Source organism: Neopsephotus bourkii, unplaced genomic scaffold, assembly GCF_033783945.1.
Source record: "Neopsephotus bourkii isolate Nb327-2 ecotype Australia unplaced genomic scaffold, CSIRO-AGI_Nbou_v1 NB_234, whole genome shotgun sequence".
In the NCBI taxonomy this organism is placed as follows: Eukaryota; Metazoa; Chordata; class Aves; order Psittaciformes; family Psittacidae; genus Neopsephotus; species Neopsephotus bourkii.
This window is the reverse complement of record NW_026900744.1, coordinates 18,831,831-18,965,026: the sequence shown is the minus strand read 5'-3', so window position 1 is coordinate 18,965,026 and position 133,196 is coordinate 18,831,831. Positions and strand designations below refer to the sequence as shown.

General features: G+C 44.2%; 2 protein-coding genes and 1 long non-coding RNA gene across 3 annotated transcripts; 1 reads left to right on the top strand and 2 right to left on the bottom strand.

Annotated features, from left to right (window-relative positions):
- Nucleotides 1-43,333: 43,333 nt before the first annotated feature.
- Nucleotides 43,334-53,722, bottom strand: TSEN15 (tRNA splicing endonuclease subunit 15). The gene is made up of 4 exons (XM_061345697.1): nucleotides 53,588-53,722; nucleotides 52,785-52,866; nucleotides 51,447-51,582; nucleotides 43,334-43,746 (listed from the first exon to the last, which is right to left on the bottom strand). Exons 1-4 carry the CDS (start codon nucleotides 53,720-53,722, stop codon nucleotides 43,545-43,547), a joined length of 555 nt encoding a protein of 184 aa, XP_061201681.1. The 3' UTR covers nucleotides 43,334-43,544.
- Nucleotides 53,723-58,008: 4,286 nt separating this feature from the next.
- COLGALT2 (collagen beta(1-O)galactosyltransferase 2) lies at nucleotides 58,009-113,655 on the top strand. Its single transcript, XM_061345696.1, has 12 exons — nucleotides 58,009-58,284; nucleotides 95,279-95,389; nucleotides 96,980-97,097; nucleotides 97,901-98,035; nucleotides 102,330-102,534; nucleotides 106,220-106,339; nucleotides 106,840-106,916; nucleotides 108,787-108,893; nucleotides 109,707-109,839; nucleotides 110,949-111,076; nucleotides 111,508-111,714; nucleotides 112,184-113,655. The coding sequence occupies exons 1-12, from the start codon at nucleotides 58,016-58,018 to the stop codon at nucleotides 112,458-112,460; spliced, it is 1,887 nt and encodes a 628-aa protein (XP_061201680.1). The 5' UTR covers nucleotides 58,009-58,015; the 3' UTR covers nucleotides 112,461-113,655.
- Nucleotides 85,571-89,918, bottom strand: LOC133208062 (uncharacterized). Its single transcript, XR_009724225.1, has 2 exons — nucleotides 88,781-89,918; nucleotides 85,571-85,951 (listed from the first exon to the last, which is right to left on the bottom strand). It is a non-coding gene; the product is annotated as an uncharacterized LOC133208062 (long non-coding RNA).
- Nucleotides 113,656-133,196: the final 19,541 nt, after the last annotated feature.

Below are 133,196 nucleotides of genomic sequence, written 5' to 3'. Positions count from 1 at the left end.
GTTTCCCAAATACATATTTTTGTTTGAAAAGAGATCTCAGTAATTCTGGCCCTACTGAACTCTCTGGGGCTGAGGTCTAAATTTCACTCTGACTGTGATAGGACTCCCAGGCCTCCACTTTTACCACCCAGAACATGAACTGCAGGCAGCAAGAAATGGTTATTTATAAGAAAGAAATTATATTTCCCATAACAGCAGTTCTGAGGAGAACCCGAACAGGAAGTGCTGACCAAAAATAGGCTGTGATATAAAATTGGCTTGGAATTGAGACCCTTCCTAGAACTGTCCAAAGCTTTTTATTTTCCCCATGGTGAGTGCAGGACTAATAGGACATGTGTTCATTAGTCTGCAGAAGGTTATTGTAATGAATAATGGATGTGACAGCTACCCCGAGGTAACCTGAAGCTGCTTTCTGGTTCTCCCATCTTTGGCTTTCATCCTCTCCGATTTCTGCCTTCTGCCACACACAGGAAAAAAACAAAAAAAAAAAATTGGGACTTTATGAAAAAAAAAATAAAAAGGAAGCAAATGGAGCTACAAACAAGGCAGCTTTAGGAAAATTTAGAGAAAACTTTGCTTGAGTGTCAGGGAAAGGATCCTGGTTATGCTGCCTCCTTGAATAGGCAATCTTTTTCCCAAACTTCAGCTAAAAAGGCTGTGAAAGGATGACCATGTTTTCCATGCAACAGAAATGTGTTGGCAACTCCTTTCAAGAGAGTTACAATGATGTTTTTGAATGAGATAACCAGATCACAGAACAGTTGAGGATGGGTACCTCTCCAGGTGCTTCTGAAGGTGTCTAATCTAACCCTCCTGCTCAAAGGAGGACCAGCCCAGGTAGCCCAGGACTACATCCAGACGATGCTTGAATTTGTCCAGGAATGGAGATTCTACAGCCTCTCCTGACAGCTTGTTGCCTTGTTGATCCACCTTCACAGCAAAGTTTTCTTATGTTTAGGTAGAATTTCATATGTTTATTTTGTGCCTTTTGTCCTGGAACCACTGAGAGGAGCCTGACTCCATCTTTACCCCTTTCCATCTATTTTTATGTAGGATGGAGATGGAAGAATCCTCACTGAAGATGAACCTGAAGGTTGGACCTGAGAAAGATTTATTTGGAGAACCAAAGTTTAGTTTGCTAAAATGCAAACTATAACTGTCCTTTGGTTGCACTGAAGCACATGGCTTTTGCTATGCAATTGCTGATAGTTCATATAAGCAAAAAGGCAGCTTTGCTACCAGAGGGCTGCTTGCTGCCCCCTGGGTCGCTCTGGTGAATCACATGGGAGGCTTTTCAGGCTTCACCCCAAAGCTGCTGCTGCCAGAGAGCACAGTGATACCCTGAGGCTTTAGATATTATCTGTAGCTCTACAAGAGCCCTGACCATCATCTTCTGTGTCAGAGGGAAACACAAAAGCCAGTTTGACAGACTGTATGAAATAATTGTATTGGCAAGTGAAAATCTGTGCCTGTTTCCCCTGGAAAAAGCAAGAGCAGCTTTACCTGAGTTTGGATTCACCCCGAAGCTGCTGCAGGCAGAGGTGATGCCAGGCTGCATCCAGAGATGGGAGGTCCCTGGACCCCCTGCAAGGGCCAGTGCCTCCTCTTTCTCTCTTCTGGCAGAAAAAGGAGATTTGGGCAAGCAGGTCCTCTCGGTGCCATGTGGAACTGTCAGGGCAGCTTCTGCACACACGGGGAGGGCATAGAGACATGGGAGGAGAGATCAGCAGAAACCAGAGCTATGCAGGGAGGGACTACTGCTAGGGATTGGATGAAAGCAGTAGGGGCTGCTGGCTCTTCCCAGGCTAAACCCACAGAGAGACTGCACAGCTTGGTAAATTCCTGCAGAGACACCACCAAGCATAGGCAATGGTGTGGGAGGGGAACGAGTCTTTTTTGAAGATATGAGGTAGAGAGCTGAGGCTAGGTTGGAAATAGCTGGTTAGGCAAAGCTCAGAGCAAATGCCTACAATTTGCATACAGTGCCCTGCTGCCTCTAGAGAGGGACAGTTTCTCCATTCTTCGCCTTCTGAGCCATGGCTGTGCAGGATGAAGGGATGTTCCTGGTGAAGGAGTTTGCACCAGCTGGGTGCTGCTGACTTGCCTGTAGTGCTTTCACACAGAGTACCTGGGTGAGAAAGAAGGGGACCCATGAAGCTCAATTTGTATGAATTTTGCATGGAGCTCTGTGTTTAGGCTAGCAGTCTTATTTATTCTGGATTTTGATTTCTCTGGGAAGAAAAACATTTGGTTCTGAGATAGCTTTGAATGCTACTTTATCTCCTGGTGGCTGTTTTTTCTTTGACATGGGACACAGTTCTGTACTTTTAAGTGATGTGCTTTGTTAGAGACATAGATTGAAGTTCCATATGCTGTGGAAAATGTTCCCTCAGCTATGATGCAGAGAGCATGCTATGCAATTCCTGCTAGGGCACTAGCAGAAATGCTCATGTGAGTCACCACAACATCAAGCTTTGAACAAAGGCTGAAGGGTTTGGTTCCCAAGCTGAAACAACAGGACCCTGTCTTCCAGCTGAGTCTAATGAGGTACAACTTTCCAGAGCTGATTAGAAGTCTTGAGTGCTGTAGATGAACCTTCTTAGAAGGCTTATCTTTGAAACAAGCTTCACGGTTAACCAGTTTTACTAAACAGACAAAGTAAATATGAATTAATGGACGCTTATGGTGAAACAGGTTATAAGACAGCCTCCTTGATAAAAAGTTCAAAACCATAATCTCCTTGGAGGTCATTCTCCCTGTGAAATTAAGGATTGAGCTGAGTGGTTGCAGACTGAATTCCTTTCTGTAGATAAATGTGCTCTGCTTACCCTGATGGGGTAGGCCCTAGGTGGATGCTGGCTAAAGCAGAACTCAAGCTCAGGTACTCTGTGTCAAGTGCCCAGCTTTGAATTATGACATTGTGGGATCACCAAGTGCCACATGTGCAAGTAAACTGATTACAGAGCCTGGGAATTAAACCATACAATCACAGAATGGTTTGGGTTTGAAGGGACCTTAAAGATTATCCAGTTCCAACCCCTTCTGCCATGGGCAGGGACACCTTCCAGTAGAGCAGGTTGCTCAAAGCCCATCCAACCTGGTTGAATCTGGATCCAGCCTGTCTTTGGATCTGAATCCAAGTGGATTCAGACCATCACTTTGATTTCCACAAGAGGAAAATATTTCAGAGGTGCACTCAGTTTTATGTAGTTTTTTATTCTTTACATGAAAAGAATAAAGTCCAAGCATGGAATTGGGCTTGTTTTGAGTCAAATTCCAGGTCAGTTGTGGTATTGAAGAGTATTTGCCTCCTATCAACATTAAAGCTTGAATGTACAAATTCTCTCTAAAAATACATATATTAATTGATTTACTTTTGTATTAACAGTCAAAATTGACTGAGCAGCATTACTGTCTGGTACAACCACCCACTCCCTGCAGTTTGAATCTGTTGACTCTAGTTTGATACCACAGATCCTTTCAAAATGCACAGCATGCTACTATATCCTTAAAGTTCAGATAGGTTTGAGATTGCTGTTCTTGTCCTCTGGAGACAGAAACTAAGCACAGAATGTACCAGCTTGGGATGTACCACAGTAGATCTGTATCAGAAAAATATGTTACTTGCTTCTATGACAACATTGGAGACATACAAGAAATAAGACACTACACATCCCACACATTAAAAAGATGAAACTGCCTGCTATCCTGAAGTGACCATAAAGCTTATTCATCAGCTCCAGGACTTAAAAGGTTAACATTCTTTATTCACATGTTTGCATGAGTAAGGTGTCTTACTACCAAACATTATCAGTCTGCCCTAACTTCAGCAGAATGACATCTTCCACCATGACCCTCAACAGAATCTTGAGTTGACTGTAGTGTTGGTGCTTCCTATGTAAATTTTAGGAGCCCTAGAGCACAGGGAGGCTGGGAGAAATGAGCTGACGGCTGAGGAAGGCTGTCAGCAGCCCTGTCTTCTGCTCTCCTACAGAGAAGAAGAAAACCTCCCACTCTGTAAACAAGAATATTATCTGTCAATGGTTTGGTGCTACAAGGTTCAAATACTACCTCTGACAAAAGTGACACTAAAAGCAAGGTTCAGTTGTTTGAGTTCTCCACCTGGAATACAGGGTCAAGAGTTTGTTTGGGTTTTTTTGTTTTGTTTTTCTCCTCCATCCTTTTAAGATAAAATGGTTTGCTTGAACCTTGCATACTGTAAAAATAGCATAAGGGTGAGAAGAACATGAGGTAGGACTTCTGTGCCCATGTAAAACTTGTTTGAGCCTGGCTTTATGCAAGAACTGCCTGCTATTTTCCTGACCTCCACGAGTGATCTCAGTGTTGGTCAGGAAGGCAAAACACCAATTTAGCCTCAACAGCATGGACTCCAGGCCCCCCAAATCCACCAGGCAGCTTGGGGTCTTCCACCTTGGGGTTCATAGCAGATGTTACTAGCTTAGATGGCAGCAGGTGAGATTCCCAGGATGCCTGGACCAGTAAATGTAGCGGGGGGCGCAAGGGAAAACATGACTTGAGGTGCCTGTGGGGTGGCTCTATGACAGCTCCACCTGACACCCCATGCTGCCCCTTCCCATAGGCCTGGGGCACCCTCTGAAGCCCGTGGAGCTTCATGGGGGCCACAGGCTTAACAGTACTCATCTCACTGCTTGAGATGGCCTCAGCTGATGTCAGGCAGCAGCAGGAGGCTGCCCCAGGAGAGGACATGTGCCAGCAGTTAAGGGTACCCACACTGATCACCTGCACCCAAGTGAGGTGACAGGGCCAGGTGCCCACAGCAACAGGTTTCCAACAACCTCATGATCATGCAGAGCAGCAGGTCCAGGCTAAGGTCAATGCATGAAGCTTGCATGACAGGAAGCTTGCAATGACAGCAAGTCAGGAGGAAAACCCATGGCACAGCTCAGCCATGGCCTGGCAGCTCTCGAGCAGACAGGTGAGAGTGATCAGGGCAATTTAGGCCCATTGATGTCTGCAGTCCCACCTGTGGAGGAGTGACTCCAGGTGTAACTGCACTCGTACACACACACACACACACACACACACACACACACACACACAGAAGGTGTCAGTAGGAATTAAAGATGGAGTTCCATAGGTGAGAAACACTGTATTTTCCTGACTGGGACCTGTCTCATTAGTTCAAAGGACAAAAACTGTCTGCTGCCTGAAGGTGACTGCAAATGAGTGGTTTGCTTGGGCTCCCTCCAGGAGCTCTTTGAGATGGGGAGGTTTGAAGTTAATTTGCTTAATCAGTTTTCTGCTTAGTCGGTGTAGGGAAGTGGAGGGTTAGTTTGCCAGAGCTGTATATCTTCTCAGCTTTCTTCCAATGCTGCTTGAGCCAGTGGGAGTGGTGGGAGAAGCTTCCCTATTAATGACAACTTGTAATTGCGAGCTTGGCATCTTGTGGATCAGAGAAGATGAAATAACTTGTTTCTGTCCACACAAGGCTAGAAGCAATGCAAAGGAAGCAGCTTTAATTAAAAACAGCTGCCATAGATCATAAAGCAGCCTTATCAACTTGCAGGCACAGCACACCATTCTCTGGAGAGTGCCAAGCTGTGGGGAATGGAGATGGCCCACAGCATGAATTGTAATAACAAAGCACAGGCAAGGAGCAATGGTATCTACTGCAAAGCAAACCTATTGACCCTGCTTCTTACTGAAACAGATTTCCTTGTAGTACGGCTATGGGGTTGAGAAGTTTGTGTGAAATTTCTGTTAGCTATGTGTGAAGAAACTCATGGAAGCCCCAATGCACAAGAGACTACAGAATTATTAAATTCACTGCCTCTAAGAACTTGAAAATCATGAGTCAAGCCTTAGTCATAACTTCTTTTTTTCCTCTTTTCCCTTTTTTTTTTTTTTTAATACAAGTAAACCTCAGGGTCTTCATTTGCTTACTGGTTTGTGAACACTGAGTTCTTGTTCTCAAACACTGAAGCCCTCATACTTGGGGAATTAAATCTATTTCTAAATGAAAATCCAGATTCACTTGCAATAGCAGTCCTAGAGAAGCTGGTCTTTAACTGCAAGTTTCAGAACTTTTTGGGGGTGAACTGAAAGCTCCTACAGTCTAATGGTAACACTTAAAATGGACCTTCTCCATATGGACTTGTTCGTAGCACAGGTTATCACCACTAACATTAGGAACTGGCAGCTGGTTTTAAAAACCTCCCAAACTAAGCTTTTCAAACCAAGCAAAAGGTTTGAAAAGTCTGAGGGAAGAGCTGCAAGAATGTCTCCAAATAATGGCTGTGAAAAAAGATGTTTCCTGCCTCCTGCTTGTTCAGGAGGAGCCAGACCTCATGCAGTTTGTGCCAGCAGCAGGGGCAGAGCAGCTGGTAAAGCATAGAGGTGCCCTCTGCTCTTGCCTTAGGATGACACAAAGCGGTTATTTTAATCCTAGGTCTGAGCTGCTGCCAAGCTTTATTAAAAAAAATAATTAAAAATATATATATATCTGTATATATATCTATATCTCTAAAGGAAGGCAAGCGTGCAAGCCATAGGAAACTTCTGGTACGTTTTAGCCATGTGAATAATGATGTATGTGTTTCCATTTACCCTTCACTCCTCTGGTCCCCAAACCTAACACTTTGGACTGACTTCTTCACTCTGGCAGAGGCATGGTGGCAAGCATATCGAGTGCAAATGCCCAGGCACTGTATTTTGCTGGGGTGGTGAGGTGTTGGATCAGCTGTAGTAGGAAATAGGCTGCACGCACAGAGGACTCAAAACTTCAACTGTAGTAAAGTTTCTTATCAGAAAACAACAGATACCTCTCTCATCTCCTTCCCTTCACCTTGGAAGACAACTTAAGTAAAAGAAGTTTTTCAAAATTAATCTGTTTCTGGTAAATGCTGCCCTTAAAAACCCATAACTGTGGAAAATTCAGGGTTGCAAAGTGCCTTTTGGAGAAGGTACATTGCACTGGTCTAGAAGTGATGTTGGATAAGGTTCATCAGCTGTCACAGTTGCATTTAACCAACCAACATTTCACCTTGTTTTAATGCTATTAAGCATTTTCTTTCAAAGCTAATATCTTGAAACCAGGTCCCTGTTTGTGAGGAAATGGTACATTTCCAAACCAACATGAGTTGTGCTTCCTCCTGTGCTCACCTAGGTTTGGAAGTCAGTATCCGAGTCTCAGGTTTCACTGCAATCATTCAGCACAGCTTTGTGGACAGCCTTTTCACCTTAACAGTTAATCTCTTCTGCTGGCAACTGTTACTGTTTATCCATCCAAATCGAACGTCTCTTCCTGGAGCATGTTCCAGCTAGGAGAACCTGATGGGATGGGGACAGCTGATTCTGAAAAAATGAATCTCTAATCTCTAAATCTTAAAAGGTGTTAAATCTCTGCACCAAAAGCTCATTGGGCTACACCATCCAATGCAGCAATCTTACTGTCAAAGACCATGCAGACATTCGGCTTTAGTGTTCCTCAGTGCTGAAATAACTTTAGGATCAGGGTGTGAGGATCAGGGATGCTGCCTCTTTCAGAGCTGGCCTGGGTGTTGCAACTTAGGGCTTGTAAAAACTTACCGTGATGGCAGGTTGCCTGCTCTCACACGTTCTTCCAGCTTTTGGCAAGGATTAAGTAAAGGTGATGTGTGACAAGCACAGCATCACTTGGGTATGGGGTTGTGAGCAGCTGGGATTAGTGCCTACGGGAAGGTTTCACCTGGAAAACCAAGCACTGACTCAAGCAGCCATAATGACTTTGAGCACTGACCTCCTGTTGTTGCTGACTGTAGGCATTCCACATGGCTGAAGACACTCCCTCAAATAGGAGATGTTCCCTTTCTGCTCAGAGGGAGCATGAGGAAAGATGGAGAAAGGACAAGGAAGGGAGGAAAAAAAGTGGATGCTCTGTTACCCTGTACTAAAAATACTAAAAAGTTTAAAGTGAGTTTTTACGAGTGTCTTGAGGACTCAGGATCCTGATTCAGGTAGGCCACACCTGGACACATCATCTGGGATGAAAGCTCTCCCAGCTCTCATTTGCTACTGATGTAGCAAACCAGCTCCTATCTCATCCCAGCTGGTGGGGAAAATGGCTGGTATTTTTACCTAATACAGATCACAGTTCTAGTAAAGCTCCAAAGCTTCTAACACTGAAGCTGCAAGGCAGAGAGTAGAGGTGCAACTGCAGTGCAAATCACAGAGGAGGGTATGTTGGGAGGATTGGAAATCTGTTAAGGTCATGGTCCATTCCTCTCCCCATCAGGCTTAGCCCACCAGCATGGGATTTGGAGACAAGGGGTGTCTAGTACTACTCCCTCTGTAGACTCACATGTCAGTTTCTGATGGTCAACAAGTGATACTGCTTTTATTCAGGCCTTTAAGACGTCTATATACCTTTAGGTTTGGTGCGCAAAGTATTCAGTGTATATATATTTTTATTTTCTCTTTGCAAACTCTTTGTGGCTTTGACCTTTCAAGGACTGTAAAATGAACCAGTGTTTTTAAGAGTGCTGAGCCAATTTGGAGACACCTGGGTTTTGTTACCTTTTCTTTTTTTTCAGGGATCTTCAGCAAGCTGCTTAGCTTCTTTTGACCTTCCTTTCTTCATTGGATTAAACACATGTTGAACTTTAAAAAAAAATACTGTAAGAGACTCAACAGTAATGTACATTGTGAGTGAAAAATGGAGATTACTTAGAGTATTAGCATAGTGGAAATGCAAACTTAATGCAGGATATCAAACATACAGTATATATAAAATATACATGAAATTGGGGTCTTATATTCTTGCAGAACTTTCAAATGCCTCCTAAGATTAGTAAGTGCTAGCTAGCTGCATAGGGGGTGCCATGGAGACTTACCTGGAATTTCTTTAAATTTGCTTGGAGATTGTGTGATGTTCGTGAGGCATAAAGTCCTGACTCAAATTTCTAGTGATAAAACAGCACATTTATCTCAATGCATTTGTGACGCAGTCATGCTATTCTTTTGCTAAAGATAAATCTAGAGTGGGGCAAAGCAATGATATCATACTCTGATTAAGGACCTGGATAACAGGCTGAGAAGGGCAAAGGACAGCCAGTTCTGCCAAGCCAGACTTGCTGCATCCCCATTCTTGGACAGGGCTTTCATAGCCTGGTGACATGGATTATAAATGTCTGCAACAGGTCTGCTACTAGATGTAAACAAGTCTCCAACTGCAGGTGACGCAAGCTTGTATATCTCTTAAGCAGCCCTATGAGCTGTGGTACCTCATCTCTTCTTGCAGAAGGACACCGAGCCATCCTGGGGACAAGGACTGCCAGTCCTGGTGTGGTCTATCTGAAGCTAGCTTTTAAAAAAATATAGCAAGGATTTTCAGATCCAATTGCAAAAATAGATGTTTCCCAAGTTTGCTCTAAGCATAGTTAGGAGAATGCCATGAGATACTGAGTATTCATTATTGGAGCTTTGCTTTGCTTGGCACCGAAATTAGAGATGCCTGAGAACAATCTCAGCTATATTTCTACCTGCTGGGCACACATTATTTCAGAAAGAGCTCAGACCTGTGTTTGTGTAATGAAACACTGTGCTGACCTCGTTTGGTGTGGAAACAGCCTGCACAACTGCACCATCCTGGAGGGACTGCAAAACACAAGCCACTTGTTACCTCAGCCTCCAAAATTCTGGCTGAAGACATGGTTGCAAGTACTAAGATTCCAGAAGGGCTTACAAATAAGTTGTCTTATGGAGACAGTGAACAGCACAACTAATTACTAATACACAGAAAGTTGTACAGGTGTCAATACAGACTTTGAAAAGACATTTGAGGTAATAAGCAAATAAATGAAAGGACCATTAATAGCAAATCATCCTATGGGTATTTAGATAAAGAATACTTGCAATATTAAAATAAAAAAGTGGAAAGATTGGAAAATCCTTTGAAAACTGGATTACTTTATCTTTACCGGCATCTGTCAAATATCTCATGCCCTAGAATCTTTTGAGATTAACCTAGAAATCATGAATAAATGCTTTCTTAATTAAAAAAAAATAAATTCTATGATCAGTCTGCTCTTGAATTAATAAATCAAACTTTTGCCTGCTATGTATCTCATCAGGAGTGTCAGTAGCTAAGGTATGAGGTTGCTCTTCGTCAGAGGCTTGGTGTGTATGCATACTGGGAATAAAGTGATGATTTTGGGTTTGTTAGGCATCTGAAGTCCCCTCTGGAGAGCCAAATCCATCTGTTTTCCCAACCTCTGCCTCATTTCTTTGCTTGGTTACACGACTTCCCCTCGAGAACTTTTCCTCTGAATATCATTCATAAATATTTCCAAGAAAACAACAAACTATTGTTTGGCTTCTGACTTTATTTTGTTATTTGTTTTGTTTTCCCTGGATAGTTTTTCAGCAGGCAACATTACTGCTGTTGGTCTTTTCAGCAGGTTGGGAGGGAGAGTTTATTGTTTCTGGATTTGGGCAGTTTGTTTGGATGGCAGTTGACTTTGCTGTTGTCTTTCCCCTCCATTTTTGGCAGTCTGGGGAAGTGGGTGGTTCCCTGCTTTGTTTTTTTATTGTTTGTGAATTATTTATACAGGCAGGCTTTTCTGGGGGGTGAGGTTTTCTTTGGGTTTTCATGTTTGTTTGTGGAGATTGTTACATCTTGGGGGAATTTTTGTTCAGCTTTTGTTATTCTGAAATTCAACTTTGTAGCTTCCAAATGGCTTCTGTGGCTGGTAGCTTCAGTAGCTGTTACTTGACAGTCTGATTTACAGCCTCAAAGTTCTTTGAGCTTTGGTCCCAGGCTACCCACTGCTCAGGGAAAATGGGGCTCAGACTTGCTTTCCTCCTTGAGAAAATCATGGAGCATGTCCACATTCCTGGGCAAAAAAAAGAGGGTGATGGTGACTGGCAATAGCCAGCATGCACTTGCAAAGGTTAATTATGCATGACCAACCTGATTGCCTTCTCAGAATAGATGACTGAACCTGTGGATGAGGGAAAGCAATGGATGTCACTTACCTTGACTTTAGCCAGGCTTTCAGTGCAGTCTTGCCTAGCTTTCTTGTATCCAGGTTCAGATGTTGTGGTCTGGATAGGTGAACTACTAGATTTGGGGAAAAACTGGCAGGATTATTGGGTCAGAGTGTAGTGGTAAGTGGCTTGTACTCTACCTGAAGGCTGGTTACAAGTTGGGGTACTCAGAAATACCTCCTGGAACCTGTCCTGCTCCTGCTTTGAGAAGGAGGTTGCCTAGAGACCTCCTGAGGTCCCTTTTGACCTGAGTAATTATATTATTCAAACAAGCTGGTGTCAGCTAGATGTTGATGTCAACAGTACACAGTGTGAACTCCCTATTAAAATTGTTTCGTGTAAAGGCCTACTTGTTTTTTGGCCAAAGGGATGGAGAGAGACAGATCATAGAATCATAGAATAGTTAGGGTTGGAAAGGACCTTAAGTTCATCTAGTTCCAACCCCGCTGTCGTGGGCAGGAACACCTCACACTAAACCATGCCACCCAAGGCTCTGTGTTGTTGCGAGGATGATTGCAATGATGGAAGATGCACTGATGGACCATTTGTGTACTGGCACCCTTGTTCATTCCTGAAATAAACTTATTGCACACAAACTACATACACACTTCATTTTTTTTACTAAGCTGTTAAGAGCAGTGCTTTGCAGCCATGTCTAGAGCCTGAGCAGGAGCAGTAACCCTCTCAACAGATTTCCTTGCTTTAGTGAATTTAGCAACAGAGGAATTTCTGCTTCAGTATGCACAGGAGGGATGAAGGGAAAGCAGCCTTCAGCTGGCTTCTAAGCATCCATGGCCCATTCAGAAAAGCTTGGAGGTAGTTTGGATCAGCTCTGAAACAGAATTGTGCCTTTAAAGCAAGTGTTTTGGAAAGGATGAGTAGTGAGCCCACAGCCAGGTCATCTGAGACTTGCATTAGCACTCTTCCTTGATTTTTAGGCTCTGCATAATTCTTCCTGGTGCCTAAGCAGTGCCTCTGCTTAGTGTGTCCTGTAGTGGCGGACATTATAAAACAGCAACAAAAGAAGTCCCAGACTCATTTCTTTACTTGTTCTACAACCCTGCGGGTACTTGGTGGTCACAGTGGATGTTTTGTCCATTTAACTTAGCCAATTCCCCAAAAAGGTCACCCCCAGAAAGTGTTCTATCCCTAAAACATCCCTTCAAATAAGTTTCCTTTTTTCTCCCCCTGCCTTCCCAAATGTAACTGGTGTTTCCAGTGTAATAAGCCAACTTAAAAAGATAGAACAAAGTTTACAATTGGTTGAAAACATGGTGAAAACTTGAGTTTTATGGATTTTTAGTTGAACAGCATTTCAATTTTAAAGCTTATGTATTCAGGCAGCTTTTTTTTCCTCATTCCTTTTCATTACTCCTTCATTCACTAAGGGTTATGAGATAGAGGGCACTTCCTCCTGCTGTGCTTTCTTCCCCCTCATCTTCCCAAATCCACCATGAAGATCTGAACTAAAAGACTGTGGCTCCTCCAAGTCTGAAGCAGTATTAGCTCTCTTGCCACACCATCATCCAAGTACAGAAAAACTGGTCCTAGCCTTCTCAACAAAAACCCTGACCTGGAAGTACCAGGCTTATTTAAACCTGAGGTTCTCTGAAACTGGTTTATCAACTCTGTCAAAGGCCAAATTCCCCACTGAACTCTTCTTGTAGGTGGAGCCTCTTTTGAGTTTTCTGACACCTCTGTAAGTAGACTCCTAAAGTCAACATTGCAGCCTGTCCCATGCTCTAAAAGGAACCTTCTGGGCAATAAAAGATTTTTTTACTTTTGTTTTTCTGCAGCAGTGATACCTTGGTTGATAAAAGCACTTTTATCCATATTTATCAATCAGGAAATGGAGAAATGTGACCCTGTGTGGTCTGCTGGTCTTAGGTAAATCAAGGTCTATTAGTGCTTCGGTTTTGTTTCTTTCAGCTTTCAACTCATTTAGGCTTGTCTTCAGTGGTTTATCTTCTGACTGCTTAATTTATCTGAAGGCTGATGTAATGTCTGATCCCCCTCTTTTGGGTTCTCTGTGCTGGCAGCAGGGAGAATTTAAACCTTGACATCTGCTCAGTTCTTCATCTGAATGAAGCCTTCCTCACTTCCATTCCTAGAGGAGCTGGTGAAGCCTTATTTAACTGCGTTCTACTGAAATCTGCCAGTGAAAGATAACTGGGTGAAAGAAAGTGCTTGTTCTCAGGGTTTGTTTTTCCACTACTGAAATAGCTTTTTTGGTTATCAATGGTAAAAATGAAGGAATACTCTTTCACTTACATCCTTTTGGACTAATTGTCAAAGCAAACTGAGTCTCTTCCTATCACAAGCAGCAGTTCTTACTGAACAGAAGATTAATTATATTTTTGTAACTAACATTGCATGTTTGTATCTGCACCTGCAATATCATATGATACGAGTGGATTTCTAACCTGATGCTTTCTTAAGGGACTTGAATTAAAACCACAAGAGAGGTCTGATTCACCATTATCTCAAACAAAGAGAGGTGGTCTGTGTCTCCATGGATCAGAAGGGAACATCTGCTTCTACTATCACTAAAGGATGAGCCTCTGTGTCCTTAGTCCAGGAGAACTGACCTTGTAGTATGAAAGATTGCAATGAGCAACTCACCTCTGCCCTGTGGTTCAAGGAAGAACCAATGCAGCAAACCTTCCTTACTAGGGTAGCTTTACCTGCCCCAGCTGCCTGTGGTGGACCTCTGGGATTTTGATAATTGAAGAAGCTGCTCAGCACCAGGGCACTAAAACTTGCCTAAATTTAAAATTTAGCACTAGCAAGAATCCCTTTATCTCTGAAAGGAGTGGGGGAAGTGTGGGGTAATGTTGGAGAGCAGAGGAGGTGGCATAGTTACATTAAAACTGTTTATTCTTGCATTATATAGATTATGTTGAAGGCTTTACATTAAACTCAGTGTATTGTAACACTTTGCAGATATGTGTTCTTGTATATAACCTTAATAAATCCAAATGTGAGGCCAGCATGACTTGGAAAAATCCTCAGAACTTGGACCAAAGCAGGGTTTGAAAACAAAGTTATCAGGGATTGAAAAGAAGATGCTATGGCTTCGTGTGGGTCAGGACCTCAAGCCCTGTTCCTGACTTGCAACCTGGGTTCCTTCCCTTGCCCACAGTGAGATCTCCCACCTGGGAAGAGATGCTGACTTTTCATTACACTGGTATTCACTGAGTCCTTCTTTTTTACTCCCCTGAAAGATGTTTTAGAAAAGTAAAAATAAGCAGGCAGATGCTTCAACACCCTCGTGAAAAAAATATTATAAGCTGATGTCACTCCTGTCTCCTTAAAGGGAAAGAAATATCTGTGGTATAAATATGCAATTAAAATTAGTAGCAATTAGAAAGTTTCAAGGAATGAAATAGGAGTTTGCTGTGAGGTAGAGCTAGTTTCCCTTTTGTCTGTGTTTCTAATTCAAAACTCTTTGACGTTGGGATCTAATCTTAATAGTTGATGCTCAGCTTCTGATTTTGTCATGCAAGTTAAATGTCATGGGCCAGACTCTGATGTAAACTCATCTTTGCTTCAGTCTTTTGATGCATGTTGGTGGTGTAAGGATATCCACACCTGTAAACCCCTGTATGCACGCAGAAGTGTATGCTTTTTCATGAATTGGCTTCACTTGTTCATGAGCAAAAGGTAAAGATGTTTCTTGTGCCTATAGGTGCCTGCAAACATACAAAGAGAAGATGAAGTAGCTTAGGAAGATGCTTTCAAGCCCTCCTGTTCCAGTGATGGGCATTTCAGTATCGCAGGACACAATGGACGGTCTGAGCATCCGTCTGTGCAAATCCATTTCCCTTGCAACTCAGTGCGAGTCAGCAGATTGATGGCAGTGCTCTTGGTGCAGCACATGATGGAGGGACAAAAATGAAGTGGTGGAAGATGGGAGATCAAGTCACACACAGGGATGATTGCATTTTAGTTACTAATCTCTGCTCTGCCTGTCTCCAGGTCAGTAACAGGCTGTCAGGTTTGTTGGAGGCATTTAGCAGCCTTTTTCTAGCACCATAATTTGGAGCAGCATTGCTTGGGAAAACTGACGCAAAAGCGTCAACATGAATACTGTTTTACATAGCCACAACGGCGTTTTTTGCAAGCAGAGCCAAACATAGGGAAGCAGGTTTTTTTCTCATTTTATAGGAAAGATTTGTACTGAGTGAAGGTGGTGCTGTGTTGCATCTTGGCCAAGCTCACCTACACAGCTCTGTACCTGCAGAAACCCATTCTCCATTGTTTGGGGAATTCCACAGTCTGTTTAGCTACACCTGCAGTGCCCAGCAACACAGGCTAGAGCATGGTGGCCAATCCTGAATGCAAGTGGTTTTGTACAGGCTGCATCTGTAGAACTACACTTTCCTTCTCTGCTCTGTTTGATGTCTTTCTCTCCAAAATCAGGGAGGCTTTGTTTGTGCCACCTTCTGGTGTTACCCCAGTGCTTGTGCTCTCCCAGTAACCAATTCTACAGTGTCCTTAAGGCTGTTCTGAGCTCTGAGGTACTTCAGTGAATGCAAATACTTTGGAAATTAAATTCCCTATCCAGATGTCGAGCTGCACCCCAGTTGCTCAGTGTTAGCATTCATGGCTGACCCAGTGTCCACCTACCACTACCTCTATGTCATGGCTTTCTAGCTGATATTTCAGAACATGCCAGTGCTAGAAGTCACCAAAAAGTGTGTATTTCCTTTCATTCTTCTTTTGCCATGCCTTTGGAACCAGCTGTTACGTTTGCACCAATCCATGTTCTGAGGTACAGCCGTTTGGGACAGGCAGAAGTAATAACAAATGAAGATTTCAAGCTCCTGTGTTCCTCAACTAGAGCAGCAGATATCCAATTCCCTGTGGTCATAGCCAGCTTCAGTCACAAAACTGTAGTGCTTTAAAAACAGTGCATTTTCTCTCTGCTTTGCATTATTTTTCACATGTCCTAGTCATATTTCTAGTCTAATTTTGACATATTGTTAATAAAACCAGAAGGTTAAGGACTGGCTAGAGAGACAGTAGCAGCAAGACTTGGCCTTGTGAAGGACTTTCCATTCATGGATCAAAGCTTGTTGCAAAGCACGTGACAGATTTTTAAGCAATCTCTCACGCCTGCAGTAAGCAATTATATTTGGTATAAGGCGGGATCATGTGTCCCCAACACAATATTGTTGCTTCCCCTCACGGCAGAGTAGAGTCTTGAGCATGACTAAAGAATTCACAGAATCATAGAATAGTTAGGGTTGGAAAGGACCTTAAGATCATCAAGTTCCAACCCACCTGCCATGGGCAGGGACACCTCGCACTAAACCATATCACCCAAGGCTCTGTCCAACCTAGCCTTGAACACCACCAGGGATGGAGCATTCACAACTTCCCTGGGCAACCTATTCCAGTGCCTCACCACCATTATAGGAAAGAACTTCCTCCTTATAAGCAATCTAAACTTCCCCTGTTTAAGTTTTAACCCGTTACCCCTTATCCTGTCACTACAGTCCCTAATGAAGAGTCCCTCCCCAGCATCCTTATAGGCCCCCTTCAGATACTGGAAGGCTGCTATGAGGCCTCTCATAATTGCTGTTATCAGACTTGTGTCTAGATACTATTGGTTCTTTTGCATTAGACGTACACTCAAATCCTTTCTAACAATACTGTTCAGTGTGTGCTTCAGGTACTTGGCTGTACATGAGTGATCTGGGGCATGTGTATAATTTTGCATTCAAGTGGTTGGATAGATAGGAATTGGACATCATGAATCCCTCTTTACGTAGGAAAACCCTGCATGAATTTTACTTACTTCTGAGCAGTGCAAGTTAAGTCGAGTTTCAAAAGGGATTAAGTGTTGGACTGCAGTTGGCTTCTCAAACAGCTATTTCAGCATATCCATCCCCTACGCTTCGGGAAAATGAATGTTGTTCAACCCTCTGAGCAACCCATGTGTCCATGCCTGTTATCATCATCTTTTCTTAACTTGCTGTAACATCCATGCTTGTCCCCTGATGAGATGGTAATCTCCTTGGGGCAGAGACCACAATTCACCCAGAAGAGTTTAATTACCCCGAACACCCTTTTCATTGCTCTCAAAGGGATTTTGGTTTCCACAGCTCATATTCAATGAAGCTGTGGTTCAGGAGAATGGCTCTACCAACATTTATCATGTGTCTGGGTTGAAGACAGCTCCTGCAGCAGTGCCTAACTCTGGTGCTGCTCCTCACCCGTGATGGGACTGCAGATACTGTCCTGCACCCTTTTGAAAGGAAGAAGGTCAGCGATGCTGTGGTGGATACAGCACAGCAAGCCAACAACAAATGGGTCACTGCAATGCTCCTGGCTGCCAATGGAATCAAGGTGGGCTGCCAGTGCTCTCTGGTCTGCAAGTCTTTCTGAGTATTGACAATGCAGTTTTGAGGCTCCTTTGTGCACACAGGGTCAACATAGGAAAAAAACAACCTTACATGTTCCTGTTTTCTCTGGTTGTCCTTATTTCTACTTGTAGGGTGGCCAGTCTTTACAAACAAATGTAGGAGGCAGGCTCCCTAAGCTGGGTCATGCAGGGTGACCCAAGTACTGGTAATGACCCTGAGAAGAGCCGGCTGTCCTCAGCTCCTACTGGGAGCTGGGAACAAGCTTGTTCCCAGGGCTGCAGCCTGGGTGGGGGTGACAGAAAAGAGCATGAACCCTCTGCCCTGAGCTAACCCCCAAGGCAGCATGCTGAGTAATCTTGTTGGCATGCTGGGGCAGACCCAGTTAAACCAGGACATCTGGGCATGTCAGTAATTCCTCCCGTCACACTGTACTTGAGTGCTTGTGCTTCTGGGGGCTTTGCTCATAGAGAAAATATGATCCGGGCTCTTTTTTAAAAGCTTAAGATAAGTGTATATATATCCTGTTGTCTTGTTCTCTGGAGGCTTCTGTTTCACTGGCCATGTGGTGGGCTAGAAAGCTTGGGAGGTTCTTCTTAACTGTAGATCAAAAGGTAATTGAGAAGAACTGCATTTTTACTTAAAGCAGTGACCTGCCTTCTGCTTGGCATCAGACTGGCAAGTATGAAGAAGCAACGCTGTCTAAAACATGAGAGATGTCTAGAAATGGGGGCCCAATCCTTGATGCTACCACCCCTCTGCTTTTTGTTAGGGACCTCCTGTGCCTCTGCTTCACAGCCTGTAAAATGCAGAGCTGCCCCAAACACTACTTTTACCCATACTCTCATACTCTACTACTCATTCCAAGAGTGCTTACAATTTTTCCCTCTGCAGTTCCTATGCTCTGTGTGCATTTCCTCCCGGCCTTTAGCTGAAAGCATAGCAACATCTCCTGGAACTGGGTGGCTATTGCAAGTTCAGTTGTCAAAGTATCGTCCTTCAATCTGGACCAATTCATTCAGTGTGAGAGACTCCAGATTTGTTCCCATTGGGCAGGAAGTTGGGATGGCTCAGGAGTAGCATGTTTCCAGCATATCTCACCTTAGTGAGGAGGAGGAAAGGACCAGCTATTGGAAACTGCCTGTTCATTACTCAAATGTCCCTCAGGAAAATTTATCGCACCTAATGAGGCAGACCACCATGTTAGGTGATGCATTTAGAGGGAATGAGGGAGAGACAGCTGGATTGCAGCTGTCTACCCCAAAGTAGACAGGAGGGATTCACCCCACCACCAAGTGCATGAGCTGCCAGATGTCTGGATTAAATTACCAAGGAACTGGTATCCTGTAAAGAAAAATAACTGGGGATGTGGGCCATGGGTATCCTTTGAATTGGAACAAGCCACCAAAAGAGGTTCTCTGCCCAGAAATAAAGCAAACTGCTGTCTTTGCTGACCTCCTTTATAACTAGACAAAGAGGCAAATGCGGAAGGGCAACAACTGTAAGGAACTGTAAGAGGTGGCAGCAGCAAGGCTAGTTAGGATTTGTCTCTCAGCTGCATCTTCACTGTTTCCAGTGGCTGCACATCAAAGCACAGCACCATGGCACACACAAGCTCTTGCAGCAAAGCCAAGCTGGGTGGCAGCCCAAGCCTGCTTGCAGGTTCCCCCCCTCCTTCATAAAGAGAAAGGCAGAAAATATTGGAAGGGAACTGTTGCTCACGTGGCTTAGAGGAAACCAGAAGACTTGGTTTTCATATGAGATGCACATATTAAAGTGGAGGACAGTGACTGTGGAAAGTGGGGCACTATGAAGTAGAAGAAGAATTTTTCCGCTTGTGTAGTGCATCTGTCATTTTGCAATGTCTCATGTTATCATGGAAAGCATCTTTTTTCCCCAGCATGACTGGTCAGTGCCTGATAGAAGCTAAAGACTTTGTTCACTTGCTTCATGATATGGCTTCACCCATCACATGTCAGTCACTGGTGATTTTATGTGCAGTAAATGGTCCAACTAGCCCACTGACAATCTTCACTTTTTCCCCACCCTCATCTCATCAGAGAAGCTGTGATGACTGTAACATCTTGTTGAAGATGCATATATTAAAAAAAATATCACCAGAAAATAGAAATTTCCGCCACTGAATTAGACCAGCACTCCTCATGTTTTAATATCCTTTCAGCTGCAATGACTAGGACAACGTAGCTCCAAAATAAAGGTGTCCAGCAGCATCATCTGTGGGCAACATATACATAAGTTCCCACCAATCCCCTATTAACTGGGGGATAAGCAAATTCCTGAAGCAGGAGGTGTCAAATCACTACATGGCCTTTTCCATTTTGGATTTTGTTGGACAGCTTGGCCAACCTAGGCACAGAGGGGCAGCAGGTGGCCTTTTGTGAGACCACAGGCTGAGGTGGTTCAGGTGACCAATCCACCAGGGGGTTTGTGAACTGGTGGCAAAGTTGGTCTCCAGGCCATGATGATCCGATGATGGAATTCATCATGCTGTGAATAAGCAAATCTTTCTTCCTATGTTGTGTCTGAAGGATGGGGAAAATCACCATTGCTTTCTACCTCTCTGGAGTCTTCTCTCCTTTTTTTTTCTTCTTTTTTTTTTTTTTTTTGTCTTCTTCAGATAGAAAGAAAGAAAGGAAGACAACAAAGCCAAAATGTTTATTTTGCTTTTCTGCTGAAAAGCATATATTCAAAGAAATATATGTCATCATAGAGCCATCAGCCTGGCCCAGACTGGGCAGCTTCAAGTTCCTAGACAGAAATTTCACAGCTTGAATTTCTTGCTGCTTCTGTGCCCACTCTGCCCTGAGCAAAAGGAAGGGTTACAGCTTCTTTAAACATAGATGTGTTTTGGGGTTTTGGGTTTGGTTTTTTTTTTTTGTTTTTTTTTTTTGAGAGAAACGTCTTATCCCTTGTTCTAACAGTTAATCAATAGGATCTCATTGCAGAAAAAATGTAAAAACTGAGAAAGGGAGAACAACGATGGCTATGAATGTGGATTTCTTGTCTGATGCCATACAAAGGAGCTACTTGTACGACAGCAAGCCCAGCAGCATTAGAAGCCAAAATATTTGTTTAATTTTAGCTGCTGTTCTCATTGCATCTTGATTTGCTAATTAGTATTTTAAACGCTTGTAAAAGAGTTTGGATGTATTCCTTCAGCTTTCACACACATCTCCATTGCTATTCCTTCTTCCTGCCCTGTTCATCACCTAAGTAACATTATTTCTGCTTCCAGATGGGTTGAATTCTCTAAATCGGGAGAAAAACACAATCTTCTTTGCTTATTCATGCACAGAGTGCTCTTATTTGCATGAGAAGAGATCAGTCTGTGGAGCAACACTCCCTAAAGGCTGGGGAGAAGGAAACCTATCCTCGAAGGCGGGGAAATAATGAGGCACAAATGTAGATAATCTGATTTATTTGTTTTTGTTCTGCAGCTACCCTGGGTTTTTATACACCATTTTCAACATTCAGCCTGCTCTGTGCAGCTAATATGTGGAAACTGTGGGCTGAGAACACCACTGGCAATCTCAGTTGGATTTCACCAGGCAATTGCCTTGCTGGCTTATGCACAACTGGTGTGATGCACAGGAGGACGTCCTAAATGACTGGATTCAAAAAATAGGTATGGATTTCTGAATGAAGACAGCGACTGGTGTATTGTCATGTGGCAGCCCACTAAATCTGGTACAGCGGTAATGCTGGCAGGCATGGACAAAGATACAGCAATAGAGGGGGGGTTGGACAGGGGCGGACAGACCTGTTGGACATGAATATTAGCCAAGAAATCTGTTGCATTGCCCCTGCAAGCAGATGAACTTTGAAGTACACTGACAGTAAACCTTAAATGATGCTATTTTGCAAGTAGTATCCAGCAGTTGTACAAAGGACCAAATAAAACCCCTTATTTCACAGACCTTTTAGGTTTTTTGAATGTACCTTTCTTTAAGTATACAGATAGTAACTATTAAAAACCATTTTCAGTGGTGGCAGTTTTCAAACCACACAGTCACCCAGTTGCTATTTATAAATGATGTTTGGGAGGTTCCGCAAACGGAAGAGTAAATGCAGTTTTGTATGTGCACAATTCTGGATATTTAGCACACAGAGGCACTTACCAAATGTTTTGTGAGAACAAAAAGCCCTTTCCCTGGCTGTTTACAGATGACTTGCAAAGAATAAGTGACAGGTTCGAGCGTGGCTGAACTGAGCATCTGCTGAGAATTCAAATAAATGGTCTCAAACCCTCCTTTTTCCACAAGATCTGCTTTGGAAGATGCAAAAACAAGACGTGTTGCAAGCTAATGCTGTCCATCAAAGCAGTGGTAAGAAGGAAACCTTTTCTCATTTCCATTCTCCTGACTTGCTCTTTAGAAGTTGATTCTTTAAGCATTATCATTTCTGAAAGCTTTTTAATGTTTAGGTTCCAGCCATGATCTCATGGGCTTTGATAAGCTTTTCTGAGCTGAAAGGAGCTTGTGTGAACAATGAAATGAAGATGATAGCTCACATCTGTGTGCCGTGTGCACTGGGATGTGTCAATCCATATGATGAATAATGCACATAACAGCACCTTTGATTTTCCCAGCATTGATTTTCATCTGTTGCGAATCCTCAGTGGGGCAAAGTCCAATTTTCCAAATTTCAAAGGATCTCCAAATGTATCTTCTGTACTAATAAAGTGCTGTGATGAAGAACACAGGATTTCTTACAAACCTGGGCTGGCCCCAAATCCCTGCATTGAAAACGTCTGCATCCAAAAGAGCTGAAAACAAAGTCACCTGTGAGGTGTCCTGTACATTCCCTGTCATCAGAGCTAATAAGATAATGTCCCCATTAGGCCATTCAAGGCCAAAAAAAAAAGAGATTTTAAACCACAGAAACATTACACTTCAATATAAGTAGTGGATATTTTGTAAGCTTGTTTTACCTTTCCTTGTTTGTGCACAAATTTGGAATCTCTCACATCCTATTCAGAAGCTGTTTGGGACATTTCTTTCTCTGTAGGTGGGGTTTCTGAACTCGCAGAAATACTTGGCTCAGACTTTACAGTAGGTAAAGTGATTACTCAAATGCTACTCAAAATAAACCAAAACCAAATTAAAAATTAACCCTTCTTACAGAGGCATTTCAGCACAGTTGGTGTAGCATATGCAGAAGCCCACAGTGATGCTAAGCTTTTACAGGGCTTGTTAGACTTGACCTACCTCTGTTGTGTTTTCAACTTGTGGAGAGAAGCTGCTTCAAACTCATGCTAACACTGTTGTGGTAAAGATGTCATCCTGCTTCTGAAATATAGTTTGCGCTGCTGTGGGCTTCAGCTTTGCTATTGTGGCAACAGCATCCCAAAGGTAGGGTGAACCAGCAGTGACTGCTTTCTCTAACACATAGTTGTGCATCAGTATTTAATGTAAGATGTATATGTTCATTGTCAGATGTAAGCCATTATTAATTTTTTTCACTGTAGCTCTGGGGTGTCAATTTCCCACAGAAATGTCCACTAGAGAAAAAACAAAGAACAAGTGGTGGTTGTACTCTACTGCCTTGACACAACAAGGGAGTGGAATAGTAAAAATCTTAAATTTGTATCTTTACTATAAGAATTTTTAAATCAACATTATTCACCCTACATCAGCTCCTAGCTTCACCCATGAATTTCTTAGGGTAGAGAAGTTGACTAAATTTAGTCCAACCTGATGTTGTTTTGGTGGGAATGCGTGCTATATCAATCTTTGTCCTGCACAGAACAGGGACATCTATGATGTCCTATTCTGTGACACCATTCTATGATACTGTCTTAAGGGCAGATCTAAAGCAGGCATTGCTCTGCCTTTTGTGGGTGGCTTTGGGGATGTGTCTCTCCTTTTGCTCCCCAGGCATAGTAAATAACCAAGAAACAGGTTGTTACAAAAACCCTTAGAAGCCTGAGACAAGATAAACACCCTTCTAGACTGAGGTCAAGTGGTGGTGAAATAACCTTGGGGACATGCTCATCAGCCCAGCTTCAGCTTGCTCACGGGTAGAATTAACTCAACTGTGGATAGACAAAACCTTTGTCATTGGTTGCATTTGGTTTGTGGATTTTTCTGTAATTCAGTACCAGTAAAATGAGGATTTCTATCACAAAAAACTGCTAGGGCTCCTGTCCATTCTTTTGGACAACCAGTTTCTCCTACTCCCTCCAGGGAGTCTGTGCTCCCATGCACAACAGTTTGCGCCTATTGCCTGCACGTGGTCACAACCGTAATCGGACTTCTTCAGGAAGGTGTGCACATACTCAGTGTGTGATTTTTGAGCTGACAGTTGGCCTAAACTGAACTAAAACCTGTTCACGTGGTGTATGCTCATGTCATCCATTCTTTGGATCGGAAGACTGATGGCAAAAGTGCGTAATAATGAATTAATAGAGAAAATAGTGGGGGGACTCAGAACTCAATTGTTTGACAGGAGTGGTCTGTTTGCTCGTTTTTCTGACAGTTTCCCTGTCAGATCTTATTACACAGCCACTTACCTCCAAATCTGAGGGATGACAAAATGGCTTAGCATTTCCAAACTAGATGATGTTGAAAACAGATATCTTTGTCTGTTAAGTGTCTTGTTTTGGAGCTGTGCCTATTCTGATGGCTGCAAGGGCCTGTTGGAGGCCTAATGCTTTCAGCTGCTTCCTTCTGCAAAAGGACCAACCTCCAGTAATGGCATCCCAGACCTGAGAAAGGTACATGCCAGTTTGAGCTCTTATCCTAGGACTGTCACTTCCACTGCTTTTCTGCTCATGAACTTGCAGCCCACAAGCTGTACAGCTGGAGATAAGTAACTCTAGGGTTCACATATTTCCCAATCATGAAGACATGAATAACTCATAATGCACTACAGTGCATTAATCAGCAAAGGATGTAGTGACTGTTGGAGTCAGAGGGAAGGTGGTCTGTGGACTTGAAATACTGTTGGATTGCATCCATTCTCCCTCTGAAGTCAATAGGAGCCAGCTTGTTATACTATTAGATTTTGCTTGCATTTGTCTCAGATGAACTGTAAAAAAAATGGTTTTAGACAGTCATGCTGAGAGCATCAATTTTGACGTGTGAAAACTTAATCTTGGAAAACAGTCACATTCAGTGGCAGCACTGTGGGTTTATAATAAGATCTGAGCATATCCACTGTATGTGTTGGTGGTGTCCTCCAGACATGTTATTTTTAGGGTTTTAGGGTCAAACCTTGCAAGGCACCACAGAGGCAGCCAGGTTTAAGGAGGAGAATATTGAGGAGTATTGGAAACTAGATATTCACTATGAATATCAAGGAATTCCCATCTTGAGCAGCGGTGCAAGCCCACCTGACTGACCTAGACTCTTTTGCTGTAACGTCATCTCCATGCTGAACCCATCTTTCCTTCTCACCTTCCTGAGGCTTCAAGAGAATGGCATGATCTGTGAGGTCTTTCTTGCCATTGCCCTTTCTACAGTGTTGGCAGCAATGGTGTCAGTGCCCAGCAGTCTCTCTTCCTGGCCAGTACTGTCTTGTTCTTCTAGTCTTTCTTATTTATATGTTTTTTTTTCAGCTGGGATTGCCATTTCTTCTGTTCAAACAGGTTGGGATTAGGACATTGGTTGAACACGTAAGAGGAATATGTCAATAGAAAGAGTAACCCTGCAATAATTCATGTTTACTCCCAGCAAAATACAGTTCGGAGATACACGTTTGGTCCATAGCATCTCAGTGCATAAGCCGAATAATTGGCACACCTGCCAATAAGCTTCAGTGCAATATTGTGTTTCCTAGCCCAGCCCTGGTTTGCAAACCAGTCTTTCCCAAGATTTATGCTCAAACAAAGAACCAGGATCCTCATCCTGTTCCCGCTGTGCAGGAGGTGGTTTGAAATGATCTAGACTTAAACAAGGAAGTCTGCAGGCTACCAGAGAGCACATTTGCCTGAAGGGTTGTATCAGCACAACTGAGCAGTGAGTGAGTGAGGGAAGGACCAGCTACATCTGCTAATAGTTCAGGTAGAGATTTCCCCACCCCAAGCTGGTATATTGACCATATTAGTCATGCTGGAACTTGAATTAGTTCATTGCCAATCAACTCCTCTTAATAAACACAACTGTAAATGCAGGTGTAGACCCAAGACCGCCTACAGAGTTCAAAGTTGAGCCAGCAATTAGAAGATATATTTGTCTAAAATGAGATCGATTGTCATTTGAAGTGCTGTCTTTATGTATGCTGGCTGTTCCCTGTTGACAAGTGGACTAAATCAGGTCATTCACAACAGCTTACATCTGCAATAATACCAGGGGCATGCTCTCCATCCTCCACAAAGTACCCCTAGCAAATGAAGCTTAGTTTCTCACCTAATGGAAATCCATTGTAGGTCAACAGGAGGTCAGCACCCACAGATCTGTGAATGGAGATTGGGAGCAGGAAGCCATAAGTGCATTCATATTTGTTGATACAATCTCTCCACTAATTGTCACCACATCTGACGTTTCTACTGTGACCTGGCATGTATTTGCCAACACTGACAGTAATAGTCATTTTTCTAGGCAGAATTGACATTATAAATAAGTTGTTGGTTAATTTGCTGCTTTCTTAACATCATTGATCCTACAGCTCGTCCTTTAGTGCCTGGATATAACCTATGCAGCAGTAAAATTATAACTCCATTTGGATGCAGTGCACAGCCTTCTTATTGCCAGACTTTCAATCCCATCAAGAGTTTCAGGGTTACTCATGCAAAAATAGCTTGTCTGCCTGAGTGAGCATACAAGGGCTGTTCATCAGCATTATATGCAGAAGGGTAAGCACTTGCTGTCATGAGCTGGGGAGCCAGTTAGGCAAAATCTGTCTTTTCAGAGCCATACAAACCCATCTCATCAGGAAATCTTCGTGGAGCTCAGAGCAATGTAGATGGGCCCAAGCATTATCCCCATCTCCCATCAGGAGTGCTGGCTCAGCTTGGTCAAACCCTTACACTGTTCCAATGAGACAGAGACAAAAGACTTCCATATTTGCTGGTTTTGATAGTCATCCAGAAAATTTACAGCTAGTTTAGCATTTTTGGGAAGATATTAAAATAGCACAAAATTAACACTCATAGTAGGAGGACCATACAGATGAGCCATGAAGATGTTGATCTTCAGCTCAATGGGTGATAGTCTCTCTTTAGAAGGCTCTCCTTCAAAATTTGGGCAGCTATATTTGATTATACCTGCTGCCTTTCCCATCCTATCTTTATGGAAATGCAGCCTCTCCATATGCAGGAATTGTAGAGAACCCCTCTTTGCAAAGCTTCTGAGCAAAATATTAAGGAAAGTGGGTAAAAAAAGCAGGCATATCATTCACAGTTGGAGCAGGCATGCAAAAACCAGGGAGCATGAATAGCTAAACTGAACGGTGAGAAATAAGCCAAGAGCTGGTGTCATGAAGCTGCTGAAGCATATAGCAGAGCTATAATGTAATGATTTTTTTTAACTTAAAGAGTTTGCCTTCCTCTCCAAGGGAAAGATCTTTTCTCACCTTACTATGACAAGTTACAAATGGAAGTTAAGAAGATTATTAAATTTGGCCACTTGTGTCCACTTAAGCAACAAAAAAAACTTTTAAAATAAATTATTTCATGTAAGTAGGACAGTTCAACCTTTATTTTTTTCCCGGGGCTTGGTTAAATGAATGCTTTTCTCTGGATAAAAAAATAAAAAATGAACTTCTACAGTAAAATCTGTCATCCAGAAATCACTTCCAGGGGATAAGCCATAGTAGAACATCCTCAGGTACTCAGGTATACCTTTTTCTGCTTATTACAAGTCTGCTTTTGATGTAAATAACCCCTTCACTCATCTATACATGCATGTTTTTATGCACAACCAAATGTATATGTGAACATAGGACTATTTAATCCTAACATTTAAAGCAGCTTTTAAATCATGCGATGAGATGTAAATACTCATCTCACAAGCTCATACCCATGGCTGAAATATCAGGTCTTCTACTACTGGTGTGAATGTGAATACTGATGCACCTGGCTTGGAGCTGGACTGGACCTCTCAGATGGCAAGCAAGGGAGATCTCGGTACTATCTCTTTCCAAGTCACTCTAGCTGAGTCATGTATCCTAGGAAAACAATAAGTGGGAGAATAAGGTTTCTACTCTGAAGACAGGCCATAAAGGCCTTTAATTACACAAAGAATAAATCTGGAGCCAGCTTTCTTCTGCCTTTTCAGATAAGTGGTTTCACCAAGAGATTACAGAGAGCAGAATTTGGCACCTGGCTCTGTTGGCACAAAGGGTCTTTCTTTTTGCCCACGCAGACTTCTGCCATGGAAATCTGTGCTTATCTGAGCATCCACTTGGGTGGATCTAGTTGCCATGTCAGCAGATTAGTGCCTACAAAAGACCAGCAACCTGGGCAGAAATTTAGCATCTCCCAAAGGCTGTGAGCTGAATTGTAAGGCTGCTTATTTGTACTCTTCATCCCACATGAGAAAAGCTGGCTCAAGCCCCATTTCACTACGGTCCCTCTGGCTTCAGGAGCTGGAAAGCTAGTGAGCAAGCCCTTCTCCTCCTGAGGTGTGTGTTGCTGGAGGCTGTTTTGCTGAAGAACAAAACGGTTGTGTGTCTGTGTGTGTGTGCGCGTGTGATACCTGCACTGTGACAAATTGCAGAAACCATCAGGAATTCAGGTGGCTCTCTAATACCAACCTAGCAGCCTCAGAATAACTTTCACTGTCTGATAATTAGACAAAAATACAGCCTTGTTTTCCTGCTTTGCAATCTTGTAGTGGCTGCCTGTAGCAAGACAACTGGTAAACAAGGCAAGGCAACCTTACCCAGGGAGAAGCAGGACAGGGCTGCCTCCAGACATAGGCACTTCATGTTCTTGAACAGTTTTGTATCCAGAGGGCTGAAACTAGCTGAAATCAGATCTATAAGAAGCATCTTTTAAGTTCCTATGGATACAGTGAATCACTGGAATCACATTATATGTCTTTGGGGACTTTGGGAGAAACAAACGTTAGTAATAGAAACTTGGGTAGAGGCTTTGGAAATAGCCTCAGTGTTAGGTTAATGCTGCTAATTGAAGTAAATGCTAAAGCTAATGCGAACTTCAAGGGCAGTAGTTACCCCAGGGGTAAATCTTGAAGATAACTCGAATACTTTATCTATATTTCAATGTTTACATGGAGAAAAGACTTCGTAGCTTCATATTTACTGTGACTGTATCAGAGGGAGAGTGACATCTGAAGAAACATATGCAGGCTTTTTTCTCCAAAAACAAAATCTAATGGAGATAAACATGACCTAAATAAACTTGGAAGATCATAGGAAACTATTCCTTGGAGGCAGAGAGGAGGAATATGTACATGGCAGATAAATGTTCTGTGCAAATGTTGAGTATTGTTCTTTGGGGGATTTCAGTGCATCAAAGGAGCCTAATATCAGCCCTGGAATAACATCAAAAGAAATGTTCTCTGGGGAGAAGAAGTAGAGGGGGAGAAAGACATTTACCTGGGCAGAGGAAGGTACAATGGACTCTCCAGTGCTAACAACTGAGGTGGTTTCTGGTTTTTGCATGTATTGCTTACTGGGTTCAAGACAGCATGATTTCTCTCTGGTCAATGCTTGTGAGTGATGGACAGAGAAGTAAACTTTGTGGTGGGGCCAGGAAATTTGACAGTAATTTATTGGATCTGTCTCAGGTCAATTTTTCATCACAAACGTAGACCGAGGTAACTACACATGTATCTTGCTCTATCCCCATATTGGAACAGTCTGCTGCCATCAGCCCACTGTGTCAGATCTCAGGTGCGATTACAGACATCTTTGCACGAAACCCAGCACTGGGGAGAAACAAGGGTATTGATGGGACTTCTCCAGCCATCATGTAATTCTCCATAATTCCCTGGGGAAGAGGTGCAGGAGTGGAGCAGTGAGTGAGTACTTGGTGCAAAGCTCTGGGTGGTAAATACACATTGCAAACTGGGACACATTCCACCTTTATGCACCCAGGAGTACATATGGTCTATTTTAAGTTTTGAAATTAATTGAAATATTGGACTTTGGGAACATCTTTAACCATTAAGATAAAAGGTGGTATCTGTGGGCTCTATATTGTTTGCTTGAGATCCCAGATCGGAGAGCAGCCCTGAGCCAGAGCACAGATTTGGCTGCACCAGGTAAGGGAATTGGTTGTCTGCCATATGTGAGCTGGTTGTGGGTATACTGGAAAACACTGGACTCACGGGTGTTCCCCTATTGTCAGTCTACATATGTGGCCTGGAGCCTGCAAGGAATAGAAGACAACAGAAATTGTCGTAAACCCAGAGGATACTTTAGTGAGGAAAAGGCACTGAAGCAGATAAGTGATGGAATTTAGGAATACCTCAAGACATGTGTACAGCATGGAACCCTGATCTCAGTGTGCAACTGAAAATTGTACCATAACATGTCCATTTTGGGGCAGAATTTAGGGTTTACTGAAAATAAATTAAAATCCAGGGGAGAATTTGCTTGCTTTTCCCCACCTCCATTTTTTACTGCAGGTAAGCCAGTTTACAAGAGCGAATGTGCAGCTTCTGAAATTATTGCAAACCCTCAAAGGACTACTGGAAGTTGGTGATGCACTGATGGTTGAATTGTGGCAGAAAGAGGATAGCATCTTAAGCAAACTGCTGATCCTCATATGAGCATGCCCCCATGTGAAAATGTTGTAAGAACTAAATATGGCTTCAAGACAGTGCTGTGTTGAATATATCATCTTCAGACACACCAGTGTGCTTTCTATGTTAATGAAATTCCACTGCAAGTTACAAAGAGGGAATTAGCTTTTAAAAATAGTTTGGTGCACCTGAATTCAGCTTGGTTGCTTCTCCCCTTCGGCTTGGCTGGATGCTAATGACGCATCAGGCAGTGGCTTGTTTATGTGTGCTGGCCCCATCAGTCCATGACAGCTTGGAGTAATTGCTGAGCTGTATTTTTACCTTCAGGTTCCTCTGGTTCTCATGCCTGAGCCTGACAGCACCACTCTTTTTGCATACTGTGGGTGAGTCAGCTGTATTACCCTGCTGCAGGCAGGCAGTTTGGTTCCAAAATCATGGAAGCAGTGAGCAAAATCTGCCCTGCATGGAATGATCTTTCTTTGTGGAAGAAAGATTATCACCCACCCAAATTCTATCCCAGTGCTGATATGCTGTGATATCCTTTTAAATCATGGTTTGAGGTCAGCACACTCTTGGGTACCTCCTCTTCAGATATTTAGGGTAAGAGTTTGGATGGTCTTTTTTTCTGTGTGACTGCAGCTCCTGCTTGGCCAACTGAAGTCACTGAGCATCTCTCTAAAAACCTACATCTCTTTTTTTAGTTCTATCACTTATGCTGGTATAACTAATATTTAGTTCTGACTTTGGGGGAAAGCTGTCCCAGCATGCAAGACCAGGGTCAGCCCTGGTCTGAAATGAAATCATTCACAGCCATGTGAATGATTTTTGTATGGGTGTTTTCATGCTGGATTTCTTTCCTGTTGCTTCCCCATCACCTTATTGGTTGTTTTGTTTTTTCCATTTACTGTCTCTGTGTTTATGTGCTGCCTTCGTGCAACCCCATGTAGGCAGAAAACAACTGCTACAATGAAGTGTGACCCAGTCTCAAGTCCTGTAGTGCCCTGGCCTAAGCAGTGTCAGGTTGGACAGCTGGAGCAGGGAGGGCATTGGGGAAGATGCCAAAGAGAAGGAAAACCTTTCTGCAAGTGGTTGCTACAGGGAGATGTAATCAAGGAAGAGGAAAACTTTTCCAAGTGCTATAGGGAAAAGGGGAATAGCTGTAGGATGTGCTGCAGTAAGGCAAGGGAATGGGTTGTGCGTCAGCATCTGACTGGCAGAGCTGCAGGCACTAGCCAGAGCAGCACCAGCACTGGCACAGGTGCAGCCATCCACATGCACAGCAAAAATACAGCTCCTGCCTCCTGAGCTCACATAGATCAGAGGCAGCTCAGCTCCTCTCCCGGCAACCGACATTTACAAAAATAGAAAGCTGGAAATGCCACCACATGGCAGTTAAATATAGCCCCACAAACAGACGTGTCACAGGCAGCTAAAGGGGACGCCCAGCTCCCCACTGTGCCGATGTGGGATAGGCAGCAAAGCCACTGGCCATGGCAGAAGGCTTTGCTGGGGGAATGCTAGCTGCAAACATGAGGTACACAAGCGGGGGATTTGCTTAGAGCCAAACTCCTGGTTCACTGTGAAAAAATTACCTACGAAATGACCCAGCTTTCCAGTAAAATCATGTTTGCTTCCCTAATGCTCATACATTGTGACTTAAAAGTACTAGGGTTTTTTCCACAGGACTGACATCTGTGGTAAAATATGACCCTCATGCTGAGTTAGACTTTTTGTTTGCCAGCCCTGATGCAGGGAAGTAACTTCGCATCCCAGAGGAAGGGTTTCTCTGGCTTCACACAGTAAATGGTAGTTGATGCTGGTGGCTAGGAGCACAACAGGATTTGCCAGGGCTGAGATGCTGCTACATCCAGGTATGCTTACCAGGAAAACAAGACACATGCACGATTGGGCTGCTTTTCTATAGGCTGAGAATTTTGCCATTCTTGGAGACGTTTGGCATTTCCCACCTGAATAAAACCTTGATTACAGTTGCATGTTTGCCAAATTCTGATTCTGGGGACTACTTCCCCAAAGGCACAGAAGTGGAGGAGGGTGGGCATGGTGTGACCTCCCAAAGATGCTGGAGCTGAGGCTGGGGGTCCCCATGATTGCTGGCTGTCAGCTGTGGTGGTTGAGACCAGTATCACAGCAAAAGAGGGAATTTGGGTCTGTTATAGGAAGTTTTAGGATTACAAAGTCTGCCAGTAGAAGATCCCAGAATTCAGGCTGCCTGTGCATTCTTGATCATAGAATAGTTAGGGTTGGAAAGGACCTTAAGATCATCTAGTTCCAACCCCATCTTCTTTGGGGCTTGATCTTGTGGATAAGTGTTGGAACAGTCTTTTATTATAGCTTTCAGTACTACTTTTTTCCATTCAGTAAATGGGGACTTACTGAGTTGTCCTTCTTATCTTTCTCATTGGCATTTTACTTTATATGTTATTAACCAAAGAGAGTCCAGATGCTGCACTGAATACAGAAGTCCTGCCTTTGGGGTGTTTCACCAGCATATCAAAATGATGCACCAACATTAGTGAGCCATAAGATTTGTAATCCTATATAATTAGATGAGAAAATTAGGCAAGGGTGATGCTGCTCCCTTTTGCTGCTAGAGATCTGAGGAACAGAGATTAAGACTATAAGTGTTTATTAATTTCCAATGCTCAGTTTCAGATAACAAGAGCTTAACTTTTAAATTTAATTTAATTTAATTACTCACACCTAGCAATTAGACTGCACATCACTGGCTCAACCAGCTGTGGAAGCAACAGCTAAACCACAAACTCTCCACACCTTGAGGTAAACCTCATTTTAGGGGCCTGAACTAGGGTCTAAAGAGAAGGGACCTGTTCCCATCTCGTATGTGCTCCCACCTCTTTGGGATGCAATGTGGTTCTTCTCCTGAAGACTCAAGCCCTTAAGTCCACCTTGAAATAAATTCATTACAATGATAAAGCTCCCCCCACCCCCCCCACCCCCCCCTTTTTTTCCCCATCTCAGACACAAAACGTGCATTAAGCAATATTAAAGAGAGCTACAAGTCAAGGTCTCCTGGCTGGGGCTGGGCACAGCTCCCCAGTGCTTGATGCTTCTGGGATGTGGAGCTGGGCTCTGGCTGAGCACTGGCCCTCATAGCGCTTGGCACCTGAGCTCAGCAAACTGGAAAAAGCATCTTTTTTTTTTTTTTTCTTTTCCATAGGATTGTTTTTCTGCCAACATATTCAAATCTCACCGAGTTTTTAAACACCTTTCCAGCTCTGGTGGCTTTCTCTTGGATTTTTCCTCTCAGATGCTGGCTGCTCTAGTATTTCTGTGTGCAGTTTTCCTTGGGTCTCTTATTGCTTCTTGTCTAAAAGACACCATGGCCACACCAAATCACCTTGTAAGGGCCTAGTGACTAAATGCTACTTTTTTCACCTTTTCCTTCCATCAAAGCTGCCCATTGTAATGACTGCATGAGGGCACAGGACACAGGCAACACAAAAGACATGTGTGGAGAAACGTTTTACTGTAAGCTGAAGCAGAAGTAAAACAAAATCTCCCAAACCTCAGCCTCCATCCAAATAAGCAGTAACGTCAGACATCTCTGATTGGATTCAGCTTCTGAGCCTTGGACTCACCTCTATTGGTGACGGTGCATTGCTTTGATACACCATCTTTATACCTCTATATGTGTACATATAAATCCTGTTCTTTAATACCTCCTACAGCACCAAGCTGTTTCTCTTTTCCCAGAGTCTCCAGATGGTGCTGAAATCTTCAGAGCTTTGGGGGTTTATTTGTTTGTTTATTTTTAGATAACCTCCCACACTTAGGCCCTAATCCGGATGGCTCAGCCTTTCCATTTACCAAACAATCTTACTTTTAGCTTGTTTTTGTCCTCGCTGCCAGCCCCCTTCCCAGGCAGCTCTGCAATGAATTGTTAAGGTTTATTATTAGTGTTAGTGCTGAACTTAATTTTCTAACTGTCTGTTGTTCTTCCCACTCCCAAAATAATGTGCAGTTTCCTCTGTGCTGCAATTTCAGTTATTTGTTTACTTCCACACTGGATCAAGACTGAGTTTTCAGAGGAGCCTTAGTTATCAAAAAATAAAAGAGAGAGCCACTGATCTCATGCTGCTGGAAGAGCAATGCATAAATACAGAGATACCTCATTCTTTTGAGGCTCCTTTCTTTTTTACTTGTTTGTTTGCATATTTTCCTAAAAACAAAAAGAAACAAAACAAGCAAACTTCCCCCCCCCCCCCCCCAATTCCTTGTTGTTGAATATCATTTGGGGTCTGTAGAAATTAATTGATCCCACCTCTGCTTGGGGTGAGCTGGGATGGGTTTGACATCCAACCCTGATCCCAGCTGCTTTGCAGTTCTTCCAAGCGCTGCTGAGAAAAAGTTTTCCTCAAAACTTCCTTTAGCTCAGATGCCCTTTGGACTTGCAATGGATCTTCCTTTTTCTTACTGAGTCATTAAAAACAGGTAGGAAGTCACAACTCCTCATCCTTTAGTATTCTGATCCGTCTTGATGAAGCTACATTCCCCATTTTTTCTGAGGTAGCATTACAGGTTTTATGTTTTCAGTTACATCAGCTCCTTTGCTACATAGCAATGATTACATGTAACAATAAACACCTCTGTTACATGTCACCCCCCAGATTGTCTCAAAGGTTGTTTCTGCAGAGGCAACTTAATAACCAGTTCCTCCTGTTAGCCTTGTTTCTTTCCTTGTGCAACTTTCGGCTTGCAAGCTGACCTTCAGTTTATACTGGTCCAACTTTAATTTTACTTTTGCTGATGCTGCTAATTTGAGGGGAAACTAGCCACCTACTAGCCACCTGATTTTTGCTCACCATTTGCAATGCTCAGGGTTCACAATCTAAACCGTGGCATCATGCTGATGAGAATGGTGAACGATGGCGGGATGTCTGTCCCACTGTGATGTCTCCAAGGATGAAAACCAGAATTTCAAGGCTGTCTCAGTGCTCAGGCTGTACCTCTTTGGGGCCCCAGTGCTGAGAGGACCCTTGCTGTGGGCTGGGTGATGCTGGGTGACTGAGGACAGTCCAGGTGTGCCTCAGACTGCCCAGCAAGGTCATGCCATCTCCACCCTTGAAAGTTTTCCAGACCCAACTGATTCAAGCCCTAAGCAACCTGTTCTGACCCCAGAGCTGACCAGCTTTGAGCAGGAGGTTGGGCAGGGTCCTCCCGGGGTCCCCTGCAGCATGAATGGTTGTGTTAAGCTAGATCTAGTACCTGGGCAATCTGACAGGTGACAGAACTTAAACCCATCATACTGAAAGAATTCAGAGGAAGTTTTATTTTTACAGCTTGTGGGATGGCTCCTACCAAAGAGCAGCAAACCTCCCTGCAGCCTTCGGGCACACTCTCCTGTGCCAGCTGCAGCCCCCAGCTGTCCTTAGGGCTGGCTTTCTCCCAGCTGAGACTTAAAGAACTATAGTGTTAGTGAGTTCTTTTTCCCCACAGTTTTTGTTCTTTAATGAGCATGCATGGAGAGAGAGAATTGGGGGCTGAGATGAGGAGGGGCAGTAGCAGAAAAGGACTCCATCCATTGCTCTGCTTTGCTTTTCTTTTGGGTTTGTTCAAAGTTTCAGGTCTTCTCCCCAGCACTTTTCCTAGTTTGCCCAAGCTGCCCTACATTAGCATCAGGATTTTCCTCTCATATGCCTAAAAAAATATTTTTTGGAATGGGAGAGAAATTTTTCTGTGCCATCAAAATTCATCTCCCTGAATCCAGCAATAGAAGCTGCAAAACCTGCACAGCACAATGCAAACACCCTTCCTCCATCCCAGTTCTCCCACTAGAGAACAAAATGATTTAACCAAATAATAAATGTTGAAAAGGCCGATCCCTGCAGACTCACAACAAAGGCAAGAAAAATGCTAGGCTAATTATTATCTTCCTTTCCTTGCACAGGACTTTCTGTAAGGCTGTAGCAATTAAAGATGATGCTGGGGAACAAGCTAGGTGGGAGTTAGTCTGACTTAGGGAAATGACTGCTTTCTCTTGCTCTACTATTCTCTGCAGAATATAACATATTTTTAAGCACAGCAAGTATTACTAGTCTCTCTTAGCCACTTCTTTCATATGGTATTATATTATTTATGTCATCTTATGTTCTTTTATATTAAATATGATCTTTTATGGCTGGATTTTTTTCCCTCTGGATGTTTATTCTGTGCTTTCAAAAGAGGCACATACAAATCTAGAAGGCAGACTGCAAGGTTCTGTGCAGGAGGCTGGCAGCTGGGATTACCATCATGCTGGGGTTAACTTCCTAACACAGTGGATACAATTTTATACCATTTAAGGGGGAATTAAATGGGAGAGAGTACGGACTGGGGCAGGTCTTCAGAAACTCACCATGCTAGCTGTTTAGTTAGAGGCTACCACAGTATCTAGTGTATACAGACAGCAGAGGCAAAGCAAGCTGGATGGCTAAAAGACTCTTGTGGTGTTTTCCTGTAACGCTTGGCAAGGCTGCCTTTGCTTCACACCCTCCCTCCCTTGCTGAGGCACTGTGGTGGAAGAATCAGCTGCAGAGGATCCAGACAGTAGGGAAGGATTTAACACTCCAAAGTCTTGTTCTTGTGTTTTTCTAATAGATGGAGAAGTAGGCAATAAACAGTGTCTTGAACCCTCTACTAGTCAGCCTAAGTCATATAATGCTATTAATAAGTGGGGAGGTGTAGTTGAGCCTCCAGGGAATGCTAAAATCATCTTCTCTTTTCACTCCATTATTTAAAGTCCATTGCAATGGGAAATCTTGCCCACAACCTTAGTGGTGATAGTGTAAAATGGTCACATTAGACCAACCTGTGGAAGAGATGCTCACCTGTCACAAGGAAGGGGATAGCACAGTAAGCCTCTCCTGAGCTGACCCTTCTGAGGCTGGGCTGTGCTGATCTGGCTGGGAGGGGGGATGTGGAGGGCACAGGAGCCTCTGGGCCACAAAAGAATTCGGTACCCGCTGCCTGTGGAAATCTGCAGCACACGCAAATACCTTCAGATGCATTTAGTTTCCATTATTGCCAACGTGTCTGTGAGAATACAAAATTACTACAGTGAAGTCACTTGCAGAACTCTATATTAATTAGAATAACCAAGTTATTGTGGCCTGCACTGCTCAGAGCACAGAATTTCACCTTATAAGACAGCATCACACTGGGAAGGGACATAAACCCATTACCCAGCAAGGACATTCACTGTGTGTGTGTCCATGTGTCCTGGCTTCCAGGCAGGAGAGTGAGGGCAGCCCTAGCCTGCACAGCCTTTTGGCCAGTTCTTTCAGGAGATCCAGGACTGAACCTGCCAGCATCCATGAGCGCAAGTCTGTTTTTCAGACTGAATCACCATCTCTTCAGCCTCAACCCAGGCTAGCATTTTTGTAACACCATTTCAGTGTTCAAGAAGGGAGGATGACCATTGGAGGGGTTGCTGTTTACAAGGCTTTTGTCCTTTTGTTTGTGAGAACCAGGCAGCTGAGCGTGAGGGGAGTTTTGTAAAGCTCTGGCTTTCCCAGAGAGGAAGGCTCCTTCTGGCAGTCTGTAAGCGCCCTCTGCTGCAAACGCATCCATCTGGCTTCAGCCGGCTCTGCCCTGCAGATTTATCCAGCAAATATCCATGACACGTGTTAATGTGTGTGCTCTGGCTGGTGGAAAGGGTGACAGTCACCCTGCACTATGAAGGCATCACTCTCCAGCACAGAGAGAGCCTCCTCTGCGGGTGGGACATCGGCACAGCACTCTCTAGACCTTGCTTCAGATTGTATGAAGTTTTGGTGGTAAATGGGATTGGTCTGGTGGAATTAATCTACCTGGATTAGGCCAGAGAAAAGCACAGATGGCTCTTTGGAGAGCATCTAGGCACCCCAGCAGAATTCAGGGTGGTAGAAGGAAGGCTGGAAAGAAAGGGAAGCTTCCAGATAGCATGAAAAGATAAATTTGAGGGTGATTAATGGATGGGGTGATATGTATGAAACACTGGCCAGGAGAGCAGCAATAGCAAAACAGTAAAAACAATAGTAAAAGAGTCACTGGCAAAATGAATAGAGCAGTGAGGAAGAGAGAGGAGGAGGGAAGAGCCATGAAAAATATGAGCAGAGCAATTCAGGTTTGGCAAACTGATCTTGATGGCCAGACAAGAAACATGGGGAGAAGCTTGTAGCTAAGTGGGGATGCAAAGAATGATTGATGAGACAATAAACCATCAGGGCAGTAAATTATATCAGTTAGGTGCTGAGAACACAACACACAGCATGTAGCTAATCATGATTTGGAGCACTCATTAATTCACCCCAGCAAACAGGCTGTCAGTCAGGTTTCCTGAAGGTTAAGTGGCTGAGTCTGGGGTTTCTCAGGCGCACCATGCCATCAAAGTGGTAGTATCTGAGAAATGAGGGAAGAAAATGGAAAAGTGATTGACTCCCAGGATACTCTGAAATATGAGGTGCAGCTGCAGCTATTTTGGTCGAGTTAGGAAACCCTGGTTGCTCATAATTATCTTCATTTCTGCATAGGGGTTACTTGCCAGCATGGTGATTTGCTGTTGGTTCAAATAATGAGAAATCCTATGCAATCCTGGTCAGTGTTGCTTTGCCTGCTGGGTATCTGCTGAAGCTGGGGCTGCTGAGGCAGGATCTGTACCAGTGTGATACCAAGTTCCTCTCAGTCCTGCAAAATCAGGGTGTGCCAAGTAATGACACAGTGATACAAGAGCCAGTAAGAAAACTGCTGAAAAAGCAAACCAGGATGGTGATTTAGAAAAGCACACATCTCTTAATGGGAGGAATGGAGAGTGCTGAAGTGATCAACAATAGCTTCAGCCTTGCAAAGTGTGATTTTCTGGCAGGATGATTAAAATTAAAGTAGCAGGAATAACAAAAGTAGAGGTGAAAGGCTACTCAGTTTGGGAATGTTCAGTTAGTACAGCCCAAATTTATCTCAATTTCTTTGCTTTGGCTAATAACTTAAGGAAGTTTTAAACTATTGGGTTATAGTGGAGGGCTGAAACATCCCTGGAGGACTAGAGGAGATTAACAGTAAGCCCATTTATACAAAGCAGGACTTACAGGCTAGTTGATGGAGTTTACATTCCTGAGAACTACTGGGCCAACCTATTAAACATCTAATTCCTATGGACCTGCAATACTAGTAGGGTGATTAATAAATTCATATGGACTCACTAGAAAAAAAAATTGTTTAAATTAAACAAAAAAAGCTTTGTTGGTTTTCTGACCCAGAAAAAAAGAAAAAAAAAAGATTATGATCACTTGACCTTAGTACTGTTATTGATATTGTAATGTTGTGTCCAAGATCCCGTGGAAAATGTTGCCCAGCTTGAGAATGGGCTACAAGAGGAGACCATGTCTTTGTTCTAGTGATTTCTGAAAACCAGAACTGTTTTGTAGGGATGCTGAGGGCCATTTTGTAGGGGACAGGTTCCTGTTTAGGGCAGGGCTTTCAAGCAACACACTTCATCTGGCCACTGCTTGCTGGGCAACTGTTACCTGCAACCACATCACCGTCACACAGGCATGCCCTGTTAAGCAGGAACAGATCATGTGCCAAGGCTCTGGCATCCTTTACTTGTCCAGCTGCTGCACACTGAGCTTACAGACAGCACATGCACAGCCACAGAGGTGCAGGTGACTCCAACAGGAGGAGCCTGCTGCCCAAACACACACACACATGCTTCTGCTTATGCATCATGGAGAAAGGGAAGGTTGTGGTAGTTGCTTGCTTTCAGCAACTGTCTGCTGCAGTGCAGGTTTCTTGGCCACTTCTTGCAACCACAGCTCATCTTTATGAATGTAATAAGGCTTCCTCATTCTTGACTTGTGTTTTTTCACATAAAATGTTCTCTGTGCATTGCAAACAGTCAGGCTGAATACAGGACAATTTGGGTACCTGAGGCATTACAGTGCCAGTAATGCCTCAAAGTAACAACAGCTTGTATAAACCAAAGGGGATGCTCACTTACATAACTGGGCATCAAGTCTCACCATCAAATCCATGCAAAAACATCATTTTGTTTTTCTATCATTCTTTACTCAGTGGGGAAGCTTCAATGCAAATATCCTTCCAAAGAGAGAAGACTTCAAACAATAATTTCTCAGAAAATGATACTCTTAAAATTTTAAAATATACCTTCTGTTGGTCAAGGGTGATCAGTAAAACAAATCAAGCTGTGCTTGGCAAATAAATCTTGAAAAAAGAAACTTTAAAGATGGCAAGATGTAGCCTGTAAAATCTTCTGGCCTGAAATAAAGAGATGAATTTGCAAAGGTGTCAAGGCCAGATGTTATAGCTCATGTTTCCACAGATGTCTCACAAAGACTTAAAGCAGAGTAACGTTTGAATACTTTAGGCACAGCACCAAGGTACTATGGACTTAGAAATGTTAATGTGCTACTGCTATGAAGTGATACACTACTAAGGGAAGTCTCTTCCCATCTTTATTCAGTGCTTGTAACAAGAGAGGCTCTGGTCTGTGTGCTGTTGACTTGACACAGAGAAATATTGCAGTGGAATGTAAAGGAACAGCACAGCTGGCTCTGAATTTATTTAACATCCCCTTGTTTACATTGCAATACATACGGGACAAACTGTGCAATGATATTATTTATTATTATTCCTTTTTTTTTCCTCAGAAATGAAGAGCCACCACTATCTAAGGAGGCTGGAAAAAGGCCTATATAATCATTTCTCAGCACATGGCAGAAATCAAAGCCTCCAGACAGAGATTTTCCAAGTCAGGTTCTGAAGACTAGGTAAGCAGTTTTCAGTGTACAGAAAAGGAGGCTTAAGTTATGATCCTCTTTCTGTGTACAGAAATACTAAAATTAAGGAAAAAGTCAAGCATCAGTCATGCAGAAAACTGCAAAATGGCAGTATTTCCCAGAAATGCAAAAGAATTTCCTTTTGGGGTTAAGCATGTGTCGCTTAAATATAAATTCTGCAACTTGTAGCATTTGTTACACTCTTCTTCACACAAAACCAGCTCTTTTACAGCACATACTCACACTCATGCTGAAGTACTTAACAGCTTATAACAAGGACAATTTACCTGGTGGTATGCAGACTAGCAAAGCGTAAGATTTACTTTATGGAACAAACAGTAGAGTACATGAAATATTGAGGTTAAGGTCAAACACAGCATGTCAGGAGTACACAGGTACCTTTTTAAGGCAGCATGGCACTGGACCAAAATAAAATTAAGATTTTCTTCCATGAGGGGAGTAAGACTGAGAAAGGGAATTTTTCTTTGCCTTTCTCCATGACTGAAGGCCACAGACCCGCTGTCTCCTCTTGCTGTATGGGAAAAAAGCAACCATTTTGTTTCTGCTTGCATCACAACACACACAGCCTCACATATGGCTTGTCCAGTTACTCTAACAGATCAGGGTACACATCCATAGTTATAATCCATCCAAGCTCAGTCTATGCAGGATCAAGTTAACAGCTGAGAACAAAATCTGCCAGAAGCAAACCTCTCTGAGCTGGTATTAGCTGCTGGAGCTCTCACCTCAGTGAACTACAGCTCACATATGAGGAGTTAGTTATAAGAAACGGTACTGTCATAATGTGCAACAGTAAGAAATGCTACCAATAAAAAGATGAAAATGAATAGCACTGGTGCAAGGGACAGTATCAGGGAGTTGCTCACATGCTGAGTAGCTTCCCAGATTAGTGAGGCTGAGATAGGCTTTGCAAAGCACCTGGACATGCACAAGAGCCTATTCCTCATAGACTAACGTTTCCCAAGTCAGCATGGTTCTCTCCAGCAGGAAACAGTGCTAATGGTGAAGCTCATAAAAATGCTTTCCTCTTTGCCCATAGGTGCCATGCAGAGGTCTGGATAAAAGTGCACCCTTCTCCTCCAAGTCTGTTGCCAAAGGTGGGAGGGATGGGTGTGTTGAGAGGACTGAAGTCTGAACAAGTCAGAAAAGCAGTTGCCTTCCTTGCCCCGACCTGCAAGCACTCAGAGAATCGGTGTCCAAGAACAATGCCTAACATCACATAGGGTGCAAGGGCCTTCCTGCCCTTGACTTTTGCTCTGTACCATTCTGCCTCCCAGTGATTTTGACCAGATTAGGTTCAAACTTTGCAACCATAAAAACATCCTCTCCAGCCACAGGGATAGTGAAGCTTAAATAGTCTTTCATTTCCAGCTTGGATTTCTGGATTCTCTCCCGCTCTTGCTCTTCAAATTTTGAATGCGTGGTCCTTGGCCACACAGATGTCACACAGACATTTTTGTACTCAAGAAGCAGCTTCTGGGATACTATTTGATTGCCAAGGAATTCTAAGTTTAACCTGAAGACTTCTGTGAAAGACATGGAAAAATCCTGTAGAAGAAACTTCAAACCTATTAACTCCTAGCTGAAGCACCTCTTGGGTAGCCAGTTTAATGTGCACAAACTATGTCTAAGAAAAAAATAATTAAGGAAAAAAAAAGAAATCTTAGAAATTACAATGGGTTCAGAAACCTGCTGCTACATGAAGCAGGTAACTAGTGTTCCCACATAGCGCAGATGATGACATACTTTGGCAACAGATAAAAACAAGCCCCATTGTCATGCTCCTCTTCAGAGAGGTTTAAGCACTAACACCACAGTGAAGCACTAAAAGCATACTGAAGGTATTTCAGACAGGAAATCCCAGAGGACAGGTCACCATTTAGAAAACTTCATCACACTGGGATGTGAACACACTGTGCTTTTGGTTCTTAGACAATTGTCCAACACTGTATGTGAAACAGGTTCTTAATGGTGCTTCTGGATCATGACCTTTATCGTGGTATGCATCCAGCTACATGGGTAACACTACCCTGGGTCAGCACTCCGAGGTGTGGCTGATCTAGTCATAACCTACCACCATGCAAAGGGCTGGCCTCTGCTCATAGGTACTTCAGGCAGATCCAGGGACCCCTCTTTTACTAGTCTATGCTTTGTTCTAGTAGCCTCTCTTATTGCTATATATTTTCCCTTTGCAGAGAAAGTTTTAAAATAAGGTATTTCTGTGGAAGAGTCTTTTCTCCAAAAGCAAAGAAAGTTAAGTGTTCAGAAATGTAAGCTGGGAGGTAGCATGAGTGCTTCTGACAGTGTTAAGACAAAGACACTATGTAAACTACAATGCCCTTAACTTGGTATCAGTATTTCCACCAGGAACCCCTTAAGATTTACCTTTAACAAATACTTACAATATAGGTAAGGATATGTTTATTCCGTTATGTACCTGACCAGACACAAAGAAGAGACTAGCTTTGGAAACATCTCACAAGTATATTTGTCACAAAGCGTGACCCATTTTATACTTTAAATGGCATTTCAGTACAGTACAGCTGCACAAGCCTCCGTTCTCCCTGAAAAGATGCTTGACATGCAGAAGGCAGACTTTAGCACACAACATATTTATGTACATAAGTTCCTGGATTTGTTTATGTTTGAGGACAGTAGCTCAAGAAAACTGTTTGTCTTAATCACTTCAAAAGCTTTCTTTTCTTTCTCCACTGTTTATTGTCTGTATCTTCAGTATCGTCAGGAGGATCTGGTAGCACAAAGCCATCAGTCATTTTATAGTAGACTACTGTGGAATCTGACTCAACTATGGCCAAAGTAACTGACAGCGGGGTGTCAGGATCATCCTGTGGGAGTGATGCTTTTTTCATGATCTCTCTCATCCTAGAAGAAGAAACAATCAGTTAGAAAGGAGCCCACAACCACCCAAGGAGGGCACAATAGTAGAAGTGCACTACTGCTATTTTTATTCAGCTTGGGTTTATTCTGCAAATTTGTCTTCACAAAAGGAAGTATAATATCTATGCTAATAAAAATCCAAAGTTGTATAATCAAGCAACAAAACCAAATTACAAATAATCTTATAAAAATGTACTCGGTTACATACACCTCTGCTGGAAATGGCTCAACACATGCTTCTAAGCTTTGCTTAGGCATACTGTTGTGCACATGCCTCAACCATCCTTCAACTACCACAATCAAAGCAGGGCAATCACTAATGGCCTTGTTCTCATTAGATTAAAAAAAAAAAGAGTTAAAAAAAAAATCTAGTTGACTAACACATGGCGTTCAGTTAGAGGACAAAATAATTAAGACTTGTTCCATTTGCAGAGGTAAGTCTTCCAGTCTGTGCTACACTTCTGTGCCAGATTGTGGAAGACCCAGGAACTGAAGCCAGGTTTCTCTACCTCCCTGTCTAGACTAGAAGCCACAAGACTTCTTCAAAACAGTCACATAAATAATGTCATCCTTAAAAATTCAAGACAAAGTTAAGCATTTTTCCTGTTCAGCTTATTTTAAGAATAACATGTCAGTTACTTTTCAGTACAGAGCTGAGAACAACGCTTCTTCCCAGAGTCTACTGTTTGGTCAAGTACTGCAGGAGCACAGTGTCCAGAGGCAAAACAGTAACACTCCCCATCGCAAGCATATCCACAGGGAGCTTTCTACTTGCACTCAAGATCAGGTGCAAGAGGGCTCATCTGAGACTGCCAGGACAGTTTACAGTCTGGGGAGAGGTCAGCTATGCAGTGTATATGGGGGAAATTAAAATAGAAATTGCCACTCACTTCATGTGCCCCTAAGATCTCACTCACCATAAAACATGCATTTTTAAAGCTGGGCACTGTAGCTGAAAATAAGGCTCTTTCTAAATGCACCAGTTTTCAATCATTATCTTCCTTTGAAACTTCTCTGATCCCTTAATAAAAGCCAAATGAAAAGTGGCAGAGAATAAGCAGCAGCCTGGAAAGACTACGCTATTAAGCCCATGACCCTCTTAAGTATCCATCTGTGTTCTGAACTGTTCATAACTCAGCTTGGCTAAATTCAGAAGTGCCTTTTCTTTTGCTTTCACCACTGGCCCATATATAACGCAAGCAAGGCAATACAACATAATTAGTTATTTCATGCAACAGATACTAAGGCTGTGAAAAGCCACACTCTGGTTCTCCAACCACAAGCACATCCATAACAAGAGAACAAATAAAGAGATACTGTGTTGGCCACCAACAGAAAAGAGACACCTGCAAGAGACTCATACTGCTACTGGCAGAGACTCTGACGAAAGAACTATACATGGCTTTTATGAAGCAGTAGATATTAACTTCTCTCCTGGGAATGCAAATTAGAACTAACAATAAAAAGGCAAATAAAAGGGCACAGCTACCCAGGAGAGATTATTTTGAGACCCAGAGAAACCAAACTCATTTTGAATGTGGACAGTCCTGTATCTGGAAGCAGACTCAGTCAGTGGCCTTTATTCACCTGTCAGCCAGGGCAGAAGCTCCTTCCTATTTTCTTTAGTAACTGTCACCATTTCTCCTCCTAGTCTATCAGTGGGATAGATGTTATAGTGAGGTCTTAGTTCTAGATTTCTCACCACCCATAATTTCTTCTTGCACTGCCAAGCACAGATATCTGAACCTTTATTTCCCCCCATTAAGCATTCAGACTTAGAAGATATACCATGATCCCAAAACCGGCCACATCCTGACAACAAATTGACATTTCTTCACATGCTTAACTTACTTTTCAGGATACCGAGTTTCAGGGTTCATATAAAGAGCACAAAGACTTAGCCCATTGCCTCAGGATGATCTTCTAACACCACTATTTACAGAGCCCAATGCTTTCCACTGTACAATTGGAATCAGCCTCTATTGACATAAGGAATTAGAACTGCAAATGCAAATTTCTCCTCTTGCCACTTTTCTCAACACAGGCAGCCCCAAAACAAAGCTCTCATTCATGCATATCACAACTAGCCATAATGCAGTGCAGAACATCTGCAGATTAGTGAGAGGGTATCTTTTAAAAGAATAAGCTTCAGAATTCAGGAAGTCTGTATCAGACGCCTGTGTTTCCTCCCCTTCCCTGAAGGCATCACTGTTAAATCTCTGCATCCAGCATGTTCAATTTCTCTGCAGCAGCAGACATTTCAAAGGAGAAGTCAGAGAACATCTGGGTTTGTGCCAATTTCACTGCACTTGCTACCCGTCACAAACAGAAAGATGAAATATTACAGGAAATGTATAGTTTTTTTTAACCCTTTTGACTATCTATTACTGTCTATGGAGGGGGGAAAGCAGTAAGAAGTGCTCTTGGCCCACTGAAATTCAAAGGAATGCAAAGGAAAATGGCTTTAAACTGAAAGAGGGTAGGTTTAGACTAGATATTAGGAAGATACTCTGTACTGTGAGGCTGGTGAGGCACTGGCACAGGTTGCCCAGAGAAGTTATGGCTGCCCTGTCCCTGGCAGTATTCAAGGCCAGGCTGGATGGGACTTCGAGCAACCTGGTCTAGTGGAAGGTGTCCATCCAAGAGAGGAATTTTCCATCTCTCACCGTCTTCTTTTATTCATAAAAGACTTTTGTACAAGTACCTAGGCCTTCAACACACATCAGAAATCTGTACCGTCTTTCCTACTGGTCCACTCCTAACAAAATGACATCTAATTCCAGAGAAACAAACAGGTATATGACTGGTGAACTTCAACTGTAGCTTGAGGTTTTAACTTGTATCCAAAAAGTAAAAAAAAAAAAAAAAAACCAAAACAACAGACCAAAACCAGAAAACCAAGAGTATTTCAGTGGTTTGTTCCATGCAAGCACCTCTGAGAAGCAGCAATAAAAAGGAACGCTCAGATATGTTTTATGGTGGTTACATAGAGCTTCATTAAGCTGAAATGGAACTACTGCCTTCCATACCAGAAAAGCCAACAGCTTTCAATCTGCCCTTTATACTTGGATGAATAATTCATTGCAGGCTTGGCCAGCCCAAACAGCTCCCTCTCCTCCATACAAGGCAGGGCTGGAGAGTTAGCACAAGCTGGTCTCTGTAGCACTACACAGAGATCGTTACTCTGTGCATCAGTGTGTACCACTGTTCCTGACTTTTCTGGATAAGCCTCATGACAATAGGACCAAGGCAGAAGAAACCTCCCATAAAGCACAATACCTTGAATTTAGCCAACAATATTAAACCAGCACAGCATGGCTCACCACTATTCCAGACCTAGCCGCAGGGCAGGCAACAATATTAACTTAGTGCCTTGAGATACAATGTGAAGAATCACGTGGTGGTGGGAGAAAGTCTTCTCTTTGCTGTCCATTTACACTATGTGCCTCATTGGTCAGGAAAAGGAACTGAAACCCCAAGGAACATAAAATTATTTTTTTTCCATGGAAATTGAAGAACAAAACAAAGCATACAAAAGGGAGGAATCAGAATTCAGCAAAGCTCTACAAGACACACCAGCTGTAGGTTGTTCAATCATAACACTGCATAACCAACTCAGCTGTATGAACCACAACAATCACTTTTAAACTATTAATGAAGAGTTTGCATTTAAAACCAATTAATTGCATTTTCAATGTCTGATTTGCTGTATGAGTAAACTCAAGTGATGCTTACAGCAGAAGAGTTATTGACAAAACTGTGAAGATGATGCATGGCGCACTTCCAGTGCATTTAAAGTAACAGTACTTCTTACAAGCAAAACCACTTCAGATTAGAGGAAGATCTGTTTCAAAAACTACAAATTTAAAAGAGGATAAATCACTTCTGGTCCTCAGATTTGCTTCTAAGGATGTTTTTCAGGTTTAAAGTTGAAGCATTTATGTGTTCTTTTTCTAAAATGAAGTTACCATTTTAATGAAATAACCCTTTCCTTCTTAGCCTAAACCAAACTTTGCAGTTTCCATAACCTCATGCAACTGACTTTATCCTTCATTTCCAGCACTTCTGCACTAAATAGAAACAGGGCAGTGACACAGCATTTAATCTGATCTGTTATTGGTAGCATTTTGCTTGGACAATGTTATTTGTCTAGGACAGACAACACATAACTTCATCAGATCCAGCATCTAAGTCCCTGGTTCTTGGAAGGGTCCCTGGAAAGCCACAAGGCTTTCGACAGTACCTAGAAAATCCAGCTGTCAACACTGCAAGTTCCCCTACACTTGCTGAGCTTCGTTTATGCAAGTTTATGTTTATGCTACTAGCTCTGAAGCAGGACTAACTGCTTCCTCAGATTTGAGGAGCTACAACTCTGGAATGTACTGACAATTGGGTACTTGGTGTGTACTAAAGTGTCATCTGCAGTAGTTAGCAGCAAAGATGTCTTAGCCAATGGACTGACAAATTCCTCCTCAAGTATGAATCACTTCTAAATTCAAAGGCATACAAACACAAGGTTCTCCAAACCTCAGCCAGCTGTGTGTGGTTGTCAGTGGTCCAAGATAAACAGAAGTTGCACCTCAAAAATATCTCCAGGTCTTTATTCACAGAAGATTCAGCAATCTTCCTTCTAAGAGCACGCATGCACAGCATGAAGCCATTTCTCAGACTGTATGAGACTGCCATTGACACTGGTGGTCATTTTGCTCCAGACCCCATAATTTTGTGATTCAGTGCAGCCTTACACTGGCAGGGCAGGATGATCAACTTTCAGCAGGCTGTTTGTAGAAGTGGACAGTGAGCTTAGTAAGCGGAACAGCTTTTGCCTTGGGCAGTTAATTGTCATGCATGAAGTGGACATGATGAAACCTTATAATAGGCTAGGGTGCTCATATTTATCATTTGCTTAGGTGTCTTGCTAGTGATTTCTACAGCAACTTTACTATGGCCTTCTAAGGACACTATCCTCTGAGCATCAGCCAAGTAGGAATCTTCATGAGACACCTGGGAAGGCAGAGCTTGGCTGAAGTGGCTTTGAGAAGAAAACCACCCCTGCAGACCCAGGTCTTACTGGTTAAGCAAGGAAATGCCGTCCATAAATGCTGCCATTTGCTAGCTGCTTTTGGAGTTAGGACATTTACGGGACTAGCAATGAGGACAGGATTTTTTCACCTTCCCAAGTCAATGGCTTTCTTTCAACAGTGAGTTGCATTCACATGTACTCATACCTCTTCCTCTACACCTTTAGCAAGTAAGACAAAACCCTGAAGCACTGCTTTGAACAAAACAGCAAAGCACTTAAGTAGAAAAGCTTTTCTGTCTATCTATAGCTTAGCAAGTCAAATGAGAAAGTTATCATTTAAGACATTAGATACCTAACAAGCCTCCTGCTATCAATATTCACAACAAAACACTCATGACTGTCAAAACAAAGAAGCAGCAGTACTGTAATACTGCCTCCAACTCCTTTTGTAGGATGCCTTTTTAATGGCCTCCCTCTGTGCTATGCAGCTTTGAGCTAGCTACCATCTACACCCCCTGTTTTTTGTCTACTGTTCCAGCAAAGGAGCTGAGGAGTTGATGCTGGTCTTTTCCTACAAGGACAGACCAGGCCTCTTTGCATCAGCACTAATGAAATGCCAAGCATCCATATGCACATGCTTGTTTAATAACACAAGCATAAGAATACAATATAAGCATATATAATCTTCCTGTCTGACACCACCTATGGTTATCAAACACATACAGGCTTTAATGGATTCAGCTGGCATTACAGCCCAGTATTCAGCTCTGTTTAGTGACAATATGCTCTATGTAGTTGCTCTGTACCCAAACCTAGTCACAAACTGTACTTTCAGTCAATGTGATGCATTCACTTTTTGCTTCTCTAACTTACATCCTTCCAGTAATGGATTCCATCCGCACTAGTGCCAGAAGCAGAGCAAACAGTATCACCACAGTACAAACAAGTTCAGAGGCTCCAAATGAAAAGCTCCAATGAAACAGTAAAAGATAGGACATACATGCAGTGCAATCTCTCACTGTCATTAAAAGCCAACTAGAACATACTTGCTGGCATTGATCCAATGACAGGAATCAAAGTTTCCAACCTCGGTGAAAACCTCTTACATTAAACAAGCATAGCAGCTCAGCACATAGACACAGTTTCTCAAAGATCTCATATCCTAATTTGATGCCTTCTTTTCCTACCTAAAATCTAGTCCGAACTGTGAATAGCAGTGTGTCCTTTTCACACACAGTGATCTGCTTCTTGCAGAGGCACTCGGCATTCTATCCTGCAAGACTTCTCAGCAGCTTTCCCGTTGTGGAGGACACACTGTATTTCTTTTTCAGACCAAGCCCACAGGAGTGATTGACCAATACTTGCAAATGAAAGATTTTTTCAGCACATACAGTATTCAAATTTTCTTCCCCCTCACAAATACATACTTAGGGAAGAAATGCAACAGAATGAAGATGGAAGCCTGTTTACAGGAGGCTCATCTGTCACTACTAAAAACCTTAAAAAAAAAAAAGGGGGGGACAAAAAAAAAGCAAAAACCATAGCATGTCTAAAACATCATTCCTAGAGTGCACACACATCTGCTAAGTGCAGTTAATTAGCTACCTAGTACTATGTCAGGCTGCTGCCCATACAGCAAGAGGAAACAGCAAACACTAGCAAGATCTGTAAAGCCAGCCCTGAGCACATGTTACTAGCAAGAGCAGAAACAGAGGAAACTGAAAAATGTAATACCATATGATGCAGCTGAAATAGTTGAGGTCTTCAGAGACATCCTAGGAAAGAATGGCAAATACCAGCAAAAGAAGGCAGCCATTATCAGAGGGTAAATGATACTGTGTGTTTGAGGCTATTCTACGGGCCAGTTAAAATATACTGTAAAATTACTCAAGTGGAATTTCTCTAGGCTGCAAACATCTGCAATATCACAAAGTCATAGCTGAGTTGTCCTCTGCTTAAGAATTACTTAGTCTTGCATGTGTCAGGAAAGCAAGTATAAAAATCATAGCTCAGGGGACAGTTACACATTAAACTCTGGGTAAGTAAAAGGAATTTCCAGTTGGAAGTAGCTAAATTATACTTTCAAAACAAAAAGCAGACCAAACCAAACACACCAGGCTTATCCATAGATTAAATGTCTCAAAAAAAAAAAAAAAAGGCTTATTTTCAGACAGAAATTCTCCTGGACCTTTCTTCTTAAATACTTTGAAGCCCAGTAACATTAAAAAAAACATTGCTAGATTTTTCCAGACTACACAAAAGCAACACAAGAATGTTCAAAACATAAGCTGTGAAGGTCATATGTTCTAACCCTGTCTCTCAAACACATACTCTTACATCCACTGTTATCTCCTAAAGCCTATGCAACTTCTAAACAACATAAAGTGTTTATCAGCAGAAGTCAGTTGCTGTGGGAAGCTGACATCAATGGCATACCACTTTCAGAGAGGGAAAAACAGAGACTGACACAGCTTAGAAAATTAAAGAAATCTCAAGTTTGCATATATGCTTGCAACACCCAAAACAACACTGCTCACAGGCTGAGGTATTGCTTTCCTCTGACACTCCTTTGTCTTGTCCCTCATCCCCTTTCGACCAAGTCATCAGCAGCCTGTTAAATACCTTACTGATAATGTGAACCAAACACTGACCACATCCTTACCTCTCATGGCTCAACAATATGTGCACAGGTACGGGCACCATCACTTGGAGACTGTCCTGTTCTTTTTCACGTGCATGTAAACATACAAGCTGCAATTCTGCTACTCCAACATAATTCACTTCATGCCAGTTTCTCCCTAGAAAGGTTCATCATCAGTGAACAGGACCAAAACACAAAACACAAGTTTTAACCATTTAAATATCCAATTTGGTATTTAAGTTAACATCTAGGATTCTGTTTCCCTCCCTCCCCTCACAGGAGATTTCTCATGAGAGACAACTACCCTCCGGAACCATCAAGCTTGCCTTCTGAGACACAATGCTGTTAAAGAAACCCAGGGGAACAGTACTAGTCTGCTTACTCCACAGCTACACTTTTACCCTACAGAGTAGGGATCTGTCTGACAAAGCTTTGCTTCAAAAAGGCAAAAATAAGATAAAACCCACACAGCTTTTAGTCATCTGCAGCATAAAACTGCAATCCAAATTTGGGCTTTATCAGTACCCTAAAACTGTGAAGGAACAGGTGCTAAAAGCATGATTAATGATAACACACAGTTCTTCCCTTTATGGTTGAAGGGATAAGTCTGAAAGTTTTTTTGCTGCAGAATTACAGGAGCCTTCTCTTGGTTATTGAGGCACTTTCTTCAGTGGTATAACAGACAGTGCTTTCTGCTCTGTAAAATCCCTCCCTTCCCTGACCTTGAGAAGCACCAGCCTCCAAAAGAAAACAAAGTATTTCTATTAGGCTGGCTGCCTGCCTACACATAGTCCCTTTCCAACAAGCCAACTTGGCAGAATTGCAGGCAGAAGTTTGTACACCAAGTAACTCTGCTCCACTCCTACAAGACACCAGAAGACTACACTGCCTTTGTCATAATTACTGCCACCAGACTTCTAAATGATATTGTTAAAGGAATCCTTACCCACTCCAGAAAACAGCATCATAATCAGGCCAGCATACAACACCCAGTTGCTAAAACAATACCTTTAGTGAAACGCTGGTATAATAACTTTGACATTAATCTAAAAATAAGGACCAGCACAACCACTAAACTTGCAACTTCACTTTTCCATGTTCCTTTTCCTTCCCCTACTCCTCTTTTGATTATTTTTTTTTTCTCCATTCAGAGTGTCTTTGCCCTGGAAGAGAACGGGCCCTTGTCTTCTTAAAGGCTCCAGATGGGTAATAGAAATCTTCAGTGCCAAAATACTGTTTCTTAGGTTGCCATCACCACGAAGTTTCAAAAATAATATCAAAGACTTTGTAGGAAAGGTCCTGACAGTGGACAAACTTTTACAACACCTAAAGGCAAAAAAAAATTATTCACTGGATTACCTTCTAAGAGGTCCAGGTAAACCACAAATGCAGCATAGATTTGAGAACTGTCAGATATATCAAGAGACATCATTTCTGTGAGCTGAAACCCAAAAAAGTAACATTGGTGAAGGAAAGCAGAAGTTATATTAAGAATGCACAGTCCAAACCCAGAATCTGTAGAGCTGTCTAAGGCACCAAAATCTGAAGCCAGCTTTAAGGAACAACAGCAGTTAAAAAGCAGGACTTGTTTTCTGACAAGCTGGGGTTTCCCACATTCCCCCTATTTTGGTTCTTAAGAAAGCTAGCCAAATAAAAATAAGGAATCACAACTATTTCTGGAACAGACCTAGCTTTGTGGAGAAGGGCTATGAATTTTACCTATTTTTGCTACAGCACACCAACATAGGATGATAGCCAAATTAAACACTGTTTTCAGCTGTGTTCAGTATAGTAACAATTAACAGGCAGTAAAAGTTTAGGACGGTTGTGTTTTCCAGCTGCAGTTACAGCATTTACAACGTCGTTCTCTACCTCAAGTGGCATCCCCCAACAACCCCACCAGTGCGCCTCACGGGCCGGGAGCCGAGACCCCTCGGCAGGCCCAGTACAACCAAACACCATACATTAAAATCTCCTCCCGCCATCACCTACGTGAGGTGCCCCTCAAAGCCATGGTGGGGGAATTAGGAGCTGGAGCAACGGGCCTTGGCAGGAAAGCGGAACGCCCACCCTGAATGACTGAGGGCCCCCCACCGCCCGTCGGCGCCCGGGCAATGGAGGACCGAAGCGCTCCGCAGTCCCAGCGCAGCTCACATGCCCACCGTGGGGTGAATCGCCATCCAGTTGCCGCCGGCCCCCCCGGCCCAGCCGCCCTGGTCCCCCGGCTCCTGCGTGCCTGCGGAGGTGTCCCCCTCTGGGCCGCAGCTCCCCTCGGCCGAGGCGGCCGCCGGCTCCATACTCTCCCCGGTGCACCACAATTGTGCTCCGGACGGCGCCACGCAGCCTTACACTCCCCGATAGCCTGCGCTGCTCCCGTTCCGTCTCCGCTTTGTTCCGCTGCGTCCCTATCCTCGGAGCCGAGTCTTTCTCCACGGCCAGAAGCGCTGCATTAAGCCCTATTTAAACGCTGTTTACGGCCAGACTGGCACCTTATCACAGTATGGCCTTTGGCAGTCCCTTTTTCTAATCACAAGGTATTATTTTGCAAGGAGGCAATATTATTCCTATATGTAACGTTAGTGAAAGTCCCCTTGGAAAGAGAGAGAGAGATACCTGGAGAGAAAGTGTGAAGGGAGAAGAGTAAAACAGAAACAAAACCAAAACCATGTTATTAATGCATGGTTTCCAGAGCTTTTATAGACTGGTTAAGAGATTTATATTCAAGCTATTGTTACTCACAGCATCTTGGACTGCTTTAGTGAGAAATATCTCTGACTTCCAACATGAATACAGTTTGCAGTATTGCAGGACTGGCTTACCAGCTCCATCTGCTTGGCACCTCTTTTGATAAATTTCAAACACTGGCTTAAATGAAGTCAGCGTGTCTTTACAGCATTTTGAATAGCTTCAAGCTGGCATCCATGCACAACCTCCCCCCCCCCCAAGAAAAAACACAACAACCCAAAACACTGTATGCTGTCTTAACAGATATATACAACAGACCATATTGTAACATCAGATGAGAGACTCCAAAGCCCTTGCTTGTATGCTGTGCTTGTTCTTGATCAGGCTACCCTAAGGAAAATCTGACTCATGCTGTAAACTGCAAAACAGCTACACTGATTAGAGGAAACACGAAGTATGATCTTGAGATGATCAGATTGATGCAGGTCCTAGTGAAAAGTTATCAGTGTTGCCTTCACCTCATCTTGTTCATAGGCTTAATGATTATTATATAATAAAGCATCAATGAAAATTGATCTCTATGTATTGAGTACATAATTCAGTGAGTGGTTTGTAGCCAGCACTTCAATTCTCTGGGCACAAAATAAAAATATAAATAAATAAATAAATAAAGTCTTTGAGACTTTCATGGAAGAGTGGGCAACAGTGTTTCACTCAGCTGCTGCAAAAGAACTGCACAGGTCTGAGTCGTCAGAGGTGAAGAAGCAGATGTTTGCCCCTGTTCCTGATCAGTGCCTTCTACCTGACCGTTATGGCAGCCTCCATGGTCTGTGCAGTGTTACCAGCCATCTGAGCTGTTTTTCGCAGACACAGTGGATGAGAATTTCCCCATTTATCATGCTCATAATTGTCCCATGAAAGACTTACTTTCCTAGCTGAAAGGTCAGCCTTCTGGAAGAGCCAAATTTCTTGTTAAAGAACCAAAATATCCTACACTAAGATGGGCCACTGATGGATAGTTTATGAATTGTAAGGGTAACTGTTTACCTGAACTTTCCTAACTTTCACCCATGCTCATGGCAGGGTCTTAGAACTAAATGATCTTTAAAGTCCCTTTCAACTCGAACCATTCTATGATTCCAGCAAAGGAGATAGTCTTGTCTATAGACTCTTGTAGGTCCATATATATGATATGCTTTACCAGAAAGATGGACCCTCTGTTTTCTGCTGCATGGGAGTCAAGTCTAAATTACAAGAAACCTTCTTCTGAGAATTTGTTACCTGCCAAACAAATTCTCCCAAACAGAGGGGGAGTATGCCACTACCAGAGAGAGTTCTCACAACTGGACTGCTCTTGTTTGCCATAGATACTTAGAGAAGGGTGAAAAAAAATGGCTTAAATTTATTCCTATGTGACATCAGCAAAAAGCTGTTTCTTCCTCAAAGCTAGAATATTTCACCACAGAGTAGTTAATTGTCCTGTCACAGCAGGACTGAGTGTTGCCTTGAAAAAGTACAGGATATAACTTTGGCCACTGATAAAGAAGTCAAAATGTATAGATTTCTTTGTACAGATAAAGATATATGCATTTATACATATAAGAATGACATGATTTGTAAGGGTAACTGTTTACCTGAACTTTCCTAACTTTCACCCATGCTCTGTGGCTGAACTGTCTCCTTTCTCTTATGCATAGAGAGGCATCTCGTGTTTCCGGCATCTATTGTTCTCTTTCCTGGGTAAGACCAGATTTTTTTCTTTTCTGTACCAATATGAAGCAGCCAGCAAAGTGAGTTGTGTGACTAAGGGGAACATTATTTTGAAGAGAAAACTACCGTTTATAGGATGCTGCTGAAGGCATTGCCTTTGCCTCCAGCAAATTGTTATGGTTCTGGTGCTGCTCACAAAAAAAAGAAGGGAGTAGTCTGAAAAGACCTGAAGATACTTTTGATTTCACTGAAGACATCAAGAGCTGCACAGGCTAAAAGCACACTCAACCTTCTGCAAACATGCTGATTGCAATAATGTGTGTATCGCACCTTTACCTTTACACTTTGCTTTGCACGTAGGAGAGCGCCATGGCTCTGCAGTCTCTGCCTCTCACGTCTTCCTTTGTTTCTGGGGGGAAATAGTCTGTGCTTGGCCCTGACCCTGACTTGGCCACGGTGGCTCTGGCCTACAGGGGAAGGCTGTGCCTGCATTCCCCCACCTGCGAGGGGAGCACTTGGTACACAGACTGTGTTGTTGCACCTGCACCTTCAGAGGAGTCATGGCAAAGATGTGTTACAGGAGGTGCTTGTTTCTCCTAAAGCTGCCACGCAGCCTCCTAAAAATAGGATTGTGATCCATCTGGAACATCCCTGGATCCATGTGGATGGAAAAAAACAGCTCTCAGCCTTCCACATCAAGCATAATTCAGTAGCATTACTCCCCATCCTCCAAATGCAAGTGGTCCCATGGGAGCCAGTGGCATTGTGTGCATATGGATTCGGCTGGCTCCTGCAAAATCCTAATCACTTCATACAGACTGCAAAGCTGCTCCTTCTATTTGGTTAATGAATCCAAGCATAAAAGCAACATGTGGCAAATTAACCATGAAAGAAAAGCCTCATTAATGTATCATTATAGAAGGACAAATTATAAAGGTGTTGTGAAGGGCAAACTGGAGGAACGTGTTTTCATTAGTTGTTGGGGAAGATGCTTACAAATTACAGAAGCTTCTCAAATTTTAATGCAGATGATTTGACCTCTGTAGACTTTTTATTGAAGTTTACTGTTTTCCTGGGAGGTTTCTTTTTGCACTCGTTTTGTGGAGAGTCATCTGGTCAGGAAACTGAGACAATATAATTTGGTGTGGGTGATAAATCATGTTCCGTAAACAAAGAACACTGCAGACATGAACTATATATATGCTGCTTGGGCTGCAAACAATTCACAATGAATTCAGGGATAATTGCTAAACAATTGTTTGCTAAATGTTTCCTCTGAGTCTTGCAAGCACACAGACAACATTGCTGCCTGCTTTAAAGTGAATCTTTGCAAGCTGCAGGAGGTACCTACTCACAGTAAAAACCGTATAGACGGTGATGGGGTCCTTAGAGTTAATTAGAGATTTCATCCTGAAAAGGATTTAACATGCCCAAATCCTATTAACTTCTGAAAGAGCGGAGATTACTATGCCCCTTTCAAGATCATGACCCAATAATTTTAATTGCTGTAACATGTTTTATTTATTTTGTTGTTTAACTGCTGCCACTCCATTCATGGGAACGTTCCTGTAGTGGACAAGTCAGTGAAATACAGGGAATGTTTTAATCTTCCAGCAATATTCTAGCTGGAGAACTGCACCCTCCATACCCCTCCTTGCAGTGTAGAATGCTTACGGTGTGCGAGCCTGCTTTGCCCTGTCATCCTGGGGATATTTGCAAAGTACTTTTTGACAAAAAAGCGCAACGTAAACTTCTATCACTGATGGGTGGAAAAGATGAGGGTGAGATCTTCACGTAAGCAGCAAACTGAGATCTCTTTGCATTAGCATCAGTGCTTGGAGGGTAGGCTATAGCACGAACTGCCAAATGGCTCCTTCCAACCTAAAAACTCCGTTGATAAATGCAGGTTTTACAGCTTTTACCGGACCGAACTTGCGCAGGTGCGTACCTGCTGGGCTTGTCTGGAGGAGAGGGGAGAAGAGGCTCTTCACCCGGTATCTCCCCCAGCGCCACGCTTGCTACTCAGCGCCCCTGCAGCCTGCGGAGGGAGGGCCGTGCTGGCCACGAGGGCCGGGTTCGGGGGCGCGGGGCCGGGCGGGCGGGCGGGCAGGCGGCGGCGCTGCTCCTCCTCCCCGCGGTGCTGGGCGCGCTGCCGCGGCCGTCCCGCACTGCTGGCGCTGCTCCCCGCGCCCATCATGGCTGCGTGCGCCGGGCCCCTCGACCCCCGACTCCTCACCCTCCTCCTCCTCCTCTTCCTGCTGCTGAGCGGCTGCGGGGCCAACCTGCCCCCGGAGCCACCGCCACCACCGAGCCCCGAGCCCGAGCCCCAGCCCCTGCCCGAGTCGGCTCTGCAGAAGCCCACCGTGCTCCTGGCCATCATCGCCCGCAACGCGGCGCACACACTGCCTCACTTCCTCGGCTGCATCGAGAGGCTGCACTACCCCAAGAACAGGATCGCCCTCTGGTAAGGGGAAGGGGGCGAAGCAAGGCTGCGGGACCTCGGCGCGGGGCTGTGGCCTGGACCCTCCTGCCCCTCAGGGAGCGAGTAGAGTTCCGGCTTCCCCAGCCCTGCTTGTTCCTAGCGGGGGACTCCCGCTCCCGTCGGCGAGAGGGGGCTTTGCGGGGAGCCGTAGGCATTGCCGTGTCGGGAAGGCGGGAAGCGGATGCCTCAGCTCCTCCGGCCGTCTTCTCTCGCTCTCCAGCGGGAGGGAGGGCCGTCCTGCCTCAGCGCAGCGCAGGTAGCCGGGGCTCGGGCACCTCTGGCCGGCCAAGCCGGGGTAGAGGCACGGAGGGCGCAGTTCCCACCGTTGGAGCTAAAGAGCCGGCGTTTATCTTTGGCACGCCGGGAAAGAGCTTTCCCACCGAGCAGCGGGGCGAGGGACGCTGGCTCCTCCCGAGAGCCGCCCCACGACCCGCGTGTTCTGGGAGCAGGGTCCCACGGCAGCGGGGGGAGAGAGGGCTTTGCTGCAGCGGTACGCAGTGTGATAGCGAGCTGAGGTTTTTTCGAGCGAAGCTGGCCTGAAGCCTGGGAGTATTCACCGCCTCAGCATTTGTCCAGATCCGCAGACACGAAGAACTCGCGACTCGAAGCGAAGATCAGGGGTGGGAGAGCGGTGTTTCGCTCCCTGGCTGGTAAATACCGGGCTTTGTGGAGAGATGGTGAGGGTTTGCCAGGGCTGGAGGGCAGCCCTGCTGAGTAGGTGCTGATGGGCATTGAAAAGGAGCATTGTTGCAAGGCTGTAGTCTGAAAGATGGATTCAAAGATGTATTCAGAAGTCGCAGCATGGGGGCAGCTGTGGCAGTCAAATGTGTGTCGGGATGGAGAAATTAGACCAATATGGGAGCTGGTTAGTCTGCCTTTATGTAAGGGTAAAAATAAAAAAAAAAAAACCAAACAAAAAACCAAACATCTTTCAACCTGACATAAATGTTGGGAGGAACAGAAATCAGTTGGAAAGACCCAAGTGTGGTAATCGTGTAAAATAGGAAGTGATGCTGTAGAGCCTTGTCCAGAGTTCACTTAAGTTAGTGGGAAGACTCCTGTTAACTTCAAAAGTCACTGAAGTTCAGTTTTACTTTGTATAAAGGAATGCGGGGAGGACCCTCACATCACTGATACTGAAGTGTCATTAAGCAGGGATCATTAGATGTTTCTGTGCGTGCTTCAGGAACATGCCTGTTGCTTATCTTCAAGTACTCTTCAGGTCTTCGCAGAAAACAGGGGCCGGTATAATCAGTGAATGGCTCTTTTTTTGCTTCCCTCCCCATCCCCCTCCCTCCCCGTTTCGAATTTAGGGTGCACAAACCAGATTGTGATATCATCCTGAATGTGACTGTGGATTTACAAGCTGGCATATGGCAGTGACTGAATGCTGGACACATCTGTGTGTAGGTCTGTGACTCGTTTCATTGATATTAATAGGAATTCTGCTGTTTTGGATTTCATCACAACAGACATGTGTAAGAGTAGATGTTACCTGAACCTACATGTGGTTTGTACCATGGATTCAGCAAAGCTTGGTGTTTCTAAAACATAATGTTATAAAACGCACAGTAAGTGCAGACCTGATCACCAAAGCAGGGGTGGATTCTGAAATGCCTCTCAGTGTAAAAGTGCAGAATAAGATTGGGGTTTTCTGAAGTCAAGTAGAGCATTTTGAGTACATTGCTTCCTTTATCCTTACTTAAGGTCTCTGCAATATTGTGTGAAAGTGTTTGTGGGGACTGTTCATGAAATAATACCAAGTGTACGATAACTTAAAATATGCTAAAATTCTCATAAGAATATCACTCCATTTAAGAGGGCTGCATGCAGACACAAGGCATGGTTGAACTGGAAAATCTGTTGTTGAAAATGCCACGCTTTATAAAATTAGAATGATTAGAATGTCATGGCTGCTGAAAAGCAACTTCTGTGTCCTCCGAGTTGCCAGAGACATGGACCAGTGCCTGTAGGAGGCAGTGATTCCTTGGGGAGGTTTAGTCCTGTTCACTTCAGCTGCCCAGTATGACCTGAGCTTTTTCAGTGCTGGGAATGTTCAGGACACAAAGTACCCACCAAGAGGAAGCTCACATAAGGTATCTGTCAAGTCTCTTGAGAACAAAAGAAACAATACAATCTATTTCTGGAAGCGCGTTGCATTTCAAACTTTGTGCCTGACGAGTCCTTTGAACACATAAATTCCGTGATTTACCTGTGTCCCTTTGGTGTTGCATTACTGGGATAGCTTGGTGTGAAGAGCAGTGAAGTGGCAAAGAGTCGCATTGCTTCATTGCCACTTACATTCTACTTCAAAGTTTTCTCGAGTAAGTCAGCATTTAAAAAAGCCTAAGTGTAGGTCTTGCAAAATAAAATTAAAACCATATATCATCTCAACTCCCATATGCTCTTTGAATTGCTTAAGGGCTTAAATTCAGCAGTGGATTCCTCAGATTTCTAGGGTGGAAGTTTTATGAGTGACAGTAAAGGTGGGTTAAAAGACAATGAATGAGTCTGAAGCAGACACTAAATTTTCTTTCTGTAGCCTATATCAGTTAATCTTCATCTTCGTTAGCCTGAAACTGAGGGAAAGGTGTATGCTGAACAATCTCATGCTCTCTTCTTCCCTTTGGTTTTAATTCTGACTTCTTAAGTTGCCATGGTTGTGACCAACCTCGGAAGGACTTGCAGGCTACTAATGAACTGAGCAGGCCATTTGGTCTGAGGCCAACTGGCATGTTGTGACTCAACTCCTTTCAGTTAAATGCTTCCTTTCTTTCTTCCTTCACCCCTCAAGAATTGGGAAGCCACATCCAAACTGCCTCCTGGGGATGGTCGCTGGCCTGTATTAACCCCAGCCATCCTTTTGTCAGAGTACCAGTGTGGGTGTAGGCTCATCCAGGTACTGGATCATCCTAAGATTGTACTAATAACATAATGGTGTGAATTTCTGTGAAATGCTCTACTGGCCCTGCTTAGCTTGCTGGGGTAGACTTGGCCACAGGCAGCCTGTCTGTGAGCCTTTGGTACTGGCCACTGAGGTGGGAACAGCAAAGACTCCCCACTTTTCCAGCAGAACCCAGGTTCCCTCTCTGTTTTTCAAGCTAGTGCATGTGTAGCTGTGAAACAGTAATGCTGGAGATGGCAGTTGCCCCTCTGGCAAAGGAGGAAGGGGTCACAGCCCTCCCCTCAGGTGCTTGTGGAAACCCTAGCCAGCATTTGGCTCAAAAATATGTAACACTGTGAGAAACAGGCTAATGCTCAGCAACAGTACAGAGCCTTAAGAAATCATGGCTATTGGATCTATGTCAACCTGTTTCTCAGCTAGGGAAAGTTCTTCTAGTAACGCTCCTTATGTGGCTGTGCTTGATGTGTTTACCAGGGTGGGCTTAGCTTTCCTCAAGGCTGTGTCTCTGAGGCTGTGCTGCAAACCCAGCCTAGCTGAGTTAGGAATCTTGGACACGTTAGGCTCACTTGTGCTATTATTTGTGTTGGTGTTAGACAACTGCAAAGAGAGGGAAAAATGTTCTTCTTTATGTTGGAAAAAAGAGACCTGGAAGTGCTAGTCAGCATGCCCCAAGCCACTTTTGGATGGTTTGGGGTTGTGGGTTTTTATTTTTTTGTTGCTTTCTTTTTGTTGTTTTGAACATTAGCTATGCTGACTCAATGACATTCATTCAGTGATAGGTAAGGAGTGTTTGTCAGACAGGTTCATCTTGGCTGCAGTGGGCAAAGTGAAAGCATGTGTATTCAGCAGTTTATCACACTGGTTTACACTTTTCTTAGCCTCAGATTAAGTGACAGTATAGCAAAGAATGTTGTCTGCAATTTCATCTTTAAATACCCGATAGTTCATAGCTGTGGGCCATCTGCCCCCTCATCTGAAAAGACCTGGGGGTTAGGTGTCTGCATGAATGAGTTGGTGCTTAGAAGCAGTAATTAGGTTCTTTTGTTCGTGAAAATCTGTGCCTGCTTTGCAGCTCACAGTATGCTTATATTTCAGAAATAATAAATGGAAATGATAGGTGAGATTGGTGGAAAGATGGAATAAATCCGAGACGAGAGATTGGTGGATATACTGTAACACTGGTTCCAGTGAGTGTATGGTTTCAACATATAAGAACTAGTTGTAGATGAAAACAGATGTTGATGAGATCAGTATAATAATTAACTTTCATAATTACATATTATTAGTCTAGAACTAGCTGGTGATACTGTATCTGAGGATTTTCTTATGCTTCAACAGTTTACTTTTGAAATGTGAAAAATTCTGCATAGAGGACAGTTTCTGGTAAGATGCAAGAATCTGAAACTTTTGTGGTGGGTGTTATTACTCACTGGGTAGTGTTGGCTTTCAAACGTGCTGTTTTCTGTCCTTGTTTCCATTTGTGTAACAAGGTCACTTTAATCTTAATGGTCAGTATTAATCACTTAGGAATGCTGAAGTTCCAGTCTGCTGGCTTTGTCTGTTGCTTCAGCCCGTTGGTGTTTTGCATCTATTTAAAATTTGCTTGCTGTGCTGAGAGCTCCACATGGCAATATTAAAATTTTGGTTTTGGAAAATTAAATTGACTTTTCACTTGGCTTGTCATTTAAACTTGTGGGATTTCAATTTCCCATTCATATTTGTAGATGTTTGAATTTATTTACTATATAGCTTTAATAACATAGACCAAGTAGGCCTTGCATAGCCTTGAAGTTATTATTAAGGTGATGTTCATGCTGTACAAGATGCATAGAGACTTTCTTCCAATGAACTTACATTTGGATGATTACATCAGATTTGGGAGCAAAATACTTAAACTTTCTTCCCCAATTTCTGCAGCTAGAAAATCAAAGTAACCTACATAAGATTCTTGAATTTATTAAGACCAGAGATAGTATTCATAACTGACATTTCTTGATTCTTCTTACTGCGGTCTCTTTTACACCAAAGTGTGTTAAATTTATGTAGGAAATGGAAAATCAGGGGAAGCTATAGAAATTATTCCATCCCAATATCTGCAATAACATTTTTTTATTGTCTTTTGGGTCTGTCACCCTCATCTAAGTCTTGGCAAACAAGCAAAATGACATCATGAAATTGTTTAGTAGAACCCTTTGAAGGGAAGCTGAAAATTACTGCTGTGCCTCACTGAGGTCTGCATGACAAGACTTGAACTATTCTTCCACTAAAATCTTTGCTGCTCTGTAGAGGAATGATAGGAGCAGCATCAGCTGTGTGATGGCAGTTTACTTGGTAGCAGTAGTTTCTTTATTTTTCCTACTGTGCTCACAAATTGACAGATCCTCATATCTTTTTGATGCCATTAAAGATCATTTTGTCCCACGCATTATACTCGACATGAATGTGAGTATTGGGACCTTTCATAAAATGAATAAGTAGCCCTCTAGAGGTGAGGGGATTATATTGTAAATATGGCTTGAAATGTGTAGGAATTATGTAAGACTAGTGAATATAATACATTTTGTGTGTTTGTGTTTTGGTTTGGGTTTTTTTATTTATTTTATTTTTGAATCCTACATGCTATGTATCTCTGAAAATGCAGCCATTACTTTGTCTGCTATTTTTTGGCAATTATGTTTTGAGACAGGTCTGCCCTTTTATTGCTTGTCTGTCATTTGTGTAATCGTCTACCTGGTGCCTTGTAATGCAGGTGTTGTGTTTAGAGGCTACATGTCAAACAGATGTCACAAAAAGCCAGCAGGACAAAGTTCAGTATCAGAGACTGTTGTTCATTATAAGACTTTGGATGCTTGGAAAGTTCAGGGAAAACTAGTTTTCAAGAATTCTTTTTTTTTTTTTTCTTTTATAATATGTACGAAGCAGGGGTGAAAAGGCCCCAAGGTGTCATCCAGTTCATTCCTGCCTGGGGCAAGATACTTCTTCATCCCTGATTTGCCTGTTGCCCCAATTTGGGATTCCCCATCCAGTCGAGGTGGTGTCTGTCAAGTGTACTTGTGTACTGTCATGTCTTTTGAGGCCTGTTCAAGTGTGGGGGAAGTGGAAGGCAGCTGTGGGAATGTGTCAAAGGACCAACTGCAACCAGTGTTGGCTGTAAAGTGCTGGAGTTAATTTGCCCCTTAAAAAGTGCCAGTTTCACCTGCATGTTCCTAGCCTACAAGCTATTGCAGCTCAACTTCTGGTGAATCTGGAAGCAGGGATCAGTTAGGCCTGGTTCAGGGGAAGCCTGCCTAATTCTTGCTGTCATCGCATTATTACAGGGACAAAAGCCTCTTCCCTTTCTCAGTGCTTCTCCAATTGGAGTATCCCAGGTCTTATGCATGGATATTTTTGAATGGTTAAGGTTAGAGGGCACCTCTGAAGATTGTCTAGTCCCAACCCCTACTCAAAGCAGGCTCAGGTGAAGGCTGCCAAGTACCTTTTGAATTCAAGCTTTTAGTATCTCCAGGGAGAGAGACTCCATAATCTGGGCAACCTGTTCCCGTGAGGTAGTCACTGGCAAGGAGTGTGTTGGAAATTTATGTTGGCTGAGGGTGGGTCTATCGGGGGGAAAACCTTTGGGATAAAGACAAGACTTGCATGAAGATTTGATGTTCCAGTAGTTTTTGTTCCAGTAGCTTTCTTCACTTTTTTATGTTCTTTCTGCTAAATTGAGTGTGGGTTGTTTTTTTTTTTTTTTTCAGAAGGCTCCCTGGTCACTGCTAATCGGATTCCTGAGGAACAAACTGCAGGTGTTTTGAGTATAATTGGAAAGTGGTTGGTTCCTGGGAAGTATGGCATGGGCCTGCCTTCGGACAGGAAAAGGAGCTTCTGCTTGAGGGACTGAAGGGGATAGCAGGACAGCTAGACCTGTTGCCTGTCAGGATGCATGCTGAACCATAGATCAAAGGGTGTTTTTGATCTTCTGTGTAAAGTATCACAACAGCTGCAATTATTTGTTTCAGTCCCCTGAAACTGAAAGTCTTCACATACCAGATCGGGATTCTCTAAAAATAGATCTGTGATACACATGGTGTGCAGAACATTGGGAGCTGCCCATAGCCAGTGCTCACTGTGTCATTCTTTGGTCCTGGGGAACTTCCTAAAGACCATATGGGCTACAGAGTAGAGAGAAGTCTGAGCTGATGCAGGGTGCCGTCTGTCAGAACCTGGAATTTCCTTCCTGTGGGATTATACCTTAGACATAATATTATTTCAACATGTTTATGTGCATCTCATTTCCTTTATTTTATTGAAGCATAATGTACGTTGATGATCCTCATTGCCAAGGGTCGATTATATCTAAATGGGGCTCACATGCATAAAAACTTGAGGCTAGAGGAACAAAATTTATTTTCGCTACAGGGTGGATTTTTTGCCATTGTCTGTGAGAACGTCCACTTCTTTCAGACAGGCTTGTGGCACTGCTAATAGGCTTATCAGTAAAGAAAAAGGGACTTTTAAATTTATTTATTTATTTTTAATGAAACATCACAGTTTGCTTCATTCGGGGCCTGAATCCAGGTTTTAAACATAGAAATGATTGGTTTTCATTATACATGTGTGCACACATGCACATGGATATCTATCCATGGGTGTCCTTGGACACCTTGGTCTTTTGTTACTGTAGAATGACTCTGGTTTTATTCCTGGCAAGTTAATGGAGGACTCAATAAATATGTGGTGATTTAAACTTTTTCTAGCTTACTATAGTGACCAAACTCCATTTGAAATCATATACCAAAGTTTTCTAAGAGCCATTTTGGTTATGATAATGTTTTGTAGTGTAACATGTTGATCCTCTTCTTGACACATGTGGCACTGCTAAATGAATGATTTAATTTTGTACCAGAGACTGGATAGGGAGTTTCACTGCAGAGGACTGGAATTACATTAATACAGTATTTCTTATGTTTCTTTGGGATTATTTGAGATAGCTTTAAGACATACTGGTAAATAACACCTCCTTATTAAGGAGTGAAGGGTGATTTATCTTCTGCTTTCATTCTGACCAATCATTTACATAGTCAATATGTCTTTCACCTTTACTAACGTGTAAATATACTGTCAGGTAAAACAGCATGAAAGCCTATGGTGTTGTTTTGGGATGGGAATATGTTTACAATGAAGTCTGTCCTTGCTCCTTTTCCAGGGACTCTTAACTGTCACTGCTGGAGATGTCAGCTTCAGTGTTTCCCTGGTGCCTATGTGCTTGTAGTACAGGTTTCTGTCTGTATCCCTTTCGTTCTGTCTGTGTGCACTGATAGGAATAATGCACCTCTTCTAAAAATAAGCAGGTTTTGATCTGAACCAGAAAATGCATTAAGTTTAAGGCTGTCCCCACCTTGGGCCCTGGGGCTCATGAGCATCTACATTGCATGGCAAAGCAGAAGGTAGTGGGAGTCCATGTAAACTGTAGTGCCATGGTAGGTCTCATATAAGCTCTTTCACGTTAGTTTTGTAAGGCTTCAGCTCCAATAAGGAATTTCTTTTTTTTCTTAAGATTTTTTTTTTTCCCCGTAAGGAGGAAAAATATGATTTATTATTCCCCCTCCTCTGCAGGGTACAGGCTTCCCTTAATTCTAGAAGGATTGTTTGCTTGTTTTTGCTCTTTGATCCCTCTGCAGAGGAAAGGTTATGCATGGCTGCAGTCTGGTTTGAATTCTGCCCGGTGGCAAAAACTAGGTTCAGTAACTGTGAAGTGTTAGTTTATATCCTGACCCTGAGAGCAGCTGGTTTATCTCTTCAGTTCGCAGATCAGAATCTTGGTTTTGGTACTTGCTTAACAGCTGCTCTTAAAGCAAATGCTGTGCGGTACCTTTGGGAATAGAATAGGAATTTAAGGCTGGTTTTTTACTTATGTCCTCAGTATTTTCAATCATTCTTGGCCTTACAAGGTACTTAGGAAAATTGGAGGAAAAGGCTGTTTTCCAGCATTCATACATTGAACTGCTAATTGTGATGTGGAAGTTAAATGTCAAACTCTGACAAATTCAAATGCTTGAATGCTCTTTTTTTCTTTTTTTTTTTTCTTTTCCCCACCAGACTTGAGCCAAGTGAACATAAGAAGTTCCCATAGTCGGACTACTGAGTGCACTGCGCCTTTAGATACTCAAAAGCCATCTTTTGGGAAGTCCTAGAAAAAGGTTAACCAAACCTTTTCCATTCCTATAGTTTATGTCTAGGGGGCAAAGAGGAATGTGGCCTATGAAGTTCTGCAGCAAGACATATTCCCCTTCAATTGTCGTCACTTACTGGTTTATGTGAGGATGCAGGGATGTTATGTTATCTCTGTATCAAGAAAAACAAGCCAATGTGTTTAAGTGAGATTAAAAGCTCATTGGAAAGGAGCCAGGGTGATTTAATGTTTGCTGAAGAGAAAACAGGTGCATACAGCACTGACCTTGGCTGCACTGCCTCAGTTTGTTGCAGCTGGTTAGCTGTTTTCTGTGATGCATGCTGAAGTGTGGTCCTTGGCTGCTTCATCTTGCTGCTTGCCAGTAGGGAAGTGACTTTTTGGGGTAGTTATACCTCCCAGCTGCAGCTCCCTGTGTGAAGATAAATAAATGCTGCAACAGTGACACAGCCCATGGAGCGAAATGATGGAGGGTGGGTGGGGTACTGTCCCAAGGTACCTATTTTCAGTGCCATCATCAGTGTGAAATCCCAGGATCCTGAGTTATAGCTGCAGATTTCCTGCTCAGTGGAGTTTCAAAGCTGGTGTGCCTATTAATACTGTTAACTCCCCTTGAGATTTATTGAGGGTGTGTTTTTGCTCTTAAATTCTTCTGAAATGAAATGTCCCTTCCTAGTCTAACCAGAACTTGTAATTGACTCTGTAACCTATCAGGAGACTGACAAAAATATTTAAAGCTAAGTGAAAAGCAGAAGTCACTACACTGGAATAGCAAGAATCCTAACAAAAAAGACATATTGAAAGAGGAAAAGTCAGCATAGGAACTATATGACTAGGACAAAGGCTTATGTTTTTATTTTGGAAAACAACAAGCCTCATGCTTTTTCTCATTTCTGAAAACAGAAGGATTTAAAAAGAGTTCTGGTGTCTTCAGGATCTGATGCCTGCATTTTACGTCTTCTCAATTCTTATGTAGAATTATTGGTAAGGATTGGGAAAAGGAGAATTGAAGTGCCTGGTTTGTTACTTGGTTCATTGAAACTGTGTTTTGTGTTCTTATATTGTTGGTACAGTATGATGTTGGTGTTGGCCTTGCATGGGGGAGATGTGCTCTTCAGGTGCTGGGTAGGGAGGTGAAAGAGCTGTGTGAGCAGGTGAGCCAGCTGTGTGTCCTTAGAGAGGATGAATGGAAGGAAAACAGTATCTTCAGAGAGACTGTCCAGAACAAAGGTCCTGAACCCCTGCGTTACAATGAAGGTGGTATGGCTAGAGACCCCCTTGAAAGAATAGTGGATGAAGACTCACAAGGAGGGAGAGGCTGGAAACTCGGTACTTTGACAACGTTACAAAGGCTCTTTGGTGGTGGTTCTGCAATTGTAGAACACAAATAGGATTTGGAGAACCAGTGAGGAGAAAGCTGTCACATTAGAGACTGCTGAAGCTCATTGAAGTGTCTGCATGAAGTTTTCTGTACAGACCCATCTCCTGGCTGTGATTAAGGTTAGTCCCTAGGGGTGGGGTAGGTTTAAGTTTTAGGAAAAAAGGTTTGGGAAGCCTTGCTGAGAGCCTAATAGTTTAGGAGTGAGTCCCTGACATCAACTATTGTAAGGTTAATGTTTGGTAAAAATTTGCCTTGGATTCAGACTAGTGTTGTGTTTGGGAATTTCTCCTGTAGGAATAACTGAAGTTGGGGTTGGTGTAGGACTTAGAGAATAAAGCCTGAAAAGGCACAATAGCCAGAGAAGTTCAGATTTTCTCTAGAAATCTCTGTGGATCAGGGATAGGAGTCAGGAGCTTGAGCTTCTGTTACTGTGAGAAGTGCTCCTGTGGCTGGCAGTGGAGATGGTGGTAGGGTTTGGGCATACAAAATTCAAACTTCAGAACCAGTGTTTATTGGAATTGTGCAGGGCCCGCAGATTTGGGTAGGAAGCTGTTGCCATTGGGGGATGATGCTTTATGCTCTGTTTTACTTTTGAGATTGCTCTACTGTGTGCAAGGAGGATTACGGGTGGGTCAGGGGATTATATATAATTGGAGAATGTATTGTTTCAAGGTTGTTGAATTCAGTGAAGCCTGCAGGCTTGGAAAGGAGCCTGTGGTCAGCAGGAAGGCCGCAGCTTATTTTCTCCTTTATGATACAGCTTATCCATTATTTCTGATTTTGGCTAGGAAATTTAGCAGTCCATTCACTTGGGTAACTGCTGGATTCTGCTGCTACTGAATTAAGGGATTTATTGCCCAGTGGAGACCGAGGTGTTATGCCTTTCTTTTATCATTTGAGAAGGTTTCTGTGTCTTAGAATGCTTATATTACAAACTCCAACCAAATCCTGGTTCAAGAGCCCCATCTTATTGCTAGATTTTTAAGCAATAGCCTTTATACTTTAGTTCTGCATTTGTCAATGCAGTGTGTTCTTTTTTGGATGGGTCTGATAGTTCTAATTGAGGCTAGTGTTTGAGGCAATTGCAGATCTTGTAAACCACAGCAACAGGGGATGGAAGGAGAGTTGGTGTCAGTGAGCAGCTGTGTATTCTGTTCTGATATACAGGAGGGGCCTCTTTGTACTACAGCTGGAATAGCTTGGAGGTTAGCTTTCAGATATTTAAAACCAAATATTCAGGGACCTTTTTTACTGATTTATGTTTGTCCAGACTTAAAAAGTCAGGAGAAGGAGTGGTGTCAATAAGGACCAAAGTCTGGTAATATCTTTCATGAAGAACATGATCCCTCAGTACATGAGACTTTGATTTGAAGTTACATCTTGGGAGCGGAAGACTTTGAGAACTCCAGTTATTTCTGACCTATGCAGATCCTACAGATGGAGAAAAGGGGCTTATAATGGTGGAGTGTGTGTTACACACAGTGATTCCCTCTGGGATTCTTTAGGTGACTGTGGATAAGAGTAAGATTCGGAAATCTGAATTGTTGCTGAATTCTGTGTGACCAGCAGAGTTGGAAAGAAGGCTAGTGTTGACTTGGTATTTTATTCTCTATTAGTGTATGTATGGGGTTTCTGGTAATACTGCTGGAATTAATGCCTGGAACTCTATAGCTTCCATAGTTTGGCTTGGTTCTGTCTTCCTCAGTGCTGTCAGATGGAGGTGAGATGTTGGTAGAAGTGAATTCCTTATGTTCTTTTTTGCTGTACAGAACAGTATACGTCAGGGTTAGGTCTTGGGAGTTTCAGGCTGCTTCAGACTGAGATATGAGCATATTATTCAAGTCTTGGAGATTTAGAAAGAGGCCTGTTGCTGATAGGAGCCAAGTGCTGTGTGCTTTTTTGTGCTGTTGATGTGTACCCTGTTAGTGTCTATTTTAGGGGCAAGGATGGAGAGTGCAACTGTTCCAGACCCCAAGGTGTTCTATGGAGTTGACAAGATGGGGAAGAGGCCAGGGGCTGGTAGGGTCTTAGGCCTGATGTTCTTGCAAAATAAAAGGCTTGAAATTTCCTTGTGCCTGAAATGAAATGTGGAGTCCTGGTAGCTGTTGGAAAGAGGCATCAGCATAACCAGTTCCTGTAACCAAGCAAGGAACAACAGAGTAGTAGACCAGCACTATGCTCAGTTTTCCCAGTCTTATGCCATTAAAGTTACTTGACTCGCTCACATAAATCAGTTTCTGGATGCTGCTGGTGTTTGCTCCAAATGATACATGCTTCCTCAGTAGGAAGTTCTGGATGGAGTTTCTATTTAGTTGTCTGAGATGACTGCTCCAGTGTTCTGGAGAAGCTAATCTGGACTCTTCTGAATGATTTAGCAGAGAATAATAATTGCTTTTGGGTCTTTCTCCTGTTCAAATATTTTTTTCCCCTCTGGCTCTGGCTGTCATTTTAGCTACACTCATTTTTTCAAAACACTAATCTGAAAAAAGCTCAGTGTGTATGACTGGAATATGAAAATGTCACTGCTGCTCAATACCTTCTCAATTTATGATTTTTTTAAATACCTTTTTTTTTTTTTCTTTCCCTTAAACTGGATTTCAATGCAAATTATAATTGTTTAAATCATGGAGTGGGGGAGTGGGCTTGTGATACATGTTTTTATCACTCCTTGCACACACACACGCTTCCATGTTCCCTCCTTCCCCCTTTTTTTTCCTCACACAAACAAGTTGGTTGTTGCTTCCACAAAAAGTCTTGTCAATGAGTTGTTATTTCAGACTAGTGAGCTCACAGCTGTCTGCTGGCAGAACCGTGCTCTGACTTCACACAGACTAAGGCTGTTGCCAGGATTTTTTTGCCTAATACCTGAGCCTTGAAGGAGGCTCTGGTTTATAGAACAAGAATCAAGCTGCTACCAATGGTGTTTCCACCAGCTTTCACTACAAACATTACATCTGACTATAAATGTGATGCAAATTTAAGGGGAGAGGAATATGTGCTCAAAGGTAGTCTGGGGCTGAGGAAAGCAGTAACTTCCTTTCTACCCTCAAACATTGTAAAGCCAATACAATGATATTGATTGATCCTGCTACCTGTGGAGAGCTTCAGGTTTGCTATATTGTCTTCTGCAAGGTGCATCATTTATTGCTGCACTTGGATTATAGACGGCATCCTTATTTGAATGCAGACTGCCCAGCCACTGCAGAGCAGATAGATTTACATCACAAGTGTTAGCAAGTGTAAATTCAGCGTACCACAGAGGAGATTTGCTGAGGAGAAAGGTCTCAAGTATTTTTACCTCAATAGAGTGAGATCTCCAAGAAAAAGTAATTGCGTATTACATCTAACAGCAGTAATCGCCTGCCTGACAAATCTGACTAGCTCCTGTTGCTACTGCAGGATGTGAGTCCAAGTTGCATACTACACATACGCTTTTGGGACAGCTCATAGATAGAAACATCTGGTTGTAACAGCTCAGGCACATAGCTGGACCAGATTCCAGACTTTTCTGTTCTGGAGGATGTATTTCTTCCAGTTCTCCTGAACTGACAACACAGATGGAGCTATAAAGCTGTGCTAACTCTGGCATAGAAGTTAAGAATATACTTGGAAGAAACCAAACATGGAGCAAAAGAATCTGAGATTTCAGCTTGCATCAGGATCTTGTATCAGGTTGCATGATCTGAATAGGTTAATGAAACATTTTAAAACAAAAGTTCTACTCAACTGTTACAGGGCAGAAATACTTATGCTGAAATGGTTTGTTAAGGTGTTGGCTGCCTGTCTGGTGGTTAAGTTTGGAGCCTGAGAAATGGGCTGCTAACTGAAAACATCCTCAGTAGCCATAAAGTTTAGAAGCCCTGTTATCTGCTCTGTCGGTTTCCCAGCCAGTGACTGAGAAACTGGCAGATGTTTGAGAGTGCAGAAGGGCTTTTTTGAATGAGACAGAACTAGTGTCTCAGTTTTTCCAAGAGGAAATTAGCTGATTACCTTTATCTCGTTTAAGAAATCCCTCTAGTGGCCAGTTACTTATATGACGGTTGCAGCTGATTTTGCACATCAGTTGCTGCTGTTGTATGGATTTTAGCTGAAACTCTTGATGGAATATTCGAAAGATTTCAGAAAAAGGGCCTGGGACAGTTTAGAGATGAAAACCAGAAAAATGAAAAAGAAAAATTGTGGGTTTTTTCTATTTGTTGTTGTTTGGAGGTTTTGGGAGTGTGTTGGAGATTGTTTTGTTTGTTGTGGTGGTTTTTTGTTTGTTTGTTTGATGGCAAACAGGTGATGCTAAAAATTTTGTTATGGGGACATTAAGTGATGCTTTGCCCTACGGTATGTAGCAGTCAGATTAAACGATTTATTGGGCACCTTTGAGCATAACTTCTAAGAAAATAAGTGTCAGCAAATAAATTAAGCAATTTGGTTTCAGTTTGTCTCCTTGTACATCACATCTCTGTGTAAAACCCAAAGTCTCTAAAACCAGCATATGTTGTTTTATATGAAGTGGATACACATTTTGTAATACATACGACAGTTATTGCATATCATCTGTTATTCTCTGTTGTACTGCTGGGATCATGGTAAGGATGGTGTTTATCACTGAGAGAGAGCCTGGGATCATTTTCCGGCACACTGAATTGAGGGACTGTGTGTTTATTAAATCCAGGCGGTCACTTTCTTCTCTGCTCTTTCATTCACAGCAATGCCTTCTGATGGGCTTATCAGGTATTCAAAAAATCCAGTTTCTGAGCCTTTGAAATTGTCTCAAAGCCCCAGGGAGCTCAAATGTCCAAGCATGAGAATGCTGCTGGACAAGTGCTGTGATGCGTGCAAGGGCTGTTTGGGTCAGAGCATGTCCCTGCTGGGACAATCAAGTCTAATGCCTGCAGATGTGTGTGGGAGTCTCTCCACTGAGATTAGAAAACACTTTTATCTTCTGCACTTCATCTGCTGCAATTGAGGTATCAAAGCTGTGACTCTTTCACATTGAAAATGGCATAGTTGGGAACCACACTCTGCAAAATAAAGGCATACATGTTTTTTATGGGGCTTCCAATTACCCAATTTACTAGGAAATTACTACGGAGATTAACTAAGTGCCCATTTCCTCTCTTTTGTTTATATCCAGGCAGTGAAGGAGAAGAAATTAGCTCTCCTGGAACTGCACTTGTGGTCGAGATTAAACCTTGAGTAGTTAAAACAGATTGTTTATTTGCTTTCTTCTCTGTGTACATTTACCACACGTGCTGATGCAGTCCTCAGTGCTTTGCTCTCCCTGAAATCTGGACCTTTCCAGTGACATTTCCTGAAACCCCCACAAAGAGTATGGACCAGCAGAAGTGAGAATTGCTTTGCTGTGTACTGGAATGTAAGCAATCCTATACTTTGTTTAAATGTCACTTCGTTTTCATGATCCCTTTTCCTCAATTGGGGGTGAGAAATACACAGCATTATTTACAGAAGGCTGCAGAGCTGTTAGCTTACAAGATTGGAGAAATGTTGTGAACTCAGTTTTTCTTCTCTTTAAGTGAGCCATCAGCATAGCACCGGTTTTCCATCAGTCTAAGTCTAGACTTAGTCTTTTCCAATAGAAAATGTGTTCTGATTTTAGCACCTATAGTATTTCATGTGTGTTCACCAACCAGTAGCCATGTGTCCTGCACATGTGTGTGTCCTGCACATGTGTGTGTCCTGCACATGTGTGCCTATGCCTCCTTCCATAGGAGAAGCTGTGTGCATTCCTCCAGCTGTGAGTGAAAGAAGGCATCGCAAATGGAAGTTTTAGACCCAGAAATTTTAGCTAGACCACAGTATTTGGAGCTTAAAAATAGAAATGCTTTGCTTACACACAGCTGTGTTTAGTGCTGGGGTTGTTAATGGTATGATGTTAGTTCAGAGGACCATGTTGTTCTGTGCTGAGATGACAGACAACCTTTTCTCTTCTTTTTATTTATTTCCTCCTGCCAACTGAGTTCTCAGGAAGCAAGAACAGAGGTTTAGCTGCCAGGTTTGACAGCTTGCTTAGAAGCATACCATTCGAAGTACAAAACAATGAAAAGCCATTAATAAACCAACTTGGAGTCACAGCCCTCTATTACCCACAGGCCTGGTGCCTGTGAGGCTGGAACAGGTCAGCAAAGGATGCAGTTGGCTGAGCAAAGAACTCAACAGGTTTGGGCCTAGATTTGAGACACTGCAACAGTATTAAGTCAAGTTTAGCACTGTACAGGCTGGAGTTAGGGCCTCAGCTCAGTCAAGTCATCCACTTGTTTTAGAAGCATGTGAAAGTATTTCTAATCCTGGAGATGTTTTATTGTGTTTTGTTTTGTTTTTTCCTCCTCTGTAGTACAAGTGCTTCACTGCTTAAAAAAAAAAAAACAAAAAGAAAAAGAATCTAGAGCCACATCCCCCAAACCCCAGGGTTTTTTTCAGTGAGGAAGGCAAAATGCTCGGACAGGAAGAGAGACTTTGCCTTTGAGCTTGCGGGAGTTTGAAGGCAACACGAAGGAAAATTTGTTGAGATTGCCATGGCCACAGATTTACCACTCATCTGACAAATACTCTGTGAATGTGTTAAGTAAACTGCTCTACAAAAGCTGGATATCTATAGCTTATTTTAGTGTATATTTTGGACAGGGTGTAGGCTTGTTTTATCATTCCCAGCCGTGACACCCACTCCTTTTTTGTGACTTTCCCTGCCTGTAAAATGAAGCTATAATACTGCCTCAATGGAGTGCTTGGGGAGGTTGAGACATTTGCTATGGATTTTGGGGGCTTCCAGGCATACCCTCTGGCCTGTGTGATTCATACTGCCTAATTCCCAGAGTACACTGAAGGTGGGTACACTTAGCTATTCAGGGTGAGAACACTGTAAAATGTGTCCATGAGTAAAATTCAGTAAATTTTAATTTGTGACTATTTCATGCTAGCAAAGTGTTTCCCTTTTCCTCTCTCTTCTCCCCCATATTTAGAACTCTCTCAGCTTATGAGATAGTCACCTTTTCAGATGTTCCTTCATCTGAAATGTCATGGACAAAATTACAAATGACATACAGGAAAAGTCTCTACTTCACATGTAAAGGTTGATTTTTATTTTTTTTTTTTCCCTGCTTGGCTGCAGAGTTGTTTTTCTAATTTCTTACTTAATTACGGTAAACTTGCCAGCAAATATGACATAATCCATTTATTTTGAAGCACTGTGCCATTCCACACCATTCAGAGTATGTCCATTTTCCAGTGTAACTGGCTGCTAGAAAATTGTTAGGCCAAAATTATGAAGTCTCAAGTTCCATGCGGCTTTCAGCAAAGCCTAACTTTAAAATAACTTGCTAATGACTGTAAGCTGTAGTTTAATGTTGGTGACAGCAAAGTTTGGAATAAACTCCTTTATGTTAAGTGAAACGTGTGCCAGTGAGAGGACAATGAAACTCACTGTTTGTTTGCTGCAAATCTGTAGTAAATTAAGGGAAATGTACAGCCTGATTGATATGCTTCACATGCTGCATATGTTTAACTTCATCCTGTAGGTCTGTAAGGATTATGCATTGGTTGGGCTATTAGACTGTTAGGGGTGTGGCTTATTCTGGGAGAGACGTGCTGGTTACATCTCCAGCATTAACACTTTGGTTTTGCCTTTTTATTGCTGAGTCCTTGATTCCAGAATATAAGAAGTTAAATGACGTGCATTTTTCTGGCTGTGTTCCTTTTTAAGGGTGCTCTCTGAAGCTCTGATAACCCATGAAGAGGCAAAAATCTTTTATTCCTGACTCTGTGACTAACTAGGGTGCTTTAGCCTTTGGCTATGCAACTTAGTGGAGTATTAAGAGGAGCAAACTACATTTCAGTCATAGCCCTGGCTGGCCCCATGTACAACCTTGGCATGGTTGGGTGGTGGTAGAGACTGAGTTTAATATAGGTGGTGGAGAGGAGGGTCTGCTAACTGTTCAGAAGATGGGCACAGATGGGAAGTCGGGCCTCAAATGTCAAACTTAGCTTAACAGTGCAGGAAGGACATGATGTGGCAAAGACTTTGAGCTTCCTGGACTTAGCAAAGTGCTTGGGAATGGATACTGAGCTAATTAACTCCATGAAGGCATAAGTAAATCCCTAAAGGCCTGGATGGTGAGTGCAATACAATGCAAGATGTAGGCTTATCCACATGTAGGTACTGAGTAATAGCTAAAGAGGCAACCTGATTCCCAGATTTTCCCCTCCTAGGGTTATCCTGCTGGTTGGGTAAACCTCTGCTGCAGAGATGAAAGTTCTGTAGTCATTTGCCATTTTATCATTCGGAGACAGTAAATGGCCAGTTGGATTGATGTTGAACTTTTATTAATTTATATATTTATTTATACTTTTCCTGCACTCTTTTCTGTATGATTCCTTACTCTTTTTAATGTTAATGCACACTGTAAAGCCAGTGCACATACCTTGCCTTGAAGACATATTATCCTGGCCTACACCCATTGTGCCCTTTGATTGCCTTACCCTACAGCAAGCAGCAACATCTTGGGATGTGTGTCATGATCGTTTTTTAGCTGTGTGTTCAGTTTCCTTCATGTGGCTCCCATCAGTAGCAGCTGTTATAAACAACTTGGATATCTTTGGAAGGACCTGAAGATAGTGTTAGGTGAGTTTCGGGCTTCAGTCTTCCCAGGAGCATCTGGTACACAGCTAATGTTTGCTTTTGTGTTTTGAAGTTTCTTTTCTTGTTTTTGATACTGCAGGTGAGCTTCATAAGTGTTTTAAGAAGCAGAAATGCTTTCCTGTGGTTGGAGAGAGGTCTCAGCCCTGTGCCTTCTTGGAGGGCTGTGACATTTCCTACCAGCCATGCTCCTGAGTGGCCAAGAATGTGCTTCAGCACATAGTGATGTTAAATGGGATAAATAGTGCAAATCCAGTGTCAGCTGTGATGTGACTTGCCCATGAGATGGCATCTGAAGCTCTTGTCCTAGCTTATTCAGCTGTGCTGTCTCCAGTGTTCACCCGGAGCTCTGAGCTTGTGGGCCCGGTTTTCTCCTGGTTTCTACCAGTGCGTTCTTGTTTGCGCTTTTCCCGTACAGGCTGGCTTGGGGTGCCCAGCACTGCTGGTGTGTGTGTGAGGAGGCAGACTGGTGATCTGTAGGTGATCTAATGAAGAGATCAGTCCTTTTCCTTGCCTCACCTTGTGCTGTGCTCTAGACAAAGCCTTTAATTGACACATCTTCTGGCTGTAAAAGCAATAATAGCATTTTCCTTGCTTGCAGACTAATTTATTCTTCTTAAAGGTACTTCTTCCAGAAACACTGGAGTTGGTTGCCCCTTAGGACAGCTTTAAGGCTTGGTCAGTGCTTTGTGGTCTGTGTAAGAGGAGGTGCTCCAGCAGCAGGAGGAAGGCCAGCTTGCATACAGATTTGCTTGTGGTCTAGGCAAGTGACTGGATCTCATGTGAAGTACAGGACAAAAAACATGGCAACTCTCCTCCTTGTGAGGGATTTTTTTCAGATCCCAGGTTGACTTCTACTTGCTGTACCTCCTGGCTGTATTTTAAAAGCAGGTTCTGTGTTAACACTTTCAGTCCGAAAGGATGCTGGCTTGCTAGTACAGCGGCTGTAAAAGAAGCAGTAAAGAAAGTTACTTCTCTTTCTACTTCTCTGTCTGTACTAAATGTTACAACCACCTGGGGCTTTATTGTCCTTATGCTTGCCCTGTTCGCCTGTATGCTCCCAGTACTGCACAGCTGTCTCAGGAAAGCAGGCATGTTTCTTATGTGCCTATGTCAGCCTTGATCCTGTTATCTTGCACTGTAAGAATAAACTCGAGTTATGAGTTTCTAGGTACACAGATGGCTTACTGTGCTGCCCGCTGAGACCGTGTTGGGGATCGCACAGTAAAGTTTTAGATGGGCACATTTTGATTCTGATGAGGGCATTGGTCTAATCCGTTTAGGATAAAAGGGAAATGTTATTCTGTTGCTTAAGCGTAAACCCAGCGCATTTTACCTGTGAGAATGCAGGTGCCTGCATAGCATCTTATTTATGGTATTTTGGGGTTTTTTAAGTTACCTTTCACAAACAAACTAGAAATAATCCACAGATGTCTGTTCATCACAGTTTTAAAACTGCTGTTCTCAAGCCATCCTGAAGTTGAATTCCTTCGAAAAAGTCTTGCTGACTTTGTCTGCTTCTGTAAGTCTGATACCTGGTACAACACCCCCTTGTACCTGAGATTAACCTGTGCTACGAGTAGGGAAGGGGTTGCCCTTCCTCCTTGGGTTTAGATTTGTTTTTATAATCTGTATCATCCATTTCTGGTGGTAGTATTCAGGTCTTTTGGGTGGAGATTTACATGCATAAGCAATGGGGAGAAACTTAGTTAAATTGTTATAATTGGGGTTTGTCTGTGCAAGGCAAGCCTGGAGTTTTGTCTCAGAGTCTAAACCTTTAAACTTGGCAAAGTTCTGTGTGAGAGCATAGCAAAGAGAGAACTGTGTGTTTGACAATAATACTCTGCACTTTCACAGCAGTGCTGGGATTTCTCCATGTGTCTGTAGTGATCTGTTCCTCTGGGACATGCTCCTACCACAGCCCTCTCTATGCCCAGACAGTGGGTCCTTTCATGAAGAAGTGCAGAGTCATATTTCTGAATGCAAATTGGCGAGGGGATTTATTTGTAGTGTCGGCTTGGCCAAGCTAATTTCTCTCAACAGCTACGCTGCAAGTGAGCCACACAGAGCTGGAACAGGGAAGGTGTAAATGAATACCAGTGTGTACATTGCCAGCAGACAGTGGAGCTGAGGGCTGGCCCTTTTCTGTTGGAGGGCAGGTTATGCAGAGGACCAGTTGTTCTTCAGCCAAATGCTGGGTGTCCTCCACTTTGTTTTGGTGTCTTTCATGATTAAACATTTCCATATGGTGGTGCAACAGAAATAAAATACTTTGCACTGGGCTCATTGGCCTGCATGCCCCAGGAGCATGAATTAAAAATTCCAGCCTCCTGGAAGTTGATGGGATCCTTCTTGTGGTTGCAGGTATTGTTGCTGGGAGACTCTTTGATGCGACTGCTTCACTCGGGCAGTCCTGAGCTTGGGATGGTGGCTGAGTCCAGAATTTCTTCCTGCCTGTAACTCCTGCTTTCTAAACCTTCATGGGCAAACGCAGATTGTTGCTTCTGGTGGAATGGACATGTACCCATGGGGCGTACGTATGCCCCAGCTTTTTCTAACTCTGTGAAGCTGTTGATCCAAGGACCCTTCTCAGAGGGGTGGACACTAGGGTTGCAGAAAAGCATGAGGACCTCCAGTAAGCTGTGCAGGCTTAGTAGAGAGCACTGTAACATGACTACTGTCCAAAAGCCTAGAGAGGTGGAATTTAGCAAGCTGTTGCTCAGCAAGTATGTACCTGAATCCTCAAAAATCTTCCAGACCAGCTGAACTGGAGGATAGCTCCTAGCACTTGTGCCACATTTTTTCAGAAGTTGCTGCACATTCATGAAATGTTTTACAGCTGAGGTTTTCTAATTGATGTGTCTGTGCACCTGAGTATGTAGGCATATTGCAACTTGTTGGAGACTAGGTCTGGAAGGCTTGGTGCTGTTGTCCATTTGACAGTCCTATTCAGCCTGCAGCAGCAGCAAAGGAATTTCTGGTCCACTGGAGAGCTGCAGGGTCTGGATGGAAATCAGCCCTAAATGAAGATTTGACTTCAAGCAGATAACTTGGGGTGGCAGTTCTATTGCCTGGTCTGTGCAGGGGTTTTCTTGAAAAGCTGCTAACAAAAAGTAGTGAGTTTTGGTGTAGAGCAGCCCTGGTTTGTTTAAACCAGGCTAGAGGGTGACCATGTGATGCAGTGTATGTCCTTGCAGTTCAGGGGCATTGGGGACTTCTTGTCATGGTTGCCTGTTGGCTTTTTCATTCATTCTTGCTGGGGTCTGTTCCTTGCCCTGCAACTGACTGTTGGTTTGAAGCCTGCATGTCACTTGCAGAAAGTCTGCAGGATGCTGAGAGCACTTAGCACAGCAATTGCAACCTGCCAGTCCTGCTTCATGTGCTAGTGGGAGCTCCCAGCAGTTTGATTCCATTGAGTTTATACCTGTGCTTTCAATAGGAGACAGTCTGATTTGAGAATGAATGTTGCCCAGGGACTTACTGATACGTAACACTGATGTGTCTTTATCACTTATTCTGCACTTGCCTAGCAGCTTGAAGGGAAAGCTTACACATGGGGAAAGATAAAGGACAATTGGAAACTCCTGAGCAGATTGAATGGATTTCTTCAAGCATGAGAAGGTTTTTGAGCTATAGTCTGAAGGTCACTGCAGGTGAAAGAAATCTCTGTTTTCATCAGTTTGCATCAAGCTGTGTGTAGACGTTGGAAGTTCCAGGGAGACTGATGTGAAAATATGAAATACTAGTGGTTTTCAGTGACTACTTTATTTTGAGCATTTCCTGCTCTTCTGAACATACCTATTTTTCAATTTCCAGAGGCAAAAGTTCTGATGTCCTCATGAGAGGACACCAGAACTGGTGTCCTCAACATAAAAATGACATGGAACTGTTGGAACAAGTCCAGAGGAGGGCCATGAGGATGATCAGGGGACTGGAGCACCTCCTGTATGAAGACAGGCTGAGAAAGTTGGGGCTGTTCAGCCTGGAGAAGAGAAGGCTGCGTGGAGCCCTCATAGCAGCCTTCCAGTATCTGAAGGGGGCCTATAGGGATGCTGGGGAGGGACTCTTCATTAGGGACTGTAGTGATAGGACAAGGGGTAATGGGTTAAAACTTAAACAGGGGAAGTTTAGGTTGCATATAAGGAGGAAATTCTTTCCTGTGAGGGTGGTGAGGCACTAGAATGGGTTGCCCAAGGAGGTTGTGAATGCTCCATCCCTAGCAGTGTTCAAGGCCAGGTTGGACGAAGCCTTGGGTGAGATGGTTTAGTGTGAGGTGTCCCTGCCCATGGCAGGGGGTTTGGAACCACTTAAGGTCCTGTCCAACCCTAACTATTCTATGATTCTAAAATTTTTCTGGATGGCCAAGCATCCTTAGCCACTTTGCTTGTAGGAAGAACAGTTTATGTTCTGTTCTTACATTTCTCTTGCAGGTCTTCCCTACTTTGAAGTAGACCTTCAAATGCTAAATTTGGGTTTCATCTTGGAGACCACTATTACTAGCATTGTTTCTTTTTCTTGGTCTGGGTTGATATGCAAACCACTGTGTTCCTATTTTATATTTCCTGTGGCCTAAAAGAAAATATTGCTGAAAGCCTTCAGGAAGAATGTCTCTATTGTGGTGTATCAGCAAAATTTTCACAAGAAATGGTCAATTATTCTGTGAAATTATTGTGTATTGTTCCTTTGCTCCAGAATTAGCTTGGTGTGTTTCTTATTGCTGCTTGAACTCCTAATTAGTGACATGATTTAAAATATTCTCTTTCCATTTTCTATTTTTTTTTATATTATTTCTGTTAGCCTGCACTGGGGAAGTGAGGAAAAATTACTTTTATTTGTAGCCATTTAATTGTACAATATGTGGATTACAATAAAAAGTGTTCCTCTGTGTGTTAAAATGACTTTGATTAAGTCTTGTAGGATATGATTAGAATTAAAATCCATTCATAATAGAAGGGAAGTCATAGTTCGTATTTTAAGTCGAGAGTTCCTAAAAATTTCTTGTCTGGAAAGGTACATTCTTAAACACTTTGGAATAATGGAGAATACCTGTCTCAACCACATAATACTGAAATAAGTACTCAATTTTTCTTTTCCTGCTTCAAAGGAGAAGTCTCTTGATCCATACCAGTACTACAGTATATCAGCAAAAGAAGAGAGGTCTTGGTTTGAAGTAGTAACGCAAGCTTTTGACTGTTAATGTAACCTGAGAAAAGAGGTGAGGTTGAGGGAAAGGCAGGGAAGGTAAAGGAAGACGTAGAGAGCAATTAGGTTTTCTTCCCTGGCATGCTGCAAAAACTACTTTTACATTCTGAGAATCTCAATATTGTATATGTAAAACTGTAAAAAGTGAAAGATACACCTCTGGTGGTGGTGGGCTGGGAGACAGGCACTGTATGCTTACTGATACATGTAGTGAGGGCACAGTGTTGTGTTTGAGCTCAGCCTGTCACTCAGAAACCATGCAGCTGTTCACTCACTCCCCCCCGCTTCCTTCCCCCACTCCCGGAGGGATGGGGAGGAGAATCAAAAGAATGCAACTCCCACGGGTTGAGATAAGAGCAGTCCAGTAACTGAGGTATAACACAAATCACTACTGCTGCCACCAATAGTAATAATGATAAGGGAAATAACAAGGGAAGAGAATACAGTTGCTCACCACCCGCCGACTGATACCCAGCACAACCTGAGCAGCGATTTAGCCCTTCCAGGTAACTGCCCCCAGTTTATATAATGGGCATGACATGCTGTGGTATGGAATACCCTTTGGTCAGTTTGGGTCAGGTGTCCTGTCTCTGCTTCCTCCCAGCTTGCCCTCCTCCCTGGCAGAGCATGAGACTGAGAAAGTCCTTGGTCAGAGTAAACATTACTGAGCAACAAATAAAACATCAGTGTTATCAGCTTTGTTCTCAGGCTGAATGTCAAGACCACAGCACCACACCAGCTATTAAGGAGAAAAATTGACTGTACTGCTGAACACAGGATACATGGCTATAACTTTTTTTTTGGGAAAATAAGAAAACTAGAAAGTAAGGCACTGGGTGGAAGGACTTGGGTCTACCTTTCTCTCCAGTACTGAGCACGTAGTGGTGGGCCATGACCTGAGTCTTCTTACTGGAGGCGAGGCAGGCTGTGGGAGCCTTTCACTCATTTTTCTGCAGGCTTGATACAGAGACTGAGAGCTTTTCAGATGTTCCTATTTTGGGGGACCCTTACTAATGCAGTATGGGGCTATATTCAATGTCCCCATTTAAAAATAAGTGCTACTGAGCACCTAAATTTGAACAGATTCTACCCTTTAAAACCTATCTATTTTTTTGTTACCAGAGCCAAGAATATTTCATAGAATCATAGAATAGTTAGGGTTGGACAGGACCTTAAGATTACGTGGTTCCAACCCCCCTGCCATGGGCAGAGACACCTTGCACTAAACCATGTCACCCAAGGCCTCGTCCAACCTGGCCTTGAACACTGCCAGGGATGGAGCATTCACAAGCTCCCTGCTGAACCCATTCCAGTGCCTCACCACCCTCACAGGAAATAACTTCCTCCTTATATCCAATCTAAACTTAACCTGTTTAAGTTTTAACCCATTACCCCTTGTCCTATCACTACAGTCCCTAATGAAGAGTCCCTCCCCAGCATCCCTATAGGCCCCCTTCAGATACTGGAAGGCTGCTATGAGGTCTCCATGCAGCCTTCTCTTCTCCGGGCTGAACAGCCCCAACTTTCTCAGCCTGTCTTCATACGGGAGATGCTCCAGTCCCCTGCTCAACCTCGTGGCCCTCCTCTTGTTCCAACAGTTGCATGTCCTTTTTATGCTGAGGACACCAGAAGTGCACACAATACTCTAGGTGAGGTCTCACAAGAGCAGAGCAGAGGGACAGGATCACCTCCTTTGAGCTGCTGGTTACACTCCTTCTGATGCAGCCCAGGATACGGTTGGCTTTCTGGGCTGCAAGCGCACACTGCCAGCTCATGTTCATTTTCTCATCAACCAGCACGCCCAAGTCCTTCTCTGCAGGGCTGCTCTGAATCTCTTCTCTGCCCAGCCTGTAGCTGTGTCTGGGATTGCTCCGACCCAGGTGTAGGACCTTGCACTTGGCATGGTTAAACTTCATGAGTTTGGCATCAGCCCACCTCACAAGCGTGTCAAGGTCCCTCTGGATGGCATTCCTTCCCTCCAGCGTATCAACCAGTGTTCCTTCTGAGTGGCTTACACACTTCCCTTAATGTTGAACAGCTGCATTAGCTGGTGTTTCAATTAGCAACTTGTGGGAACAAGCTATCCCTTCAGAAATTACGGAACTGTTGCAGTTAATTTCTTGTTTGAGCAAATCTATTTCAGCTGCTAGTCACAGCCCTGACCCTGTGCGTGTGAGATTTCCTGGGCTTTTTCTAGGGGAGTTGTTCCCTTGAAGCCAAGTCTGCTTGGAAATATTCACAAGGCCAGATGCAGATGTATTTTCTGTTTCTTTTAAAGCTTTGTCTGGAGCAGAGCGACCACAGGGAGAAGTAAAGCAAGACAAAGAGAGGAATTGGGATGGAGGCAGCAGGAACCTCCCTTGCACGCCAAGAGAACTCCCTCTATATGGGTGCCACAGAAGCTGATAAGCATGGATATTTATTTATTTATTTAATATGTTGGCATGGCTTTTCTGGGTGAAATTGATTAACCTGTTGTGTCTGTGTGCACTCGTGTAAGCATATTCTTGTCATAGTACTATTGGAGACAACCTGAGGATCTCAGGGAGTGAGAAGCAGAAAAGTGCGAGATTCTTGAGGTAGTTTGAAGAGAGCAAAGATCTTGGTGTATGAAAATACACACACATACATCTGTGAATCATTCTCTTACTTGGGCTTGGAAGACCATTGCAGGTTTCAAGCTTGCTGCTGCCAGCAAAATCCATTATCCATGAGGTGCTGAAGGGCACTGGGAAAGAATTAGAGAAGAGACGTACTTGTTGCATTCCTGTACCGTGAGGTTCTGCTCTTGTATAGCTGCCCAGCCTGGGAGTGTTGCTTCTCTTGTTGCTGGCTCTGCACCCCAGGCAGCTCCCTGCCACTGATGTGGGCTCAGACCACATCTCCACCAGGGGGCCAAGTTAAAACAACTGGGGGGGGGGGGGGGGGGGGGGGGGGGAGGAGGGAAAGAAAAGAACTTCCAAATTCCAGAAGTCTGTCCTTTATTAAGGAATTAAGGAAAACCCTAGAACAAATGCCAAGTCCCTATGATGTCAGAAAGTCTTACACATACATTAAGATTTTAGCAACTTTTTAAAATGCTTAAACAGTTCTTTGAACTTGTATCTGAATATTCAGGCCTTACTAATGAAGTGTGTGAGCATAATTGCACTAAAATAAGTGGTGGTGTAAGGAAGGTTTAAATCTGTACACAGACTTTGAACTGCACTGTTGTGGGCTTAGCTTGGTGGTGTCCCATGATGTCTTGTCCTCTGATCCCATTGATATCTGTTGAGATTTGAGATATCAAGTCTTGGGTTAATAGATGAAAAGTAGGGCTGGCAGCCTAGAGAGCAGCACAAATATCTGCAAAGCAACACAAGAGTGTTTCTAACTACAAGAAAATTGTTTATTAACTGAGTCTCCTCCATGATGGGTGAACAAGATTTGGGAAATCAGGGTATATTGCCCAAATGGGTACTGAACAACACTTTACTCGTGCATCAGGCCATGCTAGAGGCAGTAAAACCCAGATGCTTTGGAGTGGATAGTGTGCTGTGTTCCTCAGGGGGAAGGTAGAGCCATAGCTATGGAACTTTGTCTCAGGCTGTTGTAATGGTGCAGCTGCTTTCTGGTAGTTCTCTACTGTCTTTGGAGCTTTTCTGTCACTGGGTTTCAGAAGTGTTTTGCCTCTGTTTTGTTTTGAATCTTTTTCCTTCCCTTTAGGATCCATACCATACCAGTCTCTTCCATCTGCACTGTTTCCTAGTCAAGCTAATTCATCACTGGTTCACAGTGGAAACTGTCAGGTTGGTGGTTCTTATATTCTGAATAGGTTTTCTATGTCTGGCAGCATTCAAACAAAAAGGCAGGGAGAAATGACTCATCTGTTACTTAATTTACCACTTGTTTTGGGAAATCTAAATCCGAATTTGCATTTGATTCGTATTAGGGATCCATTGCTGGATTTTTTTATTTTTTTTCCCCCAGTTATTTTTGTCATGGCTGAATTTATACCCAGAATAAGCACAGTCATCAATCAGGGTAGCCTGTGTGTGACAGTGATCTCAGTTCTCCACTCAGACCAGGGAGCTCTTCAATCTGCCTAAAGTGACTGAAAGCTGGAGGCATTTGCTGCAGGATCCAAGCAACTTGGAGGCCTGTAGCAAGCCTTGCAAAGCCAGAAGTACCTTGCTGTCTTCCCTATTTTTGCTTTTCTTTAGTTATACTTAAGGTGTTAAACTTCACATAGTTTTCCATTCATTGCTTGTCATTAGCACTGTGGTAAAAACCATTGGACTGTTGTAGCAACTTGAAAGTAATACCTAGTGCTGGATGAAGTCACATGGATTTTCTAATACTCTGGGGTTTGAAATCCCTAGTGTTTTCCCAAATCATTGGGGAAACTCCCTGTGTGGTGCTCTGATGCTACTAGCTCAGGGCAGCAGTTGTAAACACGCTGAGTCTTACCCCTAGGGCTGAGCTTTCCCATCTGGTGAGCCTAGTTTTGGCTATAGCCATTATACCAGGAGTAGGGGACAGAGCTCTGCTGACTCAAAAAAACGTAGAATTCAGCATTTCTTAATAAGCTGGCAGGTGGCAGGTTAAGTGGCCTTGCTAAGCAAACAGTGAGAGAGCTGGGCCTGAACTGCATATTCCCTAGGCATCTGTATTACCCCTAACAAAAGGGGAAGGATAGGACTCTGCAGGTGAACTCCTTCCATTCTGCCTCACTACCTCAAATGTGTGAGGACGTGGAGCGGTTCTAGGTCCAATCTGTCGCACCTCTGTTACCACAAGTTGTAGAAAACACAGTGTACAGAAATATACTTCCTTCATCGCTGTTTGAGATGAAATCTATCTCTGAATGCTTTATTGCTATTCTGTTCTGTGGAAGGTGGCCAAGGTGAGCTACTGGTGCTCTTGTCACCAGTTTCTATGTTCCGGTTATTAGGAGTGATCGAATAACATGCTTTCCATTGACTTTGGGCTTTGCTTTGGGTAAGACCTTGTGAGTTTAAGGCATGTGGCCAAAACATGGCTCTTGTTTCAGTGGAACTCAGTATTGGACTACATCTCATAGGAAGCCTTATGGGTAATTGAATCCCTGGCTGCAGGCAGAGAAAAACCGAGGGAGACAGCTAAAATTGGTATCTATGAGGTTTCCTTGGACTTGATTACATATCCAACTCAGTGCTGCAGCAAGAGCCCAGGAAAGCCATGGATGTCCTCTTTGTGTGAGCCATTCTCACTGCAACCCTAACCATTGTCATCTGACAGTTCTGACCATTGTCATCTGTGGTATATGCTTGGCTGCGTTTGGCTCTCATAGCAGTAAAGGGAGAACCCAACACCCTTCTCAAGACTTAGAAGCTTCAAAACACAGAAAGGGAAAGGATCCTCATTCTAGCTTTTGTTTTTGAGAGCTAGCTGCCTCCAGTTCTGACTCTGCTTTGCAGTATATGCTTCTTGAACATGAAGTACTTACCTGTGTTTGAATCTCTCCCTCCCTCCCTGTTTGCCCAAGGGAAGAGTTGGTAAATGTTGAATTCAGTAGGAAAATTACTGTAGGGGCCTGGCTGTAGAGTTTTCCACAACTTGTGTTACAATGTGCCATGTACTTTGACAAGCCAGAGGCACACAGTGATGTTTTTGTCCTCTAGTACTTTCCCTGTACAGATGGTGAAGGTGAAAACTTTCTCCTCTGACCCAGTGCCTGAGGTAAACCGGCTGTAAATAGCTTGGGAGAACAGTCTGGGATGTGAAGAAGTAAAAAAGTGTGATTTATTCCCCCCTTTTTTTAGGGACGAAAAGAGGAGGATAACCATTACAGCCTAAATTAACTCCTTCTTGCAAACATAGTTTGAGGAAAAATTATCAGGCAAAAAATACAAGCAGTTTGTGAAAGGAGCAGTTTTCCTTATATGCTGGTACTTGCATGTTACTTAATTAAAACAGTAGGTGCTTAATGTTGCGCTTGCTTTTCCACTACTCATGGTACTTGAGGTTTTTTGGGGAGGGGGCAGTTTAGGAAGCTGAGCATGGACAATGAGGGCTTGTGTCCATAGTGAGGCTACTGGTTAAAGCCAAATAAGTACTCAAGTGGTTATAGTTATGCTGACAGAAGCCCCTACATGAACATTCTCACTCAAACTTTTCTGAAGTTTGACTTCTAATTTTTGGAAATGAGTTTACATCTGAGTGGAAAAGGCTGCCGAGTTACTGGAACAGGAGTGTCCATCTGAACGTCTGTTCCAGTTTAATTTATTAAACTTTCTTTTCTGAAAAGAGTGGCAGGAATTTTATCTTTTTGCCTTGTGACTCCACCCATCCTCCCTGGCTGTGTTGCATGGGCTTTAAGTTTGTAAATCTTGCAGGAGACCTTTTTTCTTTCAAATTGTAATGCTGTTAATCAGCTCTTGAACATGCAGTTGTCTTCTCTTTAGTGCCAATGTCATTGATGTAACCTGTCCATGTTAAGGGAAGTCTGCTGTTTAAGTCTTCTTCCCCAGTTACTGGTTGTAGGCAGTGGGTGTTGGCTTTCAGCTGAGGGTTGACTGTAGAAACTTCATCAGGTCTTGCATCTGGAATGTAAGAACCCTTAGCAATCATGCAGGCTGGGGAGCAGCTCTGATGAAAAGGCCTCAGGGGTCCTCTGAACCTATGGTTGAAAGCAACCTGAATGCGAGCCATGGTATGCCCTGGTAGAGAAGTTCAACTGCATCCTGGGCAGCATGAACAGAAGGAAAGCAGGAGACCATAGGGAGGGATTATTCCCCTTTTCTAGGCACTTGTTTGATCACATCTAGGTTTGAGCCCTCTTGGTGAAGAAAGATGTTAACAGGCATGAACAAGTCCAGCAGAGGACTGTGAAGATGATGCTGGAGAACGATGGGTAAGAATTGTGCTCCTTGCCAGCCAGCTCACGTCTCCTCTTCCTGTGGCCTTGTACTTAGTACATCTTCTTGTAGCTCCTGCTTCATCTTGACTGGGCAAATGTTTCAAACTGATCCACTCAAAAAATGTGACTTGAACCTGATGCCAGGCCAAGAAAAATGTTGATAGACTCAAACACAAGGAATAGTATTGTGCTCACCAACCTATGCAAAAAAAAAAAAAAAAAATAATTAGGCACTGCATTAGTATAAGGGCCGTGTGGACTGCTAAGCTGTGTTCTTGGTGAGCTAAATGAAGCTGAGTTAAGGTGATCTACTCTCCTCACCCTGTCAAGTGCACAGCATGCATCAGTAAGGATCAGAGGGTATAGTAACAACACTTTCTTAGGACAGGCAAGTGAGGAGAGGTGATGATGTCTCATATATGGCATGCTCCTGCCATCAGACTTGCAGGATTCGCAGAGAAGACACCTTGTCTTGTGCTGTCAGGAAGAGTTTGGGCAGACTGTAGTTGCTTTTCTGCAGGTATTGGAAGGTACTGCTTCACCTCACCTACTGTAGGCCTTTTCCAAGAGGAGTCATCACAGGACACTGCCAGTACAGTGTCTTCCATGTGATGCCATCTGACCGCCAGTTTATCGCATGAGTAATCTCATCCCATGGCCTTGCCTTCTGTACCAAACAAGACTCAAGGCTGTGTGTCTCAACCCTTCCTGACTCGTTACCCCTGGAAAAGGCAGTCAGTTTTACAGAACTGGGGAGGTGTAACATGGGTAACAGACCACATTTGGTGGTTGTGAGATCTGCAACAGAAATAGCCTTAGCATCCTGAAAATGCACAAAGAATGAACAGGGTTTGACTGGTCCATCCAGTTAGAGTTAGAGCTCTGAAGTTTTAACTGTACTCAGCTTCTTGAAGTCCTACAAACTCGTAATGGGGAATATCCTGACGTGACTCTCATGGCTTAAGGAGCTTTTGCTGCCAGTGGCAAGTCCTGCTCACATTTTTATTTGCCTGTTTTTCTTGTGCAGGGGTTGTCATTAAAGAATAAACCACTAGGTGCCTGTTTTTTTCCATTCAGTGGTACTGCAAACACCATAGCTGCAATTTTTTTATGGTGCCTAGGTGGGATGGTTCAGCTGTTGCGATAGAACAGAATGCTAGTTTTGTTTGTTCTTAACTGTGAATTGTTCTGAAACTAACAGTGATAATTGCTTTTGGGAACGGCTTGGGTTGCTTGGTTTTTCTGGGGTGGTGGTGTTTTTTTTTTTTTGTTGTTGGGTTGTTTCTTTTTTTTTTGTTTGTTAGTTTTTCTTTCTGGTTGGGTAATTTTTTGAGGCTGAAAGCTGGAAAAACAGTTTGCCAAACTGCTAGTCATAGGGCATGTTCCTTCCAGGGTGTGGCAAACTTTATTGCCTTTGAGAACTTCTGGGCTTAGAAATGCTGCTGGGTGGATAGTCTTGGAGACAGCAGTCTTTGTGCCAAAGCTTTGTCTCATCAATGTCTTCGTAAAGGTCTGCTGGGATAAATTATTAACCTTCTACATCATGCCATTACTGCCATTTTTCTTCTACTGGTTTCCCTGCAGGTAGATCTAGGGGTTCCTCCAGGCTCCCATTCATGTGTCTCACTTTTCTCTGGATGGTGTTAGCTGTTGGGGTCTGCTGGGGTGAATTTGATCAAGGGCATGATGCCTTACCAGAAGCAGGATGGAGAACATCAGGTGTGGGGGGGTCTGAAATGAATATTGAGAAATTCTTTCCCTAGGCAGCTAATAGCTCAGAGCAAGATGAGGTAGTAGCAGTCTTCGGTGTGCTGTGCTCTTTCCTTAGGATAGTGGTGTGTTCATGCGGTAAAACTTGTGAGGTCTGACCTGGTAGGAACTGGAGATAAAGACCAGAAGCTTCCTTCAGTCCCTCGGCTTGCTTGGGGAAGTAAAGAAGGTTTAGCTATTGAGAGTAGCTAGCTTTTGAGGGCGGAGTGGCAATATCTCAACCACTTGTCTTTCAACTTCGAGGTTTCTTCTGCTAGTTAAAATTTTGGATTCTGTGAAGCAACTCTGAGCAATTGAGGAAACAGCCTTCATGTTAATAATTTTCTCTGAAGTTGAATACGCTGGAGGGAAGGAATGCCATCTAGAGGGACCTTGACATGCTTGTGAGGTGGGCTGATGCCAACCTCATGAACTTAAACCATGACAAGTACAAGGTCCTACACCTGGGTCGGAGCAATTCCAGGCACAGCTACAGGCTGGGCAGAGAAGAGATTCAGAGCAGCCCTGCGGAGAAGGACTTGGGGATGCTGGTAGATGAGAAAATAAGCATGAGCCAGCAGTGTGCGCTTGGAGCCCAGAAAGCCAACCGTATCCTGGGCTGCATCAAAAGGAGCGTGACCAGCAGGTCGAAGGAGGTGATCCTGCCCCTCTGCTCTTGTGAGACCTCACCTGGAGTATTGTGTGCAGTTCTGGTGTCCTCAGCATAAAAAGGACATGCAACTGTGGGAAGAAGTCCAGAGGAGGGCCACGAGGATGATCAGGGGACTGGAGCACCTCCCATATGAAGACAGGCTGAGAAAGTTGGGGCTGTTCAGCCTGGAGAAGAGAAGGCTGCGTGGAGACGTCATAGCAGCCTTCCAGTATCTGAAGGGGGCCTATAGGGATGCTGGGGAGGGACTTTTCATTAGGGACTGTAGTGATAGGACAAGGGGTAATGGGTTAAAACTTAAACAGGGGAAGTTTAGATTGGATATGAGGAAGAAATTCTTTCCTGTTAGGGTGGTGAGGCACTGGAATAGGTTTTCCGGGGAGGTTGTGAATGCTCCATCCCTGGCAGTGTTCAAGGCCAGGTTGGACGAGGCCTTGGGTGACATGGTTTAGTGCAAGGTGTCTCTGCCCATGGCAGGGGGGTTGGAACTTGATGATCTTAAGGTCCTTTCCAACCCTAACTATTCTATGCTTCTATGGTGTGTGTGTGGGGGGTTGTTTGGTTGTTTGTTTGTTTGTTTGTTTGTGTGTTGTTTTTCTTTTGTTTTTTGTTGGTTGGTTTTGTGTGTTTTTGTCAAGAAAATTCTGTTTTATTTGTGAGTGTTGGGTTTCCATTGCACATCTGGGCAAACAGCTTTCTACAGTTACATTTTTGGGCTTGTATGTGCACAGAGCTGAATGGAGAAAAATCTGGCTGAGACAAGGTAGCAGCCAGCATAAAGCCAGGGCTAATTTAACATGCTTGCAGTTGAAGCTTCCCGTTTCCCTCCCTGGACTGTAGCAAACCCCTACACATGTTCCCACTGGTCTTATGTGGGGTTAGAAGGACTGGCATGACATTTGCTGAGAGAAACGGGACCTCACTGGAAATTGTGTGTTTACTTTAAGGGTTTGCGGGATGCTCAAGACTAGCCTGGACCTGGCAATGAGTATGGTGTAAGATTGACTCTGACAGTCTTCAGGGTGGCCATCATCATCTTCACCTGATTTGTGTGACACCTAATTTCAGTATGGTCCCATTGTATAGCAGGAACTTCTTCATGCCACTGCAACTCCAGTGATGATCATGCACATTAAGCCATTTTCACAGTTCTCTGGTATTTTAGGAATTTTGGAGCCATTGTTTAGTGACTGTGCAGCTGGAGTGTGGCAGGAAAGTGGAACGAAACTAGTGAAATGCACAGCGGCTGTGAGAGGCTCAAGCAAGTGTGCTAAAATATGGGTTAAGTGGATGAGCTGTGATCCATAAAATGGAGCAAGTTTGACTTAGTCTGTTCTACGAAGTCAGCGCTATTATTGTTTTAGTCTAAACACTGTAAACTAGATCTATTATTCAGTCTGACCCACGGTCTTGGTCAGAATCAAACCCTGAAGATACAGCTAAACCCAGCCTTGCTCTGTCATAGCTGAGCAGTTAAAAACAAAGAAATCAGCCTCTATTCAATTGCTGAACTTCCATTATTTGTGGTTTTAATAAGCAGGAATAAATACTCAACAAATAAGCTTCCTGTTCTTAAATGATTGTGTTCTTCTGTTTATTCATAAACTTGAAATTAAATTATTGATTTTTTAAAATTATTTTTAATTTAAAGCAGGCTAAACCTCATGGGAAGTATGTCTTCTGGATGCATGAACTAGAAATGGTTCATGCCCTGATTCTCATCTGGAGGATCATATGATGGCTTAGGGTAGAGGTGTTATCCTGGAATAGCTCAGAGTAGCTCAAGGGTTTGGGATGTGCCCCCTCTCTCCCTTTTGTGTGCTCTCCCCTAACTACAGGTACCTCAGGTTTTAAGTAGGGTGGAAGATGCTATGGGGAGTGCTTTGGGGTCTCTGGAGCTGGAGGTCAAAATAGGCAATTTATAGTAGTTGATGCATATCCTTCCAGCGCCCTCCATTTAGGGACATGTTTCACACCACCTTTGCTAGCTCTCCATGGGGCCTTTTGAAAGTATTTATACTCCCAGAGGAATATAAAGGGGTTGTAAATTCTCAGTGGAGCTTGCCAAGCTGTAGCTGCACAAGCTGTGTCCTACCACAGGGCTGTGCTTTTCAGCTGGCTGGCCAGGAAAAATGAGCAGCCTTTTCACCTGGGGGAGTTTGCTGTGGGAGCTGCCATGACCACATGAGTGGCCAGGTATTGGATGTACGTAGTCCTGATCCCAAGGAAACCCATGCTGGAAAGGAGCATCTGGGATGTGATTTGGCTTGTTCACCCTCTACCCCAAAGGCTTGAGGGTCACAGGCAGAGATTGTGGCTCCTTTGGGAGCTTTTCCACATGATTACTGCAGAAACATGGATCTGTGCTCTCTGTTCCAGTTTATGCAGATATACTATTCAATTCCAAGGGAAAACCATTCTTCAGATGCTGCTTTCGAGGAGCATGGCAGATGCCAGAGAGGAAGCAGGCAGGTTTCTCTCACCCCACTGTTTGAGACTGGGTGCTGCTGCAGTGTTTTAACATCTGCAAAGCTATGTTTTCACAGACTTGTAACCTCTGCGTCAGGAAACAGTAAGAAAGCAACTGCTTCTCTGAGCCTCAGCCTTGCTGCTTGCTGGCTGTAGCAGGGTGGGGGGAAGGAAGTCTGATGCTGATCCTGGTATGTTGGGCATACCTGCTCATAGCTTGGCTACACACAGGACAGTTGTGAGGGGCTATTCTAATTGCAGGTTGCAAACTGAAGGCAGGTGGCTTTCAAGGCCTTGGCTCTAATTATCCATGCTGTAGAGCATCAAGTGATGTGTTCCTTCCCTGTGCTAGCGGGGGTTCCTCTCAGTGTCTTAACAGAGTCCCCCATCCTGGCATGAGTGATTCCCAGGCATAGGGCGAGGCGATAGTGAACATGTGCTCTCAGCCAGGCTGTGCAGCTTAAATAGTGGGCTTGCAGGATGAAACAGGAAGCAGAGCAAAATCCGGTGCTTCTAGAGATAGAAAGTCTGTGGTTAGTTTACCTTGGGCCATGCATCTTGAGGTGGCCAGTCTTGTCTTTTCCAGTGAAGGAACTGAACAAAGAGTTCAGTCCTGCATCTGCATTACGATAAAGCTGCTGTGATTCCTGTGAGGCTGGAGATGACCAAGAGCACTGTCCAGGCAAGCCTGTGTTAAGGAAGTGCTCTGTCTCTGTGGGGAAGCAGGGCTCTGCTGTGTGCCTTAGCAAGGACTTACACAACTGTGGAGCTGCCCCAAGTTCTGCCAGGATTTGGATGTGCTTGTAAGAAATGGGTTCTGCCTCTGACTCATTTACCAGCTGGAAAAGGTCAAAGGACTTTAATCTTGGGTTAACAGGCTTCCTCTGTGCTCTTGTTTCCCCAGGGTGGCCACTGACCACAATGTTGATAACACCACAGCAATCCTCAGAGAGTGGCTGAAGAATGTGCAGAACCTTTACCATGATGTGGAGTGGAGGCCAGTGGAAGACCCCCAGTGAGTACTGCAGTGAGGGGCTGACTAAAGCTGTTTGGTGTACATCTCAAATTTTCTAGGTTTTCTGTTTTCAAACTAGGAGATGTACTAAATGTCCAAGCATTGAAATGTGGTGGGTTTTTTGGTACACGGGTTTGTTTTGGGTTGTTTGGTTTTGGGGTTTTTTTGCTTTGTTGGGGTTTTTTGGTTGTGTTTTTGTGAGCCTGCCCCATTCAAATTGCATTCTTATGGAGTCCATAGAAAGGTTTCTAACTTCAGTGGAGCAACTCATGCAGAACTTCAGGGAAGAAAGCATTTTCCATTCAGTTTAGTATCTGCAGCTGCTGTCTTTGCATGGTAAACAGATAGCAGGTACAGGGAATAAAAGTGGTTGTATTTATTTGCAAAGGAGCAGAGAAATCACAGCCCATTCCCATAGTGTCTGTGAAAGTTCTGAAATGCATCAAATATTCAGTAAGTTCTCAGGAGAGAACTAGATTTAATTCAGTATTGCATGAATTGCAGCATCATTGCTTTGAAATATGACATTAGGTGTATTGGACTTTTATTGCTTTGGTTTGTCTATTTATTTGTTTTCCTCAAGATCAGCTGTTGCTGGTTTTTCTTTCTCTTCTATTTCTTCTATCAGAGATTATGTCAGTTTCCTCTTTCTTTAGGCTTGTTTGGTTTTTGTTGTTGCTTTTCAAAGTCCTCCGTGCAGTGATGGAACATGTGTGGTACAAACCCACAGGGAATGCTTGTTTTATTGACTTTTTTGAATCCTGTCATTGCAATTGAGTTTGCTTAATCCTGTCAAACTTGGCTTTTTTAAGTACTGTAGAATTTTTTAAATTCTTAGTTCCTTCACTGGCTTATGCTGGCACTGTTTCAAAGTCCAGAATTTTTATTCCACATAGGGATCTGTCCCTAAGTTTCAATCCACCTTTGTTACAAAGCGTTTGCTTTTGGACCGGATTCTGAAAACAGACATGTTCATAACTTCAGTCGCATGATTGGTCCTGTTGTGTTGGGTGTTTGTAGATTTAAGAGCTGTTACTGGGATCTGTTAACAGTACTAATAATGCCTGGGCCCTAAGGGAATCCAAATAGCCTTTATCTTCACATCCTCAGCTTGTTGATTCTACCGGAGGTAAGGAAGCTGCATTTACCTTCTTAAACTGAAAGCCTAGCAGTGGACAGCTGACTTTCTGCCAGAGGGTTAGATGAGGTGAATCAATTTCAGTTCATTTTGATGAGGTAACCTCTGCTTATGCCAGGTGAGGGGCTGCTGGTGCAGAAGAAACTCCTGGTTTTGACAGTGCTTGTGGTTGCTTAGTTGGCAGGAAATGCTGCTGCACTGCTTGTTCTCTGGTGCCCTGCGTACACATGCCAGCAAGAAACTTGGAATCATTCTCTCTCAGAACCTCTCCTGGGTTGCCTGAGGTGACTAACACTGTTTTCCTTTTGGAAAGAAGGCAGCAAGGGAACTATTTTTGTTTGGTTGGTTGGGTGGGTTTTGTTTGTTTTTGTTTTTGGTTTTTTTTTTACTAGTGTAATAGGGCCCAAACATGGTTTGCAGTCCCTTTTCCTTTTTTTTTTTTTTTTTGACAGCTCTTACCCAGAAGAAATGGGGCCAAAACATTGGCCAAGCTCCAGATTCACTCATGTGATGAAACTCCGACAGGCTGCCCTGCGTGCTGCACGAGAAAAGTGGTCAGACTACATCCTGGTAAATACAAGGTTGATTTATTAACTGACCTCAGGCAAAAGCTTTTCAGGTAGTCACTTTGATACTTGGGGCTGTCAAAATTTTCCCTTCCATCTAATGATAAAGCTCTCTGCAATGAGATGCTCTGTGTTATTTTTTTGTTTGATGAGCAAGGGATTTTGCAGCTGGGGAGGCAAGTCCCTGGGTAAGCTCAAGGCTTTCTCCAAAGGTGTCAGGATTGAATATAGTCCTGGTCATAAGTAGGTACCTGCAAGGGAGCCCCAGATTGAAACTCCACTTATTATTGATGAAATACAAGGGAAATAGTTCTGCAAAAAAGTTCTGGGAAGATGCATGCCTTTGGTCACTACAGCAGCAGTTAATGGTGGTGTTGCCACCTGAACAAGGCAAGAATGAGGCCTGTTTTTAAGAATTCTTGTGATCCTCTTTACAGAATAAGCTTGTCCTGAATTTTCAGCAGTGTTTTTTTTTTCCCCTTCCATCTCCCTTTCCCCCATGCTGGAGTAACATTGTGAAGAGTCAGAGGGAAACTCCACCTTATCTCATAGCTTTCTGGTAGGCAGCAGCCACTCATGGGCTTACCTGCAACAGTGCCCTGTAGCATCAAAACCACCAGCTCAAGTTCTTTTTGGCTTTTTTTTTGCTGGGGGGCGGGTTGCCAGGCTCTTGCCTCTGGCTGGTTTTTTTTTGCCTGTGGGTTGTTGTTTTTTTCAATCTCTTACCAAGAAGCTGTCAGGGGAAGCATATAATTTAATCTAATAACAGACTTCCTTTTCTCTTCTCTTCCCCTCTTGCTTCTTTAGTTTATTGATGCAGATAATTTACTGACCAACCCTCAAACCTTGAACCTGATGATAGCAGAAAACAAGACGTTGGTGGCACCAATGCTTGAATCTCGCTCCCTCTACTCTAACTTCTGGGGTGGCATCACGCCACAGGCAAGTGACCTCATGAGCGGTGCTGGGTGACTGTGCAAGCTATGTGTTCAAAGGCCTCCTGCCTTGTGTCTGTGATACAGTGGGCATTGGTTCTGTTCTATGGGCTTTGCCATCTGCTTTTTAGTGTCCTTCTGGAAAGAAACTGCTGTAGCTCTGAGACATGCAGAGGTGGTGTTAGCATATAGTGAGGATAGTGGTGTCATGCAGTCATCTCACCTTGTGCCTCCTGCTGGTGGCATCCCAAACCTTGGGTGAGTACCTTTGGGAAAAGCCTATACGTTTATAGGGTATCTGAGAATAAGAGTAGAGAGGACATTTCAGCCTGTGAATCTTTTTTGTTTTCTAACTGATCTGTATGTATCAGCAAAGGGAATACATGTTCTGTATCGGATGTGCAGGCGCATAGCTGAAACTTGCTTTCTTATCTGAGATTCCTCATGTGAAAAAGCTGAATCTGGAGGAAGCAGAGCTTGTTTAGCCAAAAGTTCTGGGAAGTGATACAATCCCATTAACTATATGAAAGATACTCATATACCCACCAGAATTTGAGTTGTTTCCATATGTTTGTGTAATGGCCTTAAAACTCTTGGTATGTAATTTTAGAACAGCTTTTCCTTATAGTGATGCTAATATAAGATGAATTTGCTTTTCTCTCTGTAGCTCTCCATTATGGATAGGTAATTTTTCTCACATATGAACAAGATTTATGTAGTGGGGCAGCACCCTTTGCTTTGTCAGGAGTGTGTGCTCTGAATTGTGTATGTAAAGGGTACTGCTGTAAAGGACAGAAGTGCTGAGCCTAGAAATTTAATGTTACTTTCTCACATCACATATATTGCAGTAAGTATTAGATACAAAAATATTGTGTAGTAGAAATAGAATTATTTTTAGAGCCAGAATGAGATTGAGCTATTGCTTTACAAATTGTTCCACATTACTGTGGTGTGTTGACCCTGGCTGGTAGGTAAGTCCCCACCAAGTTGCTTGCTCCCACCTGGTGAGATGGGGAAGCAAACTGGAATGGCAAAAACAGGAAGGGAAAAAACCAAGACCAAGCCCAAAAGTAGCCCTCAGTGGCTGAGGTGGGTTAATAAGTGAATAGGGGAAGAAAAGCCTCAAACAAACAAGTGATGCAAAACCAGTCACTATCACCAGATGGATGCCCAGCCATTCCCCCAGCACCAGTTTCTTTGGATCCCAAACACCCTCCCCTCTCTGTCCCCCCCCCCATGTCAGTGTTATTGCTGAACGTGATGTTACAGAGCACAGAAAATAACTGGTCACTTTGGGTCAGCTGTGCCAGCTGTCTCCTCCCAGCCTCTTGCTATGGGGGTGAGTGTGAGCAAGTGGGAAACAGAGAAGGCCTAGTGCTGTGGAAACTCTATTCAGCAGCAGCTAAAGCATCGGCATGTTATTAAATACTGCTTTGGTCACCAGTCTAAAACACAGCACTGTGTGGGCTCCTAGGAAGAAAATTAACTGTATCCCAACCAAACCCATTACAATCGCCTTGTCCATAAAAAGATTTCAGCAGCAAGATCCAAGGTATAGAAGGGCAGATCTATTGTCACAGTAATTTTTTGCTCCTTTTCATTCTTGACCTTTGAAGTGTTCTTAACTAAGCTCTAGATGGACTTTACAAGACATTCAAGCCGAAATGGGGACTGTAGTTAATGCTTTTCTTTTATCCCAGCTAAGCCTCAATAATGAGATCAGCTTTTTGACCTGTTGGCCAGTCTGCTCCTGGCATGTGTTTTGGCATCCTTTGAGGAAGTGGGTTCCTAATCTGCATGTGTCCTAGAATAGCAAGCAGGCTTTTGTTCTCTTGAAAATTTTCCCTTTTTGCCCACATTGGCCCTGCAAAGCTTCAGGAGTTCCTTTTTACACCCAAGCCTGAGTCTTGTGTTTCCTTGTTCATAAAGACAGGCTTGCCCTACTGCTTAGACAAGTGAGTTCAAGCCTGAGCTGCACATAGATCTTGAGCCCTCCCTGAGTCATGTGAGTAGGAGTACTTTAGAGAGGCTTCATTGTCCAGCTGTTCCCTACCCTCTTGCTTTATTCTAGAGAGCTAACCAGATACTAATTGTTGTCATCATCACTGGAGTGAAAGAAGAAGCAAGCTTCATTCCCCCTTTCTTCTATTTACCTGGCATTAAAAAAAAAATTAAATCATTCTTCCTTCCCAGCGTTATCAAGGACACAACTAGCAACCACACGTAGGGTGAAAATATGACAGTTGTACTGGGTCAGACCAAAGGTCCATCTGTTAGCAGCAGTTCCTAGCAGATTCCTAAGGAACAGTATAAGAACATAACAAACAAGTGAATGATACTTTCCCAAAATATTTTTCCATCCTCTGGGAATCTCCTTTATGAGCTCTTGAGGAAGGTCTATGTCTTTAAAGCCCTCAGTGATTTTTATTTTATTTTTTTTTTACTTTCTCTTTTTTTGTGTGTGTGTTTTCTTTTTTTGGTACCCACACCATCTTATGGCAAGGAGTTCCACTGTTCAGACTAGCTAAAAATAGCGGGAATAGTCCCTGAACTTTCCAGATTCTTGGAAGTAAATATATAGGAAAGGGGGGTGTTTACTTGTTTCAGTTTTTGTTTTGAAGCGGAGATATAAATTTCATAGCAAAGGCATTGTCCTTTAAGTTTTTAAGGTTAAGTCCTCAGACAGCCAGATTTTCCACTGATATAAATCAGCACTGCTCCACAGGCTGAAGTAGATTCTGCCTGTGTGCACCAGCCTCAGCCCTGGCCCCCGTGTTAGCTATTTTCCATCATTTCCAGGATTAACTGACAAAAGGAGAGTGGGGAACATAGTAGCAAATGCATCTTGCTGAATTCTGAGTGAAAAGCTTTTCAAATGAAAGTTCCCACTTGATTTTTTTATGCTTAGTTGCTGCTTCTTGTTTCTGTGCTTGCAGCCCCACAGCTTCATGCTGTCAGCCTTGCTCTCCCTGGGAACTTGATGACGGGGGTAACAGCTGGAGCATGCCCTGAAACGCAGCCTCTGGCACTGAGAAACAAAACAACTCCCCACTGTTTGACATATAGTTGTCATGAAGCTAACCTTAGGAGAGCACAGCAGCAGTGCTGACAAGTTGGAGTCTTTCTTGACTACACAGGATTTATGAGCAGTGAAAATCCCCCAAATCCCTTAGTGAGTGTCTGGAGGAGGTAAGATTGATTTCCAGCATATTTCACCTGTGGGCATTCTTGGATGTCTGTTAAAGGTTGAACATCTTAACCCCTCCTTCAGTAGGAATGTTAGTAAGATCTCTGCCTACTCGCTCCTTTTCATGAAAATCAGACCAGCTGTGTTTGAGATACCAAGTCCTCACAGTATGGTGAGAAAGCATGTGAAGAGCAGAGGGGAGGATTGACAGATACACGATCACACAAATGCATCATACCATGTTTCTACACAAAACCAGGGTAAAGTGGTTCTGCAGTGATTTGCTTAGCTGTTGTAGGATGCTCATGGAAAATACGATGCAAAAGTAACTCACTTTAGTGACCCATCATTTCTGTAAAACCCAGAAAGCTCTGGATCCAACCAGATGTCAAATTGGTCTGTTAGGATTTTCTTTCTGGAGTATTTCAATGTATTTATTTCCAAATGTGGTAGCTTTAGACATACTGTACCTGCAAAACCAGCTGGGAGCCACACAGTGTAAGTACTGGAAGTCTAGCAAAGAACATGGCTACAGAGAAATGTGCTGACTGAAGTGCCTCCCCCAGACAGAGTGTGTGGGGAGAGCTCAGATGTATTAAACCTGCTTGCCCTGGGGTGGAGGAAGTGGGAATTCTTATACAGCTGATGGAGACTGAGATGATGCCTTTGCTGCAGTGAAGCAAATAATCTGCAGGTCCTATTCTGTGAGACACTGAATGAATGTCTTCTGCGCCTGTTGAATATGGAGGATGTCATGGATACTCAGCAGCTTCCAGGATCAGACCTGAGATGTATATGCAAAAAAGTTATTTGAAGAGCCAGGAGAAAATAGTCCAAAGTTTGAAGCACTATTGCAAGGGAATTTTGCAATGGAAAGGCCTGGATTTCCAATAGCTATTAAAAAGGAAAGAGAAGGTCAAGCTTAAACATTTGGGATGGAAATTGTTTCTAAATACTTGACTGAGCCCTTTCCAAATGGGAGATACTTAAAAATCTGAGAATTAAGCTGATCAGTCTCTGCTGAGGGAGGGCTAAGGGTGAGAGCTTTTGCTAAGGAGCTCATCTATGAAACAGAAATCTCTTGTAACAAGCTGTCCCCTTGTTGTGATTTCAGGGCTATTACAAAAGAACCCTGGATTATCCCCTGATACGGGAATGGAAGAGGACAGGCTGTTTTGCTGTCCCAATGATTCATTCCACATTCCTCATTGACTTGAGGAAAGAGGCCTGCACCAAGCTGATGTTCTACCCCCCCCACCAGGACTACACCTGGAGCTTTGATGATATCATGGTCTTTGCCTTCTCCAGTCGCCAAGCAGGTATGTCTGGAGCCTTTGCTTTGGAGGATTCACTTGTAGAGGCATGCAGACCTCTACATTGAATTCACAGGCTAGAAGTCCTGTGTGACTTCAGTAGTGAGTTAAGACCCTGTTCTCTTTTCTGTTGTGGACCTGGTCAGGGATAGGCAGCAGAACAGGACTGGTGATGGACTTTTTATTCACAGAGAGCTTCAAAGGAAATAGGAGCTGTTCTTGGGATAGGGGTAGTGTTTCAGAGACAAAATTTGTGGCATCCACCCTTAATTTGTGTCACAGCAATAGAGTGTTGAACAAAGGTGAATACTGTGAGTATTCTGAAGACTGAAGGTAAGGTATTTTAAGTCACCACTTCTAGGAAATCCATGAGGAAGGGGTGAAGGCCAGAGACTCTTTAAATGTAGCAGCCTTTGTGGAAAACAAAGCCCAAGATGATCATCCGCAGTGTTTATGAGGTTTTGCTTCATGGCAGCTCAGCAAGAATTGTCTGAGGGAGGTGGGTTTTGGTTTGGGGTTTTGTGGGGTTTTTAGTTTGGTTGGTTCGGTTTTCTCAAAAGCAGCATCTCAAAAGTGCGACTTTTAGGGGAACAATGTGGAGCCTGTGGGCTGTGCTGAGAGGAAATCTCTTGCAGGCAAAAGTGGGTCAGAGCTGGTGTGTGAGCATTAAAATCACTGCATGATTGCCATTGTATTATTGGTACTTTGGGAGAACCAGGTGAGCAGTGTGCTGCCTTGAGACCCTTGGGGCATAGCAGAGAGAAAATCGGTGCTGCTTTGGCTGATACCATAATTGGTTTCTCCGTGGCCATGGGAGGATTTCTGTTAGATGTGAAATAGAGGGGTCCGTTCAGGCCAAGTCACAACCTCAGTGTCCTCTTTCCTTCTCTGGAATGGCTGTTGGTGTTTGCTGAGAGCTCCAGCTGTCTCTGAGAAATCACTGTCAAAACTTTAAGGGCTGACCTTGCTGTACTTCTGGTGATGATGTTCAGTCCCATTTATTATTGGAGAATGTATCTGCTGGGTATTGTATCTCCTGTGAAGCCCTGGCTGGCAGACCTGCATATAGCAGTGTCAGAGCTGAAAGGAGCTCCTGGGAAGGATATGGTTGTAATGGCCATCTATATTGTTCTTTGCCCTGCTGTGTTGAAAAAGTGAAAGTTTGCGGCCTTATAAGGCAAAAGGGACTGATGAAAGCTCACTGGCACCAATGAAATGCACTTCTGTTCAGAGCTTCATGAGTGGTTTTCTGACTTACTGAAGTGAAGTAGTGGAGAAAAATGGCTTGTGGGTCCTCCGAGTGATGCGCATTTAGCGTTACCTGTGCTGTTCGTAAAGGAGGCAAAGTTAAGGTGAGCAAGAAGGGCTGTCCTTCAGGCAAACAGAGAGGAAGTGCAGCAGTACAGCTAGTTGGATTTGGCAGTTACCCCTGCAGAAGAGATGGGCTGAGAAAACTGCCTTTCCCACCATTTCCAGACCAGCACAGCAGACACCAGATTTCTGTAGCTTTCCTTTTAGGGATGTTTCTGGTGTGAAGTTCTTGGCAGTACTGAAAAAGATGGCATTGTCTTGGCAGACTAAGCAAGGCATTTTAAAACTCAGCTATGAGAGCATGAGAGGCATCAAATCAGAGAGACAAATGGCAGAGGCAGCAAGAGCTGAAACTGGAGCCTTGGGAGGCAGAGGTGAGATGGGGTCCTGACTTTCATGGTCAGGACACAGAAATATTGGCTCCAGAGGAGAACTGAAGTTCAAGCCTGGCTAGCAAAGCAGGATCCCTCCAATCTACTTGCTCCACTTGTTCCCTCTGACAGCTCTCCCATAAACGCAGCATCCAGTGAGTGTGGTAACTGCACTGCTTTAGCTCCATCTGTGTAAGAAATACATTAGGGATTGAAATCCATCATTTTTCCCTTCCATCCTGGAGCACTTTAGCTTTTTCCAGGACTGAACCATGACATCAAAGGCTTTGCTTCAACACCCTGGCCCACTGATCTGCTCAGATTGTTGTCCTGGGCTGAGTTTTGTCACCCAGGATAAAAGGATGACATCAAGTTGAGAAATGGGAAGACGCCTCAGATCAAACCATGGATTTTCCACAGTGGATCTACTGCTCAAAGCAACTGTTTTGTGATGCTCTGAAGAGACCATCCCACCTCTGCTGGGAGGATGTGGCCTGTGGTGGGAGTGCTGATTCAGACCAAAATCTCAGTGTGCCTGGGCTCTGTAGGGCCCCTTGCACTCCTATGCAAGATAGCATTTAGATGCCAGCCAGATGTCCTGAGCTTCCTTTCAGCCTGAGGCTCTGAAGAACTGGAGCCAGCCAGCAGGAAGGTCTGCTCACAGGGCCCCGGGGGAAATAGAAGGTGCCTAAACGTGGCTGTGGGTTTAGGGCGTAGCTGTGAATGCTGGTCACTGCCTGACAAAGGCTGGTCATTAGACAACTGTGTATACCTTTTCTGTCCCTGGTAGCAATCCTTGACTTGATTAGAGAAAGAGAGCCCAAGAACAAGTCCACCTCCCCATTTTAAGGTAGTTTTATCATTCTAAAGCAGCTTTTATCCCAGAAGGAAAGGAAATACTGGCGTGAATCTGTACAGATCAACTGTGTTTTAAGCCAGCAGAGGATAAGAACAGAGCTCAGTGAGCCAGATTAGTTGATGAAATCGGTGCCAAATCCAAGAATGTCAGCAGGCAGTATTTTTTATTATGCCATCTACCTAAACTGCCTTCACTCTGAACTTTGAAACCCCTATGTTCCCCCTACCTTTGAGCCCCATATATAAAATCATAGGCTGATTTGTGTTGCAAGGTACCTTAAAGATCCATCTAGTTGCAACCCCCTTGGCACGGGCAAGGACACCTTCCACTACGTCAGGTTGCTCAAAGCCCTGTCCAACCTGGCCTTAAACACTTCCAGGGATGCGGCAGCCACAGCTTCCCTGGGCAACCTGTGGCGGTATCTCACCCCCCTCATAGTGAAGAACTTATTCCTAATGTCTAAATCTCTTTTCTTTCATGTTAACACTATTCCCCTTGTCCTGTCACATTCCACCCCCCATCCCCTGTTTGGAGGCCGTTGCTGGGTCTCCCTGAGCTCTCCCTGAGCAGGGAGAGAGGCCCCATGTCCTAGGATTGCTGCTGCATCTCCTTCATCATAGCTGCAGGTGGAAGCCCATTGCATCACTTGAGGCTGGCTTACTCAAGAGGCTGAAAACCTGTTGCTGCTTTTGGCTCTGGGTTTATGAAGGGATTGTCAGGTGAGGTGCCAGGTCTGAGCAGTGCAGGTGGGGTTTTGGGGATGAGGGTTCCTGTGGTACTCCCCAGGTACCCGCAGGAGTCCTGCTGTATGTGCCTGTGTATCAGACACTGCTTTTGCTAACGGGCAGTTATGCCTCTGCTGTATGATTGTTTCTATAGCATGAAGGCAAAGGCTGAAAAAGACCCTGTATCTGTTCTAAGAGGAGGGTTTCCAGTCTCTCCTAGAGGAAAACTGATTGCACGGTAAAAATACCTGCTGCTAGGGAGCAAGTAAAAATTGATTTCATAGGAGAGGTCACTTGCTGCTGGCCGAATGAGCCAGAAAATAGCACTGTGGTGCTTTTGATTAATTGCTTACGAAGCAGATCTTCTTGCAACTGAGGTGCCGGTAAAGGTCTGATTCTAATTTCCTTTTTTGTATGATCCCCAGGAATACAGATGTTCATCTGCAACCGTGAACACTATGGTTTCCTTCCCATGCCCCTGAAATCACAGCAGACACTGCAAGAAGAAACTGAGAACTTTGTGCACACGCTAATCGAGGCTATGAGTAAGTTGCTGTACCCTGCCATGATGGACACCCCAGATGCCAGCCCTCACTCCCATTACTCCCAGTTGATGTTTGTGGAGCTCTCTTGCCAGCAGCCCAACTTTCTTCCCCTTGGGAGCCTGCATCCTGATCTGATTGTTCTCATGTTGTTTTGATACGTGGTTTTCCATTTTCTCCCCGGGGATGTAATCACTTCACAGTCAGGTCAACCCCATTCACAAAATCCCTCAACTTCCCCAGCTCAAAAGCAAAGATGCATCTTTAATGTGGAGCAGATGCTGCAGGACCCATTTTTTTTTTTTTTCCACGATGTCTGTCTGGCACATGGCTGCTGGCTTCTGCTTTGCACCATGGATGCTTTCTGCTGTACCTGCTCCTGGCCTGACTTCACATCCTGGCTCCTTGGGGCTTTTGGACCAGTGATGAAAACACATGGTGATACCTTATATTGATGCAACATGTATGTGAAGGTGATGCTTGCAATCTCTCCTCTCTTTCAGTTGATCGTCCTCCCATTGAACCCTCTCAGTATGTCTCTGTTCCTCCAAAGCACCCTGACAAGATGGGATTTGATGAAGTAAGGAACTTACTTTACTGTTACCATCTTCCCATTCATCACCTGGAGGACCTGGGTTCTCCCTGCTGCTGAGCTTCTAGCCATTTCCCTCAGAGTATATTATCTTTTCACGTAGTTAGCTCTTCCCTGATCACTCCTCTTTTGGCCTTAAATATTTTGCAAGGAGAAAATAGCCATTTTTTATTTGGGGAGAAGTGCTGAGCTCAGGGGAGCAGAACAGAAAGGGCTCAGGATGTGCGCTTTCCCTCTGGTGTTTGCTCTAGAGACACAAGGCCAGCCAGGTCTGTGGGCACTTGGTACCTGCTATGAGAGCCATATTCAGAAGTGTAGACTTGTGTGCAAGGGCCGTGCCCAGCAAATCCTTGGGCTTCCTGTCTTGAAGGTATGGATGTTTGAATCCAGCCAGGGGGAGATGGAGAAGTTGGGCTGAAGTGCAGGTTATTTCCCCAGTTCTTGTGTGTTTCCTCTACATCCGAATCTGCAGAGCAGCTTGGTAGTCCTTCCATTCTGTGCCAAGACGTGGTCTTTTGGGAAAACTATCCTGCTTTCCAGTAAGAAAAAGGAGTGATTTCTCTCACCTGAGAGAAACACTGGAGCTCTGGAGCAGCTGTGGGACGCAGGCTGCCGGCTGGATTCTAGCCCAAGCTGGGTATGGTCAGGAGTGATGAAAAGCATGCATGCCGTCTCTTTACTGGGGCAGCTCCTCCCCCTGCCCTTCTTGGTTGCCACATTTTTCTGCTATGGCCTTAAGCAGCAGTGAACTACAAAGACGGTTGCTGACACTGGTGGTGCCCCAAAAAGCCGCAGAAATTCCTCTCCCAGCTCTGGCTCATGTTGGGAAGAGGGCAGGCACTGAGAACAGAAGACTGGATAGGGCTCTGCTGTGCTTTAATTAACCAGTGCCAGTGTTATCCACGGAACCAGCAGCCCCTGCGTATGCTTCTCCCAGGGTGGCAGCGGCACCATGACCCAGGGAGTTGTGGTGATCAGGGGAGCCTTTGTTTTCCTGGTGTATCCTGCTCCGTCTGTTTATAGGAATCATAAAGTCTGAACCTGATTTGGCTCTGTGTGTTTGAGTGTCTATGTTGAGGTCGGAGCTGGTGTAGTTTTTTCCATGTTGTCCTTTGTGGCTGCACTTTGTTTATCCAATTTATTATTTTTGCATTTGTGCTGAGCTGGCATTTGATCTGCTCCTTACCGGGCTGCACTTGCTTGCCGGGGACTGAAAAATATCCCTGACCCTCTGCAGTGTACCTGCAAATGAGGGCTTAAGTCCTCTGCCCTCCACCAGAGAGGCCTCGGTGGAGCCCTGCCCAGACATCTCTATCCCCAGTGTTGGCTCTCTGCTAGGCTTTCTGCTCTGGCAGGGGTAGCAGTGGATTTTCAGTGCCTGAAGTAATTACAACAGTCCTTTCTTTACTGTGTCCTTGTACTTGAATGGTGGCCCCACTGATAATACTAAATAGAGGCAGTGGCAGCATTGTGGAGAAATGTGTGGGTCAGTGTTCCTCTAGGACTGAGGCTGGAGGTGACCTTGAAACTCTGTGTTTAATATGAATCAAAGCATCCTGTATCTTTGTAAGTTACAGACTTTGCTGTGACTGGTCTCCCCTCACCTTTATTGACCCTGAAAGAGCAAGGATGTGAGCATCCATAAAAGATGGTTTTAAGATTGAGAACTAGCCTCTAAGCTTTCAACTCAAAACCAACTCAATTTTTTTGGCAAATTCTAAGTAACCTGAATGAAAACACCCCCAATATTTTCAAAAGATGTGCTTTTCCAATGGGGCTGCTGGAGAAGAGTGGATCAGGACTCCCTTTTCTTCCTCAGTCCCAAACTGGGAGGCTGATGGCTTTCTCTTCTATGCAGATTTTCATGATCAATCTGAAGCGTCGAAAAGACAGGCGGGATCGGATGCTGCGGACCCTCTATGAGCAGGAGATTGCAGTCAAGATAGTGGAGGCTGTGGATGGAAAGTGAGTTTAGGCTGGGGCTGGTGTTTGCAAGGAGCGGGTTGTGCATAACTGCTTAACACCTTCTCCTTGCATGCCCTGGCCTCCTTTCTGGTGGGGAAGGGTGGGCTGAGGGGAGAGGTGAATATCGCTTGTATCTACCCAAGAGTCGGTTTGGGGCAGTTTTGCTCTCTTTCTTTCTTCTTTTGCAATTAGTCAGTTTCCATGAGAGAACCAGGGCAGGGTGGGTCAGACTAAGGCGAAAATGGGGTTAAAATCGTGCTGGTTTCTGTGAACTGTAGCGCTTGCACACAGTTCAAAGGAGTCAGCAGTAAAAGTGAGAGCAATTATCTCTTGGGAAGGGCGGCCACCCTAGCGCTGCAGAGCTGCTGTGTTACAGCATTAACCCTGGCGCAGCCCTTTCCGAGTCTACTCTAAGGTGTGTTAAGGCCTTTCCATAATGAGAAACCAAAGCAGAAACTTTTGCTGTGGGAGTTGCCAAAGGCCTCAGGGAGGTAGGAACCCACGTGCCATCTAGCGGTATTGAAGACTTCAGCACGCATCAGGACCTCTTCGGAAAAGTCTGAGCCAAGCACCTGCCGCGGTGATGGTTCCCCAAGAAGCTGTTAGCAGAGTTAAGGCTATGATTTGTTGGCTCGATTTAGAAATGTAAATCAGTAAGTTAATTTTTCTCGGGGTTTTTGAGTGAAACCAGTGCAGGCGTTTCTCAAGATAGAGGTTTTCTTTGAACATCAGCAACGTTTCCTGTGTTCTGTCTGTGTCTGACTTGAATTCAGTTTTCTTTTAAACGGTGACAGATGTTTTCTCTTTTCTCAGAGCACTTAATGCAAGTCAGCTCAAAGCTCTCAGCATCGATATGCTCCCGGGATACCGGGACCCATACTCTTCCAGGCCACTAACCAGAGGAGAGATTGGCTGCTTCCTTAGTCACTATTACATCTGGAAGGAGGTAAGGAATTTGCAGTTGCCTTGGTGTTCCCACAGGAAGGTGCAGGAGGGTGCTGAAGGTAGGCGCAGGAGGAAGGCACACAGCCAGTCCTAGGGCAGAGCATCAAGTACAGTGCTGGTTTCTGGAATTGTAGGATGGAACCATTTTCCTTGGTTTGTAAGGGATCAGGCATGGGCATTTTCTTGAACACAGTATTCAGCATTCTCATCTCTGCTTTCCATTTGGCAGCAGAGATGAATGATTTTTATCAGAGTATTTTCATGACTGTTTGCAAACCATCCAGTAGCCTGCTTGCAGCAAGTTTGTTTAGGAGAAAGGCAAGAAGGTTTTGAAGAACAAATGGTGTTTCAAAAACTTCCTCTTTTTGTCTCTTGTTCTGCATGTGGATTGAAGCAAGCTCCAGTGACTCTGCTGACTGGCGTTTTTGAGTTGGCATGTCATGAAGATGCTTAATAGTAGGCACCTATGTTACCTGAGCTAAGAGATCTTGGTTGGGTGATAAAAGCTTCCATCTGTTCCTGGTCACCTGGAGAGCAACTCTTGAGAGGATCTGGGCTGTGCTGGTCATAGATGCTGCAGTTACACAGCCCCACATCAGCGGGAGGGATTATTTCATGCACGGTGTGGCAGAGACAGGGAGAAAGACTTGGTACTGAAAGAAGACCGGGCAATGGCAATGATTACTCAGATGCAGACAGCCCTCTGCCTTGGGAGGTGTTAGTTGCAGCACTTCTCAGCAGGGCAGGGCACTGCTGCAAAGAGCGTAGAGCCAGCAGGGGTGACTTCAGTGCTGAGAAATCAGGCAGTGCAGCAATTAGATGATAATGGGGGAACCCACGTACAGGATGTCTTTGCACGTGTGTTCTTCAGGTTGTCAGGGCCAGACTCTGGATATGCTAGATTGTCCTCCTTCACAGACTTCACAAACACTTTCTCCTAAGAAGGAGTGTTTTCTGAACAGCAGCTTTGGCATCAAAGGCCGCTGCATGTTCCTCTGAGGAGGTGGTTGCTGTGCTCATACGAGATGGCAGCTCTTGGCTTCTAGATGGTGCGTGCGGCTTCAGATGGGGATGTGCCACTGTGATTGCTTCTGAACCTTTTGTTTTCAGGTGGTGAACAGAGAACTGGGGAAGACGCTTGTTATTGAGGATGATGTGCGCTTTGAACACCAGTTTAAGAGGAAGCTCATGAAGCTGATGGGTGACGTTCAACAAGCGCAGCTAGACTGGGAGCTTATGTAAGTAACTGTCCCTCAGCCACCTGGGAACTGCTGGGCACACAAGGGAGGTGAGCAGCGCGTGCTGTGTCATGGTGGAGATGCAGGTTAATGCTGGAGTGCAGGGGAAGGTGGCAGAGACTTCTCAGTGGCTCTTGCCGTCAGGACAGATCTGCCTTCTGGGGCAGGCTGGAAATGGCGGTGTTGGTTCAGTCCTGAGGTTTGGACCGTGTCATCTTTGATCGCTTGCGAAGTCTTTCACAGTTTTGGCACCCAGTGGGTTACGGCTTGGATGTCTGGGAGGGGTGCACGATAGAAATCTGTGGGCCTGGTCAGGGATTTCTTCTTGGATTGCCCCTTTGCCCTTTCTTGGTTGACGTGAATAGTCTTCTGGTCTTAGTTGCTTCATATTTACTTTGGTTTCAGTTTTCTTGTTTTTTTCACCCTTTAAGCTACATTGGCCGGAAAAGGATGCGGGTGCAAGAGCCTGAGAAAGCCGTTCCCAATGTCAGTAATTTGGTGGAAGCTGATTACTCGTATTGGACCCTGGGGTACGCAATCTCTTTCCAAGGGGCTCAGAAACTCATTGGAGCTGAGCCTTTCAGCAAGATGCTGCCTGTAGATGAATTTCTGCCGGTTATGTACAACAAGCACCCTGTGTAAGTAGTAAGTCTTTGTTGCTTATGTTGACGTGAGCTGAATCTTGCTAATATCCTTAAGCCAGATCATGTTGGTGTGTCTCACTTCTGTAGCCTGGTTGGTGGGAGACAGGGCTACTCGGGTTTTTTGGCTCTCTAGAGCAGAGCTCCTGGCACAGGTCAAAGGAGGTGACAGACCTGCTGCAGAGGGGTTATTGTCCACAGGCCCTGAACTGAGTAAGGACCGGTCCTGAGACACTTGGCTATCTCTGGTAACGAAGGTGTTGGGTGTATATGTTGTGTGTGGTTGTAAGGCGGGAGGTTCTGGCTGTAGAGAGTCAGAACTCTCTACTAGAAAGCCACCCAGCAACTACCTCCACTCCCTGGGATCCGTTTGCTTGGTGGGTTGGCTTGTATCTCTCAGTTATAAGCAGTGGCACTGGTGAACATTCACTCTGTTACCAGGGTGATTTTTTTCTCTCCTCTTTAGAGCAAAGTACATGGAGTACTATGAGTCCAGAGACTTGAAAGCCTTTTCAGCAGAACCCCTTCTTGTTTACCCTACGCACTACACCGGGCAGCCAGGCTACCTCAGTGACACAGAGACCTCTACAATCTGGGACAATGAGACTGTGTCAACGGACTGGGACAGAGGACACTCCTGGAAAGCCCGTCAGCAGGGCAAGATCCACAGCGATGCCCAGAGCAAGGATGCTCTGCCTTCCCAGTCACCTCTCAACGTGCCGTCCTCCAGGGATGAGCTATGACTGCCCGCTTCCCCTGGGACTCCGTTGACAGCTGAACCTGCCTCACACTTTAGCTTTTCACCCTTGAAAGTTGTAGAGCAGCTCTTCACGTGGCCTCCTTCCCACTGCTTTGAATAGCAAAGCACAGAGGTTGGACCTGCCAACCTTCTGAGCCGCGTAGGACTGGGTGGCAGATGAAGGAGGAGGAAAAGCAAGTGTTCCAGAGTGGCAGAAAAAAGGCAGAGATCTGAACAAAAGCCCTCACAAGCTTTTGTAAAAATCCCCAGCCTTGAACGATGTCTTTCTATAGTTCTTCAAGCAGAACACTGTATTTATAAAGATTAATATATAGAGGTGTACAAGTGTTAATACCTTTCTGGGTAGCTGTAACTGGGCTGCTGTGTAACTATAACTTCTTGTAGGTTTGCAGGCTTTTATAGCCCTGTGCACTGAGAGAAGCTGCAGGCAAGTATTTGGGTTATTTGGGTTTGGTTTTGGTTTTGAAACTGATCCCTGTCAGAATCCAGATGGTTTCCAGAAACGTTGAGTGCTCTGGAGCAGCGCTCCTCTGTAGCCTCTGCTCCCTCATCGCATCTCAAAAGAAAGCTGTTGCTAGCTTCCCCTCTGCAGACTTCAAAACTTGCTAGATCCCATCGAAACAGGCCTCCCAGCCCAGAACTGATGTCTTGGTGTGTCTGAAATCTTGGAAGCTGGATGGGAAAGTAGAGGGTTTACCTCTGCACTGCCTGAAGGGAGCACAGGTGGATCTAGGCGGTGTCATGTCCTGCTTCCTTCCCCATCTCAATTTATTTCTTCAGGAAAACAAAGCCTGGAAAACAACCTACTTGCAGACGTGTTTAATTAGGCCGTAAAGCCAAGCGCAGGACTTCTAGGATCTAAACAGTTTGTTTACGAACTGCTTGCACTATCCTGATAAAAACAAAACAACCTGCAGAAGTGTTTGCATTGTCAACCGTACTGTTCTCAACAGCTGTGATAGAATTGTGCACTGCAGCTCTATTAGGCACAGAGCTCAAGCTACAGACTGCTGTTGCAGCGTCTGGGTTGGTTGGGTTGGCTGGGTTTTGGTGGTAATGGTGGTGGTGTTTGTTTTTTTTTATGTTTTTAATAATTAGTGATCAGTGTTGTGCTTTCTGCTAAAGAAGACGTGTTATTACCTGTCAGCCGGTCTGATAATACATAGAACCTGGTGCAAGATGAGCAGCTGTGTGTATTCTTCATTGGGTGGGAGTAGCCCTGGCAGGGAAGGCCAGCTCAAGAGTTTTGCATCTGTGCCACTCTACCATGGAGTCACTGGCTGTATAAACGTGCCTGCTCCACAGCTACCACCTGGAAGCCATGTTCCTTCTGCTGTCCAGGCTGGAGCAGGTGCCCATGCGCCATGGTGAGTATGAATCATAGAATCATAGAATAGTTAGGGTTGGAAAGGACCTTAAGATCACGTGGTTCTAACCCCCCTGCCATGGGCAGGGACACCTCACCCTAAACCATGTCACCCAAGGCTCTGTCCAGCCTGGCCTCGAACACTGCCAGGGATGGAGCATTCACAGCTTCCTTGGGCAACCCATTCCAGTGCCTCACCACCCTCACAGTAAAGAACTTCTTCCTTATATCCAATCTAAACTTCCCCTGTTTAGGTTTTAACCCATTACCCCTTGTCCTATCACTACAGTCCCTAGTGAAGAGTCCCTCTCCAGCATCCTTGTAGGGAGCAGGTCTGCTGTGGGCCACCACACACAGCTTGGGTCATTCCTTTCTGACAAGCCCTCTTGCTTCCTCCTCTGATGTTGTTTTACGAGTGGCAAATCTGACCTGCTTGGAGCACGATGGCCATCCCAGAGATGTTGGTGAGAAGCTTGGTGTAGCCTTCAGAAGCAGGACTTCTGTGAACTGGTAAGCATCCAGCATGTTGTCAGGTGTCAACGTGGATATGAGCATGATGTTACTAAGCTGGCCCATCACATCAATGCTTCCCTTGTTGGGACTGGGGCATGGGTCATGGCAGTTTACATTTTGCAGTGTAGCTGTTTCCCCAAGCCTTCAGTAATGCTGTCTGAAGGCTGGCAGCTGCTGGAGCTGTGGTGAGAAGGGTGCGCAAGAGGAGCAGGACCTCAGCTTGGCACAGCACATGGTAACGTGCATGTGCATCTGAGTCTATCGGAACAGGAGGGATGAGCCAGCATGGGTGGGTGAGCTCCTTTGGCCTGGAGTCATTTCTCCGATTCAGTACTGTGACTGCCTCTCCATGTTAAGGCTCCTTGCTGTGTTCATATACATTGCTCATATTCATATCTCTTCCACCCTCATGCGCTTTTTCTTCTGTAATAGACCAGCTCTGTGTCTGGTAGAGAGGCCTCTCCCTTATCCCAGCCATGGGAGTTAATTTGCCTGTGTCAGCCTGAGCTCTGGTTTTAGCAGCCCTTCCTCTTGTGACCTTTCGTGAAGCCGTTGAAGCAGTTTCTTCATAAACATCTTGGCTGAAAAACCCCTGGTCCTTCTCACAGTACTCCCTGCTTTGTGCTGGGGGCTGGAGAGGGAAGGGACTTGACACCGTAGGGGGTGAGTGTGCCATCGCCACTCCCAGAGCTGCTCACCGTGCCCGGGTGCCTGCGGGCCGGGGATGTGGTCTGTGGCACAGGCTGACAGCTGCCCTTTGGTCTCTTCCCCAGGGAGGTGGGGAGCACCACTGTACTGGCCATGCAGGAAAAGATTAAAAGGAAAACACAAAAAGGGCTTTTTTAAGCTTAATGTAGTTCATTCAAAGAATAAAAGGTTAAAAAGGTCTCTGCATCACTTGCACAGCCTTCTGTACTGATGCCACCGGGCTACCCAGCCTTAAAGCACGTCCTGCAGATGTGGTGGTGGCAGGCACCCAAGGCTGGATGTGTCTGGCACTGACCAACAGGTAAAGCTGCTGTTTGGACACATCCGCCCCGTCGCCTCGTGTGGGCTGGAGCTGCCCAATGCCCTGTGTGGTGTATGATGTCATGGACTCCACGGAGTTACAGAATGGTTTAGTTCACAAAGTCGCTCGATTATATACTTTAAGCTTACAAGGGTGTTATGACAAATAAACAATAAAACCCCGCCACACAAATATTCCTCTACAGGTTCTTCAATCACCATTTTTCACAACCATTTCCTTGTTATTGGTTCTAGCTGATACGTGCTTTAAAGGTAGCAATCTATGTTACTGCTTAAGCAATCATCGCTCTTACAGACTGTGTTTCTTTTTACGACTAGGTAGCGGTTAAGCACAAGGTATCTTCTGCTCCCAGAACTTCCTGCTTGAAACAGTCTGTGAGGAACAAACATTATTTTTCTCCTCGGTCTGCTTACGCCAGCACTTTCTGGTTAGGCTCGCATGTGCAGCTGCATTGTGTTCTTAAGATGGTCCTCAACAGCCCTGCTCTCAGGAAATGATGCTATCACGGAGCTGGTCTGGATGCTCAGGGAGGCTGAGTTTCGTTAACTTTGATTTCCTGAAGTAGAGCAGTACCAGTTTATTAAAAGCACCTTGACAACAGCATTGAGGTGGGTTTTGTTGCTTTGGGGTTTCTTTGTGTGCGTGGTTTCTTTCTTCTAGATGACTCTGGGAGTGAGCGGTACAAGGGGCATGATGGCGGTTTCAGGGCAGGAAGGACACAGCTAAAGAATACCTGAATTAAATGAATACGTCAGTTTCAGAGCGGATATGGCCTCCATCCAGCTGCTTGTTTTTCTACCTATCTGCATAGCTGTGTGCACATACAGACAGAGTTTTCATATGCAAGACCCAGCGGATGGCCAGTGGTTCCACCTGCTAATTTGCCCTGTCTGTGTTTTTAGTTCCTTGGCTGGTGTTGCCCAGGCTTTGCCCTACTCAGAATTAATTGTGTTTAGGAAAAGTAGGAGCCAGCTAAAACGCTTCTGTATTTGTCCATTATTGTTCCACTTTCCGTGGCTGGGGTTTTGGGGGGTTTGCTTTTCTGATCGTTTGTTTGTTTGTTGTTTTTAACACACAGAGCGGGCTTCAGAACCGAGGGCAAGGAGGAGCTGGGGCTTGAACCAGCCTTCAGGCTCTGGTGCAAACGCTGTTTGCTGTGCGCAGGGCAGGGACTGCACTGGCCTGGGTATGGTGAAGCACAGGCACCCAAAGGGTGTCCCCTCTGAGCCTCCTGCAGGTTTAGCACCCGCAGCCCAAACGTGAAGGTGCCTTGTGCTGTGTGTAGTCCTGCACTTGCTCAGACACCTTGGAAACGAGTTTGCGTTAGCAGAACTTAACAAGGGGAAAGTAAGAATTTGCCAGGCTGCTTCATGATGCACAGAGGGCTCCTTTTCCTCCTTCCCCCCTCCTTTTGGTATGGGGTTTTTGCTCTGCTGTGGAGCATGAGAGCTGAAACCCAGGAGCCCCCACCTGATGGATATAAACACCCAGCAAGTGCCTACCCCAGTGAGTCTGGTGACAGAGCAGTGGAAGCTAGCAACAGGCTTCACAAAGTCTAAGTAGCAAGCCAGCTGACAAAGCAGCTTGTTCCCAAGAAAGGTTATGGCGACAGGCCCCAAAAATGATTATCTGCAAGAAGAGTGCTTGCAATCTGGTAACTCTGTCTTTGCCCTTGTTTAGAAAAGGACAGGTGGCCGTGTACTCTCAATATGGCAATATGGAATTCTTAGTTCACAGATAGATCATATTTATCCTGAAGGAAATTGAGTAAGGTTGTGTTGGTTTGTTTTGTATCCCTAGGAAAGATCAAGAGGCAGCTTAAATTCAGTGTAATCTTTCTTCTTGGCTTTGCTGTTGTAACATGAAAGGCAGCTGACAGTCATATTGAAAGTCCTGGCAAAGGCAACTGCCATAGTTCAGGGGCTCGGTGTGACTTTGGCAGTTTTAGGAGTCTCCCCTAGTGCTGAAGTGACTTGTGACTGGCAGGTCACCTGTGTGAGAGGTCTGAGGGGAAGAGGGACTCTGCTAAGAGGTAGAATAAGCAGCTGTGCTGTGTAAACTCAAACCCTTAGTATTGTGTGCAGGGGAGGGGAATAAAACCCAACAAAGTAATGGCTGTGAGGCCAGGAGGGGAAAATGCCGTGATGGGGTCAATGGGGAAAAGATGCAAACACTCAAAACCATTTTATATTTATTAACTTGCTGTAGAAATCATTCACTGCACCAAAAGAGAATAATTTCATGAAGAAGCAGTTGTAAAACTTGTGTATTACCTCAGATGCCCAGTTAGCTGCAGCAGAAATCATTAAACTGCAAGCTCAAAAAAGAGCACAAAACATTCCAGAGCAGTAGCAGGTTGGTGTGCACAGCTGATGCATTGGGATGTTTTTTACTTTGCTGACGTTTAGCTCTCAACAAGCTCATTGCACTCTTGCAGCGTGCAACTGGACTACACAGAGCTCATGTTAAGCTGCTGTGACTCGATGGGTAACACAGGTGAGACTGTGTCTGGGTTTAGCAATGGCAGTCGTTTTTTCTCTTTCTTGGTAGCTGGTGCAGTGCTGTGTTTTGACTTTCAGCTGGGAACAGAGCTGAAAACAATGATGTTTTGGTTTGGCCAAGGACTCTGTGGGCCTCATGCTCTGCCAGGGAGGAGGGAAGCTGGGAGGAAGCAGAGACAGGACACCTGACCCAAACTGACCAAAGAGGTATTCCATACCACAGGACGTCATGCCCAGGATGTAAGTGGGAGTTACCTGGAAGGGCTAGGAGGGACTGCAGGGTTGGAGGAGGTATCGGTCGGTGCTTGGTCGGGCTGGGGGGTGAGTTATCGGTCGGCTGGTGATGGGGTGTTGTATTCTCTTCCCTTGTTATTTCCTTTATCATTACTATTATTGGTGGTAGCAGTAGTGATTTGTGTTATACCTTAGTTACTAAACTGTTCTTATCTCAACCCGTGGGAGTTGCATTCTTTCTGATTCTCCTCTCCGTCCCTCCAGGAGTAGGGGGAGGGCAAGAAAGGGGGGGGGAGTGGGTAACAAGCTGTCTGGCTGTGGGTTAAACCACGACAGTTCTTTTTGGCGCCCAACGTGGGGCACGAGGGGTTGAGATAACGACAGATCTGACTGTCACAATGCTGATTTATTGGCTCTCAGAGTTGTTCCTCTTGATCTCACAGCTTCAGAATGTTGTAACTTACTTAGAGCCGGTATTTGCTGTGTTAGTGTTTATCAAGTGTGGGGCTTGGGCTAAGGTTCCTGTCTCACTGTACTTTATGGCAATGACTTGTAATACGGGCGGGCTCCAGCAGCAGGGCGGGACGGACGTGGCCGTGGACTGGTCCCTGGCCGTCCGGCTGCTCCTCACCGTCCTGGCCCTCGCCCTCGCCTCCGTCTGCGTGAGGCTCTGGGAAGCCGAGGGGGGGCGGCCCCGGGAGCCGGCGGCTGCTGAAGCGGCCCGGGAGAGCGGCCCCGGGGACCAAGCGGGAGCGGGACCGGAGGCCGCGAGGGGACGGCTGCCGGTGGAGGAGGTCGGGGCGGTCGAGGAGCGGGAGGAGGCGGCTGCCGAGCAGCGGGAGAAGGCGGCGGAGGAGCCGAGCCCCGCGAGGAGCCGAGCCCCGCGGCCGAGCCCAGCCCCGCGACGGCCGAGAGCATTCCCCGGAAGCCGCCCGCCGAGCCCCAGGAGGACGCAGGAGACCCCGCAGCATTTCCCAGCAAGGCAGAGGAGGAAGAGCTGGACTCAGGAAAAGAGAAGCTGGTGGTGGGAGAGCCGGCAAGCACAGCAGCTACACCAGCCCCAGTGACAAGTACAGCAGCATCGTTTGAGAGTTCTGAAGGTTTTGAATGGCCTTTGGGTATCCTTGGGACCTGCCTGCTGACTGTGATGGTGTTCACCATGTTGGCACACATACGGAGTGTGTTTTACCCACCACCATTTTGTCTGATGTCACAAGTCAAGCAGAGTTGGGTTTGGGTCTTGTCTGGGGTTAGACGCAGATATAGGAGGACCAGGAGATTTTCCTCGAGGCTGGACAGCCATGAGTGGCAGGGCATGTGGGACAGTATGGGCAAGTATCTAGTCCACTGGGCCCCTCCAGTGCTTTGGAAACATTGGAGATGGAAGGCAGCTGTATGGAGTCCCCAGCAACAAGCTGCAGAAACTGCTGAAGGGGACAGTGAATTATTTTGAGCCTGGTGGGCCCATGGCACTTCAGGCCATCAGAGCAGAGATGCAACATAGAGATGGACTCATGATCGAGGGGTGGACTTAGCAATGGACACTATTGCCCAGGTTATTCATGTGTGTGAACACTGCACACAGCCTCTCCTGCTCTGAAAGACTGTTACAAGAGATGGAGCCTGACATCATGGACCAGATGGACTCAGCAGCTTTATAGGGACTGGTCCATGCACTACAATGAGAGTGCACTTAGATAAGAGTGATGGTATATTGAAAATGTGGGATCTGAGCATGACATGAATGGTATGGAATAAGGGGTGGATAATGTCCTGGGTTTAGCAGTGGCAGTCGTTTTTTCTCTTTCTTGGTAGCCGGTGCAGTGCTGTGTTTTGACTTTCAGCTGGGAACAGAGCTGAAAACAATGATGTTTTGGTTTGGCCAAGGACTTTGTGGGCCTCATGCTCTGCCAGGGAGGAAGAGAAGCTGGGAGGAAGCAGAGACAGGACACCTGACCCAAAGTGACCAAAGAGGTATTCCATACCACAGGACGTCATGCCCGGGAGGTAACTGGGAGTTACCCGGAAAGGCTAGGTGGACTGCAGGGTTGGAGGAGGTATCGGTCAGTGCTTGGTCGGGCTGGGGGGGCGAGTTATCGGTCGGCTGGTGATGAGGTGTTGTATTCTCTTTCCTTGTTATTTCCTTTCTCATTACTATTATTGGTGGTAGCAGTAGTGATTTGTGTTATACCCTAGTTACTGGACTGTTCTTATCTCAACCCATGGGAGTTGCATTCTTTCTGATTCTCCTCTCCGTCCCTCCAGGAGTAGGGGGAGGGCAAGAAGGGGGGGGAGTGAGTGCACAAGTTGTCTGGCTGGGGTTAAACCACGACACACTGGTTTACTTGGACAACCGTTTCTAGCCCCACTGTTGTTGAAACACAGAAGCCACCCTCATAAAAAACTGTAGGAATTTAAAGAAGATGCACGCCAGTAATGCTTGAACTATGTGGACTAAGAGCTACATGTTGTAAATAGAAGTGGTAAATCTTATAGTAGTGTAAACACATACTAACAGGTATTGTACTAATAATATAAATACACTATACTAAAAAATACAATCACTTTAACTATCCTATCTTATCCTATCCTACCCTTTCGTATGCTACCCTACCCTATCCTATCTATGATACTTTTGAAGTGCAAAATTGCTTGAAGATTGGTTTTTCTTTCAGATGATCACGACTGGTCCTCAACACAGCTCTGCAGAAAAAGAGGAAAGAAGGAAATCAAGCTTCAGTTTCCATAACAAGACAATTAACTATTCATTAAATAGCTCTCCAAACTTCCCATTTACAAACATAACTTTCTTTTTCCTTTCTGCTATGCTTTGTTTTGCTTTCGTTACTGTGCCGGCTTTACTTACCCCTGGTGGTGCTGTTTCTGTGCCAGCAGCTTCCTGAATCTGCGCTCTTTCGCAGGTGGTATCGGAAAGAGCGCCCTCTTCCTCCACATCCGCAACTGAGCTCTGCAGGAAAAGGGGAAACAAAGAAATGAAGAGCACTGCCACGGATGGATCATTTACCGCTTCTGTGGGCAACTTCTTCCAGCGTCTCACCACCCTCACATTAAAGAACTTCTTCCTTAGATCTAACCTGAACTTCCACTGCTCAAGTTTAAACCCATTGCCTCATGTCCTATCCCTAAAGTCCCTGCTGAAATGAGTGTGTTTGTATGCAACAAGATTTACCTTAGAATGTTTTTAAGATTTATTCTGCAGTTGGTTTTTTTCCCTAAGTTGAAATTTAAAAATAAAATGTTTGCAAGGACTTGCATTGACTTGCAAGGGATGAAAGTGTAAAATTCAACTCCCCAAATCCTCCTAATCTCCATACACACACATCTATGTTGATTTAACCACCTACACTGTCAAAAACTTCATACCCTCACTTGAACTGAAGACTATGACACAGTCAGGCTACGAATCAGCATACCGGCACATGTAACATTGGTTGGGACAACCAAAACCCACTCTCCACTATGACATTAGCTGCCCTTGCACTTTTTCATGACTTGTATCAATGATACAATGCAGCGCTTCCCTCCCTCCCTGTTCCAAACCGTAGAAAAGATACAACAACTCAGTTGAATTACCAACTACAAAAATTAGTCAGCTTTTATAAAACTGTATCATCACAGTACTAGGGAAAGTCTTTTTCTGTTCAGTGGTTGTAATTTTATGTAACGTTAAAACCATTACGATGAAAAAACCCAAAAAATCAAAGGGGGGAAGCGTTGGAATGTTGTCTTATTGCTGTTTATTCCTGGAGCAGGCTCCAAAGTCCCTAAGCAGCTCTCCAAAATGCCACTGTGCCAGTTTACTTACCTCTAGCAATGCTGCTTCTTTCTCCGGAGAGACAGGAAACAGCGGTTTCACAAAGATGACGCAGGAAACAGCGCCGTCCTTCTTCTCACTGGTGCTCTGCCAGGAAAAGGGGAAAGAAAGAGAAGTAAGAGAAAGGAACGTTTTCCCTCCTCTGCTAACCACAATCTATACCAGGTGCTCTACTGCTTTGTGCAGAGCTGAGGGCAGAAAATGGCCTGCGCAAAGTAAATAGAACGATCGAAGCAATACAGGTTACTTTCAGATGGAGGCAACACTGAAGGTATTCTTGGCAAGCTGTCCTTTCCATACCAGAATCATCGTGTCACAAACTGAATGAAAAACGGTGGGAAGGGAGATCTCCAGAAGCTTCCGAGGTTGAAGAGCACAATGACTCCCCATCAGTTCTCCCAGGACACGGTCAAATGGAGCTGGCCTTGGCATACAGCAAAGCTCCAGGACAAGCTGGTGACTTCAGCCAGGTAGAGACTTGGATCCTGCGGCAGACCCTGCACCAGCACAGCCCACATCTTGCTCAGCTGGAAGTTTAGTATGAAGTTAGACCTGAGCTGCCTACGAGCTGCATGGGGTTACTAGTCTTTCGTGATCATTCAAACACAACTCCAAGAAAGAAAGAAAGAAAGAAAGAAAAAAAAGAAGAAGAAAAGGTATCTACAATCTCACACCGTAATGTTTTTCAGTAATTTGTTTGTATAAAGATGATACAAAACAGCTAGAACAGGTCAAGCAAGAAGAGGCACTGTCCAAAGCACTCAGATACTGCACAGTGCTTGAAACAAGACTCTGTTGGGGGATAGCAGGGTATTAATGAGGTGGGAGTTGCTTCTCCTGTTGACTTTGCTCTGTTTGTAAACAATGGGACTTTGTTCCTTTATCTTATGACTTCTTCACAGAGGAATAGGCAAACATGCATAGAAAGGAGAAGACAGAGAGATGGCGCTTACTGATTTTCTCAGTGAAAGGACTGATTTTCCCATCTTTTACACACACACACACACACACACACACACACACACACATTTCCATTTAGTATTATCACTATTGTAACCACCGAGTTTTCTTCCACAGCTTCTAGACTGCATCAGAAATTAGGTCCAACAGCCATGAGTAAAAAAGCCCATCTTATGGACATTGTGATATAAATGGGTCATTTTGTTTGCATCAGCTGAATTAAGGAAAAGAAAGCCCTCTTCCTGATTTGTGACTCAAGTGGGTGTCACACACAAGTGTCACTCAAAAGATTGCCTTCTCTGAGTTGCAGACCTTTTGTTTCTTTTATTTTTGCACCTACGTAAGGTACAATCATTAGATGGGTCGTGCACAAACACACATTGGGTTGATTTAGCAAAAGTCTTGTTCTCCCCGATTGTTCTCTCGTCCCCATAAACAGGCTGATTATCCATAAGAAACATTTTACTTTCAATACATCTACAAGTTTGTTAGTTTTGTTTTGGCTAGCAGCTACTCGATCCTTCTCCTCATTCCCAAATTCCTTGCCATAGTTCATGTTCTTCTCTAGCAAGCTTCAGTTTCCATAACAAGACAATTAACTATTCGATCAAATAGCTCTTCAAACTTCCCATTTACAAACATAACTTTCTTTTTCCTTTCTGCTCTGTTTTGTTTTGCTTTTGTTACAGATATATTGCACGTATGCCTTTTCTGGCCCTGCTACAGTATGCTTACACAGCAGAAATCTCTGTTGACTGCGAGGATTTTATTCTCTTTAGTTTTGATTCTAGGTTCTTTTTCAATAGGCCTTTGGAAAAGATTTCTTTTCCCCCCTTCCCTACAAGTCTGTAACGCCCTGGGGTCCTTCAAGCCAGGCACTCCCCAGAGGACTCTGGCCTTAATAATTACGTCGCACTGTCTGTGAATGAGGATACAGGGAAACTTCTCACTCTACCTGGGGCCTCCTGTGCCTCTGAGCAGAGTTCTGCCACTTAGCTCTCCATCTGTATCTACGTAGTTCAAAGCCTAAGGACTGTGACTCTCCCACTCACTGAGTTATAATCAGACATCAGGCATGTCTTAAGTCCCACTCATTCACTTCATGCATACATGGTTTCCAGAAAGACTAAATGAACTTTCAATTGAAATGCTGTTCCTACAACCAATCCTAGGAATTATATTTTCAGTAGCATTCTGTATGTTGGAGGTCACAATTAAAATGTCCACAACCAACTCCATCACTTAGATTTAAACCATGAGGAAAATCTGCATAAAGCAACCTTCTGAAGTGAGAATCCCAAAAGAAAGTCTGGCATTTCTGAACATCGTGCATAAACACAACACTCTCAACCTCCAAAAAGTCATTAAAGTAACAGGGATAAATTAATCATATATCCTTATATTACTATCACAGTTGTGCTTATTTGTTCTTTGGAGTTTGGGGGTTTGCTTTTTCTTTCAATTCTAAATGACCCGTGTTAAACTTGCAAACTATGTCCCCCTTTATTGTGGGACGTACTTCAAAAGATTCAGGAATTCCTAGACCCCATGTCAAGCAGCCTGGTGAATGGCAGACATATAGGACAGGTCTTCCGGATGCTGGAGACTGTTGACCACCATGGACAGATTTCTCAGCCAGATCTAAACCAAATTCTTGCACACTGGGATGGGCAAATGGGCACTCTGTGAGATTCTCTGCTCCCAGATCACAATGCTGTTAAGCCAAGCCAACAAAGGCTTCCCACTAGCGTAACAGAACATAGGTTTCAGTTCAGCTCAGAGCAAAGACATGAGAAACAATCTCATTTTCCCGTTGCCTTGACCTACTGGCTTTGGCTTCAGCACTGCTGCATTGCTCTGTGTCATGGAACTTCACAAGAAACGCATAGGAGAAAAATCTCAGGGCACTTAAAGAATAGTTTAAAATACCAACCTGGATACTACATCAAAACAAGTTCTTGCCTTTGATCCCAAAGAAATTAGAGAAACTTAACTAAATGCTAATGAAAGTTACAGCCCCTTCCTGAAGATCTGGCTCAAACTGCCACAGCGGCACCGATTCCAAAGAAGTGAGGACATTTTATATCAGCTGGGGACTTGGCCTGACAAAGGTGAAGGCGATCCTTCTTACGCCTCAAGAAAAGAGGAGGAGTCAACAGAAAGAGAGACGTCTCTCAGATGACCCAGGCAGACAACTTCAGTTGTCCGCTGTCCATCGGCAGCCTTCCAAAATGCCACTGTGCCGGCTTTACTTACCCCTGGTGGTGCTGTTTCTGTGCCAGGAGCTTCATGAATCTGCGCTCTTTCCCAGGTGGTATTGGAAAGAGCGCCCACTTCCTCCTCATCCGCACCTGAGCTCTGCAGGAAAAGGGGAAACAAAGAAATGAAGAGCACTGCCACGGATGGATCATTTACCGCTTCTGTGGGCAACTTCTTCCAGCGTCTCACCACCCTCACATTAAAGAACTTCTTCCTTAGATCTAACCTGAACTTCCACTGCTCAAGTTTAAACCATAGTTGAGCTTATTTGTTCTTTGGGGTTTGGGGGTTTGCTTTTTTTTTGCCTTCTCTGAGTTGCAGACCTTTTGTTTCTTTTATTTTTGCACCTACGGAAGGTGCAATCATTAGATGTGTTGTGCACAAACACACATTGGGTTGATTTAGCAAAAGTCTTGTTTTCCCCGATTGTTCTCTCGTCCCCATAAACAGGCTGATTATCCATAAGAAAAGTTTTACTTTCAATATATTTACAAGTTTGCTAGTTTTATTTTGGCTAGTAGCTACTCAGAAAGGAAAGGAAAGGGAAAGGAAGGGGAAGGGGAAAGGAAGGGCATGAAAATGGAAAGGAAAGAAAGGGAAAGAAAGGGAAAGGAAGGGAAGGGAAGGGAAGGGAAGGGAAGGGAAGGGAAGGAAAGGGAAGGGAAGGAAAGGGAAGGAAAGGGAGGGAAGGGAAAGGGAAAGGGAAGGGAAAGGGAAGGAAAGGGAAAGGGAAGGGAAGGGAAGGGAAGGGAAGGGAAGGGAAGGGAAGGGAAGGGAAGGGAAGGGAAGGGAAGGGAAGGGAAGGGAAGGGAAGGGAAGGGAAGGGAAGGGAAGGAAAGGAAAGGAAAGGAAAGGAAAGGAAAGGAAAGGAAAGGAAAGGAAAGGAAAGGAAAGGAAAGGAAAGGAAAGGAAAGGAAAGGAAAGGAAAGGAAAGGAAAGGAAAGGAAAGGAAAGGAAAAAAGTGAAAAAATGAAAAAAAAAGAAAAAAGGAAAGGAAAGAAAGAAAGGAAAAGAAAGGAAAGGAAGATAAATTAAAAAAAGAGGAAAAAAAAGAAAAAAGAAAAGAGGGATAAAAGGAAAGGGAAAAGTGTAGGAAAAAAAGAAAATAAAAGGTGCGGGAGGGAGGAACGGACAGATGGACAAAGAGGGAGAGGCAGGCAGGCAGGCAGGCAGGGAGGAAGGGGAGGGAGGGAGGGGAGGAAAGGGAGGGAGGAATGAAGTGAATATTTTCCCTCTTCTGCTAACCACCATCTATTCCAGAATCTCATTTTCCAGTTGCCTTGGGCTACTGCCTCTGCCTTTTTCCTAGTGCTCAAGTAATCGTAAGGCAGAGTTGTCTTTTTTTTTTTGCTCTTCCTTAGAGCTAAAGTGAGAGAATTGAAGTGAAGCAGGAATTCAGCTTAGCTATGCACCTCTCCTTTTCTCTAATGCTACATTCATTCTATGTGATTTCACACAATCCAACAAAGATTTTATTACCCTCTTCTAGCTCTGCTACAGTGGTAGGTACCATTAAATCAGACTCCTACTTCACAGCTTGCTTTTGAGCACTTTAGATTAACAAGAATTGTAAAGAAATATCCCTCCGCAACCCTGTGATGCGTTTTCATCATACATACCACTCAAACAATTAAAATTTGGGGGTTTTACTAGTGCCACAGCCTTGAACACAGAAATCCCTAATTTAGAAAGGGCATTTTTCAAGTGCAGTGCCATAAAGTCCAGGCGTGGGGAGGGTGGGGCTTGGTTTTTTGAATTGCTTTTCTGTTTGTTTTTATCTCCTCCACAGCTAAAATATCCCACAGTCAAGTACAACAGTCTGTACAACAGTGACTTGCCTCCTCCTGGCATGTCTCTGGTGAGACTCTCCTTTTTCTTGCACAACATCCTTGTAGACACATGCATTTCAAGGCGAAATCCAGGAACTGTTTGAAGAAAGCAGAAAGGTAGTTTTGAAATGCGGATAGCAGTACATTGCGAGGTGTCCCTGCCCATGGCAGGGGGGTTGGAACTTGATGATCTTAAGGTCCTTTCCAACCCTAACTATTCCATGACTCTATGATTCTGTATCTCTCTCTCTTTTGTGGAATGCAACAATTGGATACAATCATTACACAGATAAGGAAGACGCTCAGTGATGCTCTATGGATGAAGTGCCAGCCACTCACAACCAGTGGCATGGTTACATACACCCAAGCTCTCTTCCTAGCTCCCTTAAATTTCTGCTTTCTCTGACATTAGAGGAAGTATTGCTATTGCAGTGACCTAAACCAGTAAGCTAAGAAAGCCTATCAACTTCTCCCTCTTGACTGCGCTGCATATGTAAGTGCAGTGCTAAGATTTCCTCAATCAGCACAGCTCTACATGAAGAAAATGGGTGTTAAACATGTTTCTGGAAATAACCTGTTTTGTTAGGGGAGCCACAAATGCTTTTACCAGCCTAAGTCATCTCCAGTCTTTTCCCCTTTATGTTTTTAAAACTCTTGCCCTCCAGCTATTGCAAAATCTGAGCTTTCCAAAGCCCATATTCCTACCCTCCAGACCAGTCAAAGTGCCGCATTTGGACGGAAAGAAAGAGGGAAAGAGGGAAAGAGGGAAAGAGAGAAAGAGAGAGAGAGAGAGAGAAAGAGAGAAAGAGAGAAAGAGAGAAAGAGAGAGAGAAAGAGAGAAAGAGGGAAAGAGAGAAAGAGAGAAAGAGAGAAAGAGAGAAAGAGAGAGAGAAAGAGAGAAAGAGAGAAAGAGAGAAAGAGAGAAAGAGAGAAAGAGAGAAAGAGAGAAAGAAAGAAAGAAAGAAAGAAAGAAAGAAAGAAAGAAAGAAAGAAAGAAAGAAAGAAAGAAAGAAAGAAAGAAAGAAAGAAAGAAAGAAAGAAAGAAAGAAAGAAAGAAAGAAAGAAAGAAAGAAAGAAAGGACTTTCTTTCTCATTCAGGTATTTAATATTCACTTTGAAGACCCCTCAGAACTTGCTCTCCCACCACCTGTTTCCTTTATAACGGGGGGAATTACGGACACAACGACATGCATGCGTTTGTGTGTGTACTTTTTCCCTAGGGCTGCTTCCCTCTACTTCCCCCTAGAGCAGCCTCACAAAGCTGTGTAAATTTCTAATAGTAAGAAATATCTAACAGGATAATGCAGATAGCACAGGTCTACACAGCCCGAGCGTAACTTGGCAGCAGCAAAAAATGTCCCTATCCTTTTGAGCGCTGTTTTCACTTTGTGATTCAATATATTTCTTATTATACCACAGGTCATAAAGAATGGGGCAACTGAAGTCGAGAACATGTTGCTCCCCACAGGAAACAGGGGTTCTTTCCCAGGTAACCTCAATCATGAATAAGCACAATGGTTAATCTGGCAGAGGCCAGTGTTTCTGTTACTTTTTTAATCTTCCTGTGGCCACAGCTATTAGGTATCTGAGTAAGAAACACAGGGGCTGCTTCCCAGTGTGACATCAAACACCCTTCACTTCAGATCCCACTTGGAAACTCAAACATTCTTCTGAGAATCTTACAATGTAAGAGAGGTAGAACTGTTCGAGAACCCACTGCTGACAGCCTAGAATCCACCTAGGTCAATAACACAGATGGTGCTCTTTTAGAAAATCTTCCTTAAATGAGGAACTTACTCATTCTTACTTACTTCCTTCTTACTTCTTCATTCTGCCCTTTCTGACAAATCATAGAATCCTAGAACGGTTTGGGCTGGAAGGTAACTTAAATCTTACCCAGTTCCAACCCCCTGCCACAGGCAGAGACACCTTCCACTAGACCAGATTGCTCCAAGCCCCATCAAACCTGGCCTTGAACACTGCCAGGGATGGGGCATCCACAGCTTCTCCAGGCAACCGTGCCAGTCCCTCACCACCCTCACAGTGAAGAATTTCATCTAACTCTGCCAGCTTGCAGTTTAAAACCACTCCCCCTTGTCCTATCAGTACATGCCCTTGCCAAAAGCCCCTCTCCAGATTTCTTGCAGGTCTCCTTAGGCACTGGAAGCTGCCATAAGGTCTCCCCTGAGCCTTCCCTTCTCCAGGCTGAACAACCTGAACTCAGCCTTTTTCCTTACAACAGTTGCTCCAGCATCATCTTTGTGGCCTCCTCTGGACTTGCTCGAGCAGGTCCACGTCCCTTTTGTGCTGGGGGCCCCAGAGCTGAACGCAGTACTGCAGGTGGGGTATCAGGAGAGCAGAGCAGAGGGGTAGAATCCCCTCCCTCGACCTGCTGGTCATGCTCCTTTTGATACAGCCCAGCACACGGTTGGCTTTCTGGCTGCAGGCTGCAAGCACACACTGCCGGCTCATGTGGAGCTTCTTAGCAACCAACCACCCTCCAAGACCCCCAACCCCCCCCCAAGTCCTGCTCCTCAGAGCTGCTCTCTGCCCAGCCTGTAGTTGTGCTTGGGAGCCTCTATCTGTTCTTGGGATGGATATTAAATATCACCTAACACTATCACAAGCCACCTGTGCTATAATAGCGGGGTGATTACTGTCTTCTGACCAGGAACATCAAGCCAGAGTTATAACATAGCAAGCCGTCGGCCACGGGGCACAGGTGGTGTTGGCCCTACGGTGTGCGACCCCCCCTTCCTGCCTCCCCACTGGGGCTTTGCGAGGGTGTCGGGGTCCTGTTTGGCTCGTACCCGCCTGAAAGCACGACGGCAGTTATGGGAGCTGCTCCTCCGTGACATGTTCCGCCGCAGGCCCGCAGGAACCGCAACCACCTCGACCGCGTGGAGGTCGGACTGAGCCGGTTGCCGGCCGCGGCGGTTATACCCGGCGGGCAGCCGACCAATGGCAGATCGCCCCACATGCCGCCCCGCCCAGCGCCTCGCGCGGGCCCTCGCGCCGCGGCCGGGAAGCCTGTGCGCGACTGTGACGGGCGCGAGTCCCCGGCCCGCGCGTGCCCGGGGAGCGCGCTGGCCACGGCGGAGCAGGCGGTGTCGTCGGCCAAGGTACTCTAATAAAGAATAACTGCTTCATTTCACTCTTTGCCTCACTGTGAAAATGCGAATAACCTTAAACCTTCTGAAAGCAGGAATGAGACTTTTCCATCATTTTACCCTTGTTATTTGGATATTGCCTCCTTACACACACAGGCTCTCTAGCATAGGCCTTCACGTTTCCTCCTTTTGGATGCTGCTGAAAAATCAGAATTCTGCCTGTTGACTGTACCAATCTCAGAAGCCAGGACGGCTTTATGACTTTTCCTATGATCTGTCAAGTAGGGGTATTCCTGGATTTCCAAACCTCCACCCTTTTCGTTTCCCTTCTTACGAAATAAATAACCTCTGTTGGCAGCAACCCGGAGCTTCCAGGACCAGTGGTGCCCCCCCAGAAAACAGATTTCAGTTCTACTCTGACCTGATTAGAACTCTGTGTACTTCTAAGAACACGGGAAGCAGAGGTTCTAAGCACTATCTGTATGCAAGACAGAAAATGTGTGTATTTCTTGACTTTGGTTTCAGCACTGCTGTATTGTTCCATGTCATGGAACTCTGCAAGAAATTGATGTGATAAAAATCTCAGGGCAGATATATAATAGTTTAAAATACCAACCTGGATACGCCATCAAACTAAGTTCTTAGATTCTTGTCTTTGATCCCAAAGAAAGTATACAAACATAACTAAATAATAATGAAAGTTATAGCCACTTCCTGAAGATCTGGCTTATACTGCCACAGTGCCACTGATTCCAGGGAAGTGAGGACGTTTTACATCAGCTGGGGACTTGGCCTGACACAGGTGAAGGCGCTCCCTCCATAGCATGCCACATTCAGCACGTGTGCTTTTAAGCTTATTTTACTGACCGCTGAAGCCGTCTGTGTGTGCCTTAAAATCCACCTTTGAAAAGCAGTAAGGACGGAGCTGTAACTCTTGCAGAAATGCAGACCCTTCATTTCTCATCTGGCTGAGAAAGCAATACAAAACTAAAATACCCAAACCTGTATTCTTTCAGGCTTTGATGAACTTTCTGCTAACTTCTGAGATCCCTCCATTAGTTGAAAGACCATGACTGTTTCTTTGGGAGACCTGAGAATTGTTCCCAACAGGAGGAAATAACCCATGGCACAGCCTGAAATAACTGTTAGATGTTCAGCTTCTCAGGCCATAAGCTAAGATCCTTATTTCTGCACTAAGAATCATCTGACCCATGGACACAACTGGTCAAATCCTTTTTACGCCTCAAGACAAGAGGAGGAGTCAAGACAAGGAGATGTTCCGGGTGATCCAGGCAGATAACTTCAGTGTTTTGGTGGTTTTTAAATAGCGAGAGCAGCCAGTGCTGAAAGTTAACATCCTAACAAAGTACGTAGAATTCTGCTTGTTGGAGCAGGCTCCGCAGTCAGTCCAGGAGCAGCCTTCCCAAATGTCACTGTGCTGGCTTTACTTACCCCTGGCTGTGGGAGCTTCATGAGTGGTTTTCTGACTTACTGAAGTGAAGTAGTGGAGAAAAATGGCTTGTGGGTCCTCCGAGTGATGCGCATTTAGCGTTACCTGTGCTGTTCATACAGGAGGCAAAGTTAAGGTGAGCAAGAAGGGCTGTCCTTCAGGCAAACAGAGAGGAAGTGCAGCAGTACAGCTAGTTGGATTTGGCAGTTGCCCCTGCAGAAGTGATGGGCTGAGAAAACTGCCTTTCCCACCATTTCCAGACCAGCACAGCAGACACCAGATTTCTGTAGCTTTCCTTTTAGGGATGTTTCTGGTGTGAAGTTCTTGACAGTGAAAAAGATGGCATTGTCTTGGCAGACTAAGCAAGGCATTTTAAAACTCAGCTATGAGAGCATGAGAGGCATCAAATCAGAGAGACAAATGGCAGAGGCAGCAGGAGCTGAAACTGGAGCCTTGGGAGGCAGAGGTGAGATGGGGTCCTGACTTTCATGGTCAGGACACAGAAATATTGGCTCCAGAGGAGAACTGAAGTTCAAGCCTGGCTAGCAAAGCAGGATCCCTCCAATCTACTTGCTCCACTCGTTCCTTCTGACAGCTCTCCCAGAAACGCAGCATCCAGTGAGTGTGGTAACTGCACTGCATTAGCTCCATCTGTGTAAGAAATACGTTAGGGATTGAAATCCATCATTTTTCCCTTCCATCCTGGAGCACTTTAGCTTTTTCCAGGACTGAACCATGACATCAAAGGCTTTGCTTCAACACCCTGGCCCACTGATCTGCTCAGATTGTTGTCCTGGGCTGAGTTTTGTCACCCAGGGTAAAAGGATGACATCAAGTTGAGAAATGGGAAGACACCTCAGATCAAACCATGGATTTTCCACAGTGGATCTGCTGCTCAAAGCAACTGTTTTGTGATGCTCTGAAGAGACCATCCCACCTCTGCTGGGAGGATGTGGCCTGTGGTGGGAGTGCTGATTCAGACCAAAATCTCAGTGTGCCTGGGCTCTGTAGGGCCCCTTGCACTCCTATGCAAGATAGCATTTAGATGCCAGCCAGATGTCCTGAGCTTCCTTTCAGCCTGAGGCTCTGAAGAACTGGAGCCAGCCAGCAGGAAGGTCTGCTCACAGGGCCCCGGGGGAAATAGAAGGTGCCTAAATGTGGCTGTGGGTTTAGGGCGTAGCTGTGAATGCTGGTCACTGCCTGACAAAGGCTGGTCATTATACAACTGTCTATACCTTTTCTGTCCCTGGTAGCAATCCTTTACTTGATTACAGAAAGAGAGCCCAAGAACAAGTCCACCTCCCCATTTTAAGGTAGTTTTATCATTCTAAAGCAGCTTTTATCCCAGAAGGAAAGGAAATACTGGCGTGAATCTGTACAGATCAACTGTGTTTTAAGCCAGCAGAGGATAAGAACAGAGCTCAGTGATCCAGATTAGTTGATGAGATCAGTGCCAAATTCAAGAATGTCAGCAGGTAGTATTTTTTATTATGCCATCTACCTAAACTGCACCTGAATGTGTCTTGGCAGGTATTGTAGCCTGCAATTTACCGCAGAACTTCAAGTGGTAGAAACACGGGGGGCATTAATGCAGACAAATCTGCTTTGCTAAAGATACCAGGGATTAGGGGG

Bases quoted from the DNA above. Each gene is read 5' to 3' on its own strand.
- TSEN15 (XM_061345697.1), bottom strand. From the start codon at position 53,722: ATGGAGCCGGCGGCCGCCTCGGCCGAGGGGAGCTGCGGCCCAGAGGGG. The intron at 52,867-53,587 runs GTGGGCATGTGA...TTTGGGTTTCAG, and splicing joins GGATGGCGATTCACCCCACG to CTCACAGAAATGATGTCTCT. The intron at 43,747-51,446 runs GTAAGGATGTGG...TTCTTCTTCTAG, and splicing joins ATATTGTTGAGCCATGAGAG to GATGAGAGAGATCATGAAAA.
- COLGALT2 (XM_061345696.1), top strand. From the start codon at position 58,016: ATGGCTGCGTGCGCCGGGCCCCTCGACCCCCGACTCCTCACCCTCCTC. The intron at 97,098-97,900 runs GTAAATACAAGG...TTGCTTCTTTAG, and splicing joins AGTGGTCAGACTACATCCTG to TTTATTGATGCAGATAATTT. The intron at 106,917-108,786 runs GTAAGGAACTTA...TCTTCTATGCAG, and splicing joins ACAAGATGGGATTTGATGAA to ATTTTCATGATCAATCTGAA.